The 144,179-nt window shown below is 34.3% G+C and overlaps 14 protein-coding genes and 1 long non-coding RNA gene across 17 annotated transcripts; 6 read left to right on the top strand and 9 right to left on the bottom strand.

The window, feature by feature from the left end:
* The first annotated feature begins 10,324 nt into the window (after positions 1-10,324).
* On the top strand, positions 10,325-12,656 carry LOC104900496 (CBL-interacting serine/threonine-protein kinase 12). Its single transcript, XM_010687915.4, has 2 exons — positions 10,325-10,887; positions 11,289-12,656. Exons 1-2 carry the CDS (start codon positions 10,555-10,557, stop codon positions 12,402-12,404), a joined length of 1,449 nt encoding a protein of 482 aa, XP_010686217.2. The 5' UTR covers positions 10,325-10,554; the 3' UTR covers positions 12,405-12,656.
* Positions 12,657-19,563: 6,907 nt separating this feature from the next.
* Positions 19,564-21,415, bottom strand: LOC104900495 (CBL-interacting protein kinase 5). The gene has a single exon (XM_010687914.4). The coding sequence runs from the start codon at positions 21,024-21,026 to the stop codon at positions 19,626-19,628; it is 1,401 nt and encodes a 466-aa protein (XP_010686216.2). The 5' UTR covers positions 21,027-21,415; the 3' UTR covers positions 19,564-19,625.
* A 6,243-nt stretch (positions 21,416-27,658) lies between these two features.
* LOC104900668 (protein DOG1-like 4) lies at positions 27,659-28,894 on the bottom strand. Its single transcript, XM_010688159.3, has one exon. It carries the CDS (start codon positions 28,685-28,687, stop codon positions 27,902-27,904), a length of 786 nt encoding a protein of 261 aa, XP_010686461.2. The 5' UTR covers positions 28,688-28,894; the 3' UTR covers positions 27,659-27,901.
* Positions 28,895-33,060: 4,166 nt separating this feature from the next.
* On the bottom strand, positions 33,061-39,351 carry LOC104900494 (protein MALE DISCOVERER 1). Its single transcript, XM_010687913.4, has 13 exons — positions 38,945-39,351; positions 38,068-38,527; positions 37,852-37,984; positions 37,637-37,708; positions 37,291-37,434; positions 37,088-37,210; positions 36,059-36,120; positions 35,503-35,946; positions 34,726-34,916; positions 34,333-34,465; positions 34,085-34,242; positions 33,795-33,977; positions 33,061-33,486 (listed from the first exon to the last, which is right to left on the bottom strand). Exons 2-13 carry the CDS (start codon positions 38,210-38,212, stop codon positions 33,226-33,228), a joined length of 2,049 nt encoding a protein of 682 aa, XP_010686215.2. The 5' UTR covers positions 38,213-38,527; positions 38,945-39,351; the 3' UTR covers positions 33,061-33,225.
* Positions 39,352-40,309: 958 nt separating this feature from the next.
* Positions 40,310-41,862, top strand: LOC104902771 (uncharacterized). Its single transcript, XM_057391176.1, has 2 exons — positions 40,310-41,449; positions 41,551-41,862. The coding sequence occupies exons 1-2, from the start codon at positions 40,310-40,312 to the stop codon at positions 41,860-41,862; spliced, it is 1,452 nt and encodes a 483-aa protein (XP_057247159.1).
* Positions 41,863-54,050: 12,188 nt separating this feature from the next.
* LOC104883068 (uncharacterized) lies at positions 54,051-55,099 on the top strand. Its single transcript, XM_048635709.2, has 2 exons — positions 54,051-54,228; positions 54,315-55,099. Exons 1-2 carry the CDS (start codon positions 54,051-54,053, stop codon positions 55,097-55,099), a joined length of 963 nt encoding a protein of 320 aa, XP_048491666.2.
* Positions 55,096-65,011, top strand: LOC130589682 (uncharacterized). Its single transcript, XM_057391175.1, has 7 exons — positions 55,096-55,195; positions 55,286-55,296; positions 55,401-55,800; positions 55,899-58,579; positions 64,316-64,571; positions 64,653-64,752; positions 64,831-65,011. Exons 1-7 carry the CDS (start codon positions 55,096-55,098, stop codon positions 65,009-65,011), a joined length of 3,729 nt encoding a protein of 1,242 aa, XP_057247158.1.
* Positions 65,012-68,951: 3,940 nt separating this feature from the next.
* On the top strand, positions 68,952-76,999 carry LOC104900493 (plant cysteine oxidase 5). Its single transcript, XM_010687912.4, has 6 exons — positions 68,952-69,217; positions 69,748-69,961; positions 74,734-74,900; positions 75,016-75,163; positions 76,246-76,449; positions 76,541-76,999. Exons 2-6 carry the CDS (start codon positions 69,862-69,864, stop codon positions 76,666-76,668), a joined length of 747 nt encoding a protein of 248 aa, XP_010686214.1. The 5' UTR covers positions 68,952-69,217; positions 69,748-69,861; the 3' UTR covers positions 76,669-76,999.
* A 1,945-nt stretch (positions 77,000-78,944) lies between these two features.
* Positions 78,945-83,924, bottom strand: LOC104900492 (hypothetical protein). 3 transcript variants are annotated; one of them, XM_010687910.4, is made up of 4 exons: positions 83,371-83,924; positions 80,868-82,020; positions 79,579-80,412; positions 78,945-79,346 (listed from the first exon to the last, which is right to left on the bottom strand). In XM_010687910.4, exons 2-4 carry the CDS (start codon positions 81,942-81,944, stop codon positions 79,305-79,307), a joined length of 1,953 nt encoding a protein of 650 aa, XP_010686212.2. In that variant the 5' UTR covers positions 81,945-82,020; positions 83,371-83,924; the 3' UTR covers positions 78,945-79,304. The 3 variants fall into 3 exon arrangements, with proteins under 3 accessions (XP_010686212.2, XP_010686211.2, XP_048490622.1); XM_010687909.4 differs by having other exon boundaries at positions 83,456-83,924; XM_048634665.2 differs by lacking the exon at positions 83,371-83,924 and adding an exon at positions 83,156-83,186.
* Positions 83,925-85,665: 1,741 nt separating this feature from the next.
* LOC104900491 (cysteine proteinase mucunain) lies at positions 85,666-90,171 on the bottom strand. Its single transcript, XM_010687908.4, has 5 exons — positions 89,508-90,171; positions 87,642-87,874; positions 87,241-87,378; positions 86,329-87,006; positions 85,666-86,005 (listed from the first exon to the last, which is right to left on the bottom strand). Exons 1-5 carry the CDS (start codon positions 90,025-90,027, stop codon positions 85,853-85,855), a joined length of 1,722 nt encoding a protein of 573 aa, XP_010686210.2. The 5' UTR covers positions 90,028-90,171; the 3' UTR covers positions 85,666-85,852.
* A 4,328-nt stretch (positions 90,172-94,499) lies between these two features.
* Positions 94,500-94,862, bottom strand: LOC104900667 (abscisic acid receptor PYL2). The gene has a single exon (XM_010688158.2). It carries the CDS (start codon positions 94,860-94,862, stop codon positions 94,500-94,502), a length of 363 nt encoding a protein of 120 aa, XP_010686460.2.
* A 15,677-nt stretch (positions 94,863-110,539) lies between these two features.
* LOC125492470 (uncharacterized) lies at positions 110,540-113,796 on the bottom strand. Its single transcript, XR_007269076.2, has 3 exons — positions 113,460-113,796; positions 113,146-113,253; positions 110,540-110,774 (listed from the first exon to the last, which is right to left on the bottom strand). It is a non-coding gene; the product is annotated as an uncharacterized LOC125492470 (long non-coding RNA).
* A 6,517-nt stretch (positions 113,797-120,313) lies between these two features.
* LOC125492950 (uncharacterized) lies at positions 120,314-121,582 on the bottom strand. The gene is made up of 2 exons (XM_048635710.1): positions 120,847-121,582; positions 120,314-120,756 (listed from the first exon to the last, which is right to left on the bottom strand). Exons 1-2 carry the CDS (start codon positions 121,580-121,582, stop codon positions 120,314-120,316), a joined length of 1,179 nt encoding a protein of 392 aa, XP_048491667.1.
* A 2,408-nt stretch (positions 121,583-123,990) lies between these two features.
* Positions 123,991-124,347, bottom strand: LOC104900666 (abscisic acid receptor PYL12). The gene has a single exon (XM_010688157.2). The coding sequence runs from the start codon at positions 124,345-124,347 to the stop codon at positions 123,991-123,993; it is 357 nt and encodes a 118-aa protein (XP_010686459.2).
* Positions 124,348-125,965: 1,618 nt separating this feature from the next.
* Positions 125,966-126,433, top strand: LOC125492951 (uncharacterized). The gene has a single exon (XM_048635711.1). It carries the CDS (start codon positions 125,966-125,968, stop codon positions 126,431-126,433), a length of 468 nt encoding a protein of 155 aa, XP_048491668.1.
* Positions 126,434-144,179: the final 17,746 nt, after the last annotated feature.

Raw genomic sequence — 144,179 nt, 5'->3', positions numbered from 1 at the left:
TTTATTGACTATCCAATCAGTGACACGGTTTCCTTCTCTATAACAATGAGTAATTTTCACTAGCTCATATCTTTTCCATTATAGGTCGGGATGGAGCTATGTTGGGTTTCAATATGCACTCTTACAGGATGCTCTTGTTGTAGTTCGATTTTTAAGATTTGGGCAACCTTTTATTAGTTTTTTGTTTTTGTTTTTATAAAGCTTATGGTCATTAATAATTAGTATTGTTTAGACAATTATTATTGAATTATCAAAATTATATTTAGTTGTTAAAGGTATTTTGGTAATTAATTAATTCTATCTAAATTCATGTACAATTTTAAGGACCATGAATCAGGAATGTGACTATAGATCTAGGACCTTATATTGTGGTAATTAGATTATGTAGTCATTTATAATTATTCATGGCAAATTTCACCCAACATAAATGATCTAACATGAAACAGCCTGACCAATCCATAGACCTATATTAGCCGGAAAAAAGGTGACCTAATGTTGACGCGAGACTTAGGCTCATTGACACTGGACCCGATTCCGAATTTGACCTGTCCTGGAATTTGTTAATTAACTAGTAAGAACCATTATGTTAACTCGTGCTCAATATTATTTTTAAAAAATTCATTCATTTATCTCGTCTATCATGCTCATTAAAATGCATGTCAAAGTGATACTTGTCAAATACTTCATCCGTTTAGAAATAGTTGCACCGTTTTTTATTTTCATGCTTGTCGATGTATGGCTTCAAACGTTAATATCTTTAATTATCAATGAGTAAAAAATATAAAAAGTTAATATTAAAAAAATATACATTGAGACGAATTTAACAAGATCCCATATGACTATATTTTTCCTAAAATATAAATCACCAAAGATAATCAAAGTGTAAGATACTAAGATGTGAATAATAAACACTATGCAAATGGTGCAACTATTTCGAAACGGATGACGTATTTGAAAGTATATATGAAGTATGAAGTACTTTGTAGAAAGATTTAAAATTTAAGACATTCGCATGGGCCTAAAAAGGGTTTTTTGTCATATCATTTTGTTGGGCTATAGATCTCAAACCTTAGTGCATTTCTGTAGGCTGGCTTCTTTGCAAACATGCTATTCAAAATTCTTATCATCATCAGGCATTACGATTGAACATAGCACAAAATTAGGTGTCTACACATGGCATCAATATAATAATTTTACCTCCAATAATCTCAACGTTTATTCATTTTTAATTATTAATATGAATTTGATAGTATGATGAAAACAATGCAACTTATATACTCAATAGTACAAGGTTTGTATTTTATACACTCAACACGACAATATTGCAAATATTATTATGTATTTATGAGATTTTCGTTAAAAAAGTTGTTGTGGAGTGAAGAAAAGACAATTTTTTATGCTACTGTTAGGCAATCATCTTTTTGTTTATTGTTAATCAACTTATTATAATCGTCATATTTAGTAAATGCCTTTTTTATTGACTTTTAGTTTTTCAATTTGGTCAAACAATCAAAAACAATATTTGATTATTGACTTTTTGGTTGGCTGAAAAGCTGGGCTTTTCAGCCAAAATGAAAAAACTGCCCGGAGTAGCTTTTTAGATTGACTTTTGACTTGTTGGCCCACAAACTCTCGAATAAACAACCAACAACAACAACTAATTTTACAAAACACTTTTGCAAACAGTTGGCTTGAAGAGCCAACTCAAAAAGCCAATACATACCGCCAATACTTTCAGCCAGTCAAATAAGCCAACCAAAACAACCAACAACCAACCGCCAATTGTCAAACAGCCCCAATATCAAATCCGTATCTATAGTTGTTGACTATCTAAAGTTTAAGTCAACGGAGGCCTCTTGAATAATTAACTTTGTGAGTTGTACTTAACTTCCCTAATACAAAATTACCAACTCCATTTGGTTTAAAGGTGAAACTTTAGTATCTTACGTGATCTATGCATCCACTAGCACGGCGGCGCCGACCACAAATTAAGTTTAATTTGACTCTACCACGTTATTGAAGATATAGGCTTCTTAGATTACTATTTCAAGTTTCTACAGCATGGACAATGTGACATCAACTACACGACCGACTGCATGATGAGTATGTGATGATCATGCTTAATTTTTCAAAATTGATATTTCCGGATTTCTATTTTATTAACAACTAGTATGATATATTGGTTTTGGACCAGAAAATTAATCCGTGTGAATTTTGAACACCCAACTTTTAAATTAAAAGTTGAATTTATAACCGTTATCTACAAGATTTTATGTTAAAAAATTATCGAGAATTAAGCCTAACAAATCCTAACTATGATCATCCTCTGATCTCTCCTAGCCATGTACTCACTGATTCGCCTTTTTGTTTTTGTATGTAGGATAAGAAAAAAACTTGAGGGAAATTAAAGAGACCATATTAAATTATAAAAACGACAGTTTTAGAAATGAAAGGATTATTAAATTATTTACCTTTGTTGGATACTGATTTACGTGAACTTAACATTTCTTGATTGTCTAACAAGTCAGGGATTATTAAAAAGAAATCCATTTTTTTTTAGGAAAATGATATACATAGCCCTTAGGGCTATGTATAAGGTGCTTAAAATGGAAATAAACTATTGAATCAAGCATTTATTACCTCAGTTGATGTGAGAATGTGTCTTGAATTCTTAAACCGTTTCTATTTAAAGAAATGTATTTAATACTTATATGTAGCCCTCAGGGCTACATATAACATTACCATTTTTTTTATTATCTATGTTATATGATATATCAAGTTTTAGAGAGACAATATACTAATGTTAATTTCCTATTAGTTATTATTCGATGTTTTGGAAGTATAAATTGATAATAACAACACCTTATATACTAATATATGCTTTTATACTTTATTTGTTCTATAAAGTTCTTTCTACGTCTACTTTTCACATTACTATATACACGTTTTGTATGATTAATATTTTAATTATATATTAGTAAAAAAATATAATTTTAAAAGTATGGTATTTTTAACAACTCATTGTTATTGTGGCGAAGCAAATTAGATCTCACATGACTGTGTTACATGAAAAATAATTTAAAAGATTCTCTTTATTTATAAATAGTATCAAAATTTTAAATAAAAAAAAGTATATGAAACGGATGAAATATATATTAATAGAAGAATATAGTTGAAATTGAATTGTCATTAACTAGAGACTTCTCAAATGCAGAAGGTCATGTATCAAAGTCAACAGATGAAAACTTAGGTGGCAGCAGATCTAAAGTTCTAAACGTTATATTCAATCTGTCATAATTACTTGTTTACTCTGCATGTTAACTACCATATTTTAATCATCGTAATTAATTAGTGATAAACTTTTTTTTTTTTGATAATAAATTAGTGATAAACTGATAATTAGACCCTTCTCTAACCCCAAAAATATAACGATCTCATTTAAGGGAAGGTGTAGTAATGACATTAATCGTTTCCAAAAATAATTTTTTGCTTCTTAAAATTTTAAAAAGAGAAGAAACCCACATAAAAAATGGTTTTCTTTTCTTTTCTTTTCTAGTAAACGAGATAAAAGATGGATTCATATACTAAACCTACTTCTTGCTATGGGCCTTAAATGAGTTCATATATTGTTGCAAGACTTTGTTTTGTTCCTTATTTTCTATGATTTTGAGGCCTGAGCCTAAGATTGGCTCTTGCACTATTTTACTCTATTTTTTCAAAAAAAAATGGATGAGCTTGATCACTTTAAAAAGGAAAAATTCTCCTAATAAGGTGGAATAAAGCTCGATTCTTTTGGACTGAATTAATAAAGGGAAATTCTCACTGGTACCATCCAATTATCGACTTTTCTCAATGGTAGGCATTATTCTTTTACATTCCCAATGGTACCACTATGTTTATGACTTCTTAATTAAATTGATTTTTTTATTAAAAATAAGTTTAAATTATTAATGGCTAGAAAGTAGAAATACAATCCTATCCATTATTTTAACTTTTCCTCCTATAATTCAACATCCCAACGATTCATCACATTTCAATTAACAGAGGAATGTCCAATTTTAATGAGGATGAATTTTTGGTGTTGGGTAATGCATATGGCAGCCAAGTATTAAGTTAGGGTAAATATTCTTTTTTTTTTTAATATTATTAGTTACATTTAAAGTTTAGCCTAATTTTTATTAACAATAAAACACTTTAAATAAAAGTCATAAATATAGTGGTATTATTGGGAAGATAATAAAAAAATGTCTACCATTGAGAAAAGTCGATAGTTGGATGGTACTAGTGAGAATTTCCCATTAATAAAAATTCAGTTCAGTATATTTCAGTTAGTTTTCTCTTACAGTTTTCATTCATTTCGGTTCAGTATAGATAAGACAAATTCGTTTCTATTCAAAAGAACAGAGCCTAAGTGATGTATATGAAGTGTTGGCTTGACTTACTTTATACAAAATTGGTCGTTGGACCTCGAAGATATCTCATCTCATCACGCTAAATAAAAGATTTGGCCAAAGAGTACTCCATATGTACGTCAACGGTAAGGTTTTGAGTTGTGTTGTACGGGGTTTGTATAGTTTCTAAAGTGACTGAGTTGATCAAAACTAACTTGAAATATATAAAGTTCTCAAAAAATCATCACAAATATATTTTTCTAATCGTTAAAAATTAAACTTTATCTATTCCAACACGACCCCACCTGTTAGAGATAACATAAATATTCTTGTAACTAGAGAGTTAAGCCAAATTGAAGTAAATTTGATTAAACTTAAAAAAAATATCTAAAAATATAGAAATAAGCATTACCAAAATACACTTCCAACTCACCTTGGAAATTAGATTAACCTAAACACACAGCTTAGAGTATGTACAATGGGGCTCTCCAACTAGCTCTCCAAGGAGAGAGAAAATGGAGAGCCACCTCTTACCCAACAATGAGGCTCTTGGGTGTGTCTTGGGTGTCTCTCCATGGAGACACTTTGCCAAAGGGCTCTTGGGGAGATACCATTTGGGTTGATGGAGAGATGGCTCTCCAATGTGTGGGACCCACTTTTTATTGTAATTACTTCAATTCTTTTTTCTTCATGCAACCATTTAATGATCTTTTCTATAAAAATTAAAAAAAAGATGGTAATAATTATTATGCCAACAAGTATAATTTTCCTTTATCTAAAAATGAGCCTAATATTGGATATTTAAAAATTAGTTTTTCATGTTGTAGGTTAATTCTTCATTCCATGCCAAATTTATGAAAATTAAATATTAGCACTCATAATTATATTGTTTTTTATAAATTCTACTTTGCTTAAATTATGAAAAAGATTAATTTGTAATTATATTTAATTTATATGAATAACTTAATTTATATAACTTTGATCATAATATGAAATGAGGTTTATTTATTGACATGGGGACCACAAAATAATGAAAAGTTGAATGGAGAGCTCTTTAAAGGGTTTTATTGTTGTTGGGTGTTTTTAGACATGGCTCTTGAGAGTAGCTTGAAGAGAGAGAATAGGAGAGAGAGTGTGGAGAGCTAGTTGGAGAGACACCAACCATTGTACATGCTCTTATATGCCTTTATATCTAAAGTCTTATCACCTAGTAGTATCTTTATACAAGAATGATAAAAAGAGTCGTATGCACCACACGCAGCAGCACCAACTTGGCTATGCTAGGGTTTAATGGTGCGATTGTCATCTAATTTTTGGCGATTATTTCATCGTAGTGAGATTCTTGTGGCGATCTTCTTAATTACTCCCTCTATTTTTTTTTTTATCTTCGTAATTGTATTCATAGATGAAAAAAAAAATCCAAATTATATAATTTGTCGATTTTTTACTAGTTCAAATTTAATTTTGTGTATTATTTACATATCTAAACAATTTAGCAAGTAAAATACTTACTCTGTTTTTTTATTTACTATTTTTGACTTTTAACACTATTATCATATCTCACTTTGAGCATCTTGTGTTATCTATAAGCTAGGAAAAATATAGTTCTGTGTGATTTTATTAGGTTTGTCGTGATGTATATATTTTCTCCGTTTTATTTTAAATGAAACATTAGGTAAAATGACACTATTCATTGATTAAGTTTGACTCTAATTTGTCGCCATTGTGTAAAGAAAAACATAGTCAAGTAAGATCGTGTTAGATTCGTCTCGATACATACTATCAAATAATAACTTTTTTTACGTGTGCACGACTTAAGATAATAATGATTAAAGAAGAGCGTTGTGTTGCGTGAAAATGCAAACGTTTCATTTAAAAGTGAACGGAGAAAGGGCCTGTTCTCCCCAGCTTATTTTCAGTTCAGTTCAGTTCAGTTCAGCTCCAATAAGTTCAGTTCAGCTCCAATAAGTTCAGTTCAGTTCAGTTCAGCTCCATTATTTTATAATTATTTTGTTAAATATTATTATTATGTTGGTATAATTTATTTTACTAATTACTCTTATTATTATTACTTCCTCCGTTCCGTTTTAAATGAAACGTTTGCTTTTTCACGCAACCCAACGCGCTTCTTTAGTCATTAATATCTTTAGTTGTGTACACGTAAAAAATATAAAAAAGTTATAATTTGATAGTATGTATCGAGACGAATCTAACAAGATCTCACTTGACTATGTTTTTCTTTATATAATAGCGATAAATTGGAGTTAAAATTGATCAATGAATAGTGTCATTTCATCCAATGTTTCATTTAAAACAGAACGGAGGAAGTATTATTATTATTATTATTATTATTATTATTATTATTATGATTATGATTATTATTATTATTTAAATATATATCATTACTATTAAGTATTATTATTATAATTATTATTATTATTATTGTTGTTGTTGTTGTATCTATATATTATTTTATTTATTATAGCTTTACTCATTATTATTACTATTATTATTAGGAGGAATATGATTTAGGTCAAAGCACAAATAAACCCACTTTTCTTAGCCCATAAACCAATCAAATCGCGTCAAGACGGTTTATGATGTAATTTTTGCGGTCCAACCCAATCATTATTTATATTATTAAATCTAATTATTAAAATAGTAATATTAATTTACTTCTTAGATATTATTGTTATTATATATCATCATCAAGTATTAATATATTAATACAAATAATATAAAATAATTATTATTAATTATCATTATTATCATTAATTATTATTATTATTAATTTATGATTATTAATATTATATATTTATAACTATCATTAAAAAATATCCAAAATACTATTATTATTATTATTCATTATTATTACTTATCTTTATAATTATTATTTAATATTCATATTATTCTTTTTTAAAATATTATTTATATATTTATTACATTCAGTTTATTTCAATTCAATTCAATTAAATTCAATTCAATTCAGTTCAGTTCAGTTCCAATAAGTTCAGTTCAGTTCAGCTGTTTTATGTCGATGAGAACAGGCCCAAAGTATATATTTTCAAATATTAATTTTTATTTAAGTATATTTTAATATATTAATGTCTAAAGTTTTTCTTTAAACTTGCACAATAGAAATAGTAGAATTTTAAAAAGGAGAAAGTATTTCCATCCTAACTTGAACAATTGCCAAAAAGAAGTAATTACTTATAAATTTTTTTATGGGGTGCTAAGTTGCTAACAATATATAATTTTCTTATTGTTCAAATAAAAAAAAATAAAAATAGCAGTGACTTTGATTCCGAGTATCAAATAGTAATATACTACCCGTTGAGCAATTTCCAAGTCTCTCACAACAACTCATAGTGATAGCTTGCACAACTCACAAAGTCCACAAACATTCACAAGCCCTATGATGTTCCCAGCTGTCAGTCTCTCTACCGACTTACTCTCCCCCGTTAAACTGCCCTCACCGTTACGTGTGCATCTCAATACCATACATTCGGGTGTATCACGCGCATATTTCAATAGTACTTACAAGTGTATTTTTTTTTTTTACTCATTCACTTACTTTCTCCGTTTTTTTAGATGTTACACTTTTTATTTTAGGAAGTTTTAAATTAAATATTACACTTTAATTTTGGGTAATAACTTCTCTCTATCTTTCTCCTATCACATGTTCACATGGGACCCTTTTGTTTTTCATTCTCTCTATCTCTCTCCTCTCCAAAAATTATCTAGGAGTCCGTGATTTGAAAAGTGTAAAATCTAATAAAAAAACGGAGGAAGTATTTGAAATTTTCACCCATTATTGTTCGTTTATAATTTTTAATAAACAATGAACAAGAAAATAGCTTTTAATATATTATGTTCACAAGTCACAACATGCTCCAAAAGAATGCAACACTTGTATTTTTGATTAAAACTTTATAGATTTCGACCATGAATTTTCAGTGCTATTATACTTCATTTGTTCCGATTCTCTGGAAAAGCTCTCATATAAAAAAAGAGAAGCTTTTTCCTTATTCCAGAACCGATGAAATAAATAAATAATAACATATAGTCATGTCATGTGAGATCCTGTTAAATTTACGTCAATGTATAGTTTTAAAATATAATTTATTTGATAATTTCATTAATATATAATTAAAAATATAGTCAAAGTAAATTATTTTTTTTGGAGGCCTTGTTTCGAGAACCTATGGTAAGAATAATTTTCTCTAGACTGCCCTCGCATAAGGCAACTCACCTAAAGGCCCAACAAGTCTCAATCCTCTCCAACAATATTGAAATTTGCCCCATACCATTGAACTTGATGATCATTGATAGTACATTAAAAATTACTTCCTCTGTTCTTTAGTTGACACGTTTCTATTTGCAACGCATGCCATTGCATTATTTTAAACCTTTATATCTCTAATTATTAATAAGCAAAAATTACAAAAAATCGATATTATGAAGATATACATTGAGACAAATTTAACAAGGTCTCACATGACTATATTTCTTCTTAAATATAAATCACAAAAGATAGTCAAAGTTACACATGTAAATAGTATTAGAAGTCAAAACAAGTCATCTAAAAAAACAAAGGTGGTATTAAAACTCAAGTGTCGCTAGGGATGGCAACTCAGTCCGGATTAGGGATGACAATATCCAGTAAGCGGCTCCATCCTGTTTAAATAAAAGGGTGAAAAACCGTAATAAACGGATGAAGACAGGATGCCGGGTGAACCGGGTAGGATGCGGGTGATCATTTCTCACCTATCACTGATCCACCACCCGGTTAAGCACCCGACCCATTATCCATCCGTTTAATTTTTTTTGTTCAAACTCGTATTTTTGAAACTCGTATTGTTGAAGTATTATTGTCGAGACTTTATTGTTGTGAAGACGACTTCCTAAAACTTGTATGGTGCGACGCCACATTTTCTTTATGCTAAAAACATCGGCTTATTTATTTATGATTTCGGAAAGTGTAGGTGGAAATTGGGTACATTATTTTTTTAGTAGTTATAATCTAAATTTGATATTTAGATTTTTTACCCGTTAATCACCCGACCCACCCGTTTGTCATGGATGATGAATGGATTTCGGGTGATGAGTAAAGCGGTTGACGGATGGATGGATGAGAGTCAATCTAACCGGGTGATGGATGCGGGTGATGGCTCACCCGATGCAAATCCCACCCGTTGCCATCCCTAGCCCGGATCCGACCTTGTCTGCTTCGATACGAACGAAAAAAATATGAGTCGACTCCGACAAAAACGTAATCCGACTCCGAGTCGGAATAGGGTCGGAGTTAGATCTCATAAAGTAATTCGCCGAATCCAACTCCGACTTTGAGTCAATAAATCCTTTTTTCTTACATATGTTAATGTCATATTTATGTATAACCTGACTTCGACTTTCAGCCAATTGCATTATATATGACTTCTCCATTGAAGAAATGACTGTTAAAAATAATAGTAATATTTAGATATTTGTACTATATAAGATTTCCATATGATTACTAAAATAAATTGTAATGAATAGATTATTGTATTATAGAAAACTATTCTATTATAAAAAATGAGCAGAAAAAAAGTGGGATCAGATTCGGATGTTCGAATATTAAGTCGGGTGTTTGGATTTTAAGTCGGATCGAATTTGGAGTCGGATGTCCAAATTTTAAGTTGTGTCGGATTCGAATTTTCAGAGTCGGATGTCGGAGTCAGGCTCGTATTTAAAATTAGACTTCTTGTAGGGTCGGAGTCGTATAATGCATAATCCGATCCAAGTCCGATCCGTTATCAACTTATCATCCCTAAGCATAGCATCTTTTTGGAACAGAGGAAGTATATACTACAGTATAAAAGTTATACGCCGTTACCGTTAACCTATCTCCTTCCACTTCCTCTCTCCTCACCTTAGACTTAAAGCAAAACTCCTCCTATTTCCCCGTAAACTACCTTCCAAATACACAAATCAATCACCATTCACCACTCTCTTCATTTTCTCTCTCCTACCTCAAATCTCAATTTTCCCCCATTATCATCACCAACAAATAAAAACAACCAAAACCCAGGAAAATCCAAACCAAATCAATCCATCCCAAAACCAAAAAAAAAAAAAAAAAAAAACAGATTGCTAGTTCATCTCTTTTTCTCCCTAGTCTACCATGGCTTCGGCCGCTACCGCCCCAACAAAGAAGAAGGATGTTCAACCCACCCTTCTTCTGGGGCGGTACGAGGTAGGCAAATTATTAGGCCACGGCACTTTTGCTAAGGTCTATCACGCTAAACACATCAAAAATGGCGAAAGTGTCGCAATTAAAGTACTTGACAAAGAAAAGATCTTAAAAGGTGGTCTTATGGCTCATATCAAGCGTGAGATCTCTATTCTCCGCCGTGTACGCCACCCCAATATTGTTAAGCTCTTCGAGGTCATGGCCACCAAGTCTAAAATCTATTTCGTCATGGAATATGTCCGCGGCGGCGAACTCTTCAATAAGGTATCTTTCGATTTCCGTTATACAATGAGTCAATATCTATTAATATAATTATATTTCCTCCGTCTCATATTATAGTTTTCCGCAATGCTATTAATATATTTAATGCTCTTTTACCTCTGAACAACACTATATTATGTAACGGAGGGAATATAACATATAAGAGGACGATTGTTAAAAATAATAGGAAAATGATATTCATTGTCCTTACCTTAGGGTTATGTATAAGGTGCTTGAAAGAGAAATAAAATATCAAATCAAGCATTTATTACTCACTTGATGTGAAAATGTATCTAGAATTCTTAAACTCTTTTCATTTAAAGAAATGTATTTAATGTTTATATGTAGCCCTGAGAGGGCACATATATCATTACCCAAAATAATATATGAATCATCTCTAATAGGTAGCGAAAGGTCGATTGAAGGAAGACGTTGCGCGGAAGTATTTCCAACAATTAATCTCCGCGGTAGGATTTTGTCACGCAAGAGGTGTGTATCATCGTGATCTAAAACCGGAGAATCTTCTATTAGATGAGAATGGTGATCTTAAAGTGTCCGATTTCGGGTTGAGTGCGGTTTCGGAACAAATCCAACAAGATGGATTGTTCCATACTTTTTGCGGCACCCCGGCGTACGTTGCGCCGGAGGTGCTCGCAAGAAAAGGATATGAAGCTGCAAAAGTTGATATATGGTCATGTGGTGTCATTTTATTTGTGTTAATGGCTGGTTATTTACCATTCCATGACCCAAATATAATGTCAATGTATCGTAAGATCTACAAAGGTGAATTTCGTTGTCCTAGATGGTTTTCACCCGATTTAGTTAAGTTGTTACGACGACTACTAGACACAAACCCCGAGACACGGGTAACAATCCCATGTGTGATGGAAAATAAGTGGTTCAAAAAAGGTTTTCAACACGTTAAATTCTACATAGAGGACAATAAAATGTGCACGTTTAAAGACGATGAGACTAGTAGTAATTTCGACGAGACAGATTCAATGTCCGAGTCTGAGTCTGAGTCTATGTTCGATCAACCACAAAGACGGCCTATACCAGGACTACCACGTCCTGCTAGCTTAAACGCATTCGATATAATATCGTTTTCTAGAGGATTTGATTTGTCGGGGTTATTTGATGAAGGCGAAGATGAGGGCTCCCGATTTGTATCAGGAGCCCCCGTCTCGACTATCATAACAAAATTAGAAGAGATTGCTAAAGTGGTGTCATTTACTGTAAGGAAAAAAGATTGTAGAGTGAATTTAGAAGGCTCAAGAGAAAGTGCTAAAGGACCATTGACGTTACAAGCAGAGATATTTGAGTTAACACCATCTTTATGTGTGGTGGAGGTTAAAAAACAAGGTGGTGATAAAGGTGAATATGAAGAGTTTTGCAACCGTGAATTAAAACCAGGACTTGCAAATCTTTCCATTAATCATCATACTTCTTCTACAACAACCGTAACAACAACCGTAACTGGTGGTGATGATACCTTGATTTTACCGTCGGATACAGAGTAAATTAGTGACCCTTTACTTTTTTTTTTTTTTTTTTGTTATGAAAAAAATATGTGGTGTATGAATTATGATGTTACAATTATATAGTATTGTTTTTTTTTGGTTGATAAATGTGAAGTATATTATTTTAGGGGGAGAATTTTTTTTTTTTTTTTGGTTGGGATTGAGGGTTTATTAGGTGAGTAGATGATGTATGGTTGAGAATTAAAGATGAAAAGTGGAAAATATATACATGGAGTATAACTTTTCTTTTTCTTTTTTGTTTGTCTCTAGTTCTTTATTTTTTGTTTTTGTTTTTTTTTATAATTTCAGTAACTTTTTTTTTTTTGGGTGGACCAAACTCAAGTTTCGTAATCATAACTTTATATAATAATATATCTTGTTTATATTTTATACTCTATGTCTCCATCTATATATATTTACGCTATGTTATTATATGATTCCAATTTCCAACCTAAGCTTGTTGTCATAATAGTAACTGGTAAGTATCTTTCAACTTTATTGTTGGGGTTTAATCTTTCTTTTTATCGCAATACTTTCAACAAAAATTATTAAAAGAGACGGTCTAATTTTAATATAAAAGTAGACCTAGTCACTAAATGAATTAAACTAGTCACCAAAAGAAATTATACTAGTCACTATTGGGCTAATTCTCTTTTTAATATTGGGCTTACTATTGTCTAATTTTAATTCAAAAGTAGACCGTCTTTTACAAGACAAACTCTACTTTCAAATAGGGCGAACGAAGTCAGATTTGGTTGTGGAGGAATTAGGGAGCTAGTTTAACAAAGAATTCTAAATATAGTTGACAGTTGTAGAGGAAGCTAGGTTATCGACAAAATACTTTCATTTTTATTTTCTTAATCTTCTTAGCTTATTGTCTTTCAAGTTTTCGCTATTTTAGCAGGAGTTATAGCACTCTTAGGTCCCAACATAGCTTCGACCTTGCTTTCAAGGTGTATAGTGCCTAACAGGTTGAGTCCGGCGAAAAGTTCTTATCTTGTTTTTATTCTACTTAATATGCTTATAAAAAGATTAGCTATTTCTTTTGTTACTTAGTTTCATATAGCTCAACTTATATTTTTTTAACTTGGCTTGTTTAGACTGAAATTTCTTGAATTTCAACTTGTTTAATAGGAATGGACTATTGTTATAAAGATCATTATACTTCCTCCGTTTCATAATAAGTGAAACACTTACTATTTTAGAACGTTTCAAAATAAGTGAAACATACCTTAAATGGATAAAAGAAAGTGACAAAATGACAAGAGTGTCCATCACAAACTTGTGTGGTTTGCTTTTCTCTCTCCTACTTTTGATAATAAAAAGGGTTTTTTATGACTTTTTGGCTTTTGAAAGTGATGTTTATTAAATCTTGTGCCCAATCCCTATGTTTCACTTATTATGGAACGGAGGAAGTATGAATTTATTGTTGTTTAATTTTTGTTATTGTTAATAACTTCATATTGCTTCATCCGTTCACTTTGAGCCAATAATAAGTAAATGAGTTAATGACGTTGAAATTATGATACGTGTCACATTTTAACCGGATGACATTGTAATTTAATTCATTTATAACTTCATATTGCTTGGATGGTGGATTAAGGGTTGGAATGACCCCTTCCCCTACAACGCTGCCGACATTGTTCGTAACCCCCTATGCCTGAATTGGTCGCCCCTCATTCCCAAAGCTATCTCCCTCTCATCTCTTTCATGGCAAGACCCTCCTCCTGGGTGGATTAAGTGGAATGTAGATGCTTCTTTCGACGAAAAGTTAGATCATGCTGTTGTGGGTGGGGTCCTCAGAAATGACAAGGGGCTCTTCATGGCGCTCTTCAAGTCCCATCCCAAAATGGAAATAAATTCGGCTGAAGTGTATGCTATTATGCGTGCAATCAAGATCTCTCTAGGATGTGATAAAACAAAGAATGAAAGGATAATCATCGAATCAGATTCGATGAATGCGGTAAAATGGTGCCTTGATGATGTGGATGGGCCGTGGAACATCTCCTTCCCCCTCAATTTTATCCGGAATGCTCGAAAGATGTGGATCAATCTCAGCATCACCCATAGAGGGAGAGAATCTAACCATGTCGCAGATTGTATGGCAAAGCAAGGTCTTCGAAGAGATGCGGAGTTCCTGGCTTGGCTCTAATCCCCTCCATCCCATCCATGATGTTGCATTTTAATTGTCAGTTTCATTCTCATTACTCTTTTTGCGGGAAGTAGGTGATTTTTAATAAGATGTAATGCATTTTAATGCGGCCTAAATCGCCTATGTATTCGAGACTAGATTGTAACAATTATATGATGAAGGTCTCCTCCTTGTTGGGTGTGCTTTGCACTATTAAAACTTCGCCCACCTAGTGGGGGGATGCCTCACTTGGAGTTTTGAGGCCGTCATCATTTTATCATCAATAAAAGGTCTCGCAAATTATCAAAAAAAAAAAGGTTAACATATTAATATTTAATCGAAAGATTGACTTATTTTAAGAAGAATGTGCAAATGTTAACTTATTAAAAAATAATTTTTCCAAAAATTTAATATTAGGGATTCTCATTAAGATGAAAATAAGACTCTATTCTACTATATTTTTTTTAACCTTACAAACTTGATTGATAAGTAATGTCAAAAAACAAACGTGACAAAAACAAAGGAAGTAGTTTAGAGAAAAAAAAAATCCCATATTTGAACTTAAACTAGTTATTAGGCCCGGGCTATGTCCCGGGTAAGAAAAAAAAATTTATTTATTAATATAATACTTTATGATAATAATAATAATAATAAACACAACGCGTTTCAAAAAAAAAAAAAAAATAATAAACACAACTTAGTCTAGTGGTTAAGACTTTAGTATATTTACTTAAGGTCTCGGGATCAAACCGTATACTACACAATTTCTAAATTTTTTTATTGTACATAGATTACATGAACTAAAACTCCCTAGGGGTAGTACTGTAGTGGTCAACACTACTCTTCAAATGGTATCATGCATACATAATTAATTTTAATGAACATGCAAATTTAGTTATTTTTAAGGATACAAGGGATATGTTTAATAACATTAACTGTGGAAACATGGATTACTAAGAGAAGTTAGATGAGATGGTGATTCTTTGAAAACTCTTACATAAGGTCAGGGGTTCGAGCCCAAGCTTTAGCATATTTATTTTTAAAATAATGACCACTTGACTTTGTTGGTTAACAGACACGTGGCGAAATTATGGTGGCAGGAGGAGGGTGCCACGTGGCGCATCGACGTTGTTATGCACGCCTTTTAATATATTAGTATAGATATCTTTCATTATATATTAGTAAAAATTATAACAATTGAATATTAATAATGTACTAATTGAGACGAATCAAACAAGATCTCATATGACTATATTTTTTCTTATAAATTGAAAAAAATTGAGAAGATTCTCTTTAACTATAAATAGTGTCAAGATTCTAGGTGAGAACAATAAAAAAAAACAGAGGGAGTATTTTAGAAGAGGATTTTTCTTTACATCCTCCATTTTCAAAATGCATATTGCAAACTCAGGTCGGATTAACATGCGAGAAGTTTAATCTGATAGTATCCTTCATAAAGAAAAATGGATTTATGAGCATTAACCATGCCTGCTGTTATCCGGCCTGAATCTCGCTTGCGATATTTTGACGTGACGGAAAAACATCGTTTTCACTTGGAGAAAGATCCAGAAAGCGTCACCTACATTTGGCTAAATCTTCTCATTAGATCTCAAGTAATCTTAATTTTTAGCTACTTTATGACTTTATGTGGACAGAAGAAGTTATCAGGCACGTCTTACGAACATTTGAAAGATACTTATTTTTTCTAGACGAGTGGACAGTGGTGCACCTCAGGTGCTTTTTTTTCTAAAAAAAAAAAATATTAGTGGCCTTTATAATTTATATGCATGAAATGTGTGGAACTATCTTTACATTTTGTTATTCCAAAAAACTATTTTGCAATTTAAATGTTGTATTCTTTTTCCTTTTCCCCTCCTATTTTCGTTTAAAGCAAACAATTAGTTATTTCTTTTTTTTTATATATGTTTTTTTAATGTTCCCTATATGTTGTCATTAGGGGTGAGCAGAAATTTCGGATACCCAGACCCGGTATGGACCCGCCGGGTTCGGACCTGGTCCAACTGGGCCCGGGTCCAAAAAATTGGACCCAGTTGCATCCGGTTCCAATTTTGGGTAGAATTTTTTCGAACCCAGTACCTGGTGGGTACCCAGTTTGACCGGTTCCAGCTCTGGGTACCCGGTTGGAGCGGGTCTAGGTCCGGGTACCCGGTAGTTAGAATTGGTTTTTTTTTCCTATACTCATATAGAATTGTTAATAGGATAATATGTTTTAAGTAAAAAGTTAGTACTTAGTAGGTCTTTTAGGCCCATTTAATTTTTTTTAAAATTTTTTTAGCTCAATTGGCGTGTCTTAGTATGTTGTTAAACTTACAACTGGGTACCCAGTTCTGGACCTGGTACCCACCGGGTGCAAAAATTTAGGACCCGATTTGACCAATTTCAATTCCAAATTTGTAATACCCAATGGGTCCGGGTCTATGAAATTCTACTGAGTACCCGGTTGTGCTCACCCCTAGTTGTCATGCATGTATAGTAGAGAATATAAATATATACCTTTTTTCTCATAATATTCTTTTTAATTATCGTAAATTCACAAGCCGAGAAATACACTCTCATATTTTTGGGTTCCTTTGTTCTTGCAACAATTGTAATGTTAAGGTCAAATTTCATATATTTTAAGTTTTGACCATACACTTCTTTTAATAATAAAAGTTGGAAAAATATTAAAAACCTTGTTATATTCATTTTAATGTACAACTTTTAGATACTAGTTTATGCATAATATTTTTTGATAACACCACTATATAATTGAAGATGTTAATAGTTAAATTAGTGTATTGAAAATTATTCCCTATGTGAGACAGTGAGAGTAAGGGATGACTCAGTTGGTTAGATCTGGGGTGTATTCTTTTCGAATTAATAAATTAAGTTTCATGTTCAATCAGTTCAGATAAGTTTCAATCAGGTCCAATTAGGGCAATAAGTTCCAATCAGGTCTAATCAGGTCCAATAAAATTCCAATAAGGTTCAAATAGCTAGCCAATTATCTATAAATTTAATTAAAGTACGATTATGATTATTATATAGTATTATATTGTTTATATTATTCATATTACTATTAACTAATATGTTATTATGAATAAAAAAACAATTAATTGAAGTACGACTATTATTATATAATACTCCATATGCATCCATTTCATTTTAATTGTTACACTTTGATATTTTACACTATTCACAAATTTCACTTTGACCATCATTTGTGATTTATACGCGGATGAAAATACAGTCATTTGGGATCTTATTAGATTCATCATAGCATGTATTTTATTAATATGTACTTTTTATAATTTTTACAAATACAAAACTAAAGATATTATGTCCTCAAAGTTTTGCATTGGCATGCGTGAAAAATATAAGTGTGTAGATTAAAATGAAACGGAGGGAGTACTTTATTATAGTTGCATTATAATTTATTATTTTATTACTCATATTACTATGGGCTGATTATGTTATTATTAAATAATATTATAATCATGGTCAGATAAGGTTAACAATAATAATCATCATAATTATAATATTTTGCAATTCTTCTTTAAATAACTAGATATTTCCTCGGTTTTTTTTATAGATGCTACATTTCCCTTAAATGGAAATGTCATAATAGATGCTACATACCATAAATGGATTCCTTTTCACCATAAAAATCTTAAAATACTATTAAAAAGTTGGTGGTCTCCCACCTTTTCTTTTAAAATACTCATACTTTTTCCTTAACAAATGTTTTTTTATTCAAAAAATGGTGGTCCCTTACTTTCTCTTTCTACCTTTCTTAAAACCCCCCCACTTTCTCTATGTAGCAAGAATAAAAACACGGAGAAAGTATAACATTTTCGTTACTAGTAAAATTGAAAGATATAAATGTTATTAATTAATTTCCTACTAATGCTTTATGAAATAAAAGCAACACTATTAGATATATTAGTGGTGAAAGTTGTGTATAGGCAAGCATATAAATAGTCTTCTTTTTGTTAAAATGTTAATCATAAGAATAACTAATACTAAATTCTATTTTTTGAAGGATACATTTTAATGATTATTACTATGTTGTAACTTGTAATAAAGTTTGAGGGATATTAGTTATGTTAGGGGCAATATTTATGTTATTACTCATTAAGTTTTTTTTTTTGTTAAATAAGGTCAAATAAGTTCCAATCAAGTTCAATAAGTTCTAATAAGTTCCAATCAGGTCAATAAGTTTCAATCAGGTCCAATAAGTTTCAATTTTGTTCAATCAGGTCCAATAACTCTAATCAGGTCTAATAAGTCCAGTTTAGTTCAGGGTTATTCAGGTGAAGAGAACGCACCCCTATAACTTATCTCTTGATTGCAGGTAATTTTGGGATTGATTCTCATCTCTGACCCTTTTTGTGGTCTCTCTTAAAATCAAAAAATATATATTCCGGCCATCTGTATTATTTTATCATGCTCACTCGAAAATTTGACACTATTCACAATTTGATACTATTTACAATTTGAAGGAATCTTTTAAATTCTTTTCAATACAAAAAATATAATAAATTAAAGTCGACTCTTACTTTATCCATTTATTCAGCCATTGACTTGCACATGATAGTATCCGGTAATTTTTGAATTTCTAATAAAAGGTAATATTTCGCAAAAAGAATCTTATAAAAGATAGTTTCCGGCAAAACTTTCATCAATAAATCCACGCAAATAAACATTTTCTATTTTATTCTTTTGGGAATAAGTACAATGACTACTAACTCTCATCCAAAGAGTACATTTGTAAGGGAGTGTCATGTAAAAACCAGCAAATGTTTAATTAATGCAAATTTTCTCGTTGTCATGTAAAAACCTTAGTGAAGACCTAGAAAACACTTTAGCTTCTACGTAATACAATACCTCTTTAGGTAATAACATCATAATCCTTCTACATGTTAAACGACATGGTATACATAAATTTCTGCCATCAAATAGACAAAATAAAATGAAAACTTGAAGAAACTTATAGGAAAGTATAATCATGTGAGGGACCAAAACAACATCTATGTATAGAATGAAGTTATAAAAAAACTTTGTATATCTAGAAGTAAAAGAAAAATTCCCTACACATCTTCTTGTTGTTGTTGTGCATTACTTTCTTGCCAAGCCCAAACTATATCCCTTAGAGCAGGCTTTAGATCATGGTTACAAAAATCATTATACTCAAATGTATCACCACTTGATTTCTTGACTTCTAACACATGTAACATTGGAGCAACCTCAAATATTTGAGCATCAATACTAAGTAATCCTTTTCTACCTTCTTTATTGCTTTGCAACTTCATTATTCCATCCTCCTTAAGAATCTTAAACTTCTTATTAGTTTGAGCAATCTCTTCAAATTTGGATACTATCATTGATGGTGGCATGGAAGTGGTGAATCGAGCAGCGGGATTGCGACTAGTATGGCTCTCGAATAGGCCCGAAAGATCAAAGCCAGGCGAAAGGGAGATTATATCGAATGCATTTAAACATGTAGGCTTGATTGGGATTACAACATCTACACCTTCTTCTTCGGATTCAGATTTATGAGAACTAGTACTACTACCTTCTAAATCGATGTCATTGAAGACAGCTCGAACATCTTTAGGAGTTATAGGTGGAAGTTCGAGATTATTATCATGATCTTTAATTTGATCGATATCTACATGTTTGAATCCTTTTAAAAACCATGGATCATCCATTAATTTAGCTACGGTGATCCTTGAGTATGGACTAGGATCAAGGATCTCACATAGGAGTTTTCGGACCTCTGTTGGGAACCAATTCGGACATTTAAAGTCTCCTTTGTTAACCTTCCTATATAATTCCATTAGATTTGTGTCGTGGAATGGTAGATATCCCGCTAATAGTACATATAACACGACCCCACATGACCATATATCAGCCTTGGCACCATCATAGCCGCGCTTATTGATTACCTCTGGTGCAACATATGCAGGGGTGCCACACGTTGTGTGGAGTAGCCCGTCTTGCCTTCTTGACTCACACAACGCGCTCAACCCAAAATCCGATACCTTAAGGTTACCATTCTCATCTAAGAGAAGGTTCTCTGGCTTTAAATCGCGATGATAAACACCGCGACTATGGCAAAAATCAATGGCACCTATAAGTTGTTGGAAGTATTTCCTTGATTGTTCTTCATTTAATCTTCCTTTGGAGATTTTATTAAAAAGTTCGCCACCTTTTACGTATTCTATAGCAAAATAGATTTTTGTTTTGCTAGCCATGACTTCATAAAGTTGTACAATGTTAGGGTGCTTAATAAGCCTCATAACTGATATTTCACGTTTAATTTGGTTGATCATACCAACCCTTAGAACTTTTTCTTTGTCCACAATTTTGATGGCTACGCTTTTACCTGAGACAATGTGTCTCGCATAGTAAACTTTTGCGAATGTCCCTTGGCCTAGGAATCGACCAAGTTCGTATTTTCGGAACAAAATTGTGTCTTTTTTCTCCATTTCTTTTGATTGTTATGTTCTTGCTAGGATCAAAATCTTTTAGATATTAGATTTTGTTTAGAGGGAGATTAGATTGTTGGATGACGATGATTCGAAATGATGTTCTTACGTTGTTTTTATGGTTGAAGAATTAAGAGAAATAGAGAGAAAACAATGCATGAAGAATGTTAATGGAGGTAAAAAAAAAAGCAAGGAGAATTAGACCATGCTAGGCAAGGGAGGAGGGCAAGAAGTAGAGAGAGGTTTTTTTTGTTGTTGTTAAAACTTTATGATTTAAGATCTTCAAAACAAGAATTGATTAGGTGGCGGTAAATAGGTAAAATTAGGTCATTATCTGTGTGTGGTTACTATTTGAATACTACTCTATATATAAAAATAATTTGAGGCTATTATTAGGACCATTCTGTTAAAGAAAAAACATTAACAACATAGAAAAATAAATAAGGAAAAATAGGATCACCTTGTTAAAGGCCACGAAAAGGAGTAACGGAGCCACTTAACTATTAATTTGTTGGTATGACTTTTTTTTATCGGTGACGAGAAACGTCCTACTAAATCGGAACCTTACACAAGTTAAACCAACCCAACTATACAGATAAGATACTTTGGAAGTAGGGGGAAGCTAGAGAAATCGTACCTCCAAAGTGCATCAAGTGGAATTTGATCCAACAATTTCGAATTTTTGTGGTGTCATGTTTCTCCTCGTTTTATGTTAAATGCAATACACCGTTCTACACAAAGTTTTAGGGATTCGATAAAGTGAGACTTTAGTTTTATTATATTATTGTAAAATTTGATTTGATAGAAGATAGTGATAATTTTTTTATTAATATGTGGATCTCCGTATCTCAGGGTGGATGGATGAGTTGAGAATTATTATATCGTCGTTTCATCACTTTTAATAAAGGTACAAGGTATAATTATAGGATGAGGTACGGTAAAACAATATATAATGCGTCCGTACCCAAAATAAAGTATTACAACCAATATGAGATGACCGAATATAGAAAGTGATGTTGCGTTAATATGAGATTGTCAAAATGTGTAAATACTATTTTTTTTGGAACAAGTAGTTATCATATTTATTTAGGTTGCAATTTTCTTAATTTAAAAATTTAAGACTTGCATAAGTTGAGTTGTTTGCTCTATTTACATGGCCTAGATGATGAAAAACTTCTCATCACAACATTTAAGACCAAATAGGACAACTAAAATCACCCCTATATCAAAAAGTTGCCCTGATAGACACAAAGGATAAAAATTAATTGTCCTCCACTTCGCCTTCTTGATATGATATTAAAGGTGGGAATTTCGTTTATTCTCCCCCCTCACAAGCCTAATTTATAAAGTTGAATTGGATTTAATAAGTGAGATTTTGGTCCACTAGTTTCTCTCCTTATTATATTATTAAAAAGCGTTCTAAATAAAGTATATGTTGCTATGTGAAACCTTCCATTCACTAGAAACATGCAATATCAAAGAGTATGTACTACAGAACTTTGTGTAGTAAGATCCGAACCTGCCCCTAACTCCCACAAGCCTAACTTATAAAGCTGAATTAGATTTAATAAGTGAGATTTTGGTCCAGTAGTTTCTCTCCCTTATAATCAATACTAATATTGTTAACTGGCATTTCAAATAAAGTATATGTTACCACGTAAAACCCTCCATTCACTATAAACATGCAATGTCAAAGAACATGTACTACAAAACTTTATAGCAAAATTCGAACATGCAACCCATTATTAGATATGTTCATCTTAGCCCACTATTAGATATGTTCATTACTCCACATAAATATAAATAACGTAGAACACTGAATATAAATATACATAACAAACTAATTTAAAATAAATATAAACTTAAACACATTAAAATACCATTAAAAGTACTATTAAAAAAAATAGAAGGTTATGAATTCCACAACTTTCTTTTTCCAAAAAAACTTACTCTTGTGCTTACATTGTGTAACAATGTCGACATGCAATGAAAATCTACCCCTTAAAATAAAGGATAATGTTATATGTAGCCCTTATGACTATATATAAGAATTAAATACATGTCTTAAAATGGAAACAATTTATGAATTCATGACAAAATTTCACATCATTTGAGGTAATAAATGTTTGATTCAAATTTTTATTTCTATTTTAAACTTCTTATACATAGACCTAAGGGTTATGTATATCATTAGCTTGGTGAACAATTGACCAGGTGATGATAGCATGTGATCATAGAAGTGTATAACTCACACTCATATATAGAATAATAAGTGGTGGAAAACATCAGATATTTGCAGCCTGATTTAATTTCCTGCTGTACTAAAAATGACATAATTGTATACGATTCTCCTAGGTTATAAGCGGTCTAGCTTGTATCATCACATTAAAAATAACAATACAGACTACAGTAAGAGAAAGAGAGACAAGGATTTAAGCGGTCTGTCGTCCAAGTTCTATCCAACAAGAATTGATATTTTTTCTTAAGGGTTAGTTGATATTTTCTTTGAAAGAGTGATACTTTTGACAGCTATAAAATAGTTGGCATTTCATATCTCTATTTTATACTTCCTCCATTCTATAATATTGAAACACTTCTCTAAAAAAAGCTCTCACATAAAATAAACAAGTGTTTCACTTATTATGAAACGGAGGAAGTATGTCGAGAAGTTTGATGAGTTAGATAAAACACATCTTAATTAGGAATATTTGTTTTGGTTAGTTATTTTAGTTTACGTTTTTCTCTAGATTAATGGTACGATTTTTGGGATTTGGGTTTTCTTTTAGGTGAAAGTTTGGAGAAAAAGAAATTGAATGGATCGGGTTCCTATTTAATAGAGTATACAACTATTTATGGGACTTCAACCATCAGCTTAAGTTTTTGGTTGAGTTAATCCATTGACATGGTATCAGAGTCCAGGTTGCGGGTCTCGTCTAAACTGGGTATTGATCGCTATTGGATAAGGATTTACTAGGACGTCTAGCCCCTAAGAGGATTATTGCTCTAACCTTTTCAGTTAGCTCGGAATTTCTAAAGACACTTAGCTTACAAGTGAGGGGGTCTATTATTGAAACCCATTAAAAACCCACTTATTTGTGAGTGTACCACATTGGAGAAAGATGAGAGATTATTACACTTTATAAGATAGAAGGGTTACTCTTACTATCACCAATTGGTTGTATGGAACCTCTTTTGGGCTTATAAAGTGGACCAAATCTCTCCTCCTTCTTGTTTGGGTCACCCAAGCCCGTTTCATATTGTTTTTAAATTAACACTATTAACTTTTGTGCACCGAAATTATTCCTATATGATATGGTTAGTTTGTGTGTGGTATGATCATTTTTTATATAGTTTAATTTTGTATAATGTAGTTAATTTTCTAATGTAAATCAGTTTTTGCATAATATAGTTAATTTTTTCTAATATAGTTAGTTTTTAATTGTGTGATAAAGTTAGTTTAAGTGCATAATAAATTATTGCAAACTTAATTTACACGAGATGTTTTGAGATTCGAGAACTATTATTGGTGGCTCAATTAATCGTCTTCCTTTGAAATATATTCATCAGGGTTTCTTGAAACTGGATTGGAGTAAGTTTGAGGCCAAAGATTGAATTTCTTTGCGCCTTTTCATCTTATTAGTATAATCTGAAGTCATAATATTTTATCCGACAGGATGTTTTAGGTTATTTGTTTGTGTGTGCCTCCAAAAAATATAAGGTAAACTTACTATCTTTAGATTGGTCACACTAAATAAATTGATATTATTGATATAATTATGTTATAAGCAAATCACAATCCTAGAATTGAAAATATCAAACATATTTAGAGTATTAATAATACAAAAATTATTAAAAAAGACAGTCTAATTTTAATAATACTCTTCATTTTTTTATTCGTCTATATAGAATACGAGAAGAAATTAAATTATGTACATGCACTTTTATTTTTGTACAATATATCTCTTCTTTTTATGAATTCTTTCTTACTTTCTACAACTTCATCTTTCCTTCCGCGCTCATCTTTTACTTTTTACTATTTCTATTTTATCTTTTTCTTATTTAAATAAAGATTTATAAATAGCAGATGACAAACCTCATGGTGTCAACATCACCTTTGATCTCATAAGTTCATCGCACCTTTTGTAAGAGAAATTCTTGAATATTTCCTACTTATAAGAAACTTCAACTTATTTTGCTAAAAATAGAAATTAATAAATAAGAAAATATTCTCTATAAAAACTAAAAATATTATAATGAAAGAGTACCAAAAACAAGTACAAACAATGAAACAAAGAGTATCAAACTACATACACGTGAATTTGTCATAAATTTTTAACATGATTTCTTTTTAGAAAACTAGATGGACCACCGCGTGCTACGCACGCGGTAGCCAACATGAATTATAACAATAATTTCAATTCCGGAATAATATTTGCATATAATAAAATATCTATATATATATATATATATATATATATATATATATATATATATATATATATATATATATATATATATATATATATAGGGTTGGGTTCTAATGAGAACCCTCTTATGGTGAGAACCGTGAGAACCACTTAAAATGAGCAAAAACTTCCTAAATGAGCAAAAAAAAAAAAAGTAACAAATGAGCATAAAAATAAAATGAGTAGAAAACATTAAGTTATCAAAAACGTAAAATGAACAAAAAAGTAAACGAAGAAAAACGTCAAATGAGCATAAAAAAGTTCAATGAGAAAAAAAGTAAAATGAGCAAAACGTAAAATGAGCAAAAACGTTGATAAATGAGCATAAATTTGTTAAATGAGCAAAACCATAAAATAAGTGAAACAAAAAATGAGCAAAAATATTATGAAATAATCAAAATCTTCGTAAAATGAGGAAAAATGAGTGATTCTCACGGTTCTCACCATAAGGGTCAAGGGTGGTTCTCATATGAACTTAAACCTATATATATATATATAGAGAGAGAGGCAAGATCACATGAGAATGCTCCTTACATGAGAAATGAGAATGAATCTCAACCATAAGATTGGTTTAGAGTTACAATACTTATTCATTAGAGTTATATCTCTCTCAAAGATTTTGAATTCAAAAAAAAAGAAAAAAAAAATTTGAATTTTTTTTTTCAAATATTTTGTTTTTGGAGTTACATCACTTTTTCATTAGAGTTACATCACTTATTCATAAGAGTTATAGCGTGTGAAATTCATTCTCATTTCTCATATAAGTATGCATTCTCATATGAACTCACTTATATATATATATATATTATTTATATATACACATATTTATAAGATACACATGTAAAAGCTTAATTTATGACATAATTACATGTAGACCAAGATATAAGCATCGAAGGAAAAAACAAATATTACATTCGTATGATATATTTACATATAAAATATACTTTTCAAAGAGATAGCAACATCAAGTTTTTTTTTTTTTATCTTTGACCTTGGATGTAGTCATTGTATTCTTGAAGTAGATGACTATTTTGTACTCCCTCTGTTTTTTTTATCTTTCTCACTTAGAATCTTGACACTATTCATGTATAGAGAGAATCTTCTCAAATGTTCTCAATTTATAAGAAAAAACATAGTCATGTGGGGTCTTGTTTGATTCGTCTCAATTAGTACTTTATTAAAATTCAATCGTTATAATTTTTACTAATATATAATGAAAGATATTTAAGTTTTAAAACGTGCATTGGCAAACGTGCAAAGTCAAAGTAGGAATGATAAAAAAAAAACAGAGGGAGTATGTTGCAGTGTTTTGAACTCATAGTAGTTGAAATCTGCAACTTCAATATTATACTTCCTCTGTTTCTTTTTAAGTGACACATTTGCATAGTATTTACTATTCACAGTTTAAACTTTAATTAGCTTTGGTGATTTACATTTTAGGAAAAACATAGTCATGTGGGATCTTGTTAGATTAGTCTGAATGTGAATTTTTTTAATATCAACTTTTTATAATATTTACTTATTAATAATTGAATCACTGGCATTCTTCCCATTATTTTTTTTTGTTTTCCATTAAAAAAAATGAAGATAAAAGTAATTGAGATAATAAGGACACAGAGGTAATTCTGTTGAGAAATGGGTCGGTGCACTACCCTTGGGCACCCGAAACCCCAGTTCCCTTTTTATATAAGATATAAGAATATAAGATACACTAATGCTGATTAGTAGCACTTGTAGTAGAGGTGATCATGGGCCGGGCCGGGCCGGGTTCGGGCCGGGCCGCGGCCAAAAAAATTTGCCCATTGGCCGGGCCGGGCCGGGCCTAAATTCGGGCCGAATTTTTGTGTCCAAAGCCCGCTATTTCGGGCCGGGCTTAGCGGGCTTTTGCGGGCCAAAACGGGCCGGGCCAAAAAATAGACTAAAAAGTCGTTTTTAGCTTGCCCAAAGCCCGCCTAAAAACAAAAAAAAAATGACCGGGCCCGGCCCGGCCCGCGGGCCGAAAAATTCTGCCCAAACCCGGCCCAAAAACGGGCCGGGCCGGGCCATGTTTGATCACCTCTAACTTGTAGTCGTACGTGTCACAATCAGAGTTTTATTCAGATGTCACGTAAGAAGCATATCTAGAGGGTGCAAAGAAAACTGTTGATGACAAATACAAAGCAAAGCTGCAAAGGAGATCAACCTCATTTACATATACTCCTTCCGTTTCATAAATACACGTAATTTAAGGTAATAAGTTATAGCGTAATTATCAAATATTAACTTATTACAAAGATAGATGTAATAGGAGATGGTGAGGTATTCTTTACTAGAGCGAGGGAAAATTGAGTAACTTTTTATTGATAAAACAGATAGGGTATGGTTATTCAAAACTATAGAAGTAAATTAGTGCTGAAAGAATGAAACTAATCAAAGCAGATTATCTACAGAGAGATTACTACTATCATTAGCAATATTAATAAGAGCTCTTTGTTTCCCCCATTTCCTGATTTGTATTTGAAGCATAGCAAAAACAGCCAAAAAGTCCACTTTTTGTCTAGGACTAAGCACATCCAAAACACCCTTCAAAGCCTTAAGCCTCACATAATCACCCATCTTCATTACTTTCTCTAACCCATCAAACAACCCCTTCACCGCTACACCCACTATCTTATCAACTCGACTCGACTCGTTAGCATTAACTCGACTCGAAACCCTAGCCAACTCCACCATCTTCAAGTCCCCCATAGCCACTTGTTGCCTTTCCATTTCTCTATCAACTTTCTGTTCCTCCAACTTTATCTTCACACCAAGCTCCCCAATCTTTTGGGCTTGTTCATCACTTAGTTGGGCCAAGCTAGTAAGAGGAGCCCGGGTTTTACGAAGTGAATCAACTACCCTAAAAACTGTGGAAGGTTTCCAACCTGTGACCCAAGTAAAAGCTGACTCAAGTGGGCTAACCCATTGAGGTGAAAAGAAAGCTAAGATGTCATCATGGGCTGCAGCCCATTTGGCTGTGTAGTACTCTTTGTGGTGCGTAGTAAAGGTTGTAACCATGGTTTCATAGTCAAGCTGATGACCTAAAACAAGCTGTTGAAGATGGAGTTCTAGTTGTTTTAGCCACTCTTCATAGTAAGAACAAAATTTCTCTTCTACTAAAGAGTTATTATTGCTACTACTAGTCATATCTTTTAATGGTATACTACTCAAACTCATAGTTTTTGTTTGTTCTTTTTGTGTGATTTGTATAAATTTTTGTAGGTTTTTCAGGTGTGTGTGGTTTAAAAAGAGAGAAAAGAGTGACAAAAAGAGTGCATTATATAAATAGTTAAGAGGGCGGAGATTACTGTAGTGTGTCTGTGTATGTGCATGCCTTACGCGCAACAAAAATTGAGTCGTGTGGGTTAGTGGACTGGCAGGTGGCTTCATTTATGTTGTGATTTTCACCAATTATATAGTATTACGTCTTGGGATGGAGACATGGAGTACTAGATTTTTTACCTCTTGTCGATGCATGTATGTGTATGAGTTTTAAGTCTTAAAAGTTTGGCAATTGGGGTTTCGGTTTTTTTTTTGGCAATAAGTACACACAAGAAACGAAGAAAAACGAGCTAACTGATGGAATCTGACGAGTGACAACAAGTCATGTTATCGGTTGACACATTAAGTTTAGAACATATTTTACAATATACTGCATTAGTAGTACGCTTTTTAATGAAGGAGGGGATTACATCTAAAGGAACAGACTCAATTAACTTGTACAGTTATGCGTACAACCAGCACTGAACTCAAGAAACGAAGAAAAACGAGCTAACTCATGTAATCTGACGAGTGACAGCAAGTCATGTTATCGGGGATGTCAGGGTAACACGTTAAGTTAAGAACATATTCTACAAGATATTGCATTAGTAGTACGCTTCTTAATGGGGGAGGGGATTACATCTAAAGAAATGGACTCAATTAACTTGTGCAGTTGTGCGTACAACCAACACTGGACTCAAGAAACGAAGAAAAATGAGCTAACTCATAGAATTTGACGAGTGACAACAAGTCATATCATGGGTTTGTCAGGGTGACACGTTAAGTTAAGAACATATCCTACAAGATACTGCATTAGTAGTATCCTTCTTGATGGGGGAGGGGATTACATCTAAAGGAATGGACTGTGCAGTTGTGCGTACAACCAGTACTGGACTCGAGAAACGAAGAAAAACGAGCTAACTCATAGAACCTGACGAGTGACAACAAATCATATCATGGGTTTGTCAGGGTGACACGTTAAGTTAAGAACATATTCTACAAGATACTGCATTAGTGGTACCCTTCTTGATGTGGGAGGGGATTACATCTAAAGGAATGGACTGTGCAGTTGTGCGTACAACCAGCACTGGACTCGAGAAACGAAGAAAAACGAGCTAACTCATAGAATCTGACGAGTGACAACAAATCATATCATGGGTTTGTCAGGGTGACACGTTAAGTTAAGAACATATTCTACAAGATACTGCATTAGTACTACGCTTCTTGATAGTATGGGGGAGGGGATTACATCTAAAGGAATGGAGTAATAACATTATTTACGTTCTTTATTTGATTATATGGAAGAAAAAACATAATCAAGGGAGATCTTGTTAACTTCATCTTGATATATATTTTGCATATAATCAAACTTGTACAATATCAAAGTTATACATTAATAAACGTATCGAGTCCTCTAAACAATACGATAAAAAATGAAGCAATATACCTTCTTCAATTTGCTAGTGTATGGTGATGAAAACTCCATAACTCTTTGACTAGAATATGTGCATGAGAATTATTTCCCAGGGACCCAGATTGTCTCTAGGAACTTTGTTTAATCCTTGTATTGTCTCCAAGAATCAAGGAGCCTTTGTCACTGGTAGAAACATTATGCAACATATCAGATTATAATCAGTTGATTGACAAGATGCTACAAGATTCAAAACTTGGTGCTCTAGAAACTTATTATTTACTGAAGAGTTCCAAAAGTTAACTCTGTATTGCTTAGTATACATATATATATCTATAGAAGTGTATATATATACGCAGATCAAATGAACATGGTCCTAAAGTTGGCGATTACAATAATAATCACGTATTAGCATTTGTAGGAAAAAATGTGCTGGGAGCACATGTATTGATTCATGAAGGAGGCTAATTATCAATGCCCCGACCTAAACAATATTAAGTTCTTGTAGAAAAAATTCAAAGAAATCACCAAAATATGTAAGTAAATTAAATAACAAACATGCATGCATCAAATTAAGTTTTTCTCTTCAAAACCTTTTAAAACATTTCAAAAAAAGTTGAATTCAAGAAATTTAGACATTTTGACTATCAGCTTCAAGTCTTTTATGTTTCTATTTTGAGAGTTAAACTTTAAAAATTTTGACCAAATACTCTCGTTAATGTATATAAAAGAACATAATCATGTGGAGTTTTGTTAGATTCAGTTCGATGTGTACATTCATAAAATCAACTTTTTATATTTTCTTACTCATACGAAATAGGAGATATCGTAGGTCAAAGGTATGTCTTGAAAACTGTGTAAAAAGAAACAAGAACTATATTTTGGGACGGATGGAGTATATAAAAATCGATATTATGTCAATATCTATTGAGAGAACTCCAATACCTCGAGAAGCCTATTACTGACTCTTACAAATCTTTAGTTTCTAGTATCCAGAAGTTTCTCTATAAATTGGAATTTTCTTTTTATCTCTAACTGATGAGGACCAAGTCTATTTAGACCAGTATGTTACCGAATAAAAATAATACGCCTTATATTTTTCAAAAATCAAAAATCGAAAAAAAAAACAATTAGTTGAAACTTGAAAATAGAGGCAGTATACATGTTTATACTGTCGTAGTGATTCCTTCACAACATGCGTGATAGTTAACATCGGCAATGGAGTCCTCTTTTGATAATGGAAAGAGATTATTGACCACTTCTTTACCTTTAAATAGAACGTCTGAGACGAGCGGATTAGTCACTGTTATCGACCATGAATATCGTGGTCGATCGTTAAAACAAAATGTTTGTGGAAAGAATTGTGGCGTGGCATGAGAAAGAGGAGGTGGATGCCACGTGGAGTGACAAGACGACTCGTGGCTTTTGAATGGTCTCAACGGTTAACCCACCTACACACATAAGCAGATGCCACCTCGAAAGCCTACGGGAGTCTCAAGGGTCAATCCGTTGACTAAGTCATGACTCCTCAAGACTTACAATGGTTTAACATTAAAAAAAACTAAGATTAGTATGATATTTAGGTGTGTGGTTGTGAAGTTCGGATTTCGGAATGTGGTTGTGAAAAGTGATTATGTTCATCTTGATAACATATACTTCCTCCGTTTTTTATTAGATGTTACACTTTTCAAATCACGGACTCCTAGGTAATTTTTGGAGTGGAGAGAGATAGAGAGAATGAAAAACAAAAGGGCTCCATGTGAACATGTGATAGGAGAGAGATAGAGAGAAGTTATTACCCAAAATAAAAGTGTAACATCTAATTTAAAATTTCCTAAAATAGAAAGTGTAACATCTAAAAAAAAACGGAGGAAGTACAAAGTGGTTGTTGATAATATATATATTGTTCATGCTAATCATAAGATTTAATTATTTATTAAACTTGAAACTTTATTTAGTAAAGATGGTCTTGGGATACAAAACCAAATAAAATTTCATCTCAAAACCAATGGTAGAGAAAAAAGTAACTGGACTCGAGCTTATCATGTGGTTATACTAATTTCATTTTTCCTATTTCTCTGATGTGGGACTACTTATGTGGTTATATTCTTCTTCATGTATGGTGATCATCCTTGGGGTCTGGCTAGTTATGGAGAATTATCAAAATATTTTCGAGTTTCACTTCAACCATGATCGAGAAAAATATGACCAGGTTTGAATAACCCATTTGTCAAGTGTCTTTAACGTTACCCATAAGACATGTTTGTGATAAAAAACTCACTTTCATCTACAACACTTCGATTCATATATGTCATGTTAGTTCTTCCCATCCTCAAACACCGTCGCATCATAATTTACCTTGAATAACCCATTTGTAAGTATCTTCAACATGACCCATAAGGTATAGTGAAATGAGGGCGTGGATTGAAGAATAGCGTCTAAGGTTATGCTTTTTGTAAACTCTGATTTGATTTCTATAAATGGTTAAGTGATGTGTGTTTTCTCGTCAAAGAAAAAATGTTAGTTCTTCAACATATACTACCTAATAAAACAATAACAAAATCAACGGAGACATTCTAACGTATAAGTTACAACACTCGTCTATCTTTCTTATTTTATTCGAAGAGGAAGGAGTAAGGATATTAAGACTATCGTCATTTAGGTGCTTTTCATTTCCAGTTTGATTGTAACACCTAAATTAGAAAAGTAAAAATCCAAGAAAAACTCCGTATATTTTCCGCCTTTATACAATCTTGATTGTTGATATTATTGTAAATGGACCATTTGTTTCCTCTAGGAAATAGAGAGGATCTTGTCTAGTGATCAGGAAGAGTCATATTAGATTAGGCTTTAGGAGTAAGGAAAGACACATTAAATATGAATGATCAAAAGAAAATAGAGAGAAAAATAGGTAAGAGTTGCGCAGATCCTCTTGTACTTCAGTTGGAAAGGTGGTCTATTTCCTTTGCATATGGTTACACAGTGCAACAAATAAGGCACATCTTTAAACATACAGAGAGAAAAGGAACGAAAGGGCAGGAAATCAAGTTCCTTCCACAGACATGATTTCGAGTTCAGCCCACCAAAGGGGAGACAGTCGCGGTACTGCAGCATCAGGTGTAATAGGAATTGCTTCCCTCAATTTCGTTGTGATTTCCTTCATTGTTGGTCTACGAGCAGGCTCCGGTCTAATGCATTCCAGAATAACTTTGCATAAGACGTCTAGCTCGTGTGTTTTGACAGATTTGAGTATTGGATCAATCAATTCCTTGTTATTCTCCTTATCTTTCAAGTAGTCCATAGCCTACAAGACCAAATAGATACAATATGAGCAATAGTGACTAGCCTACTCCATATATTAAGTTGTATGAATACAAACATGGCTGGTACGATACAGAACCGTATAATGGAGGACCACGCAAAACAAGATTCGACAGCTATTCAAACTGAGTCCATGCAAGTCCGATCAATCCGAGCCATATGTGTGTTAATATTTAGGAGGCACAACCTCCTTTGAGGATTGTCCTCTATGCCTACCTAGGTTATAGAGAAGGTACTTGGACCAAAGAGTAGCAGAACATGAGATCATAAGATTTGGATTCAGAAACTTACCCAATCTACCAAAGACCCTTGTTCTTCTGAGTACGGAAGCCTTCCTGTGATGGTTTCAAGTAGCAATATACCAAATTCATAAACATTTTGCCGCGTGTCAGCTGCTTTGATTGTTTCAGCAGGCTTTGAACTATCTTCACCTGTTTGAGCTTTGGGTAATACTTCAAATGGCCTCTCGACGAGCTGTGTCAAAGCGAAAGGAATGCCATTGATAAGAAATAGAAAAGGAGACAGAAGGAATGCATTATAAAGACAAGCTAATCATTGGTTTGAATATGTTAAAGGCGTACCTTAGCTGCATAATCGTCAGTTAGAAAGATTGCAGACGACCTTACGTTTGAGTGTGGCACTGGAGGATCTAGTTCATGGTGCATGTATTGGAGACAATAAGCTGCTCCCATTAAAATCCTTATTCTAGCATTCCAATCAAGATGCTCAACTTCTTTAACTGTATACACACAAAAGCACATTATTGACCTTCTAATACAAGAGGAAAGTCGGAAGAACACCGAATTTTTTTGCATGTAAGGATAGTTACCATGGAGATGCTCAAAGAAGCTCCCACTGGGGGCGTATTCAAACACCATCATTCGAGTAAAAGGTTCATTCTCTTCACAATAACCAATAAGATTTACAAAGTTCTTGTGATTCACTCGTGACAATGTTTCAATCTGTACCATGACAACATCACACAATTAATACAAGGATAGAAGTAGTCCCTCCATCCATTTCTTAGCTCTGTATATTCCATTTCAAGATGTCCAAACTCATTTGCATATTTTAACACCAAGTTTTGTTTTACATCATAATTTGAAGGTATTATTAGAATATGTGAATATGGAATATAGGTTCTTAACACAAATATTTTGTGAAATCATGCAAACATTTCGCTACGAAGGCAGAGTTTCAGCCTTTTCTGACTCTAACAGACCTTCTTCCGGTATGTCAATTCTGCATTATCTGACCAATCTATTGAAGAAGTGACTAGAGTAGAAGCAACAGCTATTTCAACTCCACTTGATAAAGTTCCCTTGTATATTGTGAAAGCATCGTAAGTAGCAATAATATTGCTGAAATCCTCACATGCTGTTTCTAGCTCAGGCCTGTTCAGCTTAGGGACTCCTGTGAGAAAGACAACCATCATCTTCAGATGTTCTTTTCAGAAAGCAAAAAATAAAAAGATGGAAGATGCAACAGGTTAATAAGATTATATGGCTATGGTGCTGAATAAGCTCAACAGAGAGTCAAGCTCAGTAACAAGCACTCGTGAACATATAATTGGCTATACTTGATCATCATCACATCGTATGCTGTCCAGAAATTCATTGATTTTACCATATGAACTATGAAGTATACCATTGACAAAAAACAGGACTATTGTCCCTGAAAACCACAATATCGTTTTATCATTGATACACTTTTTTATGATGATACTATCAGCATGTAAGATCTGCTTTTGCAAAAAAGGTAATGCAAACACCACAGACCAGACTTTGTCAAGAGCCATATATAAGGTGCATTTTTTTACCTCAGCAAAATAAGTTTCAAGAATTGGGATTGATCACACCAATTAATTGTAAACATAAGGTACTTTTAGGTCCAATCATGTGTGTAATAAGTTCAGATAAATTCAGTTTAGCAAGATTCAAGTGACGAAAATGCACTCATATATAGTACAAATGTCCATGAAAAGAACAGAGAGGTTCACCTGTAATAAAAGCTTTCTGCAATTGCCCACTAATGCCAGTCTTAAAGGGGCTTATAGGCCTTGCACCTCGACTTCTCCACATGAAATATAAAGCAGCAGCAATGGCAAGCAAGAATAGCACTCCAAGACCAATAGCAACAAACACCCACACCTTCTGAGAAGGCTTTTCTAAGTCGGCATGGGATTGGGCAGTTTTGGCTGGTGCTTTCTCCTGCTGCGAGTTAGAATCAGAAGGCACTGAAGGTGGTGGTCGAGACTTGGTCATCACTTTTGGTACAGCGGGAAAAGACCCACTACTTCTTAAAGTAGTTTCTGAGTTGACTTGAGAAACAGCGTTATTTTTGGGTGGTAAAGCTTCGATATTAGTGGACTGTTCACTTAATTTACGACGAGTTACAGTAGCTGAGACATGTTCATTTTGAAGCATGTTTGACTCATAAGAAGCTGGTAAATGTGAAAATTTGAAAGTTGTTAAGAGTGGTAGTATGAAAGCATTAGATAATAGACATAAGAGTGTCAAGCATAGACAAGGGCTGATGAGCTTGCATCAACTTACTTTCCAAGTTACCAATTTGGTCACCTCCATGTCCAAGCCATGATTCCGTTGTAAGTTTTGGCCTAGAAATCAAGGTAAGGAAAAGGTCAGAGTTCTATAATTATGTCGAGATACAGCAGAATTGAGGCTTAAGATAGCATGAGTTGCAACATGGTAAATAAAGGACAACTGCTCACAAAGGTAAGGAAAAGTAACATGACAAATATTAACAATGGAAATAGGTAATGGGTACATATTAAGAGGAACTGAAATAACATGAGCACTCTAAGAAGGGAACCAAAAGTAGAAGAGATTGCTCTATCTATCCAAGTAAAGGGGTCCTAGTAGATTGGTATACTACCTATCTTCTAAAGGTGGTATCTATTTTAATCTTGTTCAGGATTGCTAATGCCTACTCAAAGAGGTGGTAACTAGGTACATTGATTAGTCAAGGCTCAACACAGATAAAAATGCATAGAAAATCAGAAATATCAGATGAACAAGACTCGTGGCTTAGCAACTAAATGAGAGACATTTACAGCCTAAATCAGCATAAAATCAGTATATCTCATCCGATTGTTAAATAAAGTAGTAGTTTAAAGATGGGAGTGAGTGTCAAAAACAAGAACATTGATAGTGTAATAAGCAAAAGAAGCAGTAAGGAAGAGGTTAATATACTGTACTTCAAAGTCATCAAAAGTTCCAGATGGAATAGAATGGAAAGAAAGAGGAAATTTCACTGACACCAACATTTTCATACATTTCATTTATGTTCGCAAGAAGTCAGATCCAGCCAATGCTCGTGAGCAAGTAGGGCAATAAACTATCATAAGCCAACACATAAGAACCTATACAATGAAAACAAAGTAAAGGTAACCCATTTCCCAAAAAACAAGTTAAGCAACATTTGGAACGTATCAATATACACAATTACACATCTGACAACACCAGCTTCCGGAGAATCTTCATTTTCCCTTAGAAGAGGGTTAAATAATGTGAAAATTGCTAATGTTTCACCATAGCACATCCCAATCTGCGTGTAATGCTTACCGGTGGCCAACTTTTCTGTTGGTAACAGATGCAAGGTATTCATCAAATCGTAGCTCATACAGTACACTATGCGCCTCAAGTTCTGGAGGGATGGTGCCTTCAAAGTTATTGTCACAAAGAAGTCTGAAACAATAAATAGATTCTGGTCATTTAAACTTGAATGTGAAAAATTAGCAGTATAAAATTTGCATGGCAGCACTCACAATTGTTTCAGTGAACTAATCCTCGCAATCTCTTGTGGAATTGCTCCAGTCAAATAATTGCCACTCAAATCCAGCACCTCGAGCTTCGTAAGACGTCCAATTTCTACTGGAATGGCCCCTGAGAAGCGGTTTGCATGGAGTATGCTGTTCAATGAAACAAACAGAATTACACAAACTTGAAATAGAAACAGTAGAGTAAAAAGAAACCAGCTCTTCTCAAGTTTTAATGACATCGGGAATTTGTCTGCAAGGTTTTATCTAGTTGAAATTAACAAAATCACATAAAAAGAGGATCATGGAAGCTATTCAGGTATCAGTTGAACCACAACAGAATTAAAATACTCACAGAGCTCGTAAATTGTCAAGGTACCCCAGCTCAGGTGCCAGCGATCCTCCCAGAGACAGTCCACTCAGGTTTCTGCAAAGGAAAAAAAATCTCATTTAATAAGAATGTTTTCTTCCCTAGTTAATTATATAAAGCACTTTTAAGACAAGGACAATAAATCAGACATATAACATCAATATAAACCAAATATTTAAGTAAGTAAAACTGGAACTTACAGCATATGCACTTTACCATTGACACAATGGACACCCTTCCAGTTACACATGTGACCCTCTACAGGATCCCAACTTGCAAGAGATTTGTAAGGATCTGAATCTACTCTTGTTCGAAATTTTAATAAATTCAATCCTACAACAAAATCATCAACTTTAAACCAAAAGCAAACATTTTAAACTCTGAACACTAAACGTTGTGCATTATCTTTAGATTACCTTCAAGACTGAGTGATGACGAGCCTCGAAGCCCTGAACCAAGGATCAAAACCATGAAACAGATGAATTGAAGCTTAAAGGTCCTCCATCTGCCCCCCATCGCTTGTTCAACAGAACGCTGAATTGGTGGGGCTACAAAGAACATTCCCCAACAGCCAGCACCTATACAAATCGCTAATATACAAAATCGCCAGGTCTCACTTCAATGACCAGGAGTTGGTCAGAGAAACTACCTAAAGTTTACACAAAATTCACAACTACTGGCAACTCCCACACAAATGCTACAATAAGTTGAGGTTTATGAAGTTTGTACAGGCTAAATAGCTGCAATATAAACCCGGTACACTGGCCTCTTCTTGAATTTAACAAGTAAATTCGTTTCTGTCATTCTTGAAGTCTAGGCTAGAAGAAGAACCCCTCTTGATGAAGGATGCCACCAGCAATTATACCGATTTCACCCCTAAGACAACCATCAAAACATGCATAATCAGAGCAGAAAGTATGCAAAACAAGCACCAAAACAAAGTTAAACCCTCCTCAAATTGAACAAAAGGGTCCCATAAGATAGCTGAAAAACCACATTCTAGGATCAAGTGCTGTAAAATTAGCTCAATTCTTTTACAAAAATCAAAATAACCCTCCTCTAGTTGAACAAAAGGGTACCCACAAAACAGCTCAAAAGCCACATTTTGCAACAATTGTATGGAAATATGCAAGAAACTTCAAGATCAAAATTAAACCCTCCTCAAATTAATCAAAAGGGTACCCAAAATACCTCCAAAACCACATTCTACATAAAAGCTAGGAATCAAAGAATAAACCCATTAACAAGCCATCCATGTAAAAAGCGAAAAAGGCACAGAATTTTAGGGTTTACCTGAATGCAGGGGGCAAATGTGTAACCAAGATTGAAACTTTCTGCAGCTCCCTTCAATTGTAAGACTAATAATTTATGGGTTTGTAATAAAATTGATGAAAATGTTGGAAAATGATGAAGAAAATACAAAGGGGGTAAAATTAAGGCAGAAATTTATGGAGAAAAATGAATAAATTAAATATTTATAATCTATAAAAATTCAAAAAATTTGATAATAATCATAGAGTCTCTCTTCATTCCATCTTCTGTAGAAGACTCAGAAAGAAGATGAGCCTCCAAAAGGGCTAAATTTTCCTGATTTTTCCTCTATTTTGTTCTTCTTTCTCTCTCTTCCTCCCTTGATTTTCTCTCTCATCCTCCAACAATGTCAGCTGGGTTACCATCATTTCCCTCTCCCTTATTTTTCTTAATTTTATTTTTCAAAAAAAAAAAAATTAAAAATTTTATTTTTTTTTATTTTGCCTCATAATATACCAACTACATTTGTTTAGTATTAATTTTGGGTGGTCCAAAATTCCAAACATGTACCTTTTTAGCAGATATATTAGAAAAAAAATCTATGATGTGATTGTGTGTGGGTCCTACACCCACGTCTGCTCGCCGGCGTTATTTTTACCGGTTTTAACTGTCACCATAGAAGGGTATTTTCAGCCTTTTCCCGCGAGTTTTTTTTTTTTTTTTCATTTATGTTAAAAATAAGTCAATTTTTTTATTATTATCGAATAAGTCAATTTAATATCAATATGTTTTTAATAAGTTTTTGCTTGTTATTAATTTATTTAATTGCTTAAATATGCTATCTTTAACTTTTTAAAGAAATGAGAAAGAAAACAAAGGAGATTAAAAATTTAAAAAAAGAAAGAAAAAGACAGATTGTTTGTAATTTTACGAATTACTTCCTCCGTTTCTTTTTAAGTGGAACATAGAGAAAGGGCACACCAACCAAGGAGGCTAGAGAGAGAAAGTAATTAAAGGTTTGAGTGTGGACCCATACAACCAACAATTACACGCTAATGACAAAGAAAAAGAGAGGGAACAACAAAACTGCCACATTTATTTCAAACTTTTGGCTCCAAATTTTTTTTTTGGAGATTCACTTACAGATTCTGGGACCGCTCCAAAAAATTCAAACTTTGGCTCCATATTTTTTTAGAAGCCTCTATTTATACAGGGTACTAACTTTACCATATGCTCTATTTTTTCCCCTTCACTATTTTAGAGGGAACAAAATATTTTTCTCTATACAAATTCTCTAAACAATTACAATTATCACTTGCACACACAGCACTCCAAATTCAACCACTTGCACACACAGCACTCCAAATTCAACCACTCGCACACACATCACAGTAGATTAATAAGTACATGGATGAAGAAGCCTTTGAAGCATGGATTCTTTCTAGTGGAGTTGGTGATGACACCACAATAGGAGAAGAAGAGCTGCACTTCGAAGAACATATCAATGCAGAAGAAGAGGAAGAAGATAATGAGGTATGGTACTTCTCTGACCATGAGTCTGAAAATGAAGAACAAACAATGAATGAGTTAAATGAAGATAGGGGTAATGAGGAAGACAACAAAAAACCAAACTTGCCCAACAACATACGAAGACAAATTGTAATTGAAATGTTTGCATCTGCATCTGATGAGTTAGTATTACCAAGGGGACTTTTAACAACACTAAGGCAGAAATACTCATGTAGTAGATCAACTATGAATAGGATATGGACTCTTGCTAGAAAGCAGAAAATAGATGGTGTAGAGGTCAATGTTGCAAGTAGGAAAATTGGAAATTGTGGGAGAAAGGTAAAATTCACAGATGATGAAGCCTTGAGAAGGGTACCTCTAAAGCAAAGGACAACCATCAGGTCCTTTGCTACGGCCTTAGAAGTTAGCCCCTCAACAGTTTATAGGTTGTTAAAAAGAGGTATACTCAGAAGCCATACAAACTCAATCAAGCCCAAACTCACACCAAAACACAAGGTAGCAAGAATGAAATTTGTGTTGTCTCAAAGCATACCAAAATCAATGAATGAATTGCCAAAGTTTAATCATCTTTATAACATGATTCATATTGATGAAAAATGGTTTTTCATGAGCAAAATCACACAAAGATTCTACTTGTTATCAGAAGAAGAGGACCCATACAGAGCATGCCAATCAAAAGCATTCATTACAAAAGTTATGTTCTTAGCTGCCATAGCAAGACCATGGTTAGGGCCAACAGGGGACATATTATGGGATGGGAAGATTGGTATCTTCCCATTCATAGATGAAGTTAGAGCACAAAGGTGGTCAGCTAACAGACCAGCAGGTACAATTGAAAAGAAGGCAAAGCAAAGTATTACAAAGGAAACCATCAGGGAAATGATAATCAACAAGCTTCTGCCAGCAATTAGAGCAAAATGGCCAGAGAATGGGTGCAAAGAGATATGGATTCAGCAGGACAATGCTAGACCCATATCCAACCTAATGATGCTGAGTTTTTGGAAGCATGTAGAGAAGGTGGTTTTGAAATTAACATAATCTGCCAGCCAGCCCAGTCACCTGACCTCAATATACTGGATTTGGGTTTCTTCAAAGCCATTCAATCAATTCAACATCAGAGCTTTCCAAAAACAGTTGATGAGTTGATTAAAAGTGTTGAAGATGCATACACAGTGTATGAGCCTAGGATAATCAACTATACTTGGATACATTTGATGTATGTTATGGTGGAGATATTGAAGGTCAAGGGTGGAAACAATTACAAAAACCCACACAATTCCAAAAAAAAGATGGACAGATTGGGTCTACTACCAACTACTGTTGAAATTTCAGAGGAGTTGGTAAATGACACAGTTAATCTACTCAATCAAGACATTGTGTTTGGGCCTGAGCCATTTGAAGCAATGGAATTGCTTCCAGAAGATCAGTAGGGGCAGGCAAACATTTTTTTGTAAAGTATAGAAGTCAAACACTTTTTGTTTAGTATAGAGGTTGTATGGCCCTATTTTGTAAAGTTATGACCTTTTTTTGTAAAGTACATAGGTCAATGCATTTCACATCATTTGGTTTCCACAAGTAATGCATGTAAGGAACATGTTTGAAGAAAATGAAAGGCTTGGTTCTTTCCCTCAGGTTGTCCCCAATCACCAATATGCACATAACCATATTTAACCTCCTAACAGCCACATCCAACATGCAAAATAAGTCAATACATTGGTGGCATAAGTGGGGGAAAGCCAATACATGGACAATAAATGTGAAACTTAAACTTGACCTCATTCATCATTGAGGATAATTCATCATCCTCTCATGCAAATTTGAATTATTCCACATTGTTTCACACAAGTCCAGTAGGCACAACACCAAACACACAATTGCCTCATCAATGCAAAGACAAATTAAAATGCTAGGGGCACATTGAGAGGAAAAAAGGTTGAAAGCATTTATGGTGTAAAAAGATCATCATCATAGGGAAATCACAACCACAACAACACCATTTTGCAAACACAGTACCAAACACACACTGAAATCACAACCACATCAACACCATTATGAAAAATCAGTCCATAAACCCCAAGATCAGTCCATCACTACCACAAGATAACTCCATCACAACCACAGCAACTCCAACACATTGAGAGGAAAAAAGGTTGAAAGCATTTATGGTGTAAAAAGATCATCATCATAGGGAAATCACAACCACAACAACACCATCATACAAACACAGTACCAAACACACACTGAAATCAGTCCATAAACCCCAAGATCACTCCATCACAACCACAACAACTACATCATACAAACACAGTACCAAACACACACCAAAATCAGTCCATAAACCCAAGATAACTCCATCACAACCACAGCAACTACATCATACAAATACAGTACCAAACACACACCAAACACACACTGAAAACAGTAAATAAACCCCAAGATAACTCCATCACAACCACAGCAACTACATCATACAAACACAGTACCAAACACACACCAAAATCAGTCCAATAAACCCAAGATAACTCCATCACAACCACAGCAACTACATCATACAAATACAGTACCAAACACACACCAAACACACACTGAAATCAGTAAATAAACCCCAAGATCCTCCATCACAACCACAGCAACTACATCATAAAACACAGTACCAAACACACACCAATTACAAAAACTGAAATCAGTCCATAAACCCCAAGATCACTCCATCACAACCACAGCAACTACATCATACAAACACAGTACCAAACACACACCAATTACACAAACTGAAATCACTCCATAAACCCCAAGATCACTCCATCACAACCACAGCAACTACATCATACAAACACGTACCAAACACACACCAAAATTAGTCCATAACCCCAAGATTACTCCATCACAACCACAACAACTACATCATACAAACACAGTACCAAACACACACCAAAAACACACTGAATTCACAACCACATCAAAATCATCATGCAAAATCAGATCCAACCACACACTAAAATCAGTACCAAACAAATATCACAAGCAACATTACAAAATTGCAATTTAAGAAAAAAAAATATCATAAAGAAATAATGAACGCACAAGTACTAATAAAGCATGAAACCAACAAATATCAGAGCCAACATTACAAATCATTCAACACCACACATAAATTCATGAAAAAAAAAACTTTAAGAGATAAAGTAAGAAACGCTTCACCAATTCAGAGCAAGACATGATTTGTCAATTTTTTTTTAATTTCCAGCATTTTTAGGGCTTTCGGCAACATAGGTTGAAGTTTGAATTTTGGGGATCTCATCTGCAGACTTTTGAGGCGAAGATTCAGGGACTCGTCAAATTGCAATTTTCTTTTACCCAAGCACGCAGATCTCGAATCCACCGTAGCTTCCACCACAATATCTTCTTTTTTCGGCAACACCAATTTGGATGTTGGTGTTTCAGAACCCCTACGCACGTAAGGGAGCTCAGTAGACGTGTAAGATGAACCGTGGTTGGCACGATCTATCAATCGCATCAGCCTCGATTCCTCCGAAGAATCCATATCATCACAGCCAAACAAGTAATCCGCGGTAATCCACGAAGAAGACATATTAAAGCAGCAAGTAGAAGCGACAGAAATTTAAGAGAGATCAGTTTTCAGAGAGAAGAGAGAGATGAATCAGAGATAAGAGTTAGGGTTTTTGAGTGACAGAGGAGAAGTTCAAGATTTAGGGTTTTGAATGAGAGAGAGATGAGTGAGAGGCTGGAATGAATTGTGTAGAATGATCGGAGAAAATGGTAGTGGGGAATGATTCCAAGAATAAAAAAAAAGAGGGAACCCTAATGTAATTAATGATTGTTAGGTTAGTAGTAGAATAATTAATAAGGTAGGTGAGTTAATTGTAATGGCAATATTGTAATAATTCAGTTTTTTTTTTCCATTTGTGGAAGTGTGTCACTTATTATGACTATTCCTTAATAGGAAAGTGACTCACTTAAAAAGAAACGGAGGAAGTATTTAGTTGGCAAAGCGTTTTTGGTACAACCCGCCACACAAAACTCAAATCGTGCGGCCATATTAGTTACCTCTTCCTCTTCCCCGCCCATTTCCTCCTTCCCTTACATTTTTATTTTCTCTCTCCTCCCGCCCCAATTCCTCTTCGCGAAAACTCCAACGGCAACCACCATCTCCTTCGTTCCTCCTTCCTCTCTCCTCCCTCCTGCCGCCCCAATTCTTCTTCGTGAAAACACCAAAACCCACAGCAAACCCACTGGACCCCACTTCTCTCACGTGCGCCGAATGTGGGATTGGGCTCGCTTGAAGGCGGCCATTAGTTTAAGGCCACATTAAAGCAAAGCTCCTAAGCCTTGCATTGAAGAGGATGAGAATGAGATTTAAGACTGGATTGTTGTATACTACAACCTCCGGTTCGCATTTTCTTGTTTTTTTTCTTAGACTGGATTGGAGTAACTTGTACATGCTCATGATGATGAAATATAATGATAGGGCATGCGTGTGATAGTACTGCTAGATATGATTTTTGTAGTTTCTCAATATTTTACTTTTTTTTGTTGGGGTTGATATGATAATTATACGTTGAATTCGTACTCAAAAAGTTTTTTGCCTTTAAATTAATGTATGGGGATATGATCACAATTCACAAGTGATATACATATACAATTTGACTTGTTAATTTTAGTATATTATATTTACAACTCACTATAAAACTCTTGAATATATACATTTTCTTGCTTTTTTTTTTCTTTTTAATTTGACTTGCATACACACTAAGAAAAGCCGAATAATATGATCACATGCTTACAATATCGTATTGAACGAATTTCAGAAAAAGTAACCCGTAAGTTCAATAAAAGTAACACCTTATAATTATAAAAAGTAATTCTTAATTTAAGAAAAAGTAGCTCATAGTTTCAGAAAAAGTAACCCCTAATTTTAGTAAAAGTAACTCTTTATACTAACAAAAGTAACCCTTTATAATTACAAAAAATAACTCCTTATTATTACAAAAAGTAACTCCTTATAATTACAAAATGTAACCCATACTTTCTAGTAAAGTAACCCGTTAGCATTATAAAAAAGTAATTCATAGTTTCTGTAAAGTAACCCCTAGTATTCGAAAAAGTAATTCTTAGTTTCACTAAAAGTAACACCTTAGCATTGAAAAGCAACGCGTTTTACTTTTTATGAATAAATGAGATTACTTTAAATATATAATAGGGTTACTTTTTATGAAAATAAAAATAACCCCTTATAATTACAAAAGTAATCTCTTATAATTACAAAAAGTAACCCCTAGTTTCAATAAAAGTAACCCATTATATTACAAAAAAGTAACCTACACTTTCAATAAAAGTAACCCCTATTTATAGTAAAAGTAACCCCCTTACAGTTACAAAAAGTAACCTATACTTTCAGTAAATGTAATCCCTAGTTATAGCAAAAGTAACCCCCTTATAATTACAAAAAGTAACCTATACTTTCTGTAAAAGTAACTCCTACTTATAGCAAAAGTAACCCCTATTTATAAAAAAAGTAACCTCCTTATAGTTACAAAAAGTAACTTATACTTTCAATAAAAGTAACCCCTTAACATTATAAAAAGTAATCCCTAGTGTCAGTAAAGTAACCCCTTAAAATTCGATAAAGTAATCTATAATTCACTAAAAGTAACACCTTAGCATTGGAAAGTAACGCGTTTTACTTTTTACGAATAAATTAGATTACTTTAAATATATAATGGGGTTACTTTTTATGAACTAAGAAGTTACTTGTACATTTATTATGGTTATTTTTATAAATATTTCAAGCTATTATATAATAATTGGGGTTACTTTTGTGAACATATGATGTCACTCGAACAAATAAATAAGATTACTCATACATTTAATTAAGGTTACTTTTATTAACTAATGAGGTTACTTTTATAATATAATGGGTCAATTGAAAATATATATGAGGGTTACTTGTAGAATAAATGAGTTACTCGTATGATAAAATAAGGGTACAAATAATAATAGTTACTTATTATGAAGTAATGGGTTTCTCGTATCATAAAATAGGGGAAAAAAAATAGGGGAAATAAGAGGAGAGAGAAAATAGGGGAAAAAAATAGGGGAAATAAGAGGAGAGAGAAATTGAGGCAAAAAAATAGGAAAAATGAGAGACATTAAAGAGAAAAAAAGAGAAAAAAGATTGAGTTTAAAAAAAATGAGAGAAAAGGAGGGGCGGGGAGGGGAATTAATGGTAAAATTGTAAAGGAAATAAGAGGAGAGAGAAAATAGGAAAAAAAAATAGGGGAAATAAGAGGAGAGAGAAAATGAGGCAAAAAAATAAGACAAAATGAGAGACACATCAAAGAGAAAAAAAAAAGAAAAAAAAAAGAGTTAAAAAAAAATGAGAGAAAAAGGGGAAGGGGGTGTGACAACATGAGAGAAGGGGAGGGGTTAGTTAATTAGAGGAAAGGGGGTGGCCACACCATTAGTTGAAGGTGTGGCCTGCCTCATATAAAAGTTTGTGTTTAGCTGGATATTTTTATAAAAGCATTTTGTAATGATAGAAGTAGAATGTGTGAAGATTGAAGAGTTGTATTAGAGGTGATCAAGATTACTCCGGCTTGCAGGCTCGACCCGACTCGGTTTTGGGCAGGTTTTAGGCACATTTTTTCGGACCGCGGCCGATTTTTTGGCAAATAATTCGGGATACAGGAAACCTAAATTTGAAAAAATAGGTCAAATTTCGGCCATAGTTGCCATAACTTCTCCTCGTTTGTGTTTATTGGTGAACAACCAAGGTATCCACCGCCGATAGCAGTGACTAATCCCCTCACCCCGGGTGATCCACTTAAGGGTAAAGGGTTGCCCAAGAATTTCTTTCCATTCCCAAAGGTTGAGGATCGAACCCCGGACCAATTGGTTAAGGGACAAAGTGAGCAACCACTATGCTAAGACCACTTGATTTCTCTTCGCTTTGTTGCTTAATTTTATTTTAGCTATGTAATCTATGTATTTACCCTTCTTTTGCTTTCAGATAAGTGTAGTATATTATAAGTTATAACTGTGATATGTGGATACTGAAGAGTAGTACTACTATATTATAATGGTGATATGTGAAAAGTACTATATTATGACCGTGATATGTGAATAGTACTATATTATAATCGTAATATATAGATAGTGAGACATGAGTGTATTTAATGATCTTGTCTCGATTTGTCATATGTGAATAATAGTATATTACAAGCAAAATTTTGTGTAATTTTAAGAAGAAACATGATTATTTTATGCAATTTCCAAAAAAATTAAGGGTGCTTTTGGAGAAATTGCCTCTTTTTAATATTAAAAATTACTCCTTCCGTCTCATAATATATTGTTTGTTTCTCAATTTTCAGAGGAATTAAGGAAAGAAAAAAATATTATTATTTGTATTATTTGATTAGGTACTTGTACTGGAAGCTAATTGTCTTATTAATTTTAATAGAAAAATATAAGATATGTTGCTAAAGAGAACCAAAACTACATTGAAATTAACAAGAAGCAATAGATGTTTACCAACATTAATCATAAAAAGGAGCAAAAGTTTGCATAAATCCAAATAAACCAAAATTAACCAATAGAATTACATCAAGTATTTCTAACCACCAATAGAATTCTTAAAAACAGATTAATTTATAACATAAATAATTTTTTAGAACACCTAAAAAAAATACAACCACTATATTATGAGATACAGAGAGTAAAGTCTTATACTAGGTTTATTTTGATGGACATCTAATTTCTCAATTGCAACAGCCAAAAGGCCCAAAAGTTGAGAAACTTGATGCAATAAGTCAATATGGGCCTTTGCTGTGGTGTTGAATAATTAGATAAATTAAGTAAATAGTTACAACTTACAAAATGTCGCATGTGATCTGGAATGGTATACCCGAGCCCAATAGGTTTATATTGTCTCCTTAATGAGTATTTTGACATAGTAATTGTCACTTGATGGAATTGGACTTATAGGCCTTAGTCATTACTTTTGCCTCGAGTACCAATGAATTAAAATTTGCATGGTGAATCAATTTGTAAGTTTTTTTTTGTTGCCCATCCGGTTTACCGGAGCTTTGCGCCAACTATATACGAGTTTGACCCGGGTCGCACACCTGACTTTGATGGGTGAGTCTCTCAACAAGAGTTTCTGTATAAGGTTTGAACTCGAGACCTTCTTTAAGCGACATCAAGCTGCTTACCACTTGAGCCAACTCTTGTTGGTAATTTGTAAGTTTTCAATTTATACTTTTTTCTTGGGTTTTAGATTAGACGCTTTTGATATTTTCGCATCTGTAATATTAGTTTGTTTGCATCAGGCCAATAGTCGATCGGCTCATAAAGTACGACTAGCATTATGTTGAATACTTTTGACACTGTTAATGTCACATTGTAGAATAAACATTTAAACAAAAATACTAAAATTAACCATTTTTATTTTTGAGAGAAGTGGATCAACTATTGTCCTACATAAATTATGATCTTAATTATCAATATAGATAGTTAAAAATAGGAGGTTACCAATAATTTTCTATAATTTAAGAGCATCTCAAATCCATAACCTTTTAAAAGTGGCAAAGTTAGACACTATTCAAATCAATAGTGTTCTGAGTCACAAATGGCTGAAATTTACTGTTCATAAGCTTCTCACGTGCGTCCCACGTGGTGAACTAAAGTAAAGCACGCAAAAAAAAAAGCCCTTCGCCACGCGGTCAATTTTCCCCGCCTTCGTCTCTCTCACTGGGTCTGCTGGCTTTTCCTCACCGCCATTGCAGAAATCACCTTCATGGAAATTCAAGGAAGCTTAGTTCATGTGTGTTTCGATCTATGAGCTATTTTCACCGCCATTATTTACGTTTTTTTGCAGGCGCCTTGCTGCAGGGGAGTTCCTTGCCGGAAATTCACTAAAGACCAGTGGAAATGGTGGGCATCAAGATCTTGATTCATGGGTGAGTGATGCCTTCAATTCGAATTGCCACACAAATTGATTCATTAGCCTCAATTTCCTACCAACCGTTTCTTTTCTTTCTATTATCAATAGATTAGCTATCTCAAATAGAATTTGGTATTATATGAAATAATATTATGTCGATTAAAATTGAAATTAACTAATAAGTGCATATTGTTGGGTTATGCAAATTGTGTTAGAACAATTAGTACTAAGCTACCTGAGTTTGTTCAGTTGCTGAGAGCTGTGATTTTTTCCTTTTTTTTTTTAAAAAAAAAGTTAACCTCTGTGAGAGTACTATCACTGTTTGTCCAAGAGAAACACTGTACAACCCGGGTTCCATGCTTATTTCCCTCCACACAAAGGCTTGAGGGTACATCCAAGCTCATTTACCTCCACACAAAGGCTTGGGAGTACATTTTACACTTATTTGCACCTTTGTTTATTCACCTTCTCCCACTGGATTGTACTTGCTTCATCTTAGGTTAGAGGTCCTTTTTACATGGATCCTTAGTATAAATACTAACTAACAAATGAACTCCCTCTTTGTCTTCATTCTTCTCATTAAAAACTGGTAGGTTCTTGCTCTGTTCACTATTTCTTATCCAGAAGACCTTGAGAATGTGTGTCTTGCTATGCATCTTGGCTACTAATTATACAGACTCTTTGAACTTGACACAAACTAAATCTAAACTCAGCTTATACAAACATTATTACAGTTACAAAATTAGACAGCAAATCTATCTAGACTCGAATTAATTAATACTAAAAATAACTAAAGAACATTTAATTACTGTATGTGATGGACTTGCTTAATGCTTTTATTTAGTTTCTGCGTTCTTGCTCGCTTCAAATTCAATGTTGTCTGTTCTTTGAGTTTTAGCTGATCTTATGCAGTCTCTGGCTTAAGAAAATGTTACATTCTAAGATCTGTTTTCAGCTAATGTAGAGATAATTACAAATAGAGAATAGCACATCAATTTTTGCTTGAGCCTTTAAAATTCGTTCTAAAAAGAACTGAGACACATTTAATCGCTGCATGATGATTTTTACTTGATGTTCCTGCTTCATTTAAGTGTGGTTTTTGAACTAAAACAAAATGTAGCCTGTTTTTTTCGCTCTTAGCTAATCTTGTACATCTTCTTGCTCTCAAAGAATGACATTAAAATTCCTGCGCTTAGAAATTCCGAATTGATGGTATTAAATCAACATTCCTGCTGTTTGCCTTGTGATTTCCATTTTGTTGCATTACATTCAGATTTTCATCATGCTATTTAGTCTTTTTAACTATCTTGTGCCTTTTGTATAAATGTTGCCTTGCTTTATAGTTAAACTGGAACTTAGGCCCCTAATTAAACTAAACTTTTACTGCAGGACTTGTGTTGCGACTTGGAAAACGCTCTGTACCAGTTTCTCCAAAGATCCCTGGTAACCCTCCATTTTCAAGCCCTTTTCTAAACTAATCTGCTTTGTGTTACTACTGTTCTGTTGCAAATGTGCTTCCTTTTCAACTGTTACACATGTGGTCTTGCTATATTATTGTGCCATGTTTTGCTTGATTCAATATATTATGGTGCTTGCATTTGTTCTGCACTTTTGGGTTCCAAATTATATGAGCCTGATTAGCATGCCTAACGAACTGCCTCTTTGTATAAATACTAACTACCAAATGAACTGCCTCATTGTCTTCGTTCTGCTCATAAAACCTGGTGGGTTCTTGCTATGTTCACTATTTACTATCCAAAAGACTCTGATAATGTTTGTCTCGGTACGCATCTTGGCTTTAAATTATACAGGTTCTTTCAATTTGACACAAACTAAATCTAAACTTAGCTTATATAAACACTATTACAGTTATAAAATTCCACAACGGATCCATCTGAATTCAAATAAATTGGTACCAAAAAGAACTTAAGAACATTTAATTACTATATGCGTGATGGACTTGCTTAATGTTTCTATTTAGCTTTTGTGTTCTTGGTCACTTACAATTCACTGTTGTCTGGGTTTTTTCCCTGTTTGAGCTTATCTTATGCAGCCTCTTGCTTTAGAAAGTTTTGCTTGAAGCTTCAAAATTGGTTCTAGAAAGAACTGAAACACATTTAATCGCTGCACAATGATTTTCACTTGATGTTGCCTGATTTTTACCTCGAACAAAATGTTGCCTGACTTTTTCAGTTCCAGCCAATCTTGTGCATCTTATTGCTCTCAAAATTGACATCCATATTTCTGCGCTTAGAAATTTCAATTGATGTTATTAAATTAACATGGCTCTTGAATTTTATGGTTCTTGAATTTGTTCTGCACTTTTGGGTTTCAAATTATTTGGAACTAATTAGCATGGCTAAATACACTGATGACAAAGTTTGTTTGTTCTAAGCTAACCTTCAGCCTGGTTGACAACAATTCCCATTCCATTTTAAAATAACTGCTAAGTATGGTCCAACATCTAAGCTTGCCTCCTGAGTTTTGATTTGCCCAAATTCTTTTGTGCTCTGTAGTTTACAACGCCCTCAAAAGCAATGCCTGTCCTCTTAAAAAGTGAGCCTATGGCCTCCATTGTATAGTGGTAAAAGAGGACTTTGCTAGAGTATTTTGCTTCATAACCATCATTCTCCAACTATTGTATTCAGATTATAGCCATAACAACAAGTATAATATCAGTTTGTTGCCTCCACAGGTTATAGCCATGACACCCAAACTAATGAGCATCTCATTCCGACCTTTGCTGAGACAAATCACTGATGTCTTAACTTCAAAGTTCCTATCTATGATTTTGTCAATGTTTCCAAAAATAATGCCTGCGTAGCTGTTAGGACAGAATGTGGCTCGCTTGCTTACATGTATGTAGGTGGGGAGGCTAGCAGCCTAGATGGTTCATGTGAAAGTGCTGCTGAAGCAGCTGTGCGAGATCTCATACATAAGTATGATGTGCACGTTGAAGATTTCTCATCGCAAAGGAAATTGATGTTTGACAGATGTGCTAAGCTTTATAAACTAAAGAGGCAAGAACTTGAGGCTGTTGAAAAGGCTTGCCAGCACAAGTGCTGTTTGAAAGTGCATGTGTAAGCAGCCAAACTTTGCCTACACATGTCACTCTTGACTACATGAGTGTGCTGCCCATGGTAGTTGCTCACACTCAAGCCTTGCTAACTCCTGTTGAAACAATCTGCTTACATGGGTACAAGTACACTTGCTGGTTGACAGTTACATGTCCTCAGAGTTTGATTTTGATTGGTACAGAGTGTATCTTTGGGGATTCTTGTACCCACCTATGTGAAGCCAAACAGAGTGTAGCCAAGAAGACCATCCTTTATCTCATGCATCAATACAACTTCACTATCCTAGATGCAAACTATAAAGCTGCTAATTATGCTTCTATTCTTTGCGCCCTAGAAAGGGAAACCTACTTAACTGTCAAAGAGCGCGTGCTCAAGACTCAGGAAGCAATCCAGCCTATCCCTCTGTTTGTAGAGCAGGATTGCTTGACTCCGCGCGGCATCCAGTTTCAAATCCCTACAATGGTATCGCCGCCTCTTCCTCCAAAGAAACGCAAAGCCAGGCTATCTTTTGGGAATGTTATATCTCTTGGTCCAGCCCTTGCAGTTCCCCTCTTATCTATTCCTCCGGAACTTGAAACTGTTTTCAAGCGACCAAGAAAACTACCTAGGCATTATTGCTACGTTCCCTACTAGGTTTGCTTTTGTAACAGACGGAGATTATATCTCTTGTTAGTTCAGGGTTAGGTTTAGTCAAGTTTAACAATGGTGTTGTCTACACTTGTGAACTTTATTCTCTGTAATTTTGTTATTTCTCTCCCCTCTATGCTTGTAATGTAGTGTGGTAGTTGTGTTGTAAGAAAGAAAATGCACCTCGGTGCAAGTACTGAAATCCACTGTTGTGTTTTCCTTAAAATAACACTGTACCTCTAACGCTTCTCTGTTGAAAGGAATTGTTTTTTTACATGTTGCTCATCTACCACTGTTTACACTTTTGTAGCACAAAATTTTAGGTGCGGTTTCAGTTAACACTTCCTTTACCCACATCCGTGAGGAATAAATCATGCTTTTCCAATACAATAATACAAGTAAAAATCAAAATAACCCTTGGAGCCTGCAAAACAGAACAAAAACACATAATAAGCAAAATTACATACATATGTATTGTACATTTCACGATTGACAGTTAACACCTCTTTCTTTACTTTCCTTTTAGTCTCGTGCTTTGTGTTGAGTTTCAAATTTGCTGCTGTTTTATAGAGGTTCACTGATGCAGGGAGTTGCACTGGCTTTTGTGTAAGGCTACTTTGCCCCAGCACATCCCGTGGCCAATTCTACTTGGCGTAGCCGCTCCTTCGATGGGTATTTCCAAAAACTCCTTACTATACAGTTTTAAATTAGTGCCACATTATTCACTGCTGCTAGATAGTTGTTTCAATGGTCACCTAAATATAGTCAAACGGCCTCGTGTTGCACATCTTGCCATAAGTAGTGTAAAGCGACGTTTCCAACGGCCTGCTTATTAATTATTAATCAAACAAGTGTCTGCACATTAAATTATTGCTGCAAATGGAGCCTAGCACAATGGTTGTACCTAATAAGTAGGCGCTTCTCAGGTGAGCCTAGCAAACGTAAAACTCGCATGAGCAAGCGTATGAGATCACTACAACAAGATGACACATCATTAGGTGAAACCACTTTCTTGAGGTCAGCGGTCACTCCAACACAGTATCAAAGTGCTCGCTTACTTCAATGTGATCCTGATGTTGCACCAAAACAAAAGCGAGCCCGAGCTAAACAACCCAAGAAAAATAAACAAAGTAAATCTTAATTCTTTTAAATAGTTATTAATAGTATATATTGTAGATTTGTGGTATCTGTGTCCTCAATGTTTTTCCCTGTCCAGTTGGGGCTGCTTTAATGGTTGGCCAGCAAATGCCAACCGCAGCACTGGAACTCCCTGCTGCAGAACATTGCCCTAAGTGTTCGGCTATTAAATTTGCTTTTGAATCGCCTGGTTTTTGCTGTTCAAATGGGGAAGTTGAGATTGCTTCCAATTCCTTCCCATCAGAATTAATCAGGCTTTTAACTTCACAAGACGATGATTCTGTTCACTTCAGAACGTATATACGCTTGTATAACAACCTATTTGCTTTTAGCTCACTTGGCGGGGTCTTTGATGCATGTATGCAAAAAGGCATTTATGTTTTTAAATTACACGGCCAAATCTATCATTTTATACCTAACCTACTGCCTAACGATAAAAGACCTCAATTCTTACAATTATACTTCTACGATGCTCAACATGAATCAGAAAACCGGCTCAATTTATTTCCTGAGCTACGGCCTGATGTGATAGCTATCTTAATGAAAGTAATGCAGTATAATCCATACGCCAAGTTCTTCAGATCTTTGAGAGAACTTGACATCGTGGAGAATACTCAAATACGGTTAAATCGAGACCCAGTTCTTGATCAGCGTGTTTACAATGCCCCTACAGCTGATGAGGTTGCTGTGATATGGGATGAGGAATCCGCAACCAGTGCAAATAGTGGCCCTCATATCGTAGTTCATGGAAAGGGTGCACAGCAACACAGGATCATGCATTATTATGGGTGTTATGATCCATTACAATATCCACTCCTACGGCCATACGGTGACTGTGGTTGGCACCATGGCTTAAAAAAATGAGTCAAGGTGGCCGTACGCAGGTCGATGTACCTGAACAACCTATAACGTCTGAAGGCGTTACTGATGTTAACACATTTTTAGATGCAGAGTCTGCCAGTAAGTTTGGCTGCACTTCTCTTTTGTTTTACACTCCTCTTCAGCCTTACAACCAACTTAATTGCTGCCTCTTTGCTTGAAAACATGCAGTTTCAAAACAGGTTAAGAAGCCTAGAACCCAAATTTCTTGTAGGAATACTATGCATACCTCTTTCAAATCCGGCCAAGAAACTACATCCTCAGAGCATGTCGCTTATTTCAACAGTTCATTGTTGACATGTATGTGAAGCTTGAAAATACACGCCTTGATTTCTTCAGAAACAACCAAGCAACAATCCGTGCAGAATTGTATCAAGGCATCATAGATTGCTTCGATGGTGGGGAGAAAAGTGCTTCAAACATAGGCCACAGAGTTATCTTGCCGCCTTCATTCCTTGGCGGGCCTCGTGATATGAAGCGTCGTTATCTGAATGCTCTTGCCCTTGTGCAGAGATATGGGAAACCTGACCTATTCATCACAATGACATGCAATCCTAATTGGCCTGAAATTAAAAAACACCTTGCACCAGGTGAAGAAGCACAACATCGCCCTGATATAGTAGCCCGAGTTTTCCACGCAAAACTTATAGCCTTTAAAAAACTGCTCATGGAAGACCATGTGTTGGGTGAGGTTGAAGCTTTTACATATGTTGTGGAGTTTCAAAAGCGCGGGTTGCCACACGCACACTTTTAATCATTTTCAAGCCACACTGCAAAATCAAAGATCCTGATGAATTTGACAAATTTGTTAGTGCTGAAATTCCTGACAAAAGTAACCCACATTTGCGGAAAGTCGTTTTGAAGCACATGATGCATGGCCCATGCGGTGATGCTAATCCTGAATGTCCTTGTATGAAACACAAGGGAAGAGTTGGGACTTGCAAGTATGGGTATCCAAAAGCATTTACAAATGAAACAACAAGCCATGAAAATGATTTCCCGCTCTACAGAAGAAGAGATGATGGTGAAACTCCTCTTATTCGCAAGTTTGCTATGGATAACAGATGGGTTATTCCATATAACTCTTATCTTTCAGCGCTGTTTGATTGCCACTTGAATGTTGAGGTCTGTTCAACCATCCAAGCAGTCAAATACATGTACAAATATGTATACAAGGGCCATGATAAGATTTCATATGCTGTATCGAAAGAAGGTGAGCAGAAACCAGTAGATGAAATACAGCAATTCCAAACTGGCCGGTGGGTGTCGCCGTGCGAAGCTGCTTGGCGGCTGTTTTCATTTGACCTGTTTGAAATGCAGCCTCCCGTCCTTGCTCTTCAGGTTCATTTGCCTAATGGACAGACAATCCAATTCAAGCCTAATGAACCGCTTGCTGGAATTGTAGCCAACGATTCCAGATCACGGACTTCCCTCACCGAGTTCTTTAAAATGAATGCAATTCATAATGGTGCACCGCAATACCTATACTCTGAATTTTCAGAACACTATGTATGGACTGCATCTGCAAAAGCGTGGACAAAAAGGGTTCAAAAAAAAATTGTTGTTGGTCGATTAGCATTTGTTGTTCCTGCTGAAGGCGAACGCTATTTCCTGCGGTTGCTCCTGACCCATGTCCGAGGGCCAAAATCATTTGAAGACCTCCGCACTGTGCGTGGCCATTTGTGTGCTACTTTCCAAGAAGCAGCATTAGAACTAGGGTTGCTCGAAGAAGATGGTTCTGTTATCAAGTGTATGGAAGAAGCTGCTGGAATTGAAATGCCAGGTGCATTACGTCGACTGTTCACTACAATCTTGATTTTTTGCAAACCGAGTAATCCTTTGGCCCTTTGGCATCAGTTCTACCGCCACCTGTCTGAAGATTTCTCTCAAAAATATCCATGCCAAGAACACAAAGTCGCACAATTAACAATAAAGGCAACTGAGCAGCTCCTAGAAGAGATGGGCAAATCTTTGCAAGAATACAATCTTGATGGTTTAAAGGAACCTGAATCTGATGAGATCAGAAGGACTCAAGATATAGTTGATGCGCTTGATGCACCAATACCAACTGAATATAAAGAAGCCCGCAAGAATTTGAATTCTAAACAACAAGAAGCATTTGATTGTATCATGGATCGTATTAATACAAACAAGCCAGGTGTTTTTTTTGTGGATGGTCCTGGGGGTACTGGGAAGACATATCTGTACCAGGCATTGTATGCGGAAGTGAGATTGCTGGGGAAAATTGCATTGCCAACAGCAACATCAGGCATTGCAGCATCAAATATAGCAACTGGTCGCACTGCACATTCCCGCTTTAAGATCCCTTTGGACCATACTGTTTCAAAGGCTTGTAACGTTTCTAAGCAAAGTGCCCTTGCAGCGCTTTTAAGAGAAGCAAGCCTTATTATTTGGGATGAATCTTCAATGGCACGAAAAGAAAACATTGAATCACTTGATCTATTACTAAGAGACTTGTGTGATCCTAATACCCCTTTTGGAGGTAAAGTCGTTGTTTTTGGCGGTGACTTTCGACAAGTATTACCAGTTGTCCCGCATAAAACTCAGAATGAAGCTGTGGAGGCTAGCCTTGTGTCTTCTGCCTTGTGGCCTAACTTCATACGGTTTAGCCTAACTGATAACATGCGCGCTAAAGAAGATCCAAACTTCGCTGCTTTCTTGCTAGCCCTGGGCAATGGGGCTTTACAATCTACTGAAATTGCAGGAGTTGAGCTTCCAACACAAATATATGTGCCCTTTGATGAAGAAGCTGATTGTTTGGGTAGGCTTGTAAATATTGTTTTCCCTGAGATTGGTTCTGGCCCTTTCAGCAGCCAAATCTTCACAGGTCGTGCAATACTAACCCCAATGAATGAAGATGTTGATGCTATAAACATGAACCTCATTGGGAAGTTTCCCGGGGAGCCTATTGTCTACAAGAGTTTTGACATGATCCTTGATGATAGCTGTAATATGTATCCATCTGAATTCCTAAATACTCTTAGTCCAGCTGGTATGAGTCCTCATGAACTTATTTTGAAGGAAAACTGTCCAGTCATCCTTTTGCGAAACCTTGCTCCTGCATCTGGATTATGCAACGGAACCCGCCTCATTTGTAAGCGATTCTTCCCAAACATCATTGAATGTGTGATTATAACCGGCCACCACAAAGGAGAAGTTGTTTTTTTACCCCGCATTAATCTCCGACCATCTGCCTCAAATAACTACCCTTTCCAATTTCAAAGAAAGCAATTCCCAATTAAACTCAGCTTTGCAATGACTATTAATAAGTCACAAGGGCAAACACTTGACCGCGTTGGTTTGTATCTGCACCGTCCTTGCTTCTCACATGGACAACTATATGTTGGTTTATCACGTGCACGCCAATCAAAAAATGTTAGAGTCCTGTCCAAACCATCAGTGCATGAAACTGCCACCTCTGTTAACAATGTTGTTTCTTTTGCGGTACTCCAAAGAGCTGGTATAGTATAAATCCATTATGTAAGTAGTCCGTCTACGCTGCCTTTCTCCTTCTCGATTTGCAGTTCAACTGGTGCATTTAAAAACAATTAACAATACTTATTTTCCCCAGGAGGTGCAGGAGCTCCTACATTACACTGACCCCAACGTACACCAGAGGAGGGTGTATTCAAAATGTCTACGAAGCCTTTTTGAAATTCATGGTACATGCCCTACTTTCATGTGTAGTTACCTCTGCACTTATTGCATACCATTTGTACTTGATATTTAATGTTTCCATCTCATAACACCACACTACTTTTCCCCTGCAGCTTCTAATTTTTTTGCTGTTTTGCTGGTTCTGGAAACTGCTCTACTAAAAAGGAAAAAAACTTGACACTAAGGAAACATCCAAGTTATGTATATTTTTGTCAACTGTTTTCCCTTTTAGAACTAGCTATATAGTGAACACTATTTTGTGCTGTATTTCCTAGCACCTGTCTTAAAGGCTCACAGAACCTTTCTTATTGTAATTCTGGTTCTTGTTTTGTAACTGCAATGGTTTTGCATACACTTGAACCATAACATCCCTTCTATTAATATGTTTACCTCCAAACTGCAGCAATTCTTCCCTTCTAATCTTGTTGGTCATTTTTTTTTCCTCTAATCGATTTACAAGGTTTGATTTCACCAATTTCCTTTGTATTTGTTTGTTTAAGCGCTAAAAGAAAGGAACTCTTTACGCCATGTGTGGCATTCGAATTCGAAAAGTATGTCCTTAACTCCACTTATTCTTATAGATATGGCAGATTTGTTGGTAATTTCCTTTCTTTTTCTTCAATGATTTATATGCACTTTTTAGTCTTTCTCCCCAAAGTCATGGTTCTGTTTTGGCTGGCTACGTATTGCAGTTTCTAAAGGCTTTTATTTCAGCGTATTATTATAGGATTTTGATCTTCAATTACATTTTTGTCAATGTTAATTCTATATAAATTTTGATGTTTTGGTGATGTTTCAAAGAGGAAGACATGAAAGAAAGAGGGATCGTTTCCTTTGAACCGAAACCCTAATCCTCACTCCAGGTAGTCTCTATCTTCCTTCCTTCCCTAATCTTTTCTCCTTATCTTTCCATCTTTGCTTCCTTTGGATTGTAGTCTTTACTTTGACTTCATTTAGATTTACCTTTGATTACCCATTGTTTAATTCTTAGAAATTATGATTGCTGGGATTTTCCATTTCATTTACATAATTTGTAGTCTCTCTAAGTGTTTAATTAGAAATGATGAGAAGAAACTTGGGTTCTGACCTGCTACAAGTATCTTATCTTAAGAGGAGAAAAAAATGCCAATTTTGCATCACTTCTTGCTAGAAATTAGAATAATGATGAGAATAATGTAACCTGATATGCTGGGATGAGAAAAATGCCAATTTTGCATCACTTCTTGCTAGAAATTAAAAAATGCCAACGTTCTTAATCTCTCTCATTACTTCTTTTATTTTCTCCATTTTTTCTCTCTTCAAAAATAGAGGAAGAGTCTTTGCATCTTTCATAATTTTGGAGCAGAGAAATGATAAGCCAATAACCTTTTTCTTACTGTCTTCTCTTTTACTTCTCTATCTTTTCATGAAATTTGTCTATTAAGCTACTAGCTAGGAGTGCAGCCATCACTAATAAAATTTTCGTTGCTGAAAGTAACTTTGGTTGCAACATTAGCATCATTGTGATGAATTCAACCATGCATCCTCTTACTAAAACATCAAAATAGTTTCTTTTTGGAGAAAAAACACAGCCTTCCTCAAGGCCAAAGATGCTACTGCTCCCAAGCATTGTGATGCTACTGGAGACATGTTTATCTTGGTGATAGACATGTTTATCTTGGTGATCAAAATCGAAATGGTTAGGGATTCATGCAGTAACTAGGGGGAGAGGGAAACCTCGTAACTATTAGTACATTCATACACACATATACCAATCTTGTGGCATTTTCCTGTTTGGTGCTTGAGTATAATGAATAAAATGTAGTGCTTGTGACACCACCTACATATACATTGTTGTCGTACTGCTCGTGGCTCTCACAATAAGACATGATTTATACAAAATTCCGTTTATAATTGTTGCATAATTGTGTTCTTTTAGTTCTCTTAATTACCGATCTTTTAAGTGAGCTCAAATTGAGACATCCCATCATAAACCATCCATGGTATTATCCATGCTTCTACATTGTCTTGCTCTGGCGTCATTAGTCATGTTAAATTCAGTGCAAGAGCTTTTTATCACTCATCTCTTCGCTCATGTGCCTGCACACATTTAAGTATAAATTAGGTGAATCTGCTGCTAGGATGAGGAGCTCAATTGAGACGGAGTTCATTATGATTTACATGTTTTTTTTTAGCTACAGCTTCCTTTTATCTACATCACTATTGAATTAATCTGGACTCTAGAACCTGTAAGTTAATTAATCTGGATCTTTATACACATTGTGATTGATATGTTATTAAGTTGAGACACACTCATCTAATAAGCAATTAGCTGGAGCATAATTTACGCTTCCTCCATGTATGGAAAGTTCACATCCTTGCCTCATTTCAAGGTTTTGCATATATCATCAACAACCCCTCAGTTTGGGTCTTGCTGTGTAGAGGTTTTAAGCTATGTTTGGTGTAAAGCAAAATATTGAACTTAAAATGGGAAAATGGTATCCTACCAAGCATGAAAGATAATTTCACACACTCGGTTAGTGCTTTATACAACCATGCTACTCTTCCCTTCACTAATCACTAATCACAAATCACTTTCATTGGATTCTATAATTATTAATCACTAATCACTTTTATTGGATTGTGTAATCTTTTTTTATTGCTTATGAATGTTTACATTTGCTTTACTGCTTTTGAATTTAAACACATAAGAGAAAGTCACCTTAGTTATTGCTCTCTCTTTTTCAGGAAAATGTCTATCAATGTATTTTAAACAACAAGAAACTGGAGTGAGATAAGCGACTTATCTCTAAGTTTGGATTTCCTTATGAACTATTATTTCCTTTGAAGTCCTTTTGGCCTTCTTCTCAGAGTGAGAATTAATTGAATTGTGGATTGTTTTCTTTTACAGTTCATTGCTAACGTTGTTCTGCTACATTCTCTTATTTTCCTTTTTAATGTTGGAAATTTGGAGCTAATCACTTTGTGTTCGTTGTTGCAATCGGGTACAAGTTTCCAGGGCTCGGTCTTTTGTTGTGGTTCTATTTTTCTTGCATAGATGTAAGTGAGTTTTCGTCGTTTGTTTTCTATTTGCTAGGCGACTATTAAGTCTCTGTTTTTTGGCTATGTTTCTTTCGTGTGATTTAGAGCTTTCTTTTAACTTTTAAACAAAATTTTTACAACTGTCTCTATTCTTTTGCCCAAATTAAGGGCATTATTAATTTCTTCAATGGATCAGAAACCTCATGGAGATGTGGGACAGCCAGTATTAATAGTTATATAAGTTGGTGTTGTTGCCAACTCTTTTTAGTATTAATATAGCGAATATGACAGTAGCCTTAGGTTCTTTTGATGCTGGATTGTTATATTTTGATGTTGTGGTTATATATCTCTTATGTCATGTCTCATTAATTGTTTATATATGATAATTAAGCCAACGAAAATAAATATGTTGCTGTATGGAAACTTCAGATTTCAGAAAAGGTAAACAGAATTGGTAATTGTAATTTTCTTTAGCATAGAATCATTTTCAAGGCATCTAAATTTTAATTGTCTGCTTCCAAAAGAAGAAAGAGATCTGACTATAGACCAAGACTTGTGTGTGGCTCTCCTTTTTTGCAAAGATTTTGTCATGTTTTTTTGCAATTAACTGCTTGCCATGATTTGTTGGTTAAAATAAGGTTGATTACTTGCAACAAGTACTTATTTGCCTTCTATTGCACACTATCTCTTAAAAGTACACTCACATTACTATTGACCCTCCTTAACACCTTACCTATTGTCCTCTCCTACTATACACTTTATGTAAAAACATGGCACACACTACCCAAGTACAAAAGTCAGCCAAAAGTAAGACAGCTACTATTAGTAAAGTACTGTTAAACTTTTCTACTTTTACTCCTCCTTTTTTCTCTCCTACTGAACAATGGTCTATATTTAAAACACCTACTTCTTTTTCCAGAGCAACAATTAAAGCTCTTAACCAAATTCAAACGTTTCTTACTTGAGCAAAATACATCTCACACACCAACTGAAGGTAAGCTTCCTTCCTCAATTGTTTTTGCTTTAAATGTTTTAACCTATCTTTCTCTGTTTTTTGTCTTCTTCTCTTTATGCATTAATAGCTACTAAGTTAAAAACATGCTGTTACCATAATTGCTTGATCTTCACTTGCCATTCTTGCACACCCAAAGAATCTATCATGTCAAACATATAAATTGCAAAAAAACAGAAAACAAAAAAGGCAAACAAAACTGTTTTCAACTAACTTTCAAAACAAAAAGAAAGTTGTGTTGACAGCCAAAACCCTATCATCCTACGTATAAACTTCAACAAAAGTTAGGAAAAAAAGAAACAAAACTTTCCTGTTTTAGACCGTTCTAAAAAAAGAATACAAATTTTCTAAACACATGTTCCTATACTTTCATGTTATAGTTGTTCTTGCATGCTACTAAACGAACTTAGTCTTTTATATTTACTACTTGACTTAGTATTGCATCCCAAAGATTAATAGTGTAACAACAAACTATTTATAACAATTGACAGCTTTACAAGATCTAACACACAAAAGAGTCTTCCTTTAAAAGTTTAGTGATTTAACTAATTATTTACAACAAACTCTTTTTAACTAAGCTAAAATGGTTGTTTCGCTATTTCCGTGGCATAGTCAGAAATATTGGCAAGCCTTATGCACTGAAATTGACGTTTCCAACATCATATACTTAGCCATGTCCTTCATTCAAATTAAATAAACTTATTCAGATTTGTATGCTAATTCTAATGTACGATTAGTTTGCTTTGTTATAGGATGAAGCTAGAAAAAACCTACCTGGATAAGCTAACTCCTACAACTAAAGCTTACAAGGTCAAGGTTAAGCTCAAAGAAAAATCCCGCACTCTCATTTCACCTCACAAGAAAACTCGCTACCAACAACTAATCTTTGAAGATGAAAAGGTAAGGAATATTATTATGCATTCCCTACAAGTTTTTGCCTCATTTGTGTGTCTATAATCACTATATATACAGCTATCTTTTTAAAAAAAAAAAATGCCTCAAACAATTTTAAATATACCTTTCCAACCAATTGTAAATTAGTTAAGTAAGTATCTACTATATACGTAACAAGGATGTTTGTCATTGCGAAAGATCTGGAGCAAAGTTCAAACCTTGATAGGAATGTGTGGTTGAAATATGATCAAATTAGAGTTTTAATTTGAGCTCAGAGCTATAGTCTTGAAAAAGTTAGTGGTTTAAATGTTTAGAATAGAGGGTCATGAACTTAGTAGTAAAGATGACTACTCTATCACCACCATGCATGTACAACTTAGGAAAAATCCCCAACCTATATATTATTTCAATATTCTTATTATTCATAATTTTTCCTTATAAAAAGTTCTGCACAGCATTGTTTAGTACATGCCTACAATTAAAATATGTGTTTCCACACAGTGTTATGTTGAATATGCAAGTGTCTCTTTTAACATACGATTCACACTTCGTCTATTTTTGAGCACTATTTCTCTACCTTTTGATAACTTCTACAGGGGAACACAATGCGCGGTGCACTCTTTGAAAATCAAATTGATGAATTTGAAAATGTTTTCAAGAATGAGCATGAGTATGAAATTGCAAATGCTCCTCTAAAGCCAGTAGTAGGGCGTTATGCAACTAGACCTGATGATTGCCAGATGAGCTTTGGTGGGCAAACATCAATCCAGCCAGTGGATCCTACAGCTGAGATAGTACCACCTGCCTACATTCCAATTGATGCTATCCCACACACCAATGACCAAGACGACCGTTTGGTACTTCTCATAACTATATTACTGTTTTAAACCTAACCATATACCACTGCTTACACTCTTTGCAAATATTATACAGATGTATTGGGGATTGTTCTGTTTGTTGAAGATACACGTACAATAACAACCACCTATGGAGTGCAGCACCAAGTTCGTGAAATTGTCGTAACAGACCATAGGTGAGCTATCCTTCACTATCCCTTGGAATACTTCACAACTGAGGCCTGTCCTTAAAATGTGATTTAACTGTTTTGCAGCTCAGAGCAACCTTTAACCATTTCAGCTTGGGACGATCTAACAGGCCATGAATGTGAACTACTCAAATCTTGGGCTGGGCCATCACTCATCGTCGGCTTCACATCTTTAAAGCCATCCAATCACAAAGGTCATAACACTGTACAAGTTGCCTTTGCAAAGATGCAAGACCACCTAACATAAACATGCTGTTCTTTCTTAACACCCCCCGTTTCCTTTGACATTATCTCATAACTTTTATTTCTATACCACATTAATAATACAATCTAACTATACAACTATTTAAACCACAGTAGTAAAATTCATGGCGTTCATTAGAGATTAGCCAATACAAAATGACAAACAAACTTAGTACATATGTCTACTTTTGATTTATTTGACTTGCCTTTCTCTACATGTTCTTTTTTAAAAGGAAACCACTTAACTACACCTCAACCCCCTGTAGTTGGCTGATATATAGTTCAAAAACCACCACTACACATCTGCTTCTTTTCCAATGCACACATAATACTAAACAACACAGCTTCCACCCTTTGCTTCATAACATTTTTTTGCAGGTTTCTCACTTTCAACAAGCATGGCAACCATGTTTAACCGGAACCCACCTGGAGAAAGAGCAGATTGTTTGCAATGGGGACCTAAAAGGAGGGACACCGAATTTCCTTTCAGCTTCTTCCATAACTTCTTGCAATGCTTCGAGCGATTTCTTGCTCAATTGTTTGCCTGCTTCGCGAGAATAGTACAGCTTCCAGGCGTGCGGACTGCCGTCGCAGATTGCGTTCGCAAGAAGCCTACAGAGGTGAGCTTCTTCTTCTGTTTCAGCAGCAGTGGCTGCTTTCCTCAGTGGATCTATGTTTATGAAAGATGCCATTTTTTGTGGAGAATTTTAGAGTAAAAAAGTTTGGAAGGAAGGTGAAGAACATGAACAGAGAAGAAGGAAAGGGTTTGGGGATGAGGTTTCAAGCTTTTCGGTTTTACATTGGCTTTTAAGGAAAGGTATTTGTATAAAGCGTTGTTTTTTGTTTTGCATTGGGTATTAGTTATAATAATGCACACTTTGCTAGAATTTCCTTTTGAATTAAGTGGCCTTCTAATAGAAACATCAACCTTTCGTTTTATTTGTAAAAAAAACAAGTCATGTATTCCTATGCAACACCCCTCGGCCTCCTGCACTAGCATCAACTCATGAAATTTGTAATCCTAACTTTTCTATTTTATCTTATCAAGTTGGACTAACTATTTAAAGTTCAATTAACTACGTTTACTTATCAAGTCGGATAATAATACAATGAATTACGAATAATTTGTACTAATTACAGCCAACAAATTACAAATATCACAATAACACTATTTTGGAGTGCCGCGCGCGTAGGAAGAAAACAAATTCACAAGCATTTCTAAAATGCAAACCGTTTATGGAGATATGCTAACATTGCAAACTTATCAACAATAACTTCTACATTTGCCTTTTTTTGTCTTTAAAATCATTAACATCTTGCCTACATTGCTCTAACCAGGAGCATGAGCCTTATAGACTTAAAGTTATCCAAATTGCGCAAATTCTACAATATCCGTAACACAATAAACATACATCTACACTTTGTTTCATAGCGTGCAAAACCATTTTACTATTTTGAGGCACCTAATCGACTACAAATAGCACCATTTTACTATTTCGGATAATAATACAATGCATACAAAACATGTAGCTGTGTGATCAGTCTTAGTTCAAACACATATTCTCCGTGGTGTGTTTACCACCTATTCAAAATCAATTGCATACAAATGGTACCATACTAATTACACCTAAGGAATTATGAATAACAATTACACTATTTTGGGGTGCCGCGCGCGTAGGCGCGCGGTGCAACAACTAGTAGTATCAAATGTGGCCTTAACAATGAGAGAGAGAATAATAGTTGTTGGGGTCGGGTTATTATTCAAGAATATCACCTTGAGAGGGAAGGATGACTTATTTCTCTATCCGCTGTCTACGTCGTCACTCTTTTCTTCTTTTATACTCCATCCTTTTCTTGCTATATCTAATGTAGAGTAAAAAAAATTAGAAATTGCATAGTATAGGTTTTGATCCCGTGACCTCAAGTTCATGTACTAAAGTTCTAACCACTAGACCAAGTTGTATTTAGTGATATCATATCAAAGTACAATATTAATAAATGAAATTTTTCCTACCCGGGGCATAGCCCGGGCCTAATAACTAGTTTTTCATAAAATGATGTTTTTTAACTTCCTATATTTTGTTATTTGGGGTGCTTGGCCCACCATAAAGTATTATTATTATATTTATGTTCTCTTTTTCCATCAGAAAAATACTATTTTTTCACCTTTCCCCATTATTTTACATTAAATAGCTAAAAAAGTACTCTCCCAAAAGCTTAAAAGTGACATTGTTTTAATTGTTGTGCATTATCAAATGTAGCAAGTAAAAAAACGGAGGGAATATATTACATTGTTGTGTGGTATTATTGTTGGCTTGCTGCACCTGCAGGGTGGTATGACCGTATAAAAGTGTTACGGAATACCAATTAGGCATTTTCCCTTCCCCTAATTATTGCAAGGATTTATCATCTAAAGATTGTAATAGGCTTTTTGCTTTAATTTATGCATTTAAGTTACTAATTAATTTCTTATATATGTGCTAACAAATACTTAAATGTTCTAAATGTTTGCAGGGAAATGTATCGGAGAATCGGACGACTGATTCCCTAGCCAAAGAAATAAGAATGTTTAATAGTGAAAGTAAATAATGTAATTAGTAAATAATTCCAATTATCATACAAATTCTTCTACTTCATATAAATTGGCAATAAACATGATTGGTACAAGAATACCAATGATATAACAGGTTCCATTTATTTTTTTCCCTCCACCATGTGAACCAAGTAACCAACATTACATTTTTTTTGCACCCCTTTGAGCCTAAACACATTACATTTTTTTTGCACCCCTTTGAGCCTAAACACATAGTAGCTTTTTTTAAAATCTCCCCTTACATCAATTTTAATCCGATAACATATTAGAGAAACAATAGTAAAAAAATATACAGAGAAATCAAATAAAATGTGGAAGATGTACATACACAAAATACCTTTAATAATTTTAATTATTACATACATTAAACTAATTATAAAATTTAAACATGATAAGCTCATGAGTTGCTCGATAAATTTTTATCATTACATTTACATATATTACAATATTTCAAATGTTGACTACTTATAGGATAAATTTTAAACTGATTATAAGTTACCAAGCTAAGCTTGGCCTAGTGGTAAGGAAAGAACGTTCCAACCTCAATGTTGGCGGTTTAATCCCCACTAGGGACACTTCGGGAGAGAGTTTCCACTTATCATCCCGCCACTCTCAAAGTGTCTGTCCGCAAACTCAGGTCGGGTTAACCGGCAAAAGGTTTCAGTCTGACAAGACCGTTCATCTTACTGGGGGGCCAACATAAAAAAAGGTAATATATTAATAGAAGATAAAGAAAAAAATTTGACAAAAATTTAGAGGAACTAATCAATTAAATCTGCTCACGAGCAACTCGAATGAGTCGAGTCTAGCTAAAAAATTTCAAACTCGATATGAAATAGCTCGATTCAATATCTTAACAAATCGAATTGAGCACAAACTCGCTCGTGACCAACTCACTCGATGATATCAATATGGGTGCATTTTACTTTTCGGCTCCGTTTGGTAGGGCGTAAAACATTTTCAGTGTAAAATGATTTTCATGGAAAACAATTTACAATGGAAAACACAATTCCAAAATTAGTTTTCCGTTGTTTGATTCGATGTAAGAAAAATGATGAAATGAAAGGAAAATGAAAGGGAAAGTAAGGAGGTAGTGAGAGGAGTGACAAGAGAGATAAGGAAAATAGTTTTCCCTTCATTTTGAAAGGAAAATGGTTTTCCATTATTGGGAGAGTAATTTTACCCCAAGGGAAAATGGTTTTACACTCTTTTGCCAACCAAACAATGTAAAACTGAAAATAGAGGGAAACAGTTTTCCGGAAAAACGTTTTACCAAACGGACCTTCATATCAAGACTTCCATATTCATCTCCTGGCGTATATTGGTGTCTCAACAGCCCAAAAAGACCATTATTCATGACATTTTGCAAAAAAATCAAAACTTTAGGACACAACCAATTTCAGTCTTTAGAGACGAAAGTCCATTCATTTGGCTCAGGGTCTGGGCATACCAGATTACCAGCCACCTCTCTCTATCTCTCTCTCCCGCAAATTCATTACACTTGCTATGGCTTTTTCTCTTCCCTGACATATATTCCCCTCTTTTTTCTTCTCATACAAATTACAATTATAAACTAATAAAACCCACTTTCTTTCTGGGTCTTCTTCTACTATACAGGTACTTTCTCCAATTTTCTGATCTAATACTTTTAAAGAATCCATCTTTTTCTGTTGTTGTTGCTGCTGTTTATGATTTTGTATGTTTTTGATGCTACCCTTTGATTAATTGTGATGTTTGGTTTCTGGGTTTTTCATTTGAAAGGGTAATTTGATGTTTTGTATTGTGGAATTGGGTTATTTTGATTTTAGGGTTTCTGAAAAATTAGTTGAAACTTACTGTTTTAACATTTTTTTAGAAGATAGGACTTTAATATAAGTCTGCTAAAGGTGGGTATTAGGTGAAAATTGAGGTGATTAATTGGTAGATATGGATGTTGCCATTCTTCAATTTCACTGTAGCTACTAGCCAAATTATTTTTGCTGTGCTCATGTTTGGATGAAGTGTGTGCGGTTTCGATATTTACTTCAGTCAAGTATTTTTGGGTGTTGCTTGTATTATCTGCATTTTTTGATTTGATTTCTATGAGAATTTGCTAGTATGGTGATGCATTGATGGGGAACTATCTAAGTGGACTATGATTTCTGCAGGATATATATTTATGCATCAATCTTGAAGTGATCAATCGAAATCATATAGATTTCTGGTGTTGGTACTGAATCTTGTGAGTGGTCGGCTGATTTTGTTTTTAGCTTGACCACATCATGCCCGTTCTGAAGAAATTATACAATGCTTGCAAGGATTCGTTTACACCTACTGGTCCAATCTCTGAGGAGGCCCTTGAAAAAGTCCAAGCAATTCTAGGTTGGCGAATCTCTTATAACTCTACTTTTAGAAATTTCGTACCCATTATGAACAATTACTACTCTTCTTCGTAGTTTTTACTTTTTATTGGGTACTGAATATGGTTGGAGTTTCTAAAGGTAGATCACAACACGGTGTGATGGTAGTATTAGGTTTTCCTTTATGAATTGCTGCAAATCATTTACTATATTATTTCCATTATTGGAACTCACCTGTAGTGAAACTGGTTGACTACTTGGTCTCATTTGCTGCACTATACATTTCCTTGTGGGGTTTCAACTAGGTTTCATTTCATACATCATTGTCTTCAAGTTTTCTCTAATACAATCTTATTTTCCCTTACTGTTTTGTTTAACTCCTATCTGATGCTAATGCTATTATGAGTTTAACATGTATTTTTTAGCTGGTTAATTGCACAATTGTTGACCCGAGATGCAACAATGTCCAACCATTTCCTCTGAAATATTTGCAAAGTCTGACTTTTCTGGGAGAGAATTATGTTGGATATGCAAAATTTATGCTACAATTTAAGAGTTCTGGAATGAGATTTCACATTCACGCAAAAGTCTGACAACTGCGTTCAAGGGCTCATTGGCTCTTGTAGTCTTCCCGGGAACATTTCTTATTCCTGAATAATATGATTTTACTATATACTATCACTGGAATGATAGCTTGAAAGTTGAAACTTATAAAAATATGTGTACTTCATATTTACTTGTATAAAATCTTTGTCAAGCAAGTGATCATTTTATCCTGTTACTTAATGTGAGCTGACACCTCGAAAGACTTGAATTAGGGATTATATTTGGTTGGGGGGGGGGGGTGGAGGTTATTGAAAATAGAGTGAATTGAGTATCTTGCATTTGGCTATTCTATACACCTCCTTGGTGATTTTTTTGAGCAAGTGAATCCCATATTTGCTTCTCATCCTTGCTCAATTTCCAGCACTTTTTGAACAGTCCGAATCGCATAGATGATATTTAATGATTTAGATTTATAGTTGGTATACATTTAAGGCCTGAAGTGTGTAGCTGGAAATGGGTCTTTTTGCGGATTTGATGCAAATAGAGGCTCAATTTAAGATTCTGATTGGGCTGTATGTGGAATTTTGAAATGGAAAAGTCAGGATTGCAGCCTAGTGGCTGCTCAGAAATTTGAAACAATAACACTAATAAGAGGGATGGAAAGCCTGGTAGGATTGGGAAAGATCATGCCATGAAATCCTAAAGTCTTGTTGAGCAGGCGAGCAATTATTCACTTGAGAATCATATAGAATGCTATTACGTACTTCCTCCATTCCATTATTATTGCAATATCACCCCTTAGCACATTTTTAAAGAAAGCCATGTCGAGAGGAGAGAGATAGAGATAGATAAAAAGCGGGACCCATGTGATAGGACTTAGTTGAGAGTTAAAGAGAAGACAAAACCCAATAAGGGAAATGTTCCAATTAATGTAAAACTTCAAAATAAGGGAAACATGCAATTAGAAAGAACGGAGGAAGTATATGATGAAACTCATGAAAGTGACTGCCTGTATGCATTTTTAGTCTATCTGTAGTCTTCCCTGTAGTCTGTGGGCTTTGAAGCATTGAGTATCTATGATCATGTGGGAGTGTTGACCTAGGGAAAGAAAAAGTGGTCGCAGTCGCGGGAACGGTTGCGTTGTCGCGGGAACGACTTGTAACGGGAAAATAGAACATTTTGCGGCCGACATGGCATGATTTTTTTTAAAAAGTTACATTAATATGTTTTAACTTTATTTGCATTTTTTTAGTTTATGAAGCATTATTACAACATAATATAATCAAATCTAATAGAATATCATGTTTCATCAACTATAAAATTAAATCATATAAAAATTTGGCCAATTTTTGAAAAGAACGGATGTAACGGGGATAAAAGTGTTCTAACGCGGCGAGTTCGCTTATGGAACGGAAAACGCGGCGAGAAGTATGTGAATTTTATTATGGCGTTCCGTGATGGGATTTTGCGGAGCGGCAAATCCAAAATCCGTTACAGAACGACCGTTCTGTAACGGAACGACCCTTAACATGGATATTTGAGGTGAAATTTTAGTTTTGAAAGGTGTGAAGCGGAATGGGTCTCAACATAATGTGAAATGTGGTTCTTCACTATGTCTATTGTGTATGGAGTTGAATTTTTGGCCTTTCATAATATGAATCTACCATCTTGAATATGTTTGGTCAGATGATGGGCTATCTCCTGGGATTAAATTACAAAACATTATTATAATCTTGAAATCCTTGCAGACTCAGTGACCAAATTAAATAAATCGGCCTCGCATGTGATTTCGTGATTATTCCTGCACATACTTATTTTGGTTGATGAAGATCCTTGTATTTGTGCTTCTAGAATCATATCCTATACTTGTTATTAGTGGTAAAGAGAATGACCTAGTCAAGACCTCAACTACTGCTGTTTCTTGGTTTGACAATTGTAGGTGAGGTGCTTAAAGTAGGATTTGGAAAGAGGGGGGGGGGGGGGAGGATAAGGGGATCCCTGCCCTCAAACACCGCACTTGGCAAGATCGAAGTTTTACTTGGTTGATGAAATTCTATACTGTGAAATACTTTTGGTGGTTCATAATTTTGATGGGTTATAATGTGTGGCGACTGGCATATACCCTTGACTTTTCCGAGTTGGGAAAATGTGTGCCTTCTGGTTATCACTTGTTTTCTTGTGTTATTTCTGCAGAAAGAGTTATAATCACTCATGGTAATGCTGCAGAAAGTGATAATGGATCACCATGTCTGTTCTTTATATCTCATTCCCTGATTTTTTGGGGGTATCATTTCTACCTTGTCAAAGTTGTATTGGAATCATATTAGCTGATAAAGTCCCCAAGAAACTTCTGCTATTGGGTATCAAGTATCCACCAACTTATGATCTGATGATTAAACTGTAGAATAAAGTTGATCGCTCATTCTTTTTTTTTTTGTATGGACTGGACTCTGGCCTCAAGCTGTCAGGAAACTTTGAGGACTTTGATCCAAAACCATGAAAAAGGTCAGTATAGTTCCTGGGGCCAGAATTATTTTTTCCGTGATTGTTTGTGGGGTAGATTCATTAGCAAGTAGCCAAGTAGTCTGCTGGGTAAAAAGGCTTAGTGTTTCAGTGCCCTATTTACAGATTTGGGTGTTCACAGTTCACGCTAAGAGATTTTTTGATGGGATGCTTGCTATACTAGATCTAATTATTGATGCTGATTATGAGCATTGATGTGTCTTTCGGGTATATGATGGTTACAAGTATGTCTAGAATCTAGATCTTCCTTTGGATCTTTTTTTTTTTTTTTTTTTTTTTTAACAATGGACGAAAATAAAATCCTCCATTGCATTGACATATTTTTTGACTATAAGTTACCTCTTCCATGGCTGTGGTTGTGGACCCTCTTTATTTTCTCCCTCTTTTTGAGAAGGGTTTGTGAAGCGTAATTTTGGGTGGTGGAGGGGGAGGCTGGTAGAGTTAAATATCATCTATTAGTCCATTGAAGCTTATGTCTTCACTAATGCAGAGTGTCTCAGATTATTGTGATTAAGCCCAAGCCTTCATCAATTCAACTTACTTGGAATAGTTCCAACCAAGCTTGTGATTTCACTATTCATGGGAGGTAATAAATTGTTGGCCAAGTTATCAACTTGACAATCTTAGTCTAGTTTGCGTCGCCTACAACTAACTTGGATGGTGTTTAGATCCACCATTGTTTTGTGGTTGTCTCGATCAAGTCATTGATTCCAGCAATTGTTTTTATTCATTATCAATGAAGATATCATGTTAGATTTTTTATGGAGCACCGTGTTAGTGTCATACTTGCTCTGTTTTTTTACTTGCAATATTAAAACATGACACAAGAATTTAGGAGAGGAGAGAGATGAAGAGAGATATAAAAGGACCCCATGTGCTAGGAGAGAGAAAATGTTGCCAAAAATGTCAATGTTGCAAGTAAAAAACCCCGGAGGAAGTCTATGTTAAGGAGAGTACTGATAATAGGAATTAGATGTTTTAGTGATCAACTGCCCAAGGGAGAGTATATTTTGAATGAAGAAACAATTGATATTTAGGAAATGCTAGGCACTAAGGCCTTAAGGAGCTCATGAAACATGATTCTATCAGAAAACTTTTGGATTTGAGCCTTAAGGAACCCTTTGTAGTTCCAGGAACACAGCTTCTATTATATGAAACTTTTTTTATTGATGAATTTTTTCGTTTAACAGGTATACAAGCCTTTAAGCTATAGGGAACAAGAGTCCAGAGTACAGGACACAAATTCTGATATCTATTATTGGAAATCATGTGGTTGCCAATGGAACACTTTTTAGGACGGACATTCGTTTCAGCATGTACGGTAGAGGATATGTGTGAGCAATTTTCAGTAGAGGGCCTACCTTGTTCCTCTAACATTGCCTCTAAATTCGAAGGAATTGTATAAATGTCCCGTCGTTTTTTTTTTTCATCCTAAGGTTATGTGTTTATTTAGGACAATTAAGATTCCAGTGACTGCACCTGTGAATAACCATTGTGAATCATGTTAATGGTAGAACTTCATACGACTACCAGTAGTAAATGTTTCACCAATAAGTTCTTGTTGTTTACCATTGTCTTCTATGTTCAGATAGTTGTTGGTGCAGTTTATATTACAAATTTCAGTTTACCTAGCTTTTTACTTAAGATCTCTTTTAGTTTCTACTCGGATATGTTGCTGCTCAGCCATTATTGGTGGTGTTCACTTTTACTAAATTGTTTTTGCAGATGACTTGAAGCCTGCAAATGTGGGTCTTGAACAGGAGGCTGTAGCAGCGCAAAAATGGAAACCCTTTGCTAATGGTAGCAATGGAAGAAAGGGTCGGAATGGAAGCCAGCAACAGTATCCTCCGCCCATAAAGTATCTGCACATACATGAATGTGAAAAATTCTCTGTAGGGAAATAATGTCTTTACCCAAAGTGGCTTTTTAACCTTCTATGAATATACTGCATTAGCCTTGTGGTGTATCAAGTTTGTGGCAAATGATGATAAATTTCTCCTCTTGCAGATAGGAATATTCTGCATGCCACCATCGTCGATCATACCTCTGCATAATCATCCTGGAATGACTGTGTTGAGCAAGCTTCTGTTTGGCTCTTTACATGTAAAGTCATATGATTGGGTTGACTTACCAGATCTTCCTGAGTCATTTCAAGGTGCCTCTCCGTCTTGCTATGTAACTGCATATTTAATCATTCATTTTGTGTGTGTATGTAGGAATCAATTACATGTGAATGAGTTTAAGTATGAATATAATAGATAGCATTCCTGTGATGATATGCTCCCTCACCACTTGAGAAGAACTACTTTCATGGCATTCTGTTGGGTGGGCGTTATGTTTCCCGCACTTTGGAAATTGCGTCAGTTTCCACAAGGGGCTGCTTCCTCGCAGAGTTGCTCTATCTTATCTTTAGTGGACAAGTTCTCATTGTGATTCCGTTTGTCTAGCTCTTGATTGTCATTATTTTAAGGACTGGAACTTCTAGTTGGGTGTCAGTTCAGTTGTGAAATTCAGAGTTGACGAGAGATTTTAAAAGAATCTGGCAAGTGAGAAAAACTTTGTTTGACTAATTAGGCAATGAACCTCCATCGGTATTGGTTCTCAACTCTAACCTCTGACTTGAGGCCCTGCACCTCTTCTGCCAGCTCAGCAAGCAAAGAAAAGGTGATATGAACGCCTTTGTATCCGCATCAAAAGGAGGTAAGGAAAGAACACAGTATATATCAATTAAGGTGAGATGGGGGGAGGAGGAGGGGGAGGTGGAGAGGGAGGGTGCAGCTCCCATAGGAAGGATGAAAGAGTGTTTGAGGAAAGAACAAAACATACTGTATTGATTGATGTGTTATTAATTTGTTATCGTTCCTCAAAAATTTATCCCAAATATAATCTTCAAATTTGCGTCTACATTCTCATCCGTTCCTGTTTCAATCTGTGTTGAATCAGTGATTTTGTTACCATTTTGTTTTCTTTTTCACTTTGCTATCAATTACATCTGGATGTGTTCTACTTGCCATAAATTTAGGATTCGTAAATATACTTGACTTAATTGCATACCTTGTGTGTTTTGACAGTTGACTATGAAAGTCTTGTTATTGTTTGTTGCAACCCCTTTCATGTCTCATTTTAACAATTTGAAGCAGCTCTGCAATCAGCCTTTTCTCCCCCTAGATATATTTTTCAGGCTCTAACCTTTGTTCTTTCTCTCTCTTTTTCGTATTTTTGGTTTGAATGTTGCAGCTAGACCTGCCAAACTGATTAGAGACTGTGAAATGAATGCTCCTTGTAGTACGACCGTATTGTATCCATCAAGAGGTGGCAACATTCATTGTTTCAAAGCAATAACTCCCTGTGCCATCTTTGACATTCTTACACCTCCTTATTCCTCAGAAGATGGACGGCATTGTTCTTATTTCCGGAGAGCTCCTAGTAAAGACTTGCCTGGTATCTGATCTTTTCTTCATACTTCTCTTTTAGATTAACTCTTGTTTGCCATTGCTCATTGTTGACGCCTTTTATGCCCGACTTGTACTAGATGGCATTGTCGAACAGTTAGAGGGTGTAAATCTCGACGAAATTGTTTGGTTAGAAGAAATTCAACCTCCAGAGAATTTTGTGGTATTTCGTGGACAGTATAAAGGTCCTTTAGTGAAGAAACCTTAGTGTTTATTCACGTCATATGTACAATATCATTGAACAGTCAGTCGAGCTCTGAGCAATTGGGAGATGGCCATTTCAGGTGAGTCGAGGATTTCTCATGCTGCTGAGTTGAGTTCTAGTAATAACTTGCTTTGAGAAGCCTAGACCAGAGTCTGAAATATTGGAGGTGTTAACTTGTACATATGGATATTTTCACTGGGATCTACGCGCTCATTTGTAACAGGTGATAGGTTGAGATTCTGCTTTAACTTGTTAAATCCACATATTACCTACCTTGCTCTTCATCTGTATTTGCCGGCACTATTTATCCCTATAGACTTTTGATTATGTTCTCCCTTTTGTTTTCTTCTATAGTAGCTCATATAACTAGATTGCACAATTTTACGTTCTCGTTGATCTGTGGATGAAGCTTGCAGAGAATTGATCTGACTGCCTTTTAAGTTTTCTTAGTTTTTTTTCTCCCATTTCTTTAACTTAGGGGGAGCTTGTATAAGAGCATTGCCGTTGGGTGGAGGGCTCTGGCTGGTTCGATGGCTCCCGTTAGGGGTATGGATGGCTTAGAAATTCAACCTCAGTACTCATTGTCTTCTTTCTCGCTGAACCATATTAGAAGTGACCATATCAGCATGCGATATACCAATGCTATCCAATATGAAGGGGGGTTGTTAAGCATTGCACCGCCTTTACTACTTACTAGGCGTTGGCGCATCGCTGATCGCCCTACGAGTTATGAAAGACAGAAAATGAGTGTGTTGAGGGGTTGAGGTGCAGAATGACGATTAGGGCGATTTGTGGTAAAAGTAGGGTTACGAAACCCGAGTTGCAACATGAAAAACCTCTACTTCACTGCCATAGACCAAAACCTACCGAGTCTCGTTCGGTCTAATTCTTCATTAGGAGCAACAGCCTGAAAAAAACAACTTCAACTAATCTCATTGAAGTCTTCCATTGGCGTTTAGATCCTATACTTGGTGGAATAATTTACAACATGCTTTCACTTGTATATTTCTTTCATTACACTTGTACATATAGACTAAAAACATACAAGCATGATAAAAGAACATGCCAATGTTAAAAAAAAATTATAACATAAAACAAAAACATGCAAATGCAAGTCAAAATAGCATGCAAATACATTAATAAATTCAAAATAACATAGAGAGATAATGAAAAAAATACATAAGAGATACTTTTCTCCGTTTAGAAGTAGTTACACCATTTCTAACTTTCATGCATGTCGATGTATGATTTCAACCATTAATATCTTTAATTATCAATAAGCAAAAATTATAAAAAGTTTATTTAAAAAAAATTACATCGAGACAAATCTAACAAGATTCTACATGACTATATTTTTTCTCAAATATAAATCACCAAAGACAATCTAAGTGTAAGATGTAAATAGTGCACAAAATAAAAATGATGTAACTATTTTAAACGGAGGAAGTATAATGGAATGAAAAGAACATAGAGATATTATGAGAAGAACATGCAAGTGATGCAACTGTGCGTAGAATCTAACTTGCGATTTGTAGGGAAGCTAAGATTTGCTGCTTTTTCAAAATCGAAAACATCTACAAACTCTTTTTTCGCTTGTGATAGCCAACTAATACTCACTTAAAGAATCAATAGCTTTTTTTTCTTTATATTTGGGACCCATTTTGATCTCTACTTTATGTGTTTCAAGTGTAGTGTGTTAGTTGTGATAACTTAATCTTTATGCTAGGTGGTGAGAAGTAATAGGGTAATGTATACTTAGTTCCTTACAAATATTATGTGGTACATCCGAATGTATAATGTAATTTGCAATTTTTTTTTGGAGGCTTTACAAAGTTTATAGGGAGTTTGAGGTTCATTTAAGGTTCTATGGGTTTGACTTGGCAAGATAGATTTGGTTCACTTGGATGATTTTTCAAACTTATCTAATATTTCTATCGTGCTCTCGTGCGATCACAATCCATTCGCGCTTAAACAAGGCTAATTCTGTTAGTATTTGCTTGGACGAATGAATTGATGTGACAGTTGTTAGTATATGACTTTGAATATGACTTGTGATTTGTACTTAAAGAAAAATATAGTTGTGGAATCTTATTAGACTAGTCTCAATATATTTTTGAACTATTATCTTTTCGTATTTTCTTATTGATTAATTAGAGATAATAAGGTTCATATTAGTGTCTCGGCAAATGTGCCTATAGAAAAGGATATAACTAATAAAAAAACTGAGGAAGTATTAGAGAGCAATCTCATTATAAAATCAGCACAATGAAAAAACCTCATAAGATCAAAAGCTTGCTAATGTATAAATATAGAAGTTCATTCAATTACAGCCTTTCAAAACCAAAGCTGCACTGATCTCATGGCAGTCTGTATATTTGGTTCACAACAAATCCACTTGTTGGAACTAAGCACATTACAGAGATTGAATGGTAAACCCAGCCTTCTTTCTAGTCCTAGGGGCTTAAACAAACAAACAAAACTCTAGGGCGGCGAAAACGTGATAAGTTTACCAGCCTCCAAAAAAATGATGAGAAAACTGAAGATTGACGATTAAAAAACAGAAATCTTCAGTTATTGAGAAACAATCCATTTATAATCATGGTGAGTATTAGTATATAAGTTCAGAAGTATAGGGAGCTTTACTTCCATATCCGAGGCTGCTGAGAAACATGTACCAGTTCCTGCAACAGTGAAGTGGATGTCAGAAAAGTATATTGATGATGTGGGTGTTGGTGTTACAAAACAAAAAACGACTACATGACGGATGGTTTGTTACCAAACAATAGAAATAGAGCATGTGCATAGGTAATTCCACTTGCATGGGATCCACGCCATTTTCTCGCTTGTTTGCTAACAAACTGTTTAGTGTTTAGCCATACTTATACAAAAAGAAGAACATTGAGACCACTTTACCTCTGAGAAACGTCCATGATCTTCGCGCAAATGAGAGGTTTTGACAATAGTTTCCCACTTGGCACCAGAACTGGTTGTTTTAGCAGTGTGCATTCGCGATAAAATCTTAGAGTTCATACTCGAATAAGAAACTGAATTCCTTGGAGAAACCCTCGGTGACACTGATGGCAATTGACGAGAAAGCCAAGATTCTGAGGGTGATCTAGGCAATGGGGGAGTGAGAGCGGACTGTGTAGCAGTTGTGTCATCTGATGAAACTAAAACAAGTTCCCTGCAGGTGTTTGTGTTTCCTTTTTCCAAAATTCTAGAAGGTTTTGAGGAATCCACACCACCACAAACAAGAGGTCCACTCATGCCTCTCGCCTTCATCATTTCCATTCTTCCTCCAAATTCTTGGACCGATCCATCTACTTGCTGCCTCTTGGTCTTTGGTAAGTTCAAAATCGAATGAGAGACTTTAGTGATATTTACAGAATCTACATACAGCGTTTTCTCAATAACTGGGCTTCTTGTGCCTGAACTCCTTGTCATCCTTCCAGGTTCATCGAATCTTTTCGAACCTTTTTGATGAATCTTTGATCGATTGTCTTCAAAAGAATTAACCCGTCTGGGAACTGCAAGGAAACCAACACCCTTTTCATAGAGGGAATGGGGGGATTCATTCTGAAAAGGAGAGACACTGCTCCGTCTAGAACTGCGGTAGGGAGAACCACTTCTTGTCTGCAACTCCCCGGAATAGAACATCGGCTTGGAAGTATGTTTTGGTGGCTTTTGCAGCTCACAGCTTTTGTACACTTGCCTCACCTTGTGCTTTGTATTGGTATATGGATCAGGCTGAAGAGAAAATACTATCATTAGCAACTACTACAATGTAGTTAAAATTATACAGTACTTACAGAGCATGTTTAATTAGGTAACAAGAGAGAGGTATCGGCGTGGGCCCCACCGCCCCACTACAAGTGCATAAGCATAATCAGACTAGTGGACTACCCTACTCACATGTTCACTAGAAAATGGTCTCTTTCTATCAGCACTCTAGTTTAAACAACAGATTTGAGTACATGTCAGAAATTTTCAACCTGACAAATTTCATTTGCAAGGTACTAATTCAGCCTGACAAACTTATGTTGAACATTCATACCCATTTCAATAATTAATAGATCTACCTATTAGTAACAGTAATTGGGGACAAATTTTGATTAACATAAGTTAGACATATAATTAACTAACTTCTTAGGATGAGTTTGTTCAACAATTACAATTGCTAAGACAGGAGAGTAGCAAATTACCTTAACCGACTTCTGACTGGGAGATCTCCATGATTTAGTTTTAACCAATTTGCTGAGTTTACTGGCAGAAGACAAAGCACTTTTTGATCTATGCTTCATGGTTGGGAGGGGATTCACGAGGCGCAAGGAGTTCTTCGAGCAAAACCAAGGAAGGAAGCCACAAGCTTTGACTTTAACAGATAGAGTACTCCTCCCATCATAGCTATCTTCTTCTTCATCACTTTCTTCTGATCCAATATCTTGTCCAGTGTAAGGTACAATGCTGCACACATTTTGATTAGGTGGAGGTGTCTTAGCTCTAGGAAGCAATGCTTTAACCTCCTTAGATTGGTCAACAGCTACAAGTTGTTTCCTGGATGCATACTGAGATGGCTCGAGGGTCATTGCCTTGGCTGCAGGTAAGAAACGGTTCATCATAAAATCCCGAGCTCTTGGATCTGTTGGGAGGTTGTCAAATTGTCTAGTCTCAGATCGTTCTGATGCACTCAAACCACTGACACTACAATTAATAGAAAAGGACTCTCGTTGAGAAAAAGTTTCAATTGCATCAGAAAATGTAAGATCATCATCTTCTGACTCAGAACTCGCATTCATTTCAGTGTTATCTCTTGAACTATCCCATCTTACCATAGTCATGGTCTTAAGCTCCCCTGACAATTTGTTATGAGGGCGAAACGACTTAAGTTCCCCTGAAAATTTATGGGGTCTTAGAACATTTAATTCCCCAGATAATTTACTGGGTGTTCTGAATCCATTCAATTCACCTGATTTTTTACCAGGAGGAAATGGCATACTTGGAGGAAGCTTAGAAGTGATAGCCATAGAAACCTGATCATGACTGTGTCTCTGTGATTCATTTCCGTCTTTGGCTTTACCCGGAGTTTGCTCCCACATGAATGGAACAGAACCTGGCTTCACCACCTCTTCCAAGGTTACATCTGACGGCTTTGAAGGAATCGAGTGTCGATTCTTAGGTGGAGAATCGACTTTGTTCAGTTCACCTGAAGTACGCAAGGGAGATGAGTACCGCCTTGCAGACATAAGAGGAGCACTAAAATTTAGTTGTTTTTTCTCCATTGCTTCAAGGTTTCGCTACAAAAATCAAGCTACGTATGATCGCACTCCAGGCTTATCAGGTTCGTCAACAAAATCTCTGATATATGAAATTAAAAGTTAGACACAAAAAGTAACAGAAAGAACATATGACTATTGACAAGTAACTTCTTAGCATCATACTACTACTGTTGCAGAAAATCAAGAATTACTCAAAGTGAAAGTTTGTTAACAAGACAAAAAAAACCAAAAAGGACAGATTAAAATACAAGTTACATCAGACTGCACAATCAAAGGCAGAAAAATAAAACATAAAAACACAGGAAAATAAACTCTCAAAAATGAAGGAAATAGAACAATGCGCTCAAATTATAACCAAGAAATTTGACAATAGAAATGCTGTGATTTGAAACCTGAATGCAGTTCGCCCACAAAATTTTGCAAGGTCAAGTAGTCCACAAAATATGAAGGAAAAGACAGAAAATATATAAGAAAAAAATTATGAAAATGATATATGTACACTAAAATTTCCTTTTCTGTTATAACTATGAGTCTATGACCATATACAACCAAGATGACATAACTATCATATAGACCCACAACATCACAGCTAAAATTAAGGAATTAACTACATCAAATTTTCAGAAAAGTCTAGATTAAGACTAGCTTAATTTAAGCAAAGATCAAATGGGTACATTAGTCTCACAATTATCTAACCATATTCATACAATTTTTCCAATTTTTGGGATCAAAATTTCAGTAGTATAAGTATAAAAATCCATACTTTCCATATCATAAACATAAAAAAAAGGAAAACCTAAACCCATTAACAAATTTAACAGAAAGAAAGCCTCAAAATTACGGTGGAAAAGTGACAAGGGAAGAAATAAAAAAACAGGGTACCTACAATATCACTCATTAAAAAACTATTACAACTAATTTGAGGAGGAACTACTACAAGAACTAAAAAAAAAGAATCAATTTTTCAGAAAGAAAACTAAAGATTAGCTAATTTCAAGCAAATGGGTACATTAGTATCACAATTAAAAATACCCATATAAAATTTTCTAACTTTTTTCATCAAATATCAGCAGTATAACTTACCATCTAGCAATTAACCAAAACCCATATAAAATTTTCAAACAAAGATCAGTACTTTAACTTACACTAGCAGATTAACCAAAACCCATATAAAAATTTCTAATTTTTCATCAAAATTCAGTAGTATAACTTACCTTTTAGCAAAATTAACCAAAACCCATATAAGAAATTCTATTTTTTCATCAAAATTCAGTATTATAACTTACCTTTTAGCAAAATTAACCAAAACCCATATAAAAATTTCTAATTTCTCATCAAATTCAGTAGTATAACTTACCTTTTAGCAAAATTAACCAAAACCAATATAAAAATTTCTAATTTCTCATCAAAATTCAGTATTATAACTTACCTTTTAGCAAAATTAACCAAAACCCATCAACAAAAAGAACCCTGAAAATTGGGAAAAAGTGAAACAACAACAAAAATAAAGGTACCTATAGTTTTTCAGCCTTGAAAGATGATCAAACAAAATATAATAATTACAATACAATCTTGTGGGCAAGAATGATGGCGGATGTATGGGGGAAATTGAGTGAAAATGAAGGCAAAAAAGCATTAAAGACAAGTAGAAAAAGAGTGTAGTTTATGGTTTGAGTAAGTAAGGTTAGTTAGAGTAAGCTTACTACTTTTTGCTTTATTTAGTATCAGTTAAATTAAAGAGAAGAAAAAGAGGGAAAGAGAAGAAGAAGAAATAAAATATAAAAATATGGTTGATTGATTGAGAAATGTTCCAATTATCTCTCCTTAAGTTAAGGCGAATCACGGGACCTACGTTGGCATGTTATGGAGAAAATTAAAAAGACAAAGGAGGGAAAACAAAATAGAGGGAGAAAAGAGAATAAATTTGTGGAATGGAGGAAAATTGTGTCAGTTTTCAAAGAGTGCTCGAGCCAATAAACTTAGACTTGGACTTTAGTGGGTTGTGTTGTATTGTGTTTGTGTAATTGTGTATGTGTTGTGGGGACGCACAAGCAAGACTACAACACCGATTTTTTCATCATGGACTAACATGCATTTATGCTACTTTCGGGATTGCGGGGGAATGGAGATTGAGTCTGGTGGACACATTTTATTTCGAGTCGAATCGGATCGGATCGGATCGGATTAGATTAGATTATCAGCTTTGGTTGTTTATGATTTGTATGCTTTTGTAAACTGTTATATCATTATTTATGGTGTAACGACTTAAGAATCAATTTTTTTTTTTTGTAAAAAAAAGAACTTAAATGACGTAAAATAAGTGATAAATAGTCCATGTCATTATTCTTGTTGAAGTGCATGTTATTATGTATTTTACGCAATTAGTTATGGTGTGACATGTTATACCGATGTATTCTTTATGATTTAATTTGATTTTAATATTTTAATATCTTCTACGAGTGAAAATCATATTCCATTCATCTCGTATTGATGTTGCTAGTTTGACTTGTACATTTGTCAATGCATATTTTTTTACTATAAATTTATGTATGTATTTGTAAAAATTACAAAAATATTAAATCAATTTATACCTCATATGACATGTTTTTTTCTTCAATGTTGAGAAAAGTTTAGAAGATTTTATGTTTTCTACATAGTGTCAAGATTCCAATTAGGAACATCAATAAGAAACTAGGGGAGTAGAAATTTTTTATTATGAAAATTTCATTCTTGTAGATCTTATAACATATTGTCATTAGTTTTTTCAAGTACAACATAGAGAAAGTGTATGCGTATAAAAAAAATTATACGCATGTTTTTTTATACACGTATTTGCAACAATTTGATTTCAGAGCTATTTACAAATTCGACTTTAACAATGTTTGGACAATTTAATGATCAATACGTAAGGAAAATTATAGCTACTTGCACTTTTGTTAGATTCGTTCCAATAAATATTTTCTTTATATGAACTTTTTAAAATTTCTACTTGTAGATAATCAAGAATATTACTGATCAAAGTGTTGCATTGCTACGTCTTAAAATCTAATCGTTGCAACTAAAAATGATCCAATGACAATTAAAAACACGGGCAATATATGCAATCCACCACGCATTGCCTCCACAAAAGAAACTTCCAAATCTTTGTAAGAGGTATTGAACTCTTTTTTTTAGGGGAAGAGGTATTGAACTCTTGATTAATTACTTTACATGTGATTAATAACCACGAAATAATGATTTCTAATTGTAAAAAAATGACTTCTATTTGCAACAAAACACCAAAGTCACGTAGTATATAATCTCCTACCTTATAGTTAGTGACTTTAAAGACTTACTTTTTGATCCATTTGAGCCACGACGGCATTACAAAGTAAAAAGAAGGAGAGGGGGATTCAAACATGTGACTTATCGTTCACAACACCTCAATCTAACCACTAGGCCAAGAAATTCTTATTAATTGATCCAGTGAAATCTTATAATTGTCTTCTTATAATCTAACAACATAACTTTGGAAACTTAGAAACTAAGGACTATTCAAGATTTTAAGTTGTAAATTATCTACGAGGACGTTAACATTTTTTGATAAGGACGAGTCCAAAAACTAGTTTATTTGTTGCATAACAAATATTCCATGTATTCAAAGTTACACAACCTCCAAACTTGTGGGAAGTGAATAAATTTACATAATTTATTTCTTCAACACCCTTATTTTTCTGTTTACTCCTACATAGTACACATTTATTGCAGATCTACAAGATCTTCAGCATATCTATAAAAAAGAATGGCATGTCACCATGTTGAAAGAACTAAGTTGAGAATTGCCCACATGAATTTCTAGCAGATGAATGGAAAAAACAACCACTACTTTGATAACATCACAAGGGATGTGCATAATCATTACAAATTTACAATCACCACACTGCTGCATACCTGCTTCTCCTCCATTTTAGAGGCTGATAACTCATTTCCTTACTTTCTTCATGTTTACTCCAGGGTAGTGTCAATAGTGTGTGTTTTGCCCACTGCTTCTTCTTCAATTCAACACCAAGGTTGTCTTCAGATTTCTGAACATCAGCGCGAATAAGATTAACAATTGAAAACTTAGCAATGCTACAATTTGCGAAAACTTAGCAATGCCACAATTTGCGAAAACTTAGCAATGCCACAATTTGTTGAGGTATTGTAGAAAAATGAACTTAGGCCTTGTTCTTTTGGACTTATTTTCATTTAATTTCAGTTAATTTTAGTGCAGTTCAGTCCACTTCAGTTTGGTGACTTTTGAAAAGTGCCTATAAAACTTTGGTGACTTTTAGAAGATGGATTCAAGCTGGGTTATTACATGTCACCGTTTCATGCTTATTATCACAAACTTCACAAGTTCACATACCTTCAGGCATAATCCACTGTCAACGTCACAAATGGGATATTCAACAGGGCAGCAGTAGTCTGATGCAGGGCAGCAAACAGCATTGGTGTAGTCACAACAACCATGTATCAGACAAAAACCGAAAGATTTATAAAGGCAACAGCAAGTCTGGCCAGGCAGACAGTAAGAGAACTCCCCGCATTTACTAGGAGAGGGAGTGGGAGGTGGGGAAGGATGTGGAGGAGGATTGTGTGGTGGTGGAGGAGGCGGTGATGGTGACAGAGGAGGTGGAGAAGGCAGCGGGGGAGGTGGTGCTGGTGAAGATGGAGTAGGAGTGGGAGGAGAGGATGTTGGAGAAGGTGTAGTAGGATCCGAAGGAGGAGGTATTGAAGAAGATGGAGTAGGAGCGAGAGGAGGTAGGAAAGGCTTTGGAGGAGATGATGGCGTAGAAGATGGAGAAGGGGATGAAGCTGTTGTAGCTGTTTGTAGTGGAAAGGATGCCAAGGCATTGATTGCACAAACGCCGTATGGTAAGTTAGTGTTCCTTCTTATGTAGATGTAGCCATCCATTCCCCAACTAGTACCCCACGAGTTCTTCACTATCCAATAATCGTTGTTTCCTTCAGAGCCATAGCCAACAATCAGAACAGCATGGTTGATGTCATCTGGATTGCTCGAGCAAGTACCATCATATATTCCCTAGTTGGAGCATATTGCACAAGCTTTTTAGCAAGATAAAGCTAGAATATGTTTATATCCAAGGAAACTTTACAGTGAATTTAATCATACAATAACAGTTTCCGAATTCAATCTTTTGTCTACAGCATATATATATCACTCACATATTTGGATACATACAAATATAGATGCAAATATGAGCAGAAAACTACGACAACAAATATTGATACATAGTGTACGTAAATTTATACTTACTCCAGTATATAGCTGAAAATCAATAGATGATCCATCCATACCAACACTAATAGGCTGGCTGACAGTGGCACACAGGAGATCTGTTTCTGTTTCTTCCACATTTCCGTAACCATCAATGTTTACGATTTGGTTTTCCACCTGAGAAGAAGAAGTTAGTCAGACTCGGGTAGCAGACGACAGATCACTAGTTACCTAAATACCAGTGTTGGATCCTTAGCTTGACATTCCGACATGGGTATGGACTGAAAAATTTTCATAGAAAAACTCAGTTCTGCACTCACACACGCGTAAATATTCATGACTCGTGTGAACCCAAGCCCAACTAATATAGCTTGCTAGCAAACAACTTACATTATTGACTGTTAGCTTATCAACAAACAGTGAAGAAAACTAGAGCGGACCTTGTTGGCAGTACAGACACCACCACCTCCACTGTAAGGGTAATTGGTTTCGCTACCAATACCACCATTATTTGAGACCCACTCGAATGCATTGTCCATGTGACCGCCATCACAGCCATCATTATTCTTGTCACAGTCTACAAGCTCTTGTTCTGATAGGCTGACGAGTTCTCCCTTGTTGATTGCATTGATTCCTTCGATGGCGCCAATTGCAGAGAAGGCCCAGCAGCTTCCTGTATGCTGATCAAGTCAGGGGATATATATATGTGACTGCTACACTGTACTACCAAAGACCTTGAAATTTTTTACTTCATAACATACAACCTTGACCATTAAGTTAGCTAGCACTTTCTCTGTTCTTTTTTTTATTGCAGCACTTCTGATGCAACATATATAACCTATTTTGGATATCTTTCTCTCGATCTCTCCCCTTATCACACGAGTCCCTTTGCTATATCACTATATCTCTTTGCGTACCTTAATTTACGTGTCACGCCATGTTGAAACTAAATCAAAACATCAAAAGCAAGAGATAAGAAATGTAAGCTCCACATTAAGGTAAAGGAAAAAACTACTACATCTCTATACTTTCTGTGCAGTTAAAACTTTTTTCTTTTTATCCATTCCAAAAGAGTTTTAATAGTTCCATTTGTATCCTTTTCTCCATCCACACCTTCAATTAAAGAAAAAGTAATCTACTTTGTATTGCCTTCAAAAAAATATAGCATACTTTTTTAGATTGGCAACGAAAAGTCGAAAAGTGCCCTATTGGGCCGACACCTCACACAAGTTAATCCGACCAATGCAAGCTACACAGGCAAGGTCCTTTTTGAGTGGGGGAAAGGTAAGGAAATCCCACCTCAAAAGTAACTCTAGTGGGTTTGATCATTACCATTAGACAAAGTACTACTTAGTTATAAAATAAAATATAGCACACTAAGGCTCTGTGTATTTCAGAAAAAATAAGATCTTACAGGATAAAATCGAATCAGATTTTAGACAACACAATAAACTATCAAATAAAATAAGATAAGAAAAGAAAATATAACATAATAATAAAATAAGACAAGACAAAATAAGTTGAATCAAATTGACCGTAATTTTAACATTATACCAAAACTACTCAACAACTCATCTTTTAAAATTTTGTGCTATAATAATTGTTTGAAATGATTTCAGAAAGAGGTTATACTTGCTCCCTTTTTTTAATTAATTGACTGACTTCCCTTTTTTCAAAATGTCATAACAAGTGAGCAACTCAACTTCCCTTATGTAGTCCTCAGCTTTCTCTCTCTAAATTTCTTAAGAAAGAGTATATCATTTCTTTCACAGTTGGAAAATGTTTGAGTTGTCAACCCTTTTAGACATATTATAGTAAAAGGTTGATATGTATGTAATAAATGAGGGAAGAAATAATATAAAAATAATGTTTTAATATATTTCTAACCAATTAAAATTAAATAATAAAAGAGTTATCAATCCTTAAAGTTACTCAATCAATCTCGAGCAGCGTGTTACTTAATAGGCGACTCTTTATCGGCTTTGCTTATCTTTGTTTTATTAGGGCTTCTAAGAGCTTATAAAGCTCCTTTAAATTTTCCTTTGTTTTCTATATGGTTATATTAATAATAGGGTTTACTTCGTTTTTTAATCAATGCACGTTTTCTCGATGTCAAAAAAAACCATACACATTACAAGTTTACAACTACTCTTTCCCTTTCTTCGTTTTTCCTACTTAAATCTCTTTATGAAATAAAACTAATCAATATACGAATAACTTTAAAAAACAGAGGAAGTACGACACTATACGAAATACTTTTAACAATATTAAAGCCAAAGGAAAAAGAAAAAAAAAAAGAACTTTACCACAAACACCCTGATCCTTGACTTGTGTAACCACACCTTTCTCTCTCCAATCCAAAAACGACGGCGCGTCACATCCCAACAACGAACTCATGCGCGTGTGCTTCCTTTTACTCAATCGAACCGGGTTTTTAATCTTAATCTTACCCAAATACATTTTTCTAAACTCTTCATTACTCAAATCACTAAACCGGTTCAAACCGACCGTAAACCCGGCCCGACTCTCCTTTTTTTCAAAAACGTATTTCAGATTCATCTTAAAGTTGTCGAAACGTTTCAACTCTTCTTTTTTATACTCATATGATTTTGTGTGTGTATAATTATTCCTCCATTGTTGAAAGAGCTCCATGACCCGGTTCTCTGATTGGATCTCTTCCGGGCCCAACCCGGTTATGGAGTATTGGGCTGGGGGCCCGGCCCAACAGAGACATGGTAGGAAGAGAGAGAATATGGAGAAGAAGAAGAGAGAATGTGAGAGATGATGATGATGATGATGATGATGGATTGGTTTATGGGTACCCATTTTTGAAGACTTAGTTTTGGGTATTGAACAATTATAATATATATGGTGAATTTACTGAATTATATTATATCGTTGTTTTGATTTGATGTAGTGAATGTTTGAAGTGTTCGTTTTGGGTTTTGAACTGTTTGTTTTTTTTTTTTTTTTGGTTAAAAAGGCATGCATAACATTACTATAAATAGTTATAGTTAGGGCTTAAAGCACCTATTACAATCCGAGATAATAAGTTCATTACAGACATTAGGGGGAATGGGTAAGTTCCTCAATACATTAATTTCACTATCACTAGTTCTACCACTTTTCGCAAGATAGTCTGCAACTTGGTTTTCCTCACGCTTCACGAACACGAACCGGGCATCCCTGAATACCTGTTTGTACTCCCTACATGCATTCAAAGCATAAGCATATATATCTGTAGTCACCTTTTCCTGATTTAAGAGCGTGACAATTTCCTTACAATCCGAGCAGATCAAAATAAAGTTACAGTTGTGAGCACTAGCCAATCTCATACCATGAAGTATTGCAAGCAATTCAGACATTTTAGCATTTAGGGTATAGATTCTTTTTTGGAACCCTACCGCCCAATTACCCTTTTTTGAACGTATACATCCTGCAATTCCAGCAGGGACCTTAGGTGAAATAAACGAGGCATCAGTGTGAAGGACCATCCAATGTGAAGGGAGGGAGGCAATAGAAAATGTATTAGGAGTAGTGATGACATTTTTAGAAACGGGGGACACACATGCCATGAATTCATGTGCCGCAGCACAAGCTCTATGAATGATCTGAGAGGGGTGGGGGATGGTGATACTTTCGAAGAGGTACTTATTTCGAACATTCCATATAGCATAACATATGAATGGGAAGGAAGTACTCCACGGTATACCTTTGAAGTGTTCATGACTAGCCATGTTCATAACAAACCACTCCTCGTGGTTTGTGGTGTCCATAAAGGTTTCAAAAGGTATTTCATCCCAGACTTCACAAATGTGCTCACACTCTCTCAGGACATGTAAGATGTCCTCCTGGTCGAAATCACACATGTTGCACATTGGGTTTGGGACAATTTTTCTAGTGAACAACACTTTTTGTGTGGGGATCCTATCATGCCAGATTAGCCACAAGAAGAATTTGATCTTGGGTGGAAGGTTGCTACCCCAAACCCATGAAGTGTTACGAATATGAGTTATGTCAATTTGCTTAGTATTCATAATTTGGACCGCCATTTTCAGCGAGAAGGTATCATTTGCCACGAGGGAGGAAAATGGGGTATCAAGTTCATCAAGGGGACGCCACTGGAAGCTAAAGATGTTGTTAATGACATAATCTGGAAGGTCAAGTGTAAATGAGATACCATCCCAGTCACCCGTATTCCACACCTCTCTGACACTTACTTTTGACTCTTTTTCAGAAAGGGGGCCGATAACACACCTACGGATGGAGCCAAGGCCTAACCAATCATCCTCCCAAAATGAGACCGCTAAGCCATTACCAAGCTTCCATTGACAACTACTCTCCAGGATATGCCATCCTTTCCCAATGCTTTGCCATATGTGAGATCCATTCTTGAATTTAGTGATCCCGAAATTTTTCACATATTTTGAGAGAATGCATTCTTGAGCCAGATTAGGAGGGCCCTGGCACATTTTCCATCCCAATTTTGCCATCAAGGATTGATTTAATGTTCGGTGATTTCTAATTCCAAGGCCCCCAAGATTCTTAGGCAGGAAGGTGGCCTCTTTGGACACAAGATGTAAACGGTTCTTTGCCTCAATCTCACCCCACAAGAAGTTATTACAAATTCTATCTAGTTCAAGAAGGTGGCCGGAAGACTAACTTTGAACTGTTTGTTTGTGTCCTTGTTCTTGTCGATGATTATGTAAATAAATTATAAATCCATCATATTCTTGTATTAGTTTGAGCAACTTGTCCTCTAATCCTATTACAATAATTTGGATTTGTTTTTGTAGATCGCGTTATTAAATATCATTTGCAATTTTGCATTATGTGACGCTATGATCCTAGGATTCAATGGTACGATTTTTTATCTTTTACATGGGAGATCAAGGTTTAAATTTTGATAGAAGCAAAAATTTCGATTTGTTGGAGGGATGTTTGGAGTTTGTCGATCGGGCCTCTGGGTGAGTGACCATGTGCGAGGGTAGATCGGAAAAATTCATCTCTATCACGGGATTTATGAAAGATAGTCCAAAAAAAAAATTTGCCACGTATTATGCTAAAATTCATCTTTATAAGGTAGTTTCTCGCAAAAACATGAAAGTTAATGGTAGTTTGGGATAAAAAAAATCCTTCTTTATATCATTTATATATGTATCAAACTTGTTTGGTGTAACCAAGTTAAGTGATTTGGTTTGTATCTCACAATCTTAAGTTTGTGGGATCGAATTCTATTGAGGCACTCTGAGGTGGGGATTTCCCCTTGCGATTCCCCCTACTTCCTAATGGGCCTTACCTGAGCGAGGTTTTGGTCGGATAGAGTGTCTTCTCCCTTTGCCTTAAAAAAGGTTGTTTGGTGTAGTTGGTTGGGGATTCATCTTGTAATCTTTAGGTAAGTAGTGGTAGAGATTCCTCTTACCTTTCCCCCCTGTACTCAAGTACTTGGCTAGCAAATGTCGTACCAAGAACACCGTGTAGGTTATAGTTTAGACAGGTCATTACTTGATTTGGTGGTTAAGACTTAAGTTTATAAGCTTAAGGTCAAGGGATCAAATCTTATAAGATGCATAACATGTTCCAGTTTTTTAAGGAAAAATTGATAGAAATCCGCTCCCCCTCTCACACCCCTCCCCAACCACCCTCGAAATCCCCTTCTCCTCCACTCCCCTTTCCCTGGCCACTCTCGAAATCCCCTTCCCTTTCCCTTGACACCGAAAAAATTCCCTCCTCCTCAGAACCATCCTAATGCTACTTGCAAAAAAGCAAAGAAAAATTACTGCAAAAAAGCAAAGAAATTGAAGCAAAGGAAAGAAAATTGGGGGCAATAGTAGAGGATGGGGATTCGAGGGTGGGCTCGGTGGTAGGGAGGAGGAGGGAGTGGCAAGGAAGGGAAGAGGAAGGAGTGACAGGGAGGAGAGAGAAAGAGGAGGAAGTAAACCTCAAACCAGTTAGGAGGGAGGGTGCAGGAGAGTGAAGGACATGGTGGAGGGAGGAGTGAGAAAGAGGTGGAGGAGGAAGAAGGAAAAGGCTATAGGGGGAAAAAACAAAAAGCCGCGTTTTACCTGTTGTATACCAGGTCATCAACATGCTGGGATCAATTTCGGCGAAAATGATATATAGGTGGGACCACTCAGAAATTAGTCGTTGGGGCTGAAAATGGCGGAACGCCCATAGTTGGGACTGTTCCTATCAATTTTTCCTTTTTTTATATTGTATGCATGTTTACATGAAGTAAAATACTTTAAGGGATAGCGCCACGTGGCGTAGTTCCTTGCCCAAGAACGCCTTTTAATATATTAGTATAGATAATGATATTTTTAGTTAATTAAATGAAATTACATAATTGAAGACAGTTGATCGATTGAGACAAATCAAAAGTGTCAGTTAATCTTAGATATATATACAAATTCTTAAATGAGATGGGATAATAAATTACTGTGAGATTAAAGGTGTAAATGAGGCGAGACAATTAACTCGCGAGCTACTCAAGATCGACTCTGTCATCAAAACTCGACTCGAGCTCGAATTCGGCTTTAATTGTTGACGAGTCTAGTTGAGCAACTTGATACTCGACTCGAAAACTCGTGAGAAGCTCGAAAACTCAATTATCAATAGTAAAATACCTAAATTTAACATTTTTCTACCTTAGGGTTGCTTTCAACTTGAGACACTTGCAAACTATCTACTCGAAATTTACTTAGTCAAAACTCGACTAAGTCAAAATTCCGTCAAACTCAACTCGAGTGAGCTCGACTCTATATACTACTAATGTCGAGTCGAGTTAGCTCAAACTCGAACTTGTCTCGCATCATTTACACCTTTATGTGAGATATGGGTAACTTTTTGCCTTAAATGACTCTTTTACAATTTTATATAAAGCGAAAAGATAAAAAGTCATCGTCATATGGGGTAACTTATTTCCTTAAATGAGTCATGTGCACGTATATCGAAGTGACCCATTCAAGATACATATAAAAAAGTTATTATTTGTTTAAAAGCGACCACTTTTGAATTCTAAGTATCCCAATTTGACTTAAAAGTGACCCAATTCAACTAAAAAAACCCAATTTTGACTCAAAAATCACCAAATTTACATAGTACATTTTTTTAAAATACATATCACCGTACTAACACATAAGATATAGTGAATTAATCCATCCATTATCCATACATTCTCAAATGGGAAATTAACCATATAAATAAATTATTTAGTCATAAATTCTAAACCTTGCAATTCTGTTCGATGGATGAAATGAGGTTGATTAACACCAATCAAACTTGAATAATTCCCAAGGTCAAGAAGACTTTACGCCATTATCAACCATTCTCTCCACAACAATAGCCAAATTCTTGAGATTAAGCTCAATTATAGTATTAGCAAAGTAGCATGTATCCTCCTCATTACTATCTTCAGGTATATCCACAGTATACGATTCAACTACAAACGTCTTTTTATTCTCATTCACATTCACCACCTCGTATAACGAGGTGGTAACGTGGAAGTTAACTAGCTTGTGGTCTCCACCAATAACTCGATACACAATCATATGTTTCTCTTCGTCCAACTTCTCAAGTCTTTCCACGCTAGTTTTGCCAGGCAAGCCCGATCCAAAAAATACTTGACGAACTGATCCAATTTCACCCGAACCAGAAACCATAGTACAAGTGTGGACGAGCTTCTTGAACACATGTGGCTGGTCGAACTGCCTGATCACGGACCACACTAACGAGAGCGGTGCATTGACGATCTGCGTGACCCGTCCCTCGCACCGCGGGTAGTGAACTTGTACGTGATTGACCATCTTAATCAATTTTTTGCGTAAGGATTACCAACTTTGTATGAATTTTGTGAGACGTATAAGGCAATGTCTGAGTGTACATTTGGTTTATTACGTTCAATTTATAGTATGGAATTAGCGGTGCATAGTTTTCTAGGGGCGGTTTTAGGGTTGAAGCGAAATCAGTTTGCCTCGTAAAGGAGGGAAAATATCTTGCTCACTCAAGGACAATAGATGTCCTTAGATTGTTACGTCACGAGTCTGGATCCTCTAGAGTTTTTATGAAAACTTTACAAAGTAGAGTTGAATCCTGACCATATATTATAAAATCAAGGGCTCATGATTGGTGGGAAAAGAAAAAATATGGGCACGATATTCGGGGGAAGATAGGGGGGATTTTTGGAAAAGAAAATACAAGTCTTTGATTTCTTAATCAACAACTGATATTTAACGAACTCTACCGTGTAGAGTTATTTTGAAACTCTAGAGGATCTCAACACGTATGTCACGTAGTGATCAAATCTTATGTTGACAATTTATGTACCACTTCTGAACGACTGATTTTATTGGTTGTTACTTATCTGTTACTACGACTCACTATGTAATAAAAAGAGTTTTAAGCACATAAGAATGAAACAATTCAAGGAAAATTAAACATGAATATTCGAAGTTCCATATATTTCTCGAAATAATTCCTTTGGATTATTATAAGAATAATTCCAACTTTCGAGGGAATCTTCTTAATATAATTCAAACTATTATCTTTAATATAATATATACCATAGAGCCAAAATGTATTAGCATTACGACGTTTTCAGGCGCAGTGGGAGGCTCCAATAGCTGAGGTGATGGCTGCTAGGAGGTGCAGTATGCAATGGGCTCGTAATATGGGCTTGATTAACATTGAACTCGAGGTTGATGCTCCTAATCTTACCAAAGTAATTGCTACAAGGAAGTTTGGTCGTTTTCCTCTTGATCTCATGATGGAAGATATTTGTATGTTAAGTGATTGTTTAATTTTGAGTCGTTTCCCATGCTAAACGGATAGGCAATTATGTAGCTCATTTTGTTGCTAGTTTAGTTCCGGTAGATGGTCTAGTATAAGTATTTGTGGATGATTTTGCGCAAGACCTTGGCGGATCTTGATATTATTTAATAATATTATTGCATATTTTCCCTCACAAAAAAAGTTCCCAGCTATCGTCAAAAGTTGGAATTATGTCTAAATAATCCAAGTTCATCTTAATTTTTTAAAAGAAAAGTGAAAATTGTGATTATTCATGTCTAATTTAATAAAACAAGAATCATACATACAAGTGGTTAAAAATTTATAGAATGTAAGATTTGAACCCGATATGTTATATCTTTGTTATAAAGGTCGAAACTAAACGGTGTTACTATCCTTGTAATTATCTTACTATAGCAAAACTTTTGTTTGATGGGCAACAAGAGGCCAGGGCAATAACGACGTATATAAGATTGGATTTTAGGTCTTATATACGGCCTTCTCAAAGACTTCACAAAACAATTTAGATGTTGTCGATATGATTACCTTAATATAGGTACGTGTATATTACTAATCCATTATAATAAAAATGAAAGGTTATCATAAATTATTCTTGTTATCTTATTAAATATTTTGCTATCTAAGTGACCAACTTAATTATATTCATTATAAAATTTTAATAATCTATGTATTAATCAATTGTTGCCGATCTAGCATTTTTGGAAAATCAAATAAACCCGCTGGAATGAGAAAAACTACTAGTGACACGGACACCAAACAATAGAAACATATCTCTAAACTCCAATTTAATTTGAATTATGTGTTAGAAACATTTCATATTAATTTAGTTATGAAATTATTTATTAATATACTTCCAATAGTATGACTTGCCAATTTTGAATTATGTGTTAGAAACATTTCATATATATTAATTAATTTAGTTATGAAATTATTTATTAATATACTTCCAATAGTATGACTTGAGTAGTTGAGTATACTATAAAAATTCAACGACTTAATATAATTCAAAAGGATAAAACTAATTTGAAATTGGGACTATACATATTGCTGTTTACCAAAAAAAAAATTGGGACTATAAATGAATGGAGGTGATGATTGGAAGATATTTTTTGCATGCTCATATTGTATTCGCAAATCGCAAAGTACCTAAATAATGAATTTGTCCATAAGTAGAGGAAATGATTCATACCAACTGGGAATTAGCAGTGAGCCAGCAAAATAAGAGCTAGTCCACCAAACTTAGCCATAACAACGACTCATACCATAATTGGGTGCTAGTAATGAGCCGGCACAATCAGTAGCGGATCCAGAAATAATATTTAGTGGGTTCAAAAACATTTTGATGAATTTTATTGGGGTTAAGTGATCATATATCTTAAGAACAAATCGAAAAATCAAAAAATTTATATAAAAAAGTTTTCATTTTTTCATATTCAAGCGGGGTCACGAGACCCCACTTGGTCTAATGTGGCTCCGCCACTGAGCACAATTCGAGCTAGCTTGCCCACCAACATAGCTATAGTGGTAAGCTTTTTTTTTTTTTTTTGGGTGAACAACAGTAGCATTAGATTAAACTGTCGTGACTAAGAGCCTATTACAATCCGAAGATCATAAGTCCCGACAATAATTAGGGGGAATGGGAAGATGTCTAATTACATTAACGGCCCGTTTGGTAGTTGGTCATAAATGATGGTAATGGGAATGAATTTGTGTGTAAATTTGTGAAAAATATCATTGTCCATTCCCATGGTAATGCTAATTTGTCCTAAAGTGTCCACTTTCTTTCTTGAATTTTCATTCCCATCCAATACCACCTTGTAGGGTGGTAATGCTTGAGTGGTAATGAAAATTGCTTCCCCTTGGAGACAAAAACACAAGTTTAGGGGTGAGATTGCTTGCCCATGGAGAAAAAATGCCTCCCCATAGAGATTTTAAGGGTGCTTCCCTAATAAAATTACACTTGAAATTCATTCCCATTACCACAATTTATTAACGATTACCAAACGGGCCGTAAGGAGAACATGCCCATTCCAACATCCATGAGCGAGAGTATCCGCAACCTGATAGCGGTGAGCTAGTGATGAGTTTTAAAATATACCGCAAGTGCACGATGTCTGTTTAGCAGAAACTGGCAAATACAGGTCGATTCACAGGGAGAGGAGTTCTACAGATTTGTGCTCAACTATCTAACTACTTCAAGAGAGGAAATGATTGAATAATTAATAGGTAAACTAGAATAAACTAGAACGCAAAAAATGAGAATTTATCAAATAATTAAAAGCGTAGGGCAATCGATCGGTCCACCATGCTTATACCAGTTTAATCAATATAATATAGTTCAACAACACTTGGATTGAGGGTCGAATAAATAAAGTATTTCGTAATCCTTGGTCAGGCATTAACAACTCTTAGATTAACATATGCCAGTACGGTCGCTCAACATAATCAAATCTACCTATTGTAACAACCTCTAATGAATACGATCTTTCGATTCTAATTCTTATTAGCTAAACAAAACTCATGATATTGCGCAATTACATGAATTAAACTAGCATAACAAATCAACAGGAATTATTCTAATTCAATCCAATTATTGAAGAACATCAAACCATAATCAAAAAAGGTATAAACATGGCTTCCCTCTCTAAGCCCTAGAAATAGACTACTCAATCATGATAGTAATAAACTCAATAAACATAATCAAACTAAAAGAATTCATTAAATTAAACTAAATAGAGAAGAATACCGAATGATTGAAGAACAACGAAAACAAAATCAACAATCTTTATAATCTTCCAAATCAAAAGTTAACACAAGGTAGAGAGAGAAAAAGTAAGTATTTAGCCCTAAAAACGTAGAAAATAAGATAGTCTAAACGAAAATACTAAAAACCTATTTATACTTTTTACAAAATCGGCTAAAAAAACCGAAAAAATGTGTCCCGAGAAACCGCCATGTCGGGCGACGGTGATTAGGAATCTACGACAAATAAGCAATTCCGCCCGATCAACCGGGCGCGTAAGCAAATTTCTTCGTTTGGTCGCCCGGGCGAAATGGAGGGTGGAAAACTGAAGTTACTTGGTTCGCCCGGTCGGGCGCGTGAGCGTCTCCTTTCTCTAATGCTGCAGTGGCTAAGTATGGTTGGTTCGCCCGGTCGGGCTACACCACCCGGTCGACCGGGCGAACATGTTTTATTGCTTTTTCTTCGTGAAATCTGACTGAATCGCTCGTGCAATCTTCTAGATACACCTTGGACCTTGTGTGACTGTGGAACTTCCGTGTCGCGACTTAGATAAAGGCAAAAAGTGCCTAATCTGCATCAAAACCTGCAAAACACGACAAGAGCTCCAAACACATCAAATCCACAAGAAATGAGCTCAAAAGCGCCCAAATCAACTATCAAAACTAAGGGGATTAGAGTAAATAATCGATGAATAATGAACACATCAGCTAGCCGGCCAAGATTAGTTGAGCTAGTATATTATCAACGTAGGCCGCAACCCTTTTGCACGTAATCTTTTCTTATGAAGCGGCTTATGGAAGTCATTATTGCAAGTTTTTTTTGACAATGGGGGAATTACATTAATTAAAAGGAAGTACAACCTAATGCTAATACAACCCTACAAACACAAAAGAAACTAAAAAACTGAGCAATACATGCTCCTACATAACTATTACACAAGCATACATAAATTAAACAAAGATGAAACTGCATGATCTAAAGGGCCAAATTGATAGGTAACTGTATTAGAATTCTTCGGCTGGGAAAAGGAATGTTGATTTCACGAACGTAGGACCAATCCCATTTACCTTATGTGATATGGGATTCTAAAGCCAAGTTTCCTGAAAGAGTCACATTTTCGTATGACTCAGTACCCTTTTGGATGGGTCTTTTTTTTACGCCGGTAAGCTATTATTTCTATATCCATATTATCTACTATTTATTATCTAAGGCGTCACCAATAATTGCATCTAATATATTTTTCTTCTTAGGGCATGTTTCCACCATCAATCCACGAAAGTGTAGTTGTTATGAAATACTCCTAAAGGGTATGTTTCCTGACAGTTACTCCCTCCGATTTACAATATAAGGCACACACGATGTTTGAGGTCGAACTTTGACCGTTAATTACTCTCAATTTATGTTGATAGAAAATCTTAAAAAACAATTTTATTATAGTATTTTCAAGACGAATCCGGCCAATGGTATAATTTTTTATAATTTTTACTTATCGTATTTGAGAGATATTTATATCAAAGTAAATTTTCGTAAAGCGTGAATGTCTTATATTTTGAAACAGATGGAGTATCATTTATAGCAAATAAACATTAGCTATGTACTGTATGCCCTCCCCAATGTATGATTATAGTTACTTCCTATTGCTAACAAGTATGGATATTTTTCTCTTCAAATACTTGTATAAGGTAAACACCTTAGGGCTTTTTTTGCTAAAAAACCAAAACCATTATTCCCTCATTGATCTAAACTAAGAAAATTACAATCTGATAAGAGGTCGATGTCCACCGAGGTCTTGAACGATATCCAGATAAGTCTTACTCTATTGGTAACATGTATCGCTATTTGTTGAATAGATTCTGAAATTGCGGAGGCTTGGTTCGATCAAGCCGCTGAGTATTGGAAACAGGCTATAACGCTTACTCTGGAAATTATATTGAAGCGCATAATTGGTTGAAGATCACGGGGCGGTTCGAATAAAACAATAATAATTCTTTTAGGAAACTATGCTTTCGTCAATGAGGCTAGTTGGGACGTTACCATAGCTTCACTTTGTATATAAGACCTATAATAATCGTCTTAATTTTTGTTTAGACAATCTAAATTTAGCTAAATAGAATAATAGATAACTTGCCATAAACCCACAAACTTTATTTTACACCAATGAGTAATAAGTGCTCAAATGGCTAGATGTAAAACATCATGAAGTGTATAAAATAAAACACTAGTTATGTATATATATCTATTGGGTCTTAGCCATTTGGAATAGATGATGAAAACGTATATTGTTGGAACATTTATACATAAATGGAATCAAGTGTACAAGGCAATGAAACAACATTGGATACCTTGTGTTCTTGGATGTTCTTAGTTGATTATGAGGGATGTTACTAGTCATTGATTTAGCATTAATCTTGATGGTCAAGTGTAGTATGTTACATGGGTTTAATACTCATTAACATGCTAATGAATTAAGATTTTAATGAGTTCTTCAATGGTGTATCATCACTCCTTTGTGACTAATGGCATCCTAGGTTGATGGTTATAAATAGGCCATTGTAGTTCACTTGTGAAGAAGTAGAGAAAAAAAGTGTTAAGTGTTCTCTCCTCTGAACACTTGTTTGCTCTTTGAATTTCTAGCTAATTTTCATAGAGTGTAAATCACAATCCAAAACACAAAGTCCTTTATAATTCACTTTGATTGATCATATAAGTGAATTACATCTCCATTGTATCTCATTAGTTATTTCGTGGTAACCCGGTGATCCTAGAGGGGCGAAATTAAACTAATAAGAAAGCGTAGATTCCGTGCCTTGGAGTAATATATCCGGTTCTCTCATTGATCACACCTAACATATATTTTGGGACACCCAATATGAAAATGGTAACTATATTTTGGGACGGGGGGAATAATATTTATTTGAATTGGATTTATTATTTTTTATTAAGTAGAAAAAATTTCGAAGAAAGAATTTAGTGAAGAATAATGACAATAAGAAACCTGCTAATAATTTCCTATTCCTCTTGAGGATAAATTGATATTTACTCGATCCATCATTACAATCAAGAAAACCCTGCCACCTAATCAAGGATGTCTTGGCCTAATGGTTAAGATTGAGGTGCTGTTAACAATAGGTCATAGGTTCAAATTTCCCTTCCTTTCTTTGTACTTTGTACTTTGTACTGCCATCGTGACACATATGGATAAAAAAAAAACCTGCCACCTTAGGCACCACCTGCCATGATAAATGGTTCGTTGAAAGAAGTATATACAACAACCCCGGTCCCTGTATATAAATACATCAGCATGCATGGGATTAATTTCAAACTTATCTCCTTTTATTCAATTAAGCTCCTTGAAGTCAGCTTCTACTCCACATAAGGGATTTAGAAATTCAATGATGTTTGGTCACTCAATTTTAAAAGTATTTCCATGAAATAGAAACAATTCTCTCCATTTTTTGGCATTGTTTGGCCACTCAATTTTAAAATTATTTCCATGAAATAGAAACAATTCTGCATTATTGTTTGGCCTACTATTTTATGTTTATTGTGTCTTTTTTATAAATACAATTTATAAGTTTTTTTTTACTAATTAATTAACACACTACATTTATGATTTTTTCGTAAAAAAAATACTTAACTTGTGATGATGTAATTAGTGATGTTTGTATTAATTGCTTAGCCTGGTTTTGTTTGCATTGACTTTTTTTTTGATCCATTGAAGTCTTTGGTAGAAGGTTTGATCTTGGACTCAAAGTCCAAGGTTGTAAAACATTTTGTCTTTGGAATGCAATATACGTAAATCCTTGCCTATTAGATCAATGAGAAAAAAATCGTTCTTATTTGATCGACATAAGAAAATATGAGAAAGGAAAAACTGTGGAGCTTAGGAAGTACTCCATCCGTTTCATTTTAATCTACACATTTATATTTTTCACGCATGTTGTTAGAAATAATAATAATCTAGAAAAATCTAGTGTAAAAATCAAGATGAATTCTAGAGTTATCTAAACAAATATCTATTGTAATTAAGGCATATTATAGAAAAATCTAGGAATGAAGAATCTAGAATAATCTAACATCAAATATTATTAGATAATATAAGATTAGTGTAGAATATTGTAGATTAAGATATACCACTCCTATAAATATGTGTTAGCATTATATGTACGAGTGTGGAGTCATATTATGTATTTTCTCCCACATTCATAAGCAAGAGTTCTCTTATAGAACCTTGCATATCACATATCATATATGTATCTCCCCCAAGGTTGTAACAAATAATTCCAATCAATGAAAATTTATAAATTACTAAATTGACCCATTAACCTTCCGCATGCGCTTGTCAAAAATTTCTATCATGTCAATGCAAAATTTTGAGGACATATATCTTTAGTTTTGTATTTGTAAAAATTATAAAAAGTACATATTAATATATAAAATACATGTTATGATATTAAAATGAAACGGATGAAGTATTAATTTACTTCTCATTAAGAGGAACTTCCCTTGATCATTGAAAAAGTTTTGCTAAAGAAGTGTAATAATATCCAATGTCCAATAAGTATTAAATAGTATCCCTTAGAAATAAATTAATTAAATAAGCATTACTCATGACATAGTATGACACTACAATACAATGAACCACATGATCTTTCTTTGTATAAGCATTTATGAGCCACATGATCTTTATTTGTATGAGCATTCTATGTGGTGCATATTGTACATATATGACGATGTTAATTACAAAGAAGGTTTTTGTTTTATCTTGCACTGACTTCATTCCTCTATGAATGTCATAAAATTCAGCTTGAGTGCCGAATGAAAACAACAAAGATATTTTTGTGGTTCATTTCTTCGCACAACAGCGTCCTTTGAGGCTTCGACTATCCTTCCAATATAATGGCAGCACCCCTTCTCTATAATTGATTCTTTTTAAATGAAATGGTATTCGCTATTTTATTTTGAAAGGATCACTTTTTATGTATCATATATTTCAAGATGTTATAGAATAAGAAAACAAATTTGTAAGTAAGAAACAAAAAAAAAACCCTAATTTTTTATTGTTAAAGATATGAAATATAATCAGTATCAGAAAATATATGTATGATATATTTTCCACATATTGATATTATTAAGAGAATAATATATGATTATGCTCCTATATTTTTTAGGAAGATTGTTTTTTTTATGTTACCTTAGGTTTTGTATAAATAATCTACCTATTGATGAATAATATGAAAGCCACACAATTAACCATTTACCCCAAATTTGTCACGGTATCAAGAGTAGGTTAGATCTTGGGAGAGCTCACAAAAAAAAAAAATCCCCTGCTGGTGGGTTAAAAAATTAAACCCACCGCTGGGATAAACCTTTAGTCAAAATTATAGATTTTTTTTCTTCAATCTATACTTTTGTTGCGAATATGATGTTTTTCGGCTCTCCCTATGTCGTGAGATAGGGTTTATTGGTTCTCCTTGTACCGTGAGACAAGGAATATTGGTTCTCCTTGTGCCGTGAGACAAGAATTTTAATTGATTTGAGTGTGGTTTGCTCTGAAAAACCCATAGTTGTCTGGAGCACAGTTTTGCTCTGGAAAGACCAAAATACGACGAGTTCGAGAAAAGAGACGTTCTTGTTTTAATGTTATATTTGCAGGTTCGAAAAGAATGATGTTCCTGTTTATTGACGATTAATGGGTTCGAAAAAGATGAACGTTCTCATCATTTAAAAAAAAAGAGAATTTTTTTGAAGGCGACATCACCAGATTCGTGCATCACGACTTCAACAAAGAGAAGAATTTCCAATCGCAACGTTCGTGTTACTGTCGTTACGATTGCGGGAGGGTGTTAGAGATATGAGATATAATCAGTATCTGAAAATATATGTATGATATATTTTCCATATTGATATTATTAAGAGAATACTATATATACTTATGTTAAGATATATTATTTAGTGAATAATCTATGATTATGGTCCTATATCTTTTAGGAAGATTGTTTTTTTTATGTTACCTTAGGTTTTGTATAAATACTCTACCTATTGATGAATAATATGAAAGCCACACAATTAACCATTTACCCTAAATTGTCATTTATTTATTTATTTATTTAGGTGTGGTCATCCAGCACACCATTTTTATGATGAAAAGTTCAAATATCTTGCAAAATTATAAGTATTTTGTATTATTTATATCTTTATTATTTTATTATATATACTTCTCCCACAAGTCTAGGTGGGTTTTTTTCACTCTTCTTGTAAGATTAACCAATTAATAGATGGTGGTATGAGGTGTAGGATGAGCATCCTACACCAGCTTCAAAACGCAAGGCAAGAAGAATGAAACGCACTAGCTCCAACATGCAAAAAGTAATTGATTTGACAGCCAATGTACATTCCCATTACATCTAGTGTACATGTCGAAAATTCAAAAAGTAGTTGATTTGACACTTATTATTCACCACTTAATAACTGATTTGATGTTAACCGCCATCATTTTCCCCCATATACTGTTCATCACTTCTCTCTTTTCCACACTCAACCTCCTTGTACATTCTTGGCTTTGTGGTTGTTCATTAACAAAATCAAAATTACAATGACAGCCCCCAGCTGAAAGTAACCCAAATCCTGAAGCTGATGTCAAGTGAGTAATTTGCAATCTTTGTACACTTGGTGTGTTATTGATGTTTGTTCACAAATGAAATTCAATATGTACAATTACAGTCCCATACCGAAATATGTCAAGTGAGTAATTTTCAATCTTTGTACACTAGTGTGTTGATGTTTGTTCACTAATGAAATTCAATATGTACAATTACAGTCTCATACCGAAATTCAATAAATCACAATGTACACTGATGGTCATTACTTTGATCACTGAAAATCCCCAAATGTACACTCGTATATTATTGTACACCAAATCATATGCATTCGTACATTAAAAAAATTGTTTCAGCAAATAAATGAGAGAGAAAGAGAGTGAATGAGTGAGTGATGAAAGACAAAGAGTTAGCCCACTTTCAAAAATACTGCCAAAAGCCAGCCACATGGGCAAGGTGTGGGATGCTCATCCTACACCTCAGTGTAGGATCTAATTTGCGAAGATTAACAAGGTCTCCGGTTGTATGTTCAAAGGGTGCGTACGGTATTTTCCTTCGTCAATGTTTATTATACTAGGGAATTACTAAGCGTTGATAATACGAATTAGCAACCACTATCAATCCTTTTTCTGCAATATTCTAAATTAGCTCATAATTTTCTTCTCAAATTCAAAAAAAAAAAATTCTTTTCGGGCTCAAATTATTTTAGGGGTATAACTCTAATGAACAAGTGTTGTGACTCTATTTCAATCGTATGGTTGAGATTCATTCTCATTTCTCATGTAAGGAGCATTCTCATGTGATGTTGCCCCTATATATATACTTTTTTTTTTGGAGTTATATCACTATTTCATTAGAGTTACATCATTTATTCATAAGAGTTATAGTGCGTCAATATCATTCTCATTTTTCATGTAAGTATCCATTCTCATATGAACTCACTTCTATATATATATATATATATATATATATATATATACATATATATATATACATATATACATATATACATATATATATATAGATTTGGGCTCACGTGAGAACAACATGTTTATATGAGAATACCTAGTTATATGAGAATAAATCCGAGCCCTTGGATCACTCTAATCTAACGGCTGTAATTTATCGCGTTTCATTAATCCAAAAAGAACTATCGTGCTTCCTTCACCAATAACTCGACCTACTGTACAAATCGATAATTTCATCCTCCATTATCAAAGCTCGAACAAGACTCAAAACTAGAATTTTCGTCCTTAATTGAAGCTCTGACAAGAATCAAGATTCGAAGTTCTGACATAGAAGCTCAAACAAGATTTAAAGTAGCTCGACCTACTGTAGCAAACAATCAGTTTCATCGTTAATTGAAGCTCGAAAAAGATCCGAAGTTCTCCATTAAAGCTCGAAGAAGATTCAAAGTGGTATTTTCAGATTTTTTAAGCTCTGTTTTTTAGTTATTTCTCATATTTTAGGGTTTCGTTTTCATAACTTTGATGTTGTTACTCTGAAATTAGCTATGGAAAATGTGATTATCATTTTGCTTATTTGTTTTACTTGTTTCGTTTTGGATGGCTAGAACTTTGTAAGGTAAATTTTCCATCTTTTTTTCTTTGCAATATGGCGTTTATGTGTTTGGTTTAACTCCATGTGTTTCTGATTCTAATGGTAAGCATTCATAATTAGTGATGTGCTTTTAAGCAACTAGTGATGTATATTTGACCCATTGGTGATGTACTTTTTATCCACCATTAGTTTTATCAGTTGATAATGAGTCATGTCTAGTATAATTTGTGATGATTATTGATAATGTAAATATAGGCAATTGATAATGTATATATAGATGATTGGTAATTTCTTGGATCTAATGTTTGAGTAGAACACAAAATTCAAAATTTTTACTCACTAATAAGCTCAAGAAATTCCAGATTTGAACTTAGATGAATGATAGAAATATAACTCATTTGAACTAATTGAAGGATTAACTTAGAAACAGAACTCTTGTGTTCTCGACAATTGTCGTATGCTTATGCCCCCTCCCCCTTCATTTCATTAGTACGTATACCATGAAAAGAAACCAAGTTTAAGCTACTAGTAGTGCTTGTGTCTTCTTAAGTAACATCTTGCTTATGATATATTTTTGGTGTCTGTTTACTTGTAGATGTCGGATCGCACCGCAGTTTATAGCATGGATGATGCTCTTCTGAGCTTGGGATTTGGGAAATACCAAACCCTGATTCTTATACATGCTGGACTTGGGTGGATTTTGGAAGCAATGGAGGTGATGATTCTTTCGTTTGTTGGACCAGCAGTACAGACGGAATGGAACCTTACTTCAGAGCAAGAGAGCCTTATCACCACTGTGGTGTTTGCAGGCATGCCTTTTGGGGCATATACCTGGTGATTAGTTTCAGATAGATATGGAAGAAGGTGCGTCATATTGTGAATTTCTTCTGTTTTTTGTCTGTACGTTTGCCTTTATCTATATCTTCTCAATTGTAGAACTGCCAAAGGCCTAATGAGGCAGTCCTACAAGTTACTAGAACTGTCAGAGGCCTCATGAGGCATGTTGAGAAAATTCTCTAAATTTTTGATTGATTGGTGCAGTTTAATCACAAATTCTGCAAAAGAAGATTTAGTCCTAACCAGAACTTAACAATGTTTTTGATTGAGAACTGGGCAATTCTAAAGAACTAGGAAGCAACACTGTAATATCTCCATATGAACTCAGTAATCTCTATCAAGATATCTCTTTTTAAGACAATAAGATCTCAAAGGAAACACAAGTCAAGTTAAAATGTCAAAGGATATAACTTATGTGAAATGTTTTTATAGTCTCAGCTCTCTGACTTCTGTCAAAAAAAAAAAAAAAAAATGTTAGGCTTCCGTTGGTCCTTCTAAGGTTCTCTTCATTCTATGTACTTTAGGATTCTCTTATAGTATGCCTATTCCAAGTACTGTTTCTTGACTTTTAAATAAAAAATAGGTATCCAAGCAGAATGTTGGCCTTCATGTTTTTCATAAATAGCTTTGCCTTTGCGATTAGTGATACATATATCACAGAGATGGGTAAAATTTGTGCCCATCTTAGACACTATGTTGTAAGTTTTACATCAAATATAAAGAACTATCCATGTCTGATCCCACCCTTTTTATATGTGACGAGATATCCTAAGTTTCCTCTTAGAGATGGGGTTAGCATAACCCCTTGCTTTGCTGTGAAGAATATACATCAAGCTATTTGTGGCACTTATAAGACAGTCAAGTGGAGGAGACTTCTATGTAATAATCAGGCACCTACTATACACTTATTTCTCTTATGGCTAGTTTTGCAAAGTAGCATCTGAAAATAGTGCATGTTTTAAGGATATTGGGTCCGACACGGGTATTAGCTTAAGAAACAATGTAAGAAATTTCTTATTAAGCTCTTTTTCCTAGTTATATTTGATTGTAAAGCTAATGAATATATGTTTACTTTTAGGGTCATTTTCTGAAAACTTTGAAAGCCAAGTATTGTTGTGAGATCTTAAAGGATGAGTCCAACGTGGTCAAACAAGTTATGCTGAAGAATGCTAAGGCAATGAAACGAGCGAACGACTTGGAAGAATATTTATTTAAGAGAACTTTGCCATATCTTTTGTAAGGAAAGAAAGAGATGTACATAAGCGATAGATTATATGACATATTGAAATTTCATTTGTGTAAGTCTTTTTTTGAGAATTCCATGTGTATAAGCCTTTTTTGAGAATATTAGTTGTGCTTGTGCATGAAGTGCCATAACAGAGCTTGGTCAATGTAAGACATATTAAGCTTTTCATGCTTATAGTATGAATGATGATTATGGAATAAATTATCCTTGTGTTCAGATTATTATACTTTCAAGCCATGGGTGATGTACTTTCAAGCCATGAGTGATGTACTTTCAAGCCATGGGTGATGTGTTTTAATAAAAGCTCAAGAGGGGACTTGTTGCATTTATAAATTGTTGTCCAAGATATCCAACAAGACAAATTCATAAGCAGCTACATTTAAAAAAAAAAAAACCACTAACATTCTGCCTCACCGTAAAAGGAGAAAGAATACAAATATTAAAAACACTAATTTATGAGCTTATAAGAACTCATCTAAATATACAAGTAATTTCATTCAGTAATGTCGCTAGTCAAAATTTTAGTCTCGATAATTCATTAACTTATTGTCTTATTGCAGGACTTTTTATGAATAGTACATTTTACCATTAATAATCTGCATTCGCAGGTTACAACTTTTTCTAACCTTTTGGCGTCAGGTGGTGATCCAAGAGCCGGAAAGGTAATGAATTTCAACCTAAAGCTAATCAAAATGTCTTGGTGATTGGAGATCAAATGAGTATATTGATATTGATCATGGTGGTATTTATGCGATGACGTACTCGAAAATATTTTTTTGAGGCAAGGAACTTCTTCATAGGATTCTAGCATAAGAAAAGATCTTCAAGGATGACATCAGATGGTCAAAAAAATTATGTTGCAAGAATGCTAAGGTGATGGTGAGCGAGTAACTTGAACACCTTCATGTGGTTTGGGAGAAATTTGCCAAATCTTTTGTAAAGAAAGGAAAAAAAATCTAGACATTTACAAGTATAGAATCTCTAAATTATACATACTGAGAATTTCATGTATATAAGGTGTTTCTTTTTGGAATTTAGTTGTGCATGAGATTCGAGATCAAATTTTTCTCCTTCTCGTATAACAAATTGTAATTGGTGATGTACTTTTAAGTCATTCGTAATGTACTTTTAAGCCATCGTGATGTACTCTAGAAAACATAATGAGTCATGTCTCTTACGAAGCGTGTGTGCAAAAGAACAAATAATAAGGTGTTACAAGCTTCGGCAATTTTTACGTTGTATCACCTTTTTCGTATTCAGTTAATTGTTCTTCACCAAACATATAAACGGTATCTCGACCGACGCTAGTTCTTCATCGTTTTCCACTATACATAATATTGTTAGTAACCAAATCAATATCATATTTGTGGGGGAGGGGCTTATTCAAACTCTTAATTAGTATTGTTGGGGCATTCGATTTGATCTTTAAATGTTTAGGTATATTGTAACATTAGCTCAAATTAGATCACGAAATCCTACCCAACAATTTAAGAGAGATAATAAGGGAATAGAGCAAAAGAAAAAGAGAGAGAGAGAGAGTAAGGATTTTATTAACTACAAACGCTCATACATAGTATATCTATACAAACATATGATGAGAAGTACAAAGGAATTACAATCCAACAACTCTTGCCATAGCTAATGACTTCAAATAGTCTGTTTGATAACTTTCCTTGATTTCAAAAATAGTTCTAAGAAAATTCTAATTCATAGTTCCAATTAGGAAGATAGAAGTCACCACGACTTTGGTCTCCAATGACGCTTCCAATATTGCCAATCCCTACATAAACATATTATCATATAGTAGTTCTGCATTAACATAAAATCAAGCTAAAAAAAGATTTTAAAAAAAAAGACTAACAATGTATTAACTCCTTAAAACTAACTCGAACCTCTTTGTCCTCCAAGGAAGAGACATCCTTAACATTAAACTCATTGATTAGAGTAATCCTCATAAATGGTGGACATAGGTTTCACCTCCAAGTTATCCATCAACATATAAGTCACCACCCCCTTGTTGATATAAGAGGCAATGACATTATGTGGAAGATCAAATCCACAAACTCTTTTCTCGCTTATGCAAATAGAACTTTGTTGATATATATCTCATGTGAGAAGAAAAGGAGCTTGATATTGACTCTTCAGTAGAGGAAGTTGCCTGCAAGAGGCGGTAGGAGAGTGCAACCAACAAACGGTACCGTGTATATAAGTTACACATCTTCCCTAGTTCATTATTTTCTTCATGCTTAAAAGAGCTAGATTTCGAAGAGTTCTCTAAATTGCTCTTTTGCAGATGTGAGATAACTAGAAGCACTAATTATTGACCATCAAGATTTTTGTGTGATCATATTCTGTTTTCTTTTCCAATTTCCCATCATATAAAAGGCCATCAGTGGGGCTAGATAGAACAATGTACAGTTTTGAAAGCTACATATCTGAAAGTTAGAGCTGGATACTTCCGACTCTCCGATTGGAATTGGAAGCTAAAGTACATATGTGTGATCTTTCTCTTGTGAACATCTGGAGCGAAAGCCTTATCAAGTTAAAATTGTTAGAATTTGAGGCCAGACTTTGTTAGCATTCTGTAATGTTATCTTTCTCTCTTTGTTTTCTCCTTACCTTTGCTTGTGACTATTTATTAAGCTAAGTTGTTGAGAATGAACAATTGCAGAAAAGGAACCACAAGCACAGAAATCGATAGAACAGTAAAACCTTGCCATTATTAAAAAAACAGAAACAAAGATCACTCTTGAAGAACTGGAGAACAGAACACAAAACATACTCTCTACTCTTCTTCATTTACCACACATTACAATTAATAGGTTCATGAATACTCCTATATATTTTATAACTTTTTCCTTTCATTTTTGTGTATGATATTGCAAATAACCCAAATTATCGATGAGAAGATGTGAAAAAGTGGTAACAACTAGCCACACTTCAATATACTTGCACAAGTCGCTTGATGTACTCATAGAAGCACGACAATGTACTTGTTGAAAAATGTCATAGCAGATGTATGAAATTCTCTAAATAAGAATTTTTATTTTTAATACGAGAGAATTGGATCTGATTTTTATTTTGGCATATATGATAACTTTTTGCAGATAGTTGTGTCAATGTTGCTTAATCGGATATTCGAATTTTATAATAAAGAGGATGTATATAATTAAGATTTAATGTACCTATAGTGCACCGGTGATGTATATGTAGTAAGGATGTGATGTACATGAGTGAGGCTAGAAACACAAACACTAGCCACGCATCCTACTAAAGAAAAGTGCAAACATTAGTCGCTCATCATGAAACATCATGTACCATCTCATAGCTTAAGAAAACGAACAAGATGAATTATTTTTTCCTCCCTTACACCTTAGTATTTACTTCATCACCCAGCCACAAGCATGATTCCCTTAACTCTTGAAGATCGAGAATAAAAGCTAGTACTTGGTGAATCAATTTCACGTTACGTAAATTTTCCCTCCAAATCTTTAGGCTCAATGAGCATATTTCACTTCTAATAAATGCAAATTCCATCATCCAAATACAAATATTGTTTTAACTTCATTCGTGTAGCAATAACATCAAGCATCTTTGTCTCTATGGCCAGATCGCACAAGTAAATTCATCCTTATATTAGTACTTCTATATTTATAAGAGATTTAATGTACTTGTAGGTCTCTAATGATGTATATATGACAAAGATATAATGTACATGAGTTGTATTGGTACACCAAAGGCTAGAAAGATTATAGGCAGCAACATGCTACATTGTTCCATTATTCTTATTACTCACTATCACCCATATACTAGAAACTCTTGCAGATTTTCAGAATGTTTATGTCCATAGAACAGTTCAACATGCACTTCTTTAAACAACTAACATGTATGAATAGAGCTTCTAGGCTCAACGTAAATTTTAGCCTTGAGAAATTTATTCAACTAAAAATGGTTCATCTATAAATATTTCTACATTTCATATTCTCTTAGCCTCCCCAGTTTCAAGCTCAGGTAAATGAGCCATGATACATGATTCACAAAGCACAATATTCCTAAATATCACTAGAGAAACTTGAAAGCAAGATCCAACATCTGTTATGTGGAACAATTACAGAAACAGAAGCTATAAATTGGGATAATATGTAACTTACGGTCCAACTTTTCGCCAACACCAAGGACTTCTTGTACATTTCGATTCATTATTTGGTGCAATTCATAAAGCTCATCATTCAGATTCTTTGTTCTTTGTATAAATGTATCTTCAGAAGAAAAACAAAAGAAAAACAGAAACTTGTCAAAATAAGTTGCTTTGGGGCGAATATTCTTCAAGTGATGAACTAATTCAAAGAGCACTAAACTGATAAACAATACCAAACTTAATGAATGCATAAGGTTTAACAAGAAGAGCATAATATTAAGAATAACAAACTTGGAAAATAGATTTAAAGCAATCGAAATTTCGTACCTGATAATGATTGTATTGAACGATTGAGCGACACCCAAATTTGATGAATTGAACGATTGAGGAGCACCCAAATTTGATGAATTGAACAAAATTTTGATGGATGAATCAATCGATGAAGAGAGAAAACTTCAGATTTTTGCTCGCAAAAAATTGTTAGATGAAGAGAGAGATGGGTTTTCAATTTTCCCCATTTAGCTGTTGTTTTTCACGCTTGAAGTTATGCGTTTGGTTATTAGAGTTTGGCAAGATCGCAGCCCTTAGATTTCCTTGATCTAACGGTTATGATTTATTCTCACATATTAATTTATTCTCACATAACTATTCATTCTCACCGGATCTCGACTCTCTCTCTCTCTCTCTATATATATATATATATATATATATATATATATATATATATATATATATATATATATATATATATATATATATATATATATATATATACGTAAAAATCAGAGTTGGCATAGTTGGTTAGTAACTACACTTGTTCAATGGGTCGGGTCTCCAAAAAAAGCCCTTGGCCGACCCTATATTATAGGGTCATGACCCAACCCAATTAAAATAGGGTCGGGTCATAGAGGGTCTGACCCTAATAACGTATTAGCGGGCCGGGCCGGGTCAAAAGGGGTTATTTATGCTTCTTAGGATCAACCAATTTGTGCTTCATGGACTGCAAATCTGCAATGCTGGGACTGCACAGTGCACAACATACAACATCAAATTATAAATAAAATTTTTAGATGGAAACCGATTGGCAGCAATTGGCACAAAATCATAACAAATAAAGGGATTCCAATCCAAAAAGATTTCTCATATAGACACATTAGTAGGAGTTTCAGCCTGGAGGAAAATTTTGCAAAAAAATCCTAACTTGGGGGTCGATGACTTGAGAATCGAAACCTGAAGTGTATGGTTACGAGAAAAGTTGCTCCACCTCAATTAATTCACATGTTAATGAGCATATGAAGGAAGTAAGGCATATATTTTGTTTATCAAAATAGAAAAACATGGTTATGTTAGGTATAAGAGCGTCGCGGAAACGTAATAAGATCGAGAAATCAATAAGAAAAATAATGCAAGAAAAGCAATAAGGGACACACAAAATTTAACGTGGGAAAAACCCTCTTAAATGAGGTAAAAAACCCACGGAAGACGAACACCAAAATCCACTATATAAAATTATGAGAGTACAAGTACCCCAAATTAATAGGTTACAGATAAAACTACAACTCTCACAATTGTTAATTATAAACTCACGAAGGAGAAAATTAGAGTGAATAGTAGAGTAGGATATTGTGTATATAAGAATGTGGATGGCTTTTATGTAGTATTTGGAGGTTGTTGATGATTTTGGGTTGATTCCCAAAGTTACTATACCACCATATTTATAGGTGGGTAAGTCAGTGCTTACACCCCAAAAGAAATATCTAGGTGCTTCTCCATAATTTTGTGAACATGAGAGTATTATTAATATCTAGAGGCTTCCTAAGCTACTCATCATATCTAGAACAATCATGAATCTTTCATTATCATCTTGCATCATATTAGGCGGCAAGTAACAGAGGACTAGAGGAGTAATTTAGTTGTTAGGCTTTAAATGAAATTGGGCCAAAAAGGAATTTGGCCGACCCAAATCAACAATCTCCACCTTGGAACAAATTTCGTAGGTCACTCGTCGTTTGAGCCCCAGCGGGCCTAGCAAGCATGAATGCCCACTAAGTCTAAGCAATGATCGAACTTAGTGGTAGGAAGTGACTTTGTAAGCATATCTGCTAGATTATCTGAAGTGTGAACTTTTTTGACAATAATTTCACCTTCAGCAAATGTATCTCTAACATAGTGGTATTTTACTGAAATGTGTTTAGTCTTGGAGTGATATGCATCATTCTGGGTGAGAAAGATAGCACTTTGGCTATCATAGAACACTCTGGTAACACCTTGTGGAACTCCAAGATCTATAACAAGGCCTCTCAGCCATGTAGCCTCCTTTATACCTTCAATAGCTGCAACATATTATGATTATGTTGTAGAGAGAGCAACCTTAGACTGCAAAGAAGCCTTCTAACTTATTGCACCAGAACATAGAGTGAAGATATAATGACCTTCGACGGTCAAGATCACCACCATAGTCAGAGTCAACGAACCCAACAACATTACTTGAAGATGTTAGGGTCCTAACAAAGACCAACCCCAGATCTATGATACCTTTTAGCTAACGAAATATCCATTTAACGACATTCCAATGATCTTTTCCGGGGTTGTGCATATACCGGCTCACCATTCTAACGGCATATGCAAGATCAGGTCTAGTGCAGACCATGGCATACATGAGACCACCAACTGCACTAGCATAGGGAATGATAGACATTTTTTCTTTTTATTCCTCTGATTGTGGACATGAAGTAGATGATAATTGAAAATGAGCAGCAAGAGGAGTAGAGACAGACTTACAATTATTCATGCCGAATTTATCAAGAAGTAGAATTTGTGGGTGGAAAAAGAGAAGAATAAATATAAACGTATTACATTATGGTGGCTCAAGTACCCCAAATAAGGAAAATGTAGCAATTAAAAAAAACAACCATTTAAAAAAATGTTAGAATTAAAAAAAAACGGAGGGAGTACATCTTTAATACTCTTATTACCTAACTTACAAGAGTATTGTTTTCAAACTCAAAGCTTTCAAAAAAAAATTTATTTATCAAGTAGTGACGTTAATTTTTCAATTTCTTAATGGACAAAGAATACGAAAAGTAGCAAAATAAATTATGAAATTAAAAATTATAACATATTTGTTTATTATAACTGACCCAAGGCATCGCCTGGACGAAAAAACCTAGTTAATATATTAAAAAAAGACTAATTACCTCAAAGTCTGAGTTGCGATCAGATCATATGAGTCAAGTTTTTTATGTGATCCGACTCCGGCCTTTGTCCGACTACGAGCCGAACTTTTCAAACGGATCTGGATTCATATTTTTTTTTCCCACAATCGACTTGGATTATTTCCTTCGTACCATGGTCAGATGTAGACTGGATTGCCATCCCTAGTTGGCACATAAATGAAGTTTGACCTATTCTAATATTGTTGATATATTCATAAAATGGAGAAAGAAAAATATCAAAGTATATTCTAAAATTCTCTTTTTCCAATTAAAAATAGAATTCTAGGATGTTGGTATATATATTTAATAACCAATGTCATACTAGTCGCCTTCACCCAGTAATACACGGATACACCTCAACAGTTAAAAAGAAACGTCAAAAGAGAAAGTAGTTGTAGTTAACCCTGATTCACTTTCCCTTATTTTTCCTCTCCGACAAAATTTTTCAGATTCAAATGGCGTCTAGTAACCAATTACTTCTTCACATAAAGGATCCTAATAGATATAGTATTGTCGATTTCAGTACCATTTCCGGCAATGTCGAGGTTTTTCTGACATTTGCGCCCCATATTAACGCCCGAACAGAGGATTACCATTTCTGAAAATATCTAATCTCTATTTCAGGAAGGTTTTATTATACAAAAACCTCCCGGCGGCGTCGGAGTCGGAGACTTGGTAAAGAAGTTAGTAATGACTGCTGTCGGGATTGGAACATTTATAGGGATGATCTTCTTGACAAGAGGGATGGAGGCAGATAGGGTCGACACTGAAACCCGGCTTACCCACGACGGTGCGACCTTCAACCATTCGGAGGATTCTACTAAGGATTCTATTGTATGTTGATTTCTTGTTTCTTGTTTGGATTTTTCAATTGATACTGTAGTTTTTCAAGACTGTACAAATCTTGGGTTGAAATTCTGTGTAAAATTGAACAATGAGATCTGTAATTTTGTATTATAATTGTTTTAGGAATTGTTGTTGGAGTACAGAGTTTTTAGTTATTGGTGTTAGTTTAGGTTGTTAGATGAAATTGTATAATTAGTTTTGTTACTAATTGTAATTAGTATAAATAGATAGGTTGTAATATTTCTACTCACCTTTTTACATAATAACATAATATAACCTTACATCTCTCTTCTCCCTTGCCTTTCTTTACTGTTCTTCAAAGTCAAGATCATCAATGGCATCATCTTTTACTTCCTATGATTTTCTTCCTCCCTAAACACGAATTGTAACATGGTATCAGAGAAATTAATAAGAAAAATAGTGCAAGAAAAGCGATAAGGGACACACAAAATTTAACGTGGGAAAACCCTCATTAATAGGTTAAAGATAAAACTACAACTCTCACAATTGTTAATTATAAACTCACAAAGGAGAAAATTAGAGTGAATAGTAGAGTAGGATATTGTGTATATGAAAATGTGGATGGCTTTTATGTAGTATTTGGAGGTTGGTTGATGATTTTGCGTTGATTCCCAAAGTTACTACACCACCATATTTATAGGTGGGTAAGTCGGGGCTTATACCCCAAAAGAAATATCTAGGTGCTTCTCCATAATTTTGTGAACATGAGAGTATTAGTTTCTAGAGGGTTCCTAAGCTACTCATCATATCTAGAACAATCATGAATCTTTCATGATCATCTTGCATTATTATATTAGGCGGCAAGTAACAGAGAGTAATTTAGTGTTTAGGCTTTAAATGAAATTGGGCCAACAAATGAATTTGCGTCACCCAAATCAACCGGTTATATGGGGACCCTTAAGAAAAATTGTGAGTAATCCAGCAGCAGGTTTAAGAAATTATCCATTATTCATGGTTGAAGAAGAATTAGGAGAAAATAACATGAAATTAAAGATAAAAAGAAAAAAAATAAAAAATTATTTAAATGAAAATCAAGACGCCATTTTTATGGTGTAGAGAGCCGCCGTATACGTAAAAATACCTAAAAAATTTAATATCAAAATGAAGCGTAAAAGGAATGATTATTTACAAATACAAAAAAAAGAGGAGAGAGAAAGTACCAAAATGTGGAAGACCAGCGAAGAAAAGCAAAACCGAAAACAATGTTGTAATAACCGTGCAGTTGTAAAGCCAAGAATGGCCGAATGCCTTTCTCTTGTTGGAGAAGCTGAGATAACAGTGAGATGATGATGAAAATCAGTATTCGTTCTAACTTTAAAATAGGGACAGGGTTGGGTCGGATCAGGCTAGCCCTTGACCCGACCCGTCAACAACGACTTCCGACCCGACCCGGTTCGTTGAAAATGTCTATTAGATACCCTCCTTCTACCCCTACAATAAGGGTTCCATTCTTACCTGTTGGAAAGTGGGATCCCTAATCCCCCACTTTTGCAAGTGACCTTGGATTTCGAGAGCTCAACAAATGCTTCTATTGATCGAACTCTAATCAGGAATAGTTTTTGAACCGATTTCATTGCTATAACTTCACTGTGAGTTGTGACTTGCGGCAGAAGCCAGGTCGCGAGTCGCAACCGACGAGCAGGTTTCTACCCGAGTTTAGACAGAACGCTGGTCGCGAGCCTGTCGCGGGTCGCGATGCTCCTCGCAAGTCGTGAGCTTCCGGCTACGATACGCGAAGCGCGAGGGCGATTTCCTCGTTAGGTTTTCTCGACAACTTAGGGCTTGTATTTTAGACTTCATATAAATACGTTAATTCATTTTTTAGAGTGAAGAACCACAAAATATCAGAGAGAGATTAGCCTAAACACAATAGAGAAGATAGCGAGTCTTTGAGATTCAATTGCATACAATTGAATCTTGCCTATTGTAATTGTAATCGTCTCGTTCGTAGTGAAATAATCTATTTCCCCTGCCTTGAGGACGTAGCTATCGCATTGATAGTAAACCTCGTTAAATCTTGTGTGTTCTTTATTCACTTTCGTGTGTGTGCGCGTGGTTGTTGTGCATTCTTGTTTTGGTTAATGAAACGCTTCCGCCACAACATTCATGAAACAAACAATTGAGAGTTAATAAAATATAGTTCTAGATCATGTTTAGTTATCTATGAAGATCAAATTCTATTTCGCATTTTAATTCCTTATCCTAAAATCTAAATACATATATCATCGTTAAATCTTATTTGCTAATTCAATTAGACCTTGTGTTGGTCAAAATCCTACCAACTAATAATGATCTATATTTCTCTAGATCCAGTAGTAAATCATCATCTGTAACTTGAAGTTTGAGGTTCGAACATAAACAGTTGCAATATAAATGATCGATCAATTCATTCTATTTCTTGATGAACAAGGCAACAAGCTGTTGCCATATTAAAACTGCGTGAAGCTTGCTTTGATTTATTACACAACAGCTACAAGAAACGATCTGCGCATATAACATTAGCGGATAACATTCGGTTGGCTCTTTTCATATGAAAATAATTGTGTTCGTATATATATATACTAGAATTTTTTGCACGCGATGCGTGCTTGAATATTTTTCGAAACAGAATCCCGATTTTCTTCGGCATAAGAGTCAAAATTTGTGAGTTCTTGAGAACAATGATTTGTAAGTGAATTTTGTGAATGTTTTTTTTAATGTATTGACGCCCTATTATATTACTTTTGGTTTGTAAGTTAATTTTTAGTTTTTTGTAAAATTTAGTGATTTGTGTGATTTCTTGAAGGTGATTTAGAAAGGAATTTGTAAAGTTTCCAAAGATAAGTGATTTGGGAGCGATGTTGAAATGTAATTTCCGGTAGCTTTGTTTGAATCCCCATTTTGATATTGATATTATTTTTGTAATTTAGTAAGGGAAAGGGGGGGCAAAATAGTCAGTTCAAAAGAGGAAACCATAGGTCCCCCCTTCCCTTATATTTTTTTTTTGCTAAAGTGAAAATATATATTGCACACCAATCTCAAATCAACAACCTACAGAGCAACCAAGGGGAGACAAACCAACTAGGTTGGACCCTCTACCCCTAGGCCCTCAGACCCCATTTACCTACAGACATTAACAGCAAGCTCCCTGAGCCATCCTCTATTAGCTATTGACACTTTTTTTGGGAGAACACTATAGCATCTATCTATAACATCTTTCTGTACTCTATATACTATATTATTTACAGTAGACACGTACTGGGACCAATACACTTCATTTCGACATCTCCATATATGATATACCAAAGCTCCCAGAACCATAGCATAGACTTGCTTCTTAAACTTTGTTTCCCTGCATCTGCTGATCCACTGCATAATTGACTGCACAGTCATGTTACTCAGCTGTATCCCCATCCATGTAGCAATCCTTCTGAATATAGACTTACTATAGTTGCACTCAAAGAACAAGTGCTTTTGAGTCTCCTCATGCATTCCACATATCAGACATTGGTCTGTTGTTGCAACACCCATGTCATATAATCTCTTTGTTTTCTGTAACCTGTCTAATTGCATCAACCAAAGGAAGAATCTGTGCTTTGGGATAATCATTCTCTGTCAAACATATTTATCCCAGTGTATCTTGGTGAAATCACCTGTCAATATAGTATATATTGACTTAACAGAATATTCATGCATATTCTGTAGCACAGCCTCACTAAGTTTTCCTTTAAGTACATCTTTTACTTCACAAATTTTCTTCCAATACCAGCTGCATCCTTGTGTAGGTTTATAATCCCACCAATTTTCATTCTTCACATATAGTTCATTCACCCACTTGATCCAGAGATTATCTTTTTTGGTTTCCAGAGCCCAAGCATATCTCCCCATAGTAGCCATATTCCAACACTCTAAGTTCCTCACCCCTAAGCCTCCAGCATTCTTAGGTCTGCAAACCTTCTCCCAAGCTACATAACCACCACTGCTACTGAAATAATTGTCTGACCAAAGATAGGCTCTACACACCATTTGAATTTCATGAATAACCTTCTTTGGCAAGACAAACATTTGAGCCCAGTACACTTGAATACTTAGTAAAACAGCATTTACTAATACCAGTCTACCCTGGTAAGAGATGTTTCTACTACTCCAGCATCTCACTCTTGCTGTCATCTTCTCCACTAACACCATACACTCTTTCACCCCCAACCTCTTGTGACTAATTGGGACCCCAAGGTACTTAAAAGGCATTTTTCCTCTAGTGAAACCTGAAGCATTCAGGATTCTTTGAACTTCTTCTTCCTTCATGCTTGCTGTGTAAACTTCTGTTTTGTTTTCATTTACCTCCAAACCTGATACATTAGAGAAGTGTTTGAACCCTTGAAGCATCATGTACACAGATTTGAACTCACCTTTACTACAAAGGATGAGATCATCAGCAAAACTCAGGTGGTTAAGCTTAAAACCCCTTCCCTTATATAATAGAGATATGTCATGTGATTTTTATGAAAAAGGCTTTTTGTATTATACTTCTTTCATTTCGTTTTAAATGCAACAAAAGAATATTTATATCTCATAAATAATGACCCTTTGTTGCATTTAAAACGAAACAGAGGAAGTAAATAGTTTGAAAAATCCAATCATGGATGAATTTATAACAATTTTAGGAAAAGCTTTAATTTTGAAAACTTGATATACTTCCTCCGTTTCGTTTTAAATACAACAAATGAATATTTTATATCTCGTAAATAATATCTATTTGTTGTATTTAAAACGACGAAACGGATGAAATATAAAACAATTGCTTTTTGGATCAAGAGAGTAGTCGGTACTTTTATTGCTTTATATAATGTCTCTCAAAAGTTACCCATGTGATTTCATAGAGGCCACGCCATTTACTTTTATTGCTTGATTTGTGTGGTATTTAGAAGTATGACAAGCAAAAAGTTAAGGGTATGTTTAACGCATAGTCTGGAGGAAAGTCTTACAAGAAGTTTTATAGTCTTGACAAAGACTCAGCGATATTCATCAAATATAATGGGGATAGTCTTGGGGTGGGTTTGGATAATCAAGACTCCACCCAAGACTATTGATATGGGACCCATATTTTCTAGGCCACCAAAAACTGACACGTGTCTTTTATTTTTTTTCTCTTTGTAAAAATCTGTCATATGTTAAAATTTTGGTAGAGAGTATGGATAGAGTATGAGGGATAATGTGTAAAACTGGAATGAGTCTGAAGTGAGTTTGGAAAGTAAAAAGTAGGTAAAAATTAGTGGAAAGCTGATATGACACAGTCTGAAGTTTAGGTTTGGGTCTGAGGGATAAACACACCCTAAGATACAAAAGGAGTGATTTCTTACACTAAAGTTGTTTTTTTCTTGCACCTTGAACCAAGTAGTATAGAAAGCGAAAATGATGTAGTATTAATATTATATTTATTAATAGGGTTTTTTGTGTGGAAGTACCAATTAAAATAGGGTTTTGTGGTGAAACACTACTTAAATTTTTTTTGGAAGGAACGACCAATTAAAATACTTTCGTTGGCAACTTAACACCACATTATGATTTTCAGGCCAAATTGTCAACTCTCTGGTGCTGACAATTTTTTTCCCTCCAAAACCTCGTTTTTTTTTTCCCTTCTTACGATTTGGAAGCCCTAATTCTCACGCCTCAAAAAGTTCCCACTGTATGTCGCCAATAAATACAATAACGATTGAAGTTCTACTTAATTAGTCAGAAAAAAAACAATAGTTAATGAAATAATAAAATCTAAACGATAGTACGCTCAGCAACACGAGCCAAAGACTTAAGGTCAAATTCCACCGTAGTATGTTAAAAGTATAGTCCACATGTGAGTTAGGAATAATTTGTCCCACATTGAAAAACTAGAGAGAGTGTGACTAACATATAAGCTTAATGAGTTACTCCTCCTATTGCCAATTGGTTTTAGGATGGAACTTCATATGAGCTTGTGTATGGTCACTCTCTTCTCCGATGTGGGCTGGTGTGTTAGGCCCAATGAAGTTTGTCATGGTATCAGAGCGGGAATTTTCTTGGCTCATTCTGATTTAGTCTCGAAATTTTGATTTTCGTCATTTGAAACCAAATAGAATTATCTTCATTTTCGTCAGTTTGTCTTCGTTTTTTCGTTAAATCTTCTTCATCCAGTGTCATTAAAACATTGGATTGAACAATTATTGATTCTTGAAATTTTTCCCAAATTCTAGGGTTTCTCGAAAATTTTGACGAATCATTATGGCAATTTGGTTAGTGTTTTCATGTGGTTTAATGGATGTTTCTTGAAGATTTTCAAGCAAAATTTTAAGAGTTTCATATTTTCTGGGTAATTATTGCTTGATTTGTGTGATAATTAGAAATGTGACAGGCAAAAAGGTAAGATACAAAAGATGTATATCAAAAATAGCTATAACATATTTTTGGTGTTTCTTATAGTAAAGTTGTTCGATATTGGACCGGTCAATCCAACTAGTATATAAAGAGAGAAATTATATAGTATTAATATTATAATATATTAATATAGACAATGACAAAAGTTCTACTTTTCAATAATAAAACTTAACAAGCCCTAACATATCAAAGCTTACACTTTGCCAAAAACAAAAGTGATAATTTGCCAAAACCACAATAGCTATCAAAATTCTACGTAGCTAGAAAAAAAGTAATACTTCATCTGTTTCATTTTAAATGTAATAAAGGGGTATTATTTATAAGACATAAAATATTCATTTATTACATTTAAAACGAAACGGAGGAAGTAGTAAATAAAATAATAGAAACTAGACAATGATACGCTCGGCAATACGAGCCAAAGACTTAAGATCAAGTCCTACCATAGTATCAACAAAATAACGAGTATCCTCCTCGTTACTATCTTTAGGTACATCCACTTTATACGTCTCCGTAACAATTGTCCTCCTTCCCGCTCTTAATAGAGAAATGGTTCCTTGGTAGTTAGCAAGGCGATGACTACGATCACCACCAACGAGGCTAAACACCATAACGTGCAACTCGTCGTTAAGCACGTCGAGCCTCTCGATGCTCGTGGTCGCCGGGAATCCGGTGGAATGGATTATATTACGGAAGGATCCTAGAGTGTTTAACGAAGAACGAGAAGAAGATGATCTAATAAACATCTTGTATGCTTTGGGGTTGTGGAATTGACGTATTATAGACCATACTATTTCAAGTGGTGCGTTTATTGCTTGTTCTACGCTAAAATGACACTTCATTGAAGGTATGAAGATATTTATTATTTTTGATGGTGCGGCTAATTCGGGGATAATTATGGTCATATGATGCAACTTTTTTTTTTGTTTGTTTGATTTGTAAGTCCTAAAGTTTGTGCTACTTTTGATTGAAATTGTAACAATATGTGTTGTATTTATAGTTGCAAAACAGGTCTAGGAGACCCATACGATTATACGAAGCGGTTAAAGACATTGCGGACTTGCGGTGCATATATGATATATGTATATTATAGTCGGAATTGCGAGATCGTCTCGGTACCCTAAATTTATATATTAATGGAGCAATATCTTAAAAAGCATCCTGTTTCATAAAGTACATTGGAGTGGAGTACAAGCGTATATGAAGCTGCTAAAATATCAAGTCGGTGAGAATGAAAGAGTCATGGAAGATATTTGAAAAAAGTCTTATCTCATCTAAGATCAAATGCACCAAAAATTTGGATCTTAGTGTGACCTAATGAAATTTGATCATAGTGACTAGCGATGGCAGTGGGTAATGGACCCTATCCGGATTCGTGGATCCAGATTCATTTTTGATGGATCTGGAATCTGAATCCTCAAATTTTGGACCCTATGGATCTGGATAAGATTTGGATCCTCTTTGAAAAAACGAATATGGACCAGGTCCTAAATTATTACCCAGATCCAGATTCGTTTACCCAATTTTTATAATATTATTATAATTGATATTATATTTTGATAATATTATAATATTAGTTATTACATGTAAAACGGATTTTGGCTTGAATTTCGGATTATTATTCTAATTATTGTGTGATTTTTGTGCGAATTTACATTAAGTTCGAAAATTGGGTTGATAACTAATCTACAGTTTGATAATTGAGTAGTTGTAAGTAGTTTCAACTTGCAATGGTTATTTTTCAAAATCTAAATGTATTTTTTGGTTAATATTAGATGACTTTATTATTTAAAATCTTTAATTATTGTGAAAATTAGGTTAGTCTGAAGACAAGAGGCAAGGATCCGTTTAGGACTCGGATCCATACGGATCAGGATCTTTATTCTTATTACCCAGTGGATCCGGGTAGAATATGGATCCTTGCCTAAAAAACGGATCTGGATCCTAGATGACCTTATCCAGATCCTAGCCATTGCCATCTCTAAAATTAGTGATTAGTGAGATAAAATTTAAAATATTGTCATGAGAATTTTAAGTTAATAGAACGTTGACGGATGTTTTTAACATTCTTGAGATTAGGGTTTTATCAAGCTAGTCAAGTGATGATGAGCTTGAATAGGCATATAACAGATATATGTAGATTTGATATCGAACAAGTTGCTTGTTACATAGTACTCCTCATATTGGTACCAAACAAAACTATGTGTTTGCATTTGACACACAAAAAAAAGAAAAGATTATATTGATAAGGAAAATACAAATACTACTCAAACCTCTTTTAAATTCTACCACTTTAATACCAATATATATCAATTGGAAGAGGTTTGCATACCTTGAATTTTTTTTAGTTTTAATCTGTACTAAATGCTCTATATGCAACAACATTCATTACCAATATGGAAAAGAGCTGGTGTGCATTATTATTGTACTACAAGCGAATTACCAATAATATGGGGAGATTTTGAGTCTGGTCCTAACATTTCTATCCTGCAAGCTGAAGCTTGGGGTCTTAAGGAAGGCCTTAGTGCGGCTTTGTCGCTTAATATTTCTAATCTAGAGATTGAAGGCGATAATCTCGCTGTTATTAATGTTGTTAGGAAAATCTGGAAAGTCCCCTGGGAAATTAATAATATCATTTTAGATGTCAATGCTAATCTGCTTAAATTTGATAATTTTCAGGTTCATCATTGTTTTCGGGAAGCAAACAAGACAGCGGACCTTATGGCGCATCAGGGACACTCTCACTCGGATCTCGCCTATAATTATCCTCCTTATGATATTGATTTTTCTCTTTTCATCCGCAATAATGTTTTAGGTTGGCCCCCTAATTGAAGGGTCTTCCTAAGTTTTCTCTCCTTATCAAAAAAAAAAAAAAAAAAAAAAAAAAAGGGAAGATTTTGAATGCATTTATCATACATTCGAGTATATCATACACATAATACACCCAAAAATATATTTCATTTAAACTCTCACAGTTGAGCGAATTTGTGTATTGGGAAATTTCAAATCAACCATGATGTATACAAAAATATCTTTATATATACTATGCACATCTCTCACGGTAATACCTTTTAAAAGGTAGATTGCGTAGTTTCGGATTTGGGCAATATGCATATGCTGAGATGAAGTATTGTTAATTGGTTTCAAAAGTGGATAGATACGGCCATACGAGCGTCGTCATGTGGACTATCTCCTCAAGAGTCATGGGAATCAGTATTTAAGGGCAACTTCAATTTTGCAGAAATAGGTGGAAGACAGCATTGATACGTTGCTAGAACACTGACCACAAATAGGACAATTGCGATTTCGCACTTTTTTTTTTAATTATAGATGGTTAGATGAAGAGCCCTATCATACCAAAACTTCTCGCAAGTTAATTCGATATGGGGTTTGCGGGCAGACACTTTGAGTGTATGGAGAATGGCAAGGGGAAATTCTCTCCCAAACAGCCCCTAATGGTGAGTTCACAAACATTTAGATTAACAGTTTAAAGTACGATACCCTTTACGTTTTTGTTTTGTATTGTACGTCTTGTTTTTTCTGTTGAATTGAATCGAATTAAATAGTATCACGGCGAACTCCTCCTTTTAGACTAGCTTTTGGAGGGAACATAATCCTATATAAATCCCTAAGAGCCCCCCATATGACCGACATGGGGCTCAAGTCTCATACATTGCAAAGGTACATTAACATCGTCGGAATGAATGAGACGGTCTCACTCAAGTTTCTTACTATATATACATAAATATTATTTTGATGATATTAAACCAAAAAATATTTTTAATTCATATATCTCCTTCTGTTCTTTGTAAAACCTTACATGTAAGGGATACACATATGTTAACATATGGAGTCCGTTTTTGAATAGACGGTCTCACGCTAGTGTTAACGTGAGACCAGCTGATATCATGCTGACATTACACGTGTGCATCAAACCAGCAGCGAAATTAGTTAAGCGGTTAGACCTTTTAGTTATGCTAACCTTAAATTGCTTCTGGATGAATTAGTTAATCGGTGAAATATCTTAGTTAAGCGTTGAGTTATATTAGTTAATCATTGAAGTATATTAGTTATATCATAGAAACAATATTATAACGCATTTTACTAATAACTATTAACCTTACAAATATAACAATTAATCCAGAACCACAACTATAACTAATAATATGAAAACTACAACTAACAACATGTAAACAATTACTAATAACTAAAAACCATAACTACTATTAACCTTACAAATATAACAATTTATCCAGAATCATAACTATAACTAATAACATGAAAGCTATAACTAGACCTGGTTATTGGGCGGGGTGAGTCAGGATCAGTGCGGGTCGGAAGCAAGCCGGATCATAAGATAGTCGCCTCGTAAAGAGTTGTACCGGGTCGGACCAAATGGTTAGCGGATCGATAATGGGCGTGTCAGTAAACGAGCAAGAAAAAAAAGGAACAAAGAGAGCCAAAAGTGAGTTTTAATGAATGTGAATCCGAAAATGTAATTGTTTTTACAAAACCTATTTTATTTTTCAAAATTATTGAGTTTTTTTGTTGTCCCTAAAGCCCTATTCAATAAAAGCCCTATAAATTTAATTTGTTCATAACCCTTTAGCCATTGGGCTATCCTATCCAATAATCAGGTCTAGTTATAATTAATAACCTATAAACACTAACTAATAACTAAAATTGTAACTATTAACCTTACAAATATAACTATTTACCCAAATGCATAACTATTTATCTGAAAACGATAACTAATCACCGAAAAACCATAACTATTGGCCTGAAAAAATGCAACTTTCTACCTAAAAGTTGTAGCTCATAATAAGAGATTCATTAGAGTTTAGACCTATTGATAGAGGGAAACAAAGAGCTTTAGAACTTCTCATCATCAACATTGAAAAAGTTGTGGAAAAGGACGTTATATAGTTGAAAGTTTTATATGTTCAAAAAAGAAAGAAAAACAAAGAGATGTAGGCTTTAGAAAAAAAATGGAAGTTGGTGGAGGAGAGGCAAATGGCAGTGTAGAGGAGAGAGAAACACGAGTTGGTAGAAGAGAGTGACATAAGAGATGAAAATTAGAAGAAAATGTAAATTAAAGGCGAAATGAGATGATTTTACTAGCAAACTAATAGGTTCAAGCGCTTAACTAATACAATTCAACGCTTAACTAATATAATTCAGCGCTTAGCTAATTCATCCAAAACTTTTAAGATCAGCTTAACTAATAGATTCAAGTGCTTAACTAATATTACTGTTATTACGATGTACACATATAATGTGAACATGACATCAGTTGATATCATGTGAACACTAATGTAAAACTCAATTTCAGAAGGTAATTAATATTCTTTAGGATTTTTTTATTCTTTACTTCTTAAAACTGTCTGGGGAATGATAGGCTCGTGGGGTGCCAAGACCAAATTAAATACAAGCCACGGATATAGATGATATAACATATAAGCAAGTCTTATGGACCCTCCCTCCACACCTCACATGGTTTCCACTAATTGCTGCCATATGCATTTTGCATCACTTGGTTAATGGGTAGGGCCGTTTTATGATAAGACATTAGCCAAGATAGCAAGCACAATCAGTCAAAAATTATAGTGAAGACATTAAGAGGAAATAGGCTATGTTTACGCATCAGATACCATTTTCTAAGTAGAAATAGTAATAGATAAATCAAATGATATATGCAATTTTTAAGATTACGAAAAAACACATTATATACAGTTTTTATAATAGAATTATTTGGAGGATTTATCACATAATCACGCGTTAATCGAATTAATTAATGCTTATTTATAGCATAATATTTTCAGTTTTAGTTAATCATATGCAGCCTTACCATTTTGGTCACAAATAATTAAAAATAATTATGAGCTAAAAGTATAAAAGTTCATAATTTAAAAATACACTTTTTTCACCACATACCCCAAAATTAGAGGTTAGGGTTAGTTAGGAGTTAGGTTTTAGGATTTTATTAGGTTAATTAGGGTTTAGTTAGGTTAGTTAGGGTTTAATTATGAGTTGATTATGGTTAAGACTAATGGTCGTTAACGCCGTTAGTCATTAACGATATTTGGGTATATTTACATAAAAACGAGGGGTAATTGGTGAATTTTGAAAACATGAGGAGTACCTGGTGAATTTTTTGAAAACTCAGTGGTATTTGGTGAATAAACCGTTAAAAGATTCAAATACATTCAACAACATCTTAATTACTACTCCTTGCGTCCCATAATATAGTGTTTATTTCTCATTTTTTACGAAAATTAAGGAAAATGGAAGAAGTAGTGCTTTCTTGGTACCTTTGCCTAGGAACTAACTCTTTACTTTTTTTTCTTTTAAATTAAAATAAAAAAGCAATAAATGTTCATTGAAATTGTGTAAAACAATGAATAAGAGCACATATTTTAAAGAAACGTAGGGGTATTTTGAAAAGTTTATGTAGAAATGAAGGATAATTTAGTCCAAATAAATTGATAAAAAAGAAAACAAACACAACACTTCAGGACACCCTAAAAGGAATGTGAGCACTATATTATGGAACGAAGGGAGTAATATTTGATTTCGCTCATATTAGTACAAAAATTCATTCATATAATTACTACATAGATCAATGTACAAATCACAATGATGCACTAGAAAACAAATTGAGGGAATACTATTTACCAACTTTTGTATAAACAACTAAGTAGTACTTTTTTTTGAAAGAGAAATTTTATTAATTGAAGGCCAAATGACATCTACAATAGATATTAAAGAAAAACAAGATACAATTAAACAAGGTTAAATCAAATTCGTCTTCGAAGAACTATAACGAACCAGATCGAGTAATACAACGCAACCTCCTTGTATTTGCTGAATCAAGCAGCTATTGATGAGAAAGTCTATCATTCTAACATAATTTGAGAAGAGCATTCTTGATCGAGCCATGTTAACCGCGTCTGAGATTTCAATACCTTCATGTTGAGTCTCGAACTTCAACCATTAAGAATATTTCTCATACCTAAAAACAAAAAAAATCACACTCACGCAACTCCCATAGGAGAGAAAGAGATCTCCACAACAAAGACTAAAAACCCATAATAGGATTTGAAGAAATCTCATGAAGAGATTTTCACATTTTAGTTATCAGTTTTCAAAATCATCATGTTTCTAATAAATTTGACTTTTTTTTTCTTTATATATAGAACATAATCATATGACTTTCGAATATAAGAAGCCAAAAAACTGATAACACTAACAAGAAACGAGCTCTTAGTTGAGTTGAACTCGATTATGTCTCTATATTTACTTCTCTAGTGGTTATCTATGGTTGATTATTTCTAACGAATTTGCGATATTGGACTAGATGGACCCTCCGATGTACTGGGCATTAAATGAATTTAGAACTAGTGAGTGTCCCAGGCGATGTCCCGGGTTGTTTCTTTCCGTAAATTTTTGTTTTGTGAGGAAAAAATTGACGTCATAATTTGAAGAATACAAGAAATTGGAGTAAGAGTTTATGTCTATGATAGTCAATTACATTACCATTAATGTGTTAGTTATCTAAATACTTGTGTAATCTTTTAATGTAATATAATTACAGACCTTATCATATTTTGTTTTAAAATATTAAACAATGATGTTATGTTGGATCAATGGTTAAGCTTTCACTTTACCTTTCAAAGGTCATGTGTTCGATACCTTCTAACCACAAAACATTATATTTTTAGTTGAGGGGTTTGACATGAAAATAGAGCATTAGAGGAGAGTGCCATATAGCACATACACATTCTTATGAACGCCTTTTAATATATTAGTACTAGAATTTTTTGCACGCGATGCGTGCTTGAATTTTTTTCGAACATAAACTCAATTTTCTTCGGCATAAGAGTCAAAATTTGAACATTAGACATACGAAGTATAATTGTTTTTAGTTGCAAAATTTGATTGGTTTAGTTTCTGTCACTTAAGTCTCTCACCATTCTTTTTGTTTTATTTTTTTTTTACTTTTCAAAGTTAAATTCTATGAATAAAATAGAAAATTTTTGAATTTATTTATAATTTCTAATATTATAATTTTTTAGTTGATTTTTGAATTAAGTACAGTACTTCATAAATTGTAAAGAAAGTAGACACTTTGATTTCAAGTCAATTTTTTCATAGGTTGTAGTTTGCAAGTGAATTTTTAAGTTTTTCTAAAGTTTTCTCATTTTAGTGATTTGCATAACGTAAATTATGCAATTTTATGATTTTAGTTGAGTTGTGAGTGATTATTATAATTATATTTTTGATATTTTTGTTTGAAGCCCCTTTGATTTGTAAGTAAATTTGTAATTTAGAATGGGAAGGGGGTAAGATAGTTTCTTCATTCGCGGACACCATAGCTCCCCCTTCCCTTATATAATAGAGATAAATTATTGACATCTTTTCAAATCATTTAGTACTACAGACTTCTTACTTTTTCTGCATGAAATGAGGTTAGATCAACATTCCAGGTCTCCTCCTCATGTCATCATCTAGGTTTTAAATTCTACCAATAACGACTCTGCTGGATATTCCAAATTTGTGTATATATATATTATATGCATGTTGATAGAGTATAGATTTATTCCTAGGACCTCAATCGTGATAGAGTATAGATCTATTCCTGGGGGCTCAATCAAAAGTTTAAGCTAATGATTGAGATCCCAGGAATAGATCTATACTTTATCACATGTATATGTATATATGTATATGTAAGGAGTATTCTAGTGTGATCTTACTCCCTATATATATATATATATATATATTACCTATAGGTATTAAGGTATATATACATATATATTCTTTTTGTATTAATTGTTTGTGTACCTCTCATTTTCTTTTCCATAGATAGTCAGATATCAAGATGAAGTCACATTCACACGGCTTTTATAAGAATTTTGTTTAATAAACTAAGACAAAATGCATTCTAAAAATAAAAGTGGGACAAACATAATATATATATTGAGGTGGGAGAATATTAGTATTAATAATATTAAAGTATAATATTTAATTATTTATTTATGCATGACCGTATTAATTGATTCATGAGTATAAGATAATTTTTTTTTAATTGAGTATTAGATAGCGAACTCAATCCTCGACTTTCATAACAAGTCAATCACAATTCACCATGTTATTAGCCTAGATCAGTTGAAACAGTTATACCTTCTACACTACTGAAAATTGCTTGTGTCAAAATTTTGGATAATATAACTATGTAAGCTGATACTATTAAACTAAATAATAGAACCTCCTCTAACTCACCATCACATTGAGCAGCAAGTAATCCTCTAATAATGTTGGTATCATCTTCGATTCTAGAGGTTCTCGAATCGAGTAATCGAATTTCACCCCTTACAAGAGGATCCTCAATTCATATATACTTGTAAGAAATTTCAACTTACGGATCAATTTTTTTTACCATATATAGTAGTAACATTAAACCACAGTTTATCTACCTTGAATCCAATGGAAAAATAAATTAGAAATAAAATGGAAAAAGTTTCAAACCTCAATAGGTGCCTCATTGAGTCTAGTGGTACCAAAGTCCACCTCCCACAGAATAGACTAGGGTCCAAAACCTTAGGGTAATTTTTTTTTGTTGCAAGTGAGGGTGGTTTATAATTTGGGCCTTAGGCTCCCAAGGGGATTCTTTAAAGTTAAACCTAACTAGTCCTATATACACACGATGCTTATGAAAATAAATAAAAGGTCAATTACATAATAATATATACGAAAAATTATTCATAAAGTCCATTGTATATTTTTCTTCTGTTTTTTGAAAGCCAATAAATCAAGGATAACGTTAATATTTTGTTAATTGAGAATATAATGGTTAAAGATGGTGAATTTATATATTACTTAATTTTGCCATTTTTGATGTGCGCAAACCGGAAAATCATTACGGTATTGTTAACGTAAACATGGCCCACGAGCTATTCTACTATTGTCAAAGGTTAATCACCTATTATGGATTAGTTGTGTGGATAGGTGTTTAATACAGGAATTCAATATAACTAGTTATTGTACACGTAACCTTTACATATATAAGAGTATTTATATATATAAATTGTATTTTGTTTATTTGAATATCTTTCGAATGAGCAATGATAAATTTTGTTTTTGATGCTGGTAGGTAGAATTGGCAAATAGGTTAGATTCCATTTTTGTAAGCTTCATATATCATCAAACCTTTTTTAGATTTTTATTTTCCAAAATTGGATTCCGTTTTTTCTTCTTCGAATTAGCTCCAAATTGAATTGACTTATTCTATGAGATATGCCGGTCTTTATTTTATTATCTCATATATCCTAATTTAAATAGATCGATTAATACTCACCAAATAACCGCTCCTCCTCTCTCTCTTTCCTCTCTAAAACCCTAGCCTCTCCTACCCATTCTTCATCAGTTAGGGGTTGTCGTGTATAATTTCATCTATGATAAGCCCCTTTCCCTCCTTTATTTTCAATTTTTAGTTCATTTTCTTGTCTTTATGCACGCTATGCAACAATATTTTGGGAATAACAATTACTCACTAATAAAACAAACCAAAAAACGAAAGTTCGTATCTAAGTTTGATATACTTACAAATTGTATTTAAAAACGAAACCCTAGCCTCCATTTTGTGAATAAGAAAGATTGATATACTTACAAATTGTATTTAAAAACATATTAATAAATAAGAATAAGTAATGAAATTGCATCTCTAACTAATATTTTTTTTTGTCAAAACTCCAAAAAATCTCATGAACTATGACAAAAAGAGAGAGAAATTAGATAATGCATTCTTTTTTCTTTATCTTCAATTCTCAGCTACGTACTCTCCTAATTCCTAAACCCATCTCTCAATTTCAAGCAATTCTTTTTCCCTCTCTATAATTGAAACAATGCAGTCGTCACTTTTGTCTCCTTTTCATCATCTTGCTCAATTTCTTTCAAATCAAAGCACACACTCGATTATCATTTTTAGCTAAACTTCTGAATCTCAATGAGAATCTTTGCTTCTGTGGACTTCAAAGAGAAGCATTGAGTTTCTTAGTGAGTTCTCACCGAATTCACTCTCCTATGACCTTCAATTATGATATCGTTATCATTAAAGCTGGCTTTGGCTGTCATGGTGATGCTCTTCATGTCGTCGATAAGGTATTTTTGAATATCGATTGAGTTATTGGCTAAAATTCGATTATGGCATAATGTTTTGGTTTTAATATATGGGTGGAAGTATTTTTTCTCAAATTCTTTTTAATATCTGGCAACAAAAACAATTCATGATGAAGTATTTTGTCTCAATTTTTTTAATATTTGGGCTCAAATTTGAAGATATATTTAAATTTGAATTTAAGTTGTCTTATTAATGAGAATGTCATTTATATTTTATTTGTTATTGTATGTGGTATTAATGTGTGGTAAATTCTTGAATCCTTTTTTATTGGCCAAGTTTATGTGATTGATCATTATATGAATTGATTGGATTTAATACAAAATTTATTGATTTTTTTTGACAAGTTTATGCATGTAATTGATTTTGATTAACTGATAGAGGTTTTATTTGAAAATTTGAAATATAATATTTATGTTGTGAATGGGAAACTAAGTGAATATGCAGAATATCTAAGGGGACATCATTGTCCCCCCGGCTTATATAGTAGAGATTATGGGATCCTACTCAAATTTTAAAAAGGAAATTTTAGTTGAGACAATCTTTAAAGAGAAATGAAAAATTTATGGGAAATTTCCTCAGGTACCCCTGAGGTTTGACGTAATTCCCAAATTACCCCTCACATTTGGGGAATTCCTCAGATACCCCTGAGGTTTATGTTTGGGTCTAAAATACCCTTACTAATGACGGCAGGTTAACGCCGTTAATTTTTTTTCCTTTCCTCTCCCCTCTCCCCTCTCCATCTTCATCTCCTTCATCTCTCCTCCCATCTTCTTCATCACTCATCTTCTGCACCACTCATCTTCTTCACCATCAAACTGTAATCAAACTATAAATTTTTAAGTATTACAACAAGCTTATTTCTTAACCTTCAAAACTTCAGAGACAAAAAAAAATCATTTACTGCTTCAAAACCCGAAATCATCCAACAACAACTAAATCAAACAACTTTCATATTAGAATTTCCAATATTTAGTTGCAAAAAATTTCACGCCAGAATTGACCCACCATTAGAGCTTCAAAAAAAAAAACCCCATTGCTCCATTGGAGGTTCAAAATTGAACCACCATACTAAATTTATGCTATGAGTACTTCATATTTTCTAATTGAAGCAGAATTTTAATGACCCAGTTCACTTATAAGATAGAAAATTCTTCTTCTGCTACTTTTTAACAAGAATGCAAAAATTATAAGAATGGTGTTCATCGGTGGGGGCAGCAGCTAGGTGGTGAATGGGGTTGTTTTGGGTATCGAAAAATAGAGAGGTAGAATGGTGGGCCGAGAGAGAAAAAATTCTGAGAAATTTAGGGAAAGCTTGGAGGATGGTGGGAGGAGAGAGAAAGCTTGGAGGTTCATCAATGGAGGAGGGTGGGAGGAAAGAGAGAAAACAGAAGAAAGAGATAGAAAAAAGTTAACGGCGTTAGGGTTCCGTTAAGAGTAAGGGTATTTTAGACCCAAACACAAACCTCAGGGATATTTGAGGAATTTCCCAAATGTGAGGGGTAATTTGGGAATTACGTCAAACCTCAGGGGTATCTGAGGAAATTTCCCAAAATTTATTAGAGGACGGGTGTACATACTCTAATTATTACCTTCTTCATTCTTTTATAATTCTTATTTGGAATATGTTTAAGAGATAAAAAAAAAAAGTCAAGTTAGGAATAATAAAAGAAAATAGAGGAAGTACTTAGTTTTTAATTTAGTTAAGAGTGGAGACATAGTTATCCTACTATTCCCTTTGTTTTTTTTTAAGATCTACTTGCTTTTGTTTCAGTCCCTTTTTTTTTAAATATATATATATATATATATATATATATATATATATATATATATATATATATATATATATATATTCACTATACTTTATTCTTCTTTTGGAGGAAAATATATAATACTTAAATCATCTTTGACTCACATTTTTTCTCTTTTATGTTATTTATCTCTCTTATTAATAAGAAAACTTTTGTCTCTCTCCTTATTATATATATTAAGTGGATCCAACTTTTCATACTCTCACTAATTTGCCTTAAATTGTACTACTTCTGTTTTTATTTAGTTGCAACAATTTTTATTTTTCGGTGTTTTTTTATTAGTTGCAATATTTCCCTTTTTAGGAAAGCTTTTGGATAATTTGACTATATTACCTTAAATCTCTCTCTCCCCCCTTTAATTACAGTACTAGTAGCAGGGGCAAGTGAGTCAATTATACTCTCTTTTCTCATTTCTTAAAGTTTGTGCAAAAAGGTGAATGTTGCAACTAAATAAAAATAGAGGTAGTATATTTATAATAATTAATCAAGTAGATTTCAAATGGAGTATAAGATCATATGTACTTTTTCTGTTCTTTGTTGATTGCAACATTTGAGTTTTTTTACACTTGTTAATGCACAACTTTATTAACCATTAATATCTTTAATTATTATTTTATAAATAAATACAAGAAGTTGATATATTGAAGTATATATTGAGACGAGTCTAACAAGACCTCACATGACTATATTAATTTTTCCAAACGTAAAAATCACAATTGATGGTAATTTGGTGATAGAGTTAAATGTAAATAGCGCAGAAATTTAATTATTATAATTAATAAAGAACAGAAGAAGTCTAAATCATCCATTAATGATCAGGTGCAATAATAATACTAATCAAGCAACATATGGGTCAAAGCTGAGGATGGTTTATCTTTTTTTTTTGATAAGTTTGGGCTTAATTTTATTAAGGCTCAAGGGCCAGGGAAATAAGCAGGATGCCATACATGTGTAGCAAGACAAAACAGGTTCATGCATGTTTGAGATTACATTCAATCTAAATTAAATCCATGCAAGAAACTCATCTTTTCTTGACAATCCTTGTTTAGCCAAGGAATCTGCTACCCCATTTGTGGCTCTCACTTTATGGATAATTGAGAGGGTGAGCCATTGCCTTCTTGCATTGCGGATAAAATTCAGCATGAAATTTAGATTGTTTATCTTGTAGGATGAGAAAGGGTAAATATATACTTCCTCCGTTTTTAAATAAGTACAACACTTCTTATTTTTACGTTTGTCAATGTATTATTTTAACCATTAATATCTTCAATTAACAATAAGTAAAAATTATAAAAAATTGATATTAAAAAAATTCACATTCAGACGAATCTAATTAACAAGATCTTACATGACTATGTTTTTCCTAAAATGTAAATCACCAAAGCTAATTAAAATTTAACTATGAAATAGTAAACACTATGCTGTAAATGTTGCATTTATTTAGAAACGGAGGAGTATGTAGTATAATCCTGGATGTGAAGTGCAAGCTAAAAGAACAAGCACTAATAACACTAGTTTTAGTGGTTTGAAAAGGTCAAAACACTTCAAAAACCTAAGAGGCTATTATCCCTTTGAGATAAAGTAGAAAAGAGATCCATCAAAGCTCACTTTTCAATGAAAGGCACAACCCACATGATCTTGCTTGAGTTTATTGAATTATCTTTCCACCCAAACCAAATCAAAACAAAACAAATAAAATCAAAGAAAACGTAAACAATCCAAATTCGCTCAATCACGCCTATTTTCTTCACTTGACTTGTTTCTAAAGTTCTATCAAATTCCAAGGATAACATTCCAAGAAACCTTGTATTATCATCATCATGTCTTATTTTTTAGGGTGCGATGAATCAACCTATGAATATACAATTATATATGAAAAAGGAACTTTTTAGTAGAACAACTCTCATTATATTTATGTTATACGCCAACCTATGTTATAATTTCGGTGTAAAAGATCGAGTAATCAAAAATATGATAGAACAAGATTCGATTATAGGTTATGAGTATCACTTGTACATCTTCACAAGACTTTACCAATTAAACTGGATGACATTCACGTCAACGTGTCAACATATAAATATGTAATTTTATATATGGAAAAAGAACTTTAAAGTAAACCAACCCGCTTTATATTTATCTAACTTCAGACCCATGTAAAAGTATCCTTTCCAACGACCATTGCCTGGCTGTCAATCATTATTTGACACGTGTATGCTAATCTTGTGCATTTGATGAAATCTCATCACAAACATAAGAAACATAATGGTATAATTCTGTTGTGTTGTACTCAAACTTATTTGGTTGTCCCAATCATGGCAAAGATCAATGACTTTGCTCATCCATGGCCACTAGTTCGGAAATGATACTTCTACCTTTTTGTGTTAACTAAAATCACTTCATCAGTTTAATTTTCATACCACGTAGATGTTGGAGGTATGTCCTTCAAACAATGTGGGTATCTCTAAAAGATAGTTTATAGGATCGGTTAAGAGTTACGATAAAATTAGTATAATTAAGTAATCGATATGTTTAGCTGGAAACCGTATCGATTGGCAATATTATTAGTAAATATATTTGCAACTTAATTAGTATTAATCCTATAGGGTCGCACACATTCACATGGGTCGAACCATGAATATATTTTGAATAAAGTTGAATAAAATATCAAAAAAGAAATCTTTGATATTTCTACTATGCACAACGTGCATATCCCCACTTTGTGGAGTTAGTTTCTTGTTAGGATTTCCCTAACAATAAGCTACTCTAATTAAGGGGATTTGCATTATATATATGATAGGCAATCATATAATGTAAAGTCAAGTTACGTGATATTGTTTTGACTCCAAAATTATATTCTACAAAAGTGAGACACAAAAATACGTGAGAGTAAGAGTCTAAGAAATATACTTTGCTCTTCCTGCTCCAAATCTAAGCTGTCTTTGTGTCGCGGTTCGATCGTGTGGTGTGCTAGCCATTAGAGGACTTCAAGTGAGGTTCTCAAGAAGTAACCTGATCGAATCTGCTAATTGGAGGCGCGCTACAAAGGTTATTAATGTGTATAATAGGTTCATGAATTAATATGTGTGTAGTTCCGATTTTGATATGTTTCCGCAAACTATATGTTTTTATCAAAACCCTTCAGTGGTATCAAGAGCCATCTTACACATATTAATTTTTTGATCTATTATTAATATACTTGGTGAATTTTATGCTATTATTATATGAATAGATGAACATGTGATAATGGTTATTTTTTTTTCGTTCGGAAATCATGTTGTATGTTTCGAATTTAGCCCTAATTTTATTATATCATGCGCATGTTTGTACTTCATTTGCTTATTGGATTTGATTATTATGCGCAAGGGTAGTTTAAGATCATGTATTATATTGTTCCCTTTAATTTTGAATTAATGATTTTTTCAAATTGATTAATGTCAATTTTACTTTACCATATCTTATCATGATTATTACTTAATAGTTCATGATTAAAATTTATGCCCTATTTAGATTTAATGTTAAAGATCAATAATCTATCCATTGGTTAATGGGATATTTGTTTTGATTAAACATGTAAATCATATTTCTTTTAACAAAAAACAAAAAAAAAAAAAAAAAAAAAAAAAAAAAAGGAAATGTTGACGTGAAGTGGTTTAGCATCAACAAGCAGTTTTTTTTGTTTCTTGCCGAAAGTTACGCTAGGCAGTAACTTTCATCAAGAAGTAGTGGGATGTTTTTTTTTTTTTTTTGTTTTAAGTGGGTTGTATACAAAATTCGTAAATTACGACTTGTGTATATAGGTTTCCGTAAGGTTTTAACCTTACTGTCTTACTTAATTCAGTTGGGCATAAAAGGTTTAATAAATATTAGGCCATAAATAACAATGTTGTATGTTATGCGGCTAATTATTTATTAATATGGTTTTAAGTGGGAGGATTTGAAAAACATGAGGATTAAGTTAAGTTGAGACTTAGTTGGGCTCGTTAACTATAAATAACTTTTTTTTTTCAGGTGTTGATCTTTTAGTAATAATAGGCATGAAAATTCGATTAGATTTAATTAAGGTTAATAATTGGTAGATTGTTTAACTTAATTATTTCTTGCGCGTTTATGTATGTTTATACATGTACTTCGTGATTTATATAAATGGCTTTTATATAAATTGGGCCATTCATTTTGGAAATGAATGGGTGTATGTTATTAAATATAATCATACAGGTTTTGTGACTAGTATGGCCCAAATAGGATAGAAAATATGGTGTGTATACCATTTTGTTTTATTTGTAATTAATTACGGTCTGCGAACCGTTATGTATTTTTGTATATTATAGTATAAAATATAGTAATTAAATACAAATATGTTCTCACTTGTAATCATGAGAAGATGAAGATCAAGTGGTGAGACAAGCTATCCCGTTTGAAGAGAAGAACTTCAAGTCTAGGGGCCATACTAGGATCACTTATTTTGTTTCATGTTTTATATTTAATTATTATTGGTTTGTTTTATGGTGTTTGATTATGGTTTAATAGTTCACTTAATAATCAAACCAACATAGAAAAACCTTAGTCCCAAATAATATTGAGAACATTTTGCTTTCCCAAACATTAACACCTATGAAACCTTCGATCACTAGTGATGGGTTTACCATAGTAAGGGTATCACTTCTAATCTTAGGATAATAAGGGTAGACTTAGTGAAGAGGTCTACATGTTAGTTTGGTTTTCTCATCAATTTAATTAAGGAGTCCTTATAAATTGAAGCAAAAGGATAGGTTTAATTGGCTAATTTCACCTATCAACCAAGAATTATAAGAAAGTTATAATTAGCAAATGGATTGCTTACCTAAATCATTAGCTTGAGTGTCATGCCACAGCTGACTTAGGCTAAGTGAGATAGGATCTTGGAATCATTTTATTCGGAGGGACTTATTTTTTTGTACCTGAATAAAATGTTAATAACTTGTTTATATTGCATGTTGCTTTATTTTAAGTTATTAAATATGTTAAAAGATTTTAATTTGCTTTTCTTTTCATTTGTAGTAATGGCTAATTCAAATAACAACAATTCATCATACAATTTGCGTTCAATTCTCGAGCGTGAGAAGTTGAATGGCAATAATTTTCGACTGGCAAAGGAACTTGAGAATAGTCCTAATGCAGGAGAAAAGAGAGTACATCATTGATAAACCTCTCCCTCCTCTCCTCTAAGTAATGCATCTGTGAGGAGAAGGCTGCACATGTACGTCATGTTGACGCTGCTACAGATGTAAATGCCTTATGTTAGCTACTATGAGCCCAGATTTGCAAAAGCAATTTCTAGACTAGATGCATATACCATTAATCAGGAGCTCAAGAATTTATTTCAAGAGCAAGCCCGGATTGAAAGGTTTGCAACTACTAAGGCTATAATGGAGTGCAAGCTTGAAGGAAAGAAGTCAGTTGGCCCACATGTTCTGAAAAGATGGGTTTGTTTCAAACCAGTGAGCGACTGGGCTTGACTTTTCCTTTGGAGCTTACAAACTGACTTCGTTTTGCATTCAATTCTGGATACTTCATTTGATAATTTCAAGATGAACTATAACATGAATGGAATGCAAACATCCTTGAATGAACTTCATGGTATGCTGAAAACAGCTGAAGGAAATGTCAAGGATGAGCCACAGAAGGAAGTTCTAATGGTGCGTAAAGGGAAAGGGTTTAAAAAGCATTTAAAAAGAAGGATTGGTCAAAAGGCAAAGCACATGCTACGCCTGCTGAGTCTGGTAAATCACAGCCTACTAAAAAGAAGCTTGTGATTAATCCTGCTGATAGCAATTGCTACTACTGTGATGTTAAAGGGCATTTCAAGAATGATTGCCCAAAATACAAGGAAGACAAGAAGAACAAATGTGTTGCTTCTACTTCAGGTATTTATGTTATAGACTGCAATTTTGCAACTACTACTTCTTGGGTCCTAGACACTGGTTGTGGTTCTCACATTTGTTCCAATGTGCAGGGACTAAAAAGAAGTAGAAACTTGGCAAAAGGAGAGGTCGATCTGCGAGTTGGAAATGGAGCCAGAGTTGCTGCCTTAGCTGTGGGAACCTTTAGTTTATCTTTGCCCTCTGGGCTTGTCTTAGATTTGAATAATTGTTATTGTGTTCCTTCGATCACAAAAAACATTGTTTCAGTTTCTGTTTTAGACAAAGAGGGGTTTTCTTTTGTAATAAAGAATAGTAGTTGTTCTATTTATTCAAAAGACATGTTTTATGCTTCTGCACATTTACAAAATGGGCTTTATGTAATAGACATGGATAAACAAATCTATAATATTAATACTAAAAAGGCTAAATCGAATGATTTAAATCAAACTTATCTCTGGCATTGTCGTTTAGGCCACATAAACATTAAACGCATTCAGAAGCTTCAACAAGAAGGCATTCTAAAGTCATTTGATCTGGAATCATTTGACACCTGCGAATCTTGTTTAATGGGGAAAATGACAAAGTCACCTTTCAATGGAGTAGGTGAAAGAGCAAGTGACCTCTTAGGACTAATTCACACTGATGTTTGTGGTCCTATGAGCACTAATGCTAGAGGTGGATTTAGTTACTTCATTACATTTACTGACGATTTGAGTAGATATGGTTATATTTACTTAATGAAGCATAAATCTGAATCTTTTGAAAAATTCAAGGAGTTTCAAAATGAGGTACAAAATCAACTTGGAAGACAATAAAACTCTTCGATCTGACAGAGGAGGTGAGTATTTGAACCAAGAGTTTGATGACCATCTAAAGAATTGTGGTATACTGTCACAATTAACTCCTCCAGGAACACCGCAACTAAATGGTGTGTCCGAAAGGAGAAATCGAACATTACTTGATATGGTTCGATCTATGATGAGTCAGGCCGATCTTCCACTGTATTTTTGGGGATATGCTATTGAAACTGCTGCTTCCACAATCAACAGATCACCGTCAAAAGCTGTAGAAAAGACTCCATATGAGTTATGGAATGGAAAGGCACCCAAAATATCTTTTCTAAAGATTTGGGGTTGCGAAGCTTATGTGAAACGTCAACTCTCTGATAAGCTTGCACCAAAATCTGATAAGTGTTTCTTTGTGGGATACCCAAAAGAAACCAAGGGGTACTACTTCTACAACCAATCAGAGAACAAAGTTTTTGTTGCTCGTGATGGTGTCTTTTTGGAGAAGGAATTTCTTTCCAAAATGACAAGTGGGAGAAAAATATATCTCGACGAAGTTCGAGGTGAGCAACAACAACCAGAAATGGAAAATGAGACTCCTAATCATAGTGAAACACTTGTTTCGACTGATGTACTTGAGGAGAATTCTACAGTTGTACAAGCCCCACGTAGGTCGGAAGGTATAGAGTTCGGCCAGAAAGATACATAAGTGTCTTAATGACTGAGAGCTATGAAATATTGCTTCTTGAAAGCAATGAGCCTACTACCTACAAAGAAGCTATGACGGGCGAAGATTCTGACAAATGGCTTGAAGCCATGAAATCTGAAATTGACTCCATGTCTGAAAATCAAGTATGGAACTTGATTGATTTGCCCAAAGGGATAACTCCCATAGGATGCAAATGGGTC

Source organism: Beta vulgaris, chromosome 8 (assembly GCF_026745355.1).
Source record: "Beta vulgaris subsp. vulgaris cultivar EL10 chromosome 8, EL10.2, whole genome shotgun sequence".
Lineage (NCBI taxonomy): Eukaryota > Viridiplantae > Streptophyta > Magnoliopsida > Caryophyllales > Amaranthaceae > Beta > Beta vulgaris.
The sequence above is the reverse complement of the archived record's forward strand: the minus strand, read 5'-3'. Positions and strand labels throughout refer to the sequence as shown.

Excerpts from the sequence above, each read along its gene's own strand:
- LOC104900496 (XM_010687915.4), top strand. The coding sequence starts at position 10,555 with ATGGCTTCGGCCGCTACCGCCCCAACAAAGAAGAAGGATGTTCAACCC. Across the intron at positions 10,888-11,288 it reads GCGGCGAACTCTTCAATAAG|GTAGCGAAAGGTCGATTGAA; the intron begins GTATCTTTCGAT and ends CATCTCTAATAG.
- LOC104900495 (XM_010687914.4), bottom strand. The coding sequence starts at position 21,026 with ATGGAGAAAAAAGACACAATTTTGTTCCGAAAATACGAACTTGGTCGA.
- LOC104900668 (XM_010688159.3), bottom strand. The coding sequence starts at position 28,687 with ATGAGTTTGAGTAGTATACCATTAAAAGATATGACTAGTAGTAGCAAT.
- LOC104900494 (XM_010687913.4), bottom strand. The coding sequence starts at position 38,212 with ATGTTCTTTGTAGCCCCACCAATTCAGCGTTCTGTTGAACAAGCGATG. Across the intron at positions 37,985-38,067 it reads GTCATCACTCAGTCTTGAAG|GATTGAATTTATTAAAATTT; the intron begins GTAATCTAAAGA and ends ATTTTGTTGTAG. Across the intron at positions 36,121-37,087 it reads AACAGAAAAGTTGGCCACCG|GCCAAAACTTACAACGGAAT; the intron begins GTAAGCATTACA and ends CTTGATTTCTAG.
- LOC104902771 (XM_057391176.1), top strand. The coding sequence starts at position 40,310 with ATGGATGAAGAAGCCTTTGAAGCATGGATTCTTTCTAGTGGAGTTGGT. Across the intron at positions 41,450-41,550 it reads TTTGGAAGCATGTAGAGAAG|AGCTTTCCAAAAACAGTTGA; the intron begins GTGGTTTTGAAA and ends ATTCAACATCAG.
- LOC104883068 (XM_048635709.2), top strand. The coding sequence starts at position 54,051 with ATGAGCAAGCGTATGAGATCACTACAACAAGATGACACATCATTAGGT. Across the intron at positions 54,229-54,314 it reads ACCCAAGAAAAATAAACAAA|TTGGGGCTGCTTTAATGGTT; the intron begins GTAAATCTTAAT and ends TTCCCTGTCCAG.
- LOC130589682 (XM_057391175.1), top strand. The coding sequence starts at position 55,096 with ATGAGTCAAGGTGGCCGTACGCAGGTCGATGTACCTGAACAACCTATA. Across the intron at positions 58,580-64,315 it reads ACAATGTTGTTTCTTTTGCG|GGGAACACAATGCGCGGTGC; the intron begins GTACTCCAAAGA and ends TAACTTCTACAG. Across the intron at positions 64,572-64,652 it reads CACCAATGACCAAGACGACC|ATGTATTGGGGATTGTTCTG; the intron begins GTTTGGTACTTC and ends AATATTATACAG.
- LOC104900493 (XM_010687912.4), top strand. The coding sequence starts at position 69,862 with ATGCCCGTTCTGAAGAAATTATACAATGCTTGCAAGGATTCGTTTACA. Across the intron at positions 69,962-74,733 it reads AAAAGTCCAAGCAATTCTAG|ATGACTTGAAGCCTGCAAAT; the intron begins GTTGGCGAATCT and ends TTGTTTTTGCAG. Across the intron at positions 74,901-75,015 it reads ATGAATGTGAAAAATTCTCT|ATAGGAATATTCTGCATGCC; the intron begins GTAGGGAAATAA and ends CTCCTCTTGCAG.
- LOC104900492 (XM_010687910.4), bottom strand. The coding sequence starts at position 81,944 with ATGGAGAAAAAACAACTAAATTTTAGTGCTCCTCTTATGTCTGCAAGG. Across the intron at positions 80,413-80,867 it reads CCAGTCAGAAGTCGGTTAAG|CCTGATCCATATACCAATAC; the intron begins GTAATTTGCTAC and ends TTTTCTCTTCAG. Across the intron at positions 79,347-79,578 it reads ATCATGGACGTTTCTCAGAG|GAACTGGTACATGTTTCTCA; the intron begins GTAAAGTGGTCT and ends TCACTGTTGCAG.
- LOC104900491 (XM_010687908.4), bottom strand. The coding sequence starts at position 90,027 with ATGGGTACCCATAAACCAATCCATCATCATCATCATCATCATCATCTC. Across the intron at positions 87,379-87,641 it reads GTGTCTGTACTGCCAACAAG|GTGGAAAACCAAATCGTAAA; the intron begins GTCCGCTCTAGT and ends TCTTCTTCTCAG. Across the intron at positions 87,007-87,240 it reads ATTTTCAGCTATATACTGGA|GGAATATATGATGGTACTTG; the intron begins GTAAGTATAAAT and ends TGCTCCAACTAG.
- LOC104900667 (XM_010688158.2), bottom strand. The coding sequence starts at position 94,862 with ATGGTTTCTGGTTCGGGTGAAATTGGATCAGTTCGTCAAGTATTTTTT.
- LOC125492950 (XM_048635710.1), bottom strand. The coding sequence starts at position 121,582 with ATGATGCTTCAAGGGTTCAAACACTTCTCTAATGTATCAGGTTTGGAG. Across the intron at positions 120,757-120,846 it reads AATATATACTATATTGACAG|ACAGGTTACAGAAAACAAAG; the intron begins GTGATTTCACCA and ends TGATGCAATTAG.
- LOC104900666 (XM_010688157.2), bottom strand. The coding sequence starts at position 124,347 with ATGTTTATTAGATCATCTTCTTCTCGTTCTTCGTTAAACACTCTAGGA.
- LOC125492951 (XM_048635711.1), top strand. The coding sequence starts at position 125,966 with ATGCTCTATATGCAACAACATTCATTACCAATATGGAAAAGAGCTGGT.